Genomic DNA, 144,179 nt, shown 5'->3' with positions numbered 1-144,179 from the left:
AGGGATTAATATTATAAACTCAAGGTATATAAACTATATGATAAATATTATAAACCCAAGGGACTAATACTAATAACCAAAGGGATTATAAACCCAAGGCAGTAATATTAAACCCAATGGATAAATATTATAGAACCAAGGTATATAAACCCTAAGATAAATATTATAAACCCTAAAATAAACATGATTTACAATGGTTAACCACGGTTGATTTTCATATTGACACAATCTTTGTCAAAATGCGACAATGGACTATGGTTGACCATTATTGATTTTCATATTGAGACAACCTATATCACAATGCGACATTGGACAATGGTTGACCATGGCATATTTTCATATTGACAAAATCTATGTCACATTGTGGCATTGGACCATGGTTGAATCAAACATATTATAAAACCAAGGGAATAATATTAAATCCAAGAGACTAATATTATAAATGCAAGGTATATAAACCCTAAGATAAATATTATAAACCGAAGGGATTAAATCTAAAACCCTAAGGGATTATAATCCCAAGAGAATAATATTAAACCCAATGTATATAAACCCCACAATAAATATTGTAAACCATAAAACAAACATGCTTGACCATGGTTGACCACGATTGACTTTCATATTGACATAATCTTTGTCACAATGTGGCGTTGGACTATGGTTTACCATGATTGATTTTCATATTGAGACAACCTTTGTCATAATGCGACATTGGACAATGTTTGACCATGGAAGATTTTCATATTGAGATAATCTTTATAACAATGCAATGTTGGACCATGTATTATAAAACAAGGGGAATAATAATAAACCGAAGGGATTAATATTATAAACAAAAGGTATATAAACCCTAAGATAAATATTATAAACCATAAAATAAACATGGTTGACTGTGGTTGACCATGGTTCATTGAGACCGTCATTGTCATAAAGTGACATTGGATCGTGGTTTATTATTCTTGATCATGATTGATTTTTATATCAAAATAATATTTCTCACACTACAACGTTCGACTATGGCTAATTTTCATATTGTGAAGACCTTTGTCACAATGTGACGTTGCACCATGGTTGACCATTATTATAAACCCAATGGATTTATATTAAACCAAAGGATTTATATTATAAACACTATGAATAATATTACATCCTAGGAAAATAAACCCTTAGATTAATAAGCCAACGGATTAATATTATAAACCCCAGGTAATAATAAATAGAACGAATTAATACTAAAAACTAAAGAGAGTAACATTAAACCCAAGGGATTAAGATTATAAACCCTAGGTATATAAACCCTAATACTATAAAACCTAAAATAAACATGGTTGACTGTGTTTTATCATGGTTGATTTTCATATTGAGACAATATTTGTCACCGTGTGACATGTGATATGTGACATTTCGTTGCCAATTAATAAATCCAAGGGATTGATATTTAAACCCAAGGGATTAATTCTAATACCCAAAGGTATTATAAACCAAAGGGAATAATATTAAACCCAACGGATTAATATTATAAACCCAAGGTCTATAAACACTAAGATAAATATGATAAGCCCTAAAATAAAGATGGTTGATTTCCAAATTGAGACAATATTTGTCACAATGTGATTTTGGACCATGGTTGACCATGATTGATTTCCACATCGAGATGATATTTGTCACATTGTGATGTTCGAACATGGTTGACCATGGATAATTTTCATATTGAGACAATCTTTGTCACAATGTGACATTGGGCCATTGTTGACCATGGTTGACTATGATTGTTTTTTGTATCAAGAAAATCTTTGTCACAATGTGGCATTGGAGCATGGTTGACCATGGTAGACCATGTTTCATTTTCATATGGAGATAATCTTTGTCACAATGCAATGTTGGACTATGGTCGATTTTCATATTGAGAAAATATTTGTCACAATGTGATGTTCAGCCATGGTTGACCATGATTATAAACCGAAGGGATTTATATAAAACCCAAGGATTAATATTATAAAATATATGAATAATATCACAACCTAGGAATACGAACCCTTAGATTAATAAACCCAATGTACTAATATTATAAACCCAAGAGAATAATACTAAAAACCCATGGGATTATAAACCGAATGGAATAATATTCAACCCAAGTAATTAATATTATAATTCCAAGGTATATAAAACCAAAGATAAATTTCATAACCCGAAAATAAACATGGTTAACCACGGTTTACCATGGTTGATTTTCATACTAAAACAATATTTGCCATAATACAACATTGGAGCATGGTTGACCATGGTTGATTTTCGTTTTCAGAAAATATTTGTCACAATGTGACATTGGACCATGGTTGACCATGATTAATTTTCATGTCAAGACAACCTTTGTCACAATGTTGCATTAGACCATGGTTGACCATGATCATAAACACAAGGATTAATATTATAAACCCTATGAATAATGTTATACCTTATGAATGTGAACCCTTAGATTAATAAACCCAAAGGATTGATATTATAAACCCAAGGGATTATACTAAAAATGCAAGGGATTATAAACCCAATGAAATGATATTAAATCAAAGGCATCAATATTATAAATCCAAGGTATAAAAACCTTAAAACAAACATGGTTGATCATGCTTGATTTTCATATTGAGACAATATTTGTTGCAATTTGATGTTGGACCATGGCTGACCATGGTTGACCATGGTTCATTTTCATATTGGGACAATCATTGTCATAATGTATCACTAGACCATGGTTGACCATGATTTTTAACCCAAGGAATTTATATTAAACCCTAGGATCAATATTATAAGCCCTATGAATAGTATTACACCTTAAGAATATGAACCCTTAGATTAATAAACCCAAGGGATTGATATTATAAACCCAAGGGATTAATTCTAAACCCCCAAGTTATTATAAACCAAAGGCATCAATAGTAAACCCAAGTGATTAATATTATAAATCATAGGTATATAAACCCTAAGATAAATATTTTAAACCCTAATAAATATGGTTCACAATGGTTCATTCTCATATTGAGACAATATTTGTCACAATGTGACCTTTGGCCATGGTTGACCATGATTCATTCTCATATCTAGACAACCTTTATTATGAATGTGACGTTGGAACATGGCTGATTTTTGTATTGAGACAATCTTCATCACAATGTTACATGGGACCAAGGTTGACCATAATTTTTTTTTTTTCAGATTGAGACAATATTTATAACAATGTGGTAATGGACCATGGTTAATATATGTTTGACCATGATTGGTTTTCATATGGAGACAACCTTTATCATGATGCGACATTGGACCACAGTTGATTTTCATATTGAGAAAACCTTTCTCGCCATGTGACATTGCACTATGGTTGACCATGGTTGACCATGACTATAAACACAAGGGATTTATATTAAACCCAAGGATTAATATTATAAACCCTATGAATAATATGATACGATATGAATATGAACCCTTAGATTAATAAAACCAAGGGATAGATATTATAAACCCAAGACATTAATACCAAAAACCAAATGAATAATATTAAAACCAATCAATTAGTATTATAAACCCAAGGTATAAAAAATTTAAAATAAATGTTATAAATCCTAAAACAAACATGGTTAACCATCATTTACCATGGTTGATTTTCATATTGAGATAATCTTTGTCACAATGTGATGTCAGACCAAGGTTCACCATATTTTATTTTCATATGGAGATATTCTTTGTCAAAATGTGACATTGGAGCAAGGTTGACCATGATTGGTCATGATTCCCATGTTGACTATAATTGACCATCTCAACAATCAGCGATAGTAAGCATATGTTGATATATTAACTCTATGCAAAATCAATATATCAATATTGACTATGATTCCCATGTTATCTATAGTTTACCATCTCAATAATAGTCAACCATAGTTAACATGTGTTCATATATAAATATCATACATAATCAATACATCAATATATTAAACCCCAATATATTAAATGTTAATAATGATTTATGTGATAATTAACCACAATTAATATTAGAATATAAATTAATTATACTTTAACATTTAACTCTTATTAATAACTAATATAAAGTCCTATTTGTTAGAGTGTACAACCACAGTAATAAATGCGGTTGTGCACTCTATTAAAAAAATATTTGGTAGATAACTATAAAAAATTATTTGATACTTATCTCTTTTTTTTTTTTGTTTTAGAATGGCTTTCCATACTTTTTATTATGGTATTTTAATAAATTACTTATGCTAATTAGTATTTTTAGTAAAACTTTTTTTGTTACTTTATTGATTTATTTTTCATTTAAGGATTACACTTTCTTCTATTTTATTATGTTATTTTTCTTATTTAATTATCTAGTTAAGTTGGTGAAATTAAAAGTATTTTTTATTTTATCTTCTTCTGTGTAATTATTGTTACTTCTATTCTTTAATTCAAAATAATAATAATAATAATAATTATTATTATTATTATTATTAAAATAATTTCACTCTAATTTTTGAAAAAGACATAAAATATGGTAAATTATTATAAAAAAAAGTTATAAATTCCAAAACATATTTTGACTAGTAATAATTTGATTTCTATCCTTTATCTTATTTTGTTTCTTTTCTAGTTTGATAAATAGGAAATTTAAACATTGAATCTCATATTTATAATAAAAAATAATATTTAATTAATTAATATAAAATATTACAAATCCTAAAACATGTTATTATTAATGAATTTTTTTTTTTTATAATTCTTAATAAGATTTAAATAATATTTATAACTTTTTAATAATATGTCGCCTTAATTCCAATTGACAACTCTATTGAAAATTGTATTTAAATTTAAAATAGAAAACATATTTAAAGATTAAACATAGAAAAATCCAACCGTTATAAAATACCAAAGTACTAACACAGGTTGGAATTCAATAAATTTAAAATACAACTTTGAGTCAATCATACAAATTGTATTACTTTAAGTCAAAATTATCTTTTAAATATTTTAAATTTTAATTTAGTTTTTCTTTACTATTTTGATTAATATTTCGAAATTATTAAAAAAAACAAATATTTTCATATCTATTTTCCACCTGTGTACATCATGGAAGAAGATAATGAAATTGAATCATTGAGGAAGACAATGAAATGTTAATTCAAAATTCATGGAATCATTTATTTCTTTAGTCAAAATATTTAATAATCTTATCATTTTTTTATAATTCATTTTTTGAATTTTCCAAAGAAGTTTTTTCCAATTAATATTTTAACTAAATCAAATTATATCAAAATAAAAATAAAATAAGTAAATAGATTTATTTTATGTAAACCTTCCCAAATAAAAAAAAAAATATGGAATTAGAACCTAATCCTTTAATGATTATAAGAAAAAACATATACAAATATCAGAAGAAAAGACAAGATATTTACATCTCCATCACATATGCATCTCAAGAACTCATCGACACAATGTTCTAGCCTTCGAATTAAGAGTGGATTGGAAGACATGCATTGACACTTAAGGCAAAGGCAAATTTACAATCCACGCTCCAACTTGCATCTGTGATAGCCGATGCATGGCCAAAATCAAATTAAATTGTATACGTGAGAACCAATGCATTCTCTTGAGTTTGTGAAATATTAGATGCTACTACATTGAGTATTAATAAGGAGATTGAAGAGTCATCTGCATTGGCACGTAATATGCAGATTTATAATCAGTATATTATAATATCAATTAGCTTTCAATTGTGTATTTAGATGCTTTCAATTGTGTGTTTAGATGTGTATGATTAAATAATTTTATGAAGTGTAATGGTAAGTAATAAAAGTTTTTATTTATTTTATTTTATTTTGGGTGTATAATATTTATTTTAGTGTTTATAATATTAATTTTTTGGTTTTAATATTATTTTGTTGGGTTTATAATATTTTGGTTTTTAGTATTAATCTTTTGAGTTTACAATATGATTTTTTTGGTTTATTAATCTAAGTTTAATATTTTAGGATATAATATTATTCATAAAGTTAATTATTAATTAATTAATATTATTACTAACGATTACTAATTAAATTAAATTAATTAATTAATAATTAACAATTTATTTATTTATTTAATTATTGAATATTATTTAATAACTAAATATTATTTAAATATTTAATAAGTATTTAATTATTTAATTTTTTTTATGACACTTAGAACCCTTAGAACCCTATGCCACATGAAGTATGCCACTCGAAATATGGCATGAGAAAAGGAGGGTAGGGATTAAGCCTTTTTATTACGCTATGGTTAATTACACTGCATTTTAATGTGTGAAACATCACTCCTTACCTGTGTGTGAAAGAATAGTATCGTTTCGAGGATCTATAGCATCGAAATTAGTGGTTATGTAGTGTGCAACATGGAGCAATGTGGGTGTTATTTGGCTCTTTGAGGGATACGGACTTACCTTTGTTCACATTTCTTCGGGTCGTGTGGGTTTGGTGGTGGTCATCCATTAACTAGTCCTTCTACAAGCTCAATAATGTAAGAACTCTTTCCCTACTACTTTGGGTGAAACTTTCCTTTTCATTCGTTGGTCGGAGGGTGTGTTGGTTGAAGAACTGGCTGGTTTTGGGCGTTGGTTTTTTGGGCCTGTATGGATTCTTGTTTTAGCATTCCAGGTGGTGGTGCTTTGTTTGTTTGTGTAAGGTGCTTGTTTCTATTACAAGTGGTGCCAAGGTTTCTGGTGGAGGAGATTTTCCTCGGGTTGAGGCTTTGGTGTTGGTGTTGTTTCGACTCTTTGGGATAGGCATTGCCTAGCTTCTCCTTCCTGGGGCTACTAGTTGAGTAAATCCCTTCGGTGAAGCACAGTGGCATTGGCGTTAGTCGGGTTTCTGGGAGTCTGAACTTCTAATTTTTCTTTTTCGCAGCTCGGAGGTGTTCCTCTAGAATTTCTAAGCGAGGGGTTGTTTGGAAAGTGCCAAAGTACATCTTGCAAAGTGCGAATAGATGAGATGATGTGGAGCCACATGCAAGATCCAACGATCAAGGGAAATTTATGTATTCCCGTGATTATCGGTGAGAGAACTTGTCATTGATGCATACAAGCCTCAAGGTACTAATAAGGACTCTAGCCATGAACCTAGATAATGTGTTGATGTCGATAGGCCAAGACTTGTTAGAAGGGAGGCCTTAGTGAATCCTCCATCACCTAACGTGAGTATGAAATGATGATTTTTCAAGGACTATGAATGAAAAGTTTTGCAGTGGATCAGGTTTATTTAATGGAAAGGAAAATGGAAAAAGGGTAAATAGGCGAACAGAAAGCAAAAGCACAAATCAACATGTAAGCGAGTTGAATGTCTCTATTAATGGGTTAATGAATGGAAATTATGGAAAATGTGAATGGAAAATGTAAATGGACACATGTGACTCTTGCAAGGAAAATGGTGATGACGATGTTTAGTGAAAAATGCTTAGATAGCTTGTGAGTTTGGAGAGGAAAAATGATGGCATTTATGGATGATAGAAATGGATTCAATTGTTTCATGTTTCTTGAAATTGGTCATAGAAAACCAATCGTGCACGAATTGGTCTCCTTAAATTCTTTGATTTCCCTAGAACCTGAAAACAAACATGGCACTAACAGTGCAACAAACGTAAGTGTGTTCAAAGAGAAGTGAGCAATTTCTCTAGGTACATACGCAAAATTTGCATAATTGATAGGTTCATGATGTGTTTTCATTTCAAATGGTTAGCCCAATTTCACAATTGTGGTAATATATCCAATTTCTAAAAGAAACAATTTCGTCAATTTATGTTTGAATCATAGCATTTCATAAAGATAAAGAAATATTATTTGCGAATTCTTAATGATTCCTACAAAATAATCCTCAATAAAAAATTCATCAATCGATCTTGCAGATAAAGTGCCTTCATAGTTCTTCTTCTTTCCTGCATCATTCTTGAAAACATAATCACTAGACAAAACCAATAAATTTTGATCATGATTTTCTAATGAGAATGCATTGTTGACAAGTAGATATTGAGTTAAATACATAGTTGTGAAATTATTTTTTCAGCTGCAGAATTGTGGTTCAACTGCAGAAGTGTGCAGTTTCTATAGCTAAAATCCTAAACAGACAGTCAAGTACACACAACTATGTATTTTTGTTATGAACAAATAACCAATCCAATCTTCAAATTGATCAATACATTTTCCAGAAAAATTAGAAAATAGATTTTTTTTTTTTTTTTGCTTCAACATGTGTGTTTTGAGTGGACCATCACGACAACGTTTTTTCAATTTTCTCCAGTCACTAAATGAATTTCAAATCAAATTTTCATGACAATTTTCCATGGCAATTTTCTTAAAATAATAATAATAATAATAAAACACCAATCCAACAATTAATGAAATATTTACAAAACTAAAAAGTAAAATAGATGTACACAAAAGAAAAACATATATACAAACTAAAATATACATACAAACAAACATAACAAAACTTATAAATGTACAAATGTTATAAAAAAAACACTTCAATAAAAAAATGATAAAAACAAATATTATACAAAACATATATATACACTTTTAAAATTTTTTAAAAATAATAACAAAAATTATACATATAAAACATTAAAACAACATTCCACTAACATCAAAATATACATATACAAAGAAAAATTAATATGAAATTTGCCATGGTTGAAAATGAAAATTTAAGGCATTGCAAGTGAATATCTAAACTGATATGAACTGATAAGTGGTTTTGACTAGGTAGCAGCAACATACTCCGAAGCTAAGTGATGGCATTGCGCATAAAATTCATAATCATTTTCTTTTCTGAAGCTGTTCTCCTTTCAACACCAAGACGTCTTTCTCATGGACTCAATCAAAATTGATTTGTTTCAACGATTTGTAGGATCTAAAGGTAGCAAGTAAAAATTGTTTTTCCATGTAACCTGGAAAATAAGGCTCTAAAGAGCCTAGAATATCTCTGAATTTGTTACGAATTTGCGAAAATTGTTCATTGTATTATGGTTGACCTTGTCCTGAGAAAAACCCACTTTTTATGTTTTTGAAATTGCATTTCATTTGGTCAAAGAATGAGTTTTAAAATGACGTGTTAAAACTGCTACGTGTTTCCTCTACTTCACGTAACTGCTTCTAACGCTGGTGGGTTCTATTAAATACAGGAAAATTTGCATTCATAGGGTGCAGTATGTATGTTCTTTATCACTCATGGCCCCAGTTCTTCATTTGGGGTAACATTTGTAACGGGAAAAACAATTTTTCGACGTTATGTGACCATACGTAGCGTGGAAGATGCCTGCATGGATTTTTCTGGACAGAAGATTCCGGTGGGCTTAGAGATTGCGATATCGTTGTGTCCTAGGAGCCTGACTCGAGTGAGAGTGTGGGAAAGAAATGGATCGTAATGCTCAGAAACAAAACAGACGTTTTTGAACTTTGCAATCGAGTGTTATCTAGAGGGCTTCCATTTTTTGGTTTTTAGTTTTTGTTTTTAACACAATATTTTTTCTTCAGAAAATTACTTGACGAAACATGAGTTTAACTATAAAAATATACACTCACATTTTTATCAGTCATGTTGGCCCCCTGGATGGTAGCAAAATTAAAGTTTGTGGTATGGATCTCCCACGGCCTCATGCTAAAATAACGAAATCCTTTGCCCTCTAAAATGGAGTTTGGTAACCAGATATGCAGCAAATTAGATCAAATTCAAAACAAGAATTATTTTTATATTTTTATATTTTTTATTATGATGGATTTTTGAATTTGGATTCCAAGCTAACGCAATTTTTTTCTTTATGGGTTGCATGAGAGCCTAAATTGTCAATTTCTTAATTCTCTTGAAAAAAGGAATTGATCAATTTTATTTAAAAATTTACATTTCCCTTATTCAAAAACATTACCAATTTTTTATGTTAATTTTTTATTGAAATTCTAACATGATTTTTTTATTTTTTTAATTATTTAAAATCAAAACAATAATTTTTTTATTGAAAATATTTATGATGTTAATGAAAAAAAATGCAAGAAAATAAATAAAAATTTAAGGAGTTAAATTTCTAAAAAAAATGCAATTAAGAGAAAAAAATGAAATCAAGTTTGATTTTATTTCCTAAATTTCTTTATTTTTAAGTATATGAATGTTTCCAATGGAGCCATGTGTGTGACAAAATTAAGATATGCTCATATGCAGGTTTGAAATATATTCTTTGATACATACATATATATGAGAGATCAACTGTCTTGATTGAGATGACATGGGAAGATACTAAAGAATGGAATATTGGGATCCAATGACTGTCTTGAACCAAAATTCAATATAAGCTTGTCGTCCTTGGCTTCCTTCTATCATGCCATGCAAGTCCTCACATATGTGATATCCATTCGTAGAATCTAGTGATAGGCATACATGAAACTTTTCAATCTTAGGTTCCAGAAACTGCTCTTTATCGACGAGCATTCATGATTCTTGGACCTTATCTCAATCTTCTTCTTTTGGTTGTTGTTCTTTAATGGAAGTTGGTGAATAATTTTGCAATATCTCGACATTGTAAGTGGATTGAGGTGTTTTATTGTTGGGGATTCGAATTGGTTGTGCAGGTAGTGGGAAAGGTTGAATTGAGATTAGCTGAGAGTGAAATTGATGTTGTGGTGGAGGTGAATGGTATGGATAACATTGATATTGGTATTGAGGGTAGTGAGTGAAATATCAAGTATATGATGGATTTCCTCTCTAAGGCTCTTCCCAACCCTGTTTCCAAGATTGCTTTTGAGATTGGAATTGAGATGGCCAAGGTTGCCAAGGCAAAGGTGTTTTCCAATTATGTTGTGCATAACCTTGAAATCGTGCACAAGGATATTGCATCATATTGTGTTGATGAGGATTATGTTGTCCTCTTGGAGCTTGATTCACTCCATTATCCTTTTGGTAAATTTTAATGTTATCAAGTGGACATTCATGCAAAGCAACATTTTCAACTTTTTTCTTGTTTTGCATTCTTAGCATCTTGATTTGTTCATTTAAATTAAAAAGAATGTTTAGCAAATTGTTAATTTCAGTTTGACTTACCAATCTTGTTGTCAACTTACTTTCCCTTCCCATAACTATATCTTGGGGAGATCTTCCATACTTTTCTTATCCTCTGGATATTTTCTTGCATAATTCACAAATCTCTTTAAATGACAATTGATAAACATCTCCTTTTCCCACCAAGTTAAGAAGATAAATCCATTCATCCTTTATAGCATTTAGCAGGAGACTTTTTAATATATTTGATCCTAAATTATGCATTTTAGATCTTTTTATATTATAAGTAAATCTCTCCACTAGGACTTCTATATTTTCATTCTCTTTTTTATTCATCTTAAAGAATTCATTTCTAAGTTCATGGTGTTTGTAATGATTTTTATATTTTCCAAAAATACCCTTTTCATATCATCCCATGTCCTTATAGAATTTGTTCCTAAAGCCATGAACCATCTAAGAGCTTTATCCTTCAATGTTGTTGGAAACAAGTTCATTTTTTGAATGTGTAATGAGTAGCCATAAGATCTACAAATGATTTCAAATTCAAAAAGAAAACTTTTCGGGTCTTCTGATCTCATACCTTTGAAGTTAGGAAGTACGGATGGAGGGATGTTCTTCATTTGAACATTGACATCAGTTTCTTGAATGGTAAATCCAAAAGGATTTCCATCCATTTATTCATCCTCCTTTGTCATCTCTTCTACATGCAAAAATAAGAATTCATGATGTGGATGTGTGGCTCTTAGTGCACAACGTGATATAGTGAGGGTGGCATGTGGTTGAAGTTTTTTTTTTTAATAAAAATGATATGTAACTAAATGATTTATGCATCTACATGCTTTAATCATGCATCTAAAAAAACTGAAAAATGAACTCTCGACTGAAAGCTAGTTCCTATGCACACTTCCCTCGCAACAGTGCCAAAATGTTGAGGTAAATTAATTACCTATCATTTACTTGTCAACCTAGGGGTTTCGTAAAACTTGTGAAACATGCATGCATTGTATATGCTAGACATTAACTTCCAATTTAGTTCAATCTAACTATGAAACCAAATAACGACAAACCAAACTAACCTATTCTAATTCAACAATCAATTCAAAATAAATTATAGTACAATGCATGGAATTGAAATCTTAATCTATCACACTTGTAGGAATTGAAATCTAGATCTACCACACTTGCAGAAATGAAATTGCATGAAATGAAATCTACTCTAAGGGATCGTGTGTGCGTTATCAAATCAGGATCATATGGAATGAATAATCAAAACAACATGACATGAAATGAAAGAAAAAATAATCATTCTTAGCCTATAGATATGAAAGCAAATAAAAACAATCACTCTTAACCTCTCACACAGGAAAGGATATGAAATAAATAAATCTTAATCTATAAAAAACAATAAATCTCACAAATTACAGGTTGCCAATCCTAAAGCATGAGGGATGGAAAGTTGAGAGGCTCCAAATAAAAGCATAACCAAATCAAAGTGAACATCACTCATGAGCATGTTGCCAAATCCAAATTCTATATTCAAAACATGAGAATTTGCCCTACTTTTCAGATGCCTTTGAAAGGAGGAGGTTCTCCTATTTATACAAAAACATAAGAAGCTACCTAATTAATGGAGGTCCATTATTCTCTCCCTAGATCCCTAGAAAATCTCATAGAGTTACAACTCAAATAGGTAATGATGAGACACATATCCTCTTTGACCTTTATCCAAATCTTCTTCCATATCTTGAAGGGAATTCGAATCTGATCACTGGAGACCACATAAGGGTGCCTTGGAAGCTTCCAAATGACCTACACATCATGAAACTCAAGCCACTTTTAATTATTATCAAGTATATGCCATTTTCTAAGTTTTAACCATTTAATTCACTTATAATACTAGAAATAATTAACTTTTGGAAAACACAAATGGAACCCATATAATTAAGAAAATGAAGGCTAATGAAAGGTTATATGGTCATGGAATTGTGACATGTGAGTGAAATGGTGGCGATATAGGTAAAAGTGGATGATATTTTGAATACATTTTGGAGACTCTACACTTCTCTAATGTGAAGTTAATAACCAGATATATTCACTCTCTCATGTAATTCAAAATTTTGATGTTATTCTTGTTATCTACTAGTTAATTGCTTATATGTTGTTATCGTTATTGTTATATGGGTTAAATTTAATGCAAAATTATTCTAGGACCTTGAATAAGTGATTAAATGCATGCATTGGCATTTAAGGGATTATGCGAATGTTCCTAGAGGCACCTCTTAGGTTAAAGATCATGAACTTTATCTCCTTCAAAAATTTGAAGTATAAATATCTATTAATCTAGTTGTTTCCCTTGGGGGAGCTAGAAAAGATCAATTAGGGCTCTATAACTACAAAATTCCATGAATCTATGCATATCTTGAATCCATCCAAGCAATAAGGAACTAATCCACGTATCCCTTTAGTGGTGAAAATAACACTTATTTTCTTTGTTTCTTCCAATTCTAGGACTCACCCACAAGGTCTCCTAGGAATCACACAGAGTCATTTGTAGCCATAAAAAAACATTAAAAATTGGTCCACTACCACGTTGTAGTTTTCTCAATAGGTCCTCCAAATTTCAAGCAACTTCGACGGTGGAATCCAACGATATCGCAAGCCCTGGCTCGAGGGCCATTTCTCTCCCTAGGTTGATTGGGTTAGTGTCTTCATTTGGATCATTGCATTAAAATTTCAAAAGAATATTACCCCTTCGATTCTATTCTCTTGCCTAACTAGTTCAATCCCCTCGTTGGTTGATCAACTCCATACCCTTGAGCTAGTCTCGGTCCACTTCGGTTATTTGTGGTCCTCCAACTCTACAACTCAAATTCAAAAAGGATTACATAGAATCCATTTCTCTATAATGATCCTTCGGTATAGGAAGCCCATTTTGAAGGAATATGCTCCAAACCTAGGCTCAAGTGTTCTCTTAGCCTTCCTACAGAGCCTATCACCTTGATTCTCAAGCAATCTATTTAATTGAGTCTCTCTTGTGAATAAGATTTAGGAGTCACTACATGTTTTATAATTGATCCATATATTCATGTGATCCCTCTCATACTGGGACTCCTCTCATTGGTGAAAGTTTGTAAAGAGTAGGGAGCCTTAGTCAAGGTGAGAGTGGGCTATCACTCCATTGTTGCCCCTTAACCTAGTAGTTCCTCAATAGGATCCCCTCCTAGGACCCCTGCTAGTTTGAGATGTAACAAGACTAATAATCAGAATAAGTTTTTATAAATGACAAGCGAGGAGTAAATACGAATGAAATTTTTGAATTTTCATTAAGATAGAACATAAATGTATACAAGGAGACAAATACTATTGGGTTTCATTTCCCAATGTATCTTCATCTTCTAGCTTCTTTCATTTCTCTATGTACAATATTTACATAGGATTTCCTAATCCAAAAGATTAGTTGTCATCATTCCCCCCTTTATTTGAAGGGATGTTGTTTATTACAAGAATCATTATGAATCTTTCAAACTTTTCCTTTCCAAGTGCTTTGGTGAAGGTGTCTGTAATTTGCTCATTTGTAGAATAATATCGTAGGTGGATTTTTTTGGCTTCAACATGATGTGGAATTAGATGGTATTTTGTGATGGGATTTGTTTGATCATGGAAATTTTGGTTATTAGCCAACTTTATTGCAAAAGTGTTGTCAATCAAAGAGGAGTTGAATGTAGTTGTTTCTCCTGCAAATCTTTTAGAATTTTCCTAAGCCACAAAATTTCCTTTGTTAATTTAGCTGTTGCCACATATTTTTCCTCAATTGTGGAATTTTCTGGAACTGATTGTTTTTGTGAATTCCAAGAGATAGCTCCGGATCCAAGAATCATAAGATTACCTGATGTAGATACTCTCGTTTCCTTATCTCCATCGAAATTTGAATTAAAGTATCTAATGAAGCTAAAGTCATCCACCTATGTATACTTGCATCCAAAGTCTTGAGTTCCCTTCAAGTACTTTAGAACTCTTTTTGCAGCAGACCAATGAACCTCACAAGGCTTTTGCATAAATATGGAGAGGATTCCAACATCAAATGAAATGTCTGGTTTGATAGTAGTCATGTAGTTGAGACTTCTTACGAGGTGTCTATACTTTGTTGCATACTCAAATTATTTTCCTTCAATCGATGTGAGATTTAAGTTATGTTCCATTGGAGTAGTAAAATAATTGCACTCAAACATGAAAAACTTGTTCAACATATCTCCAATGTACTTCTTATGAGAGAGGAATATAAACTTCTCATGTTGAGTTACCTCAATAACAAGGTAGTAGTGAACATAACCCAAATCTATCATTTCAAAATCTTTCCTCAACTCATTTTTTATGGATGCAATGTAGTTACAATTATTCCCTATAACCAAGAGATCATCTACATACACTATAAGATGTACAATTATTTTTCCAACTTTCTCGACAAACAAAGTTGCATAATCAAGATCGTAAAGTTTGAAATTGTGTTTCAAAAGATAATCAGTCAATTTCTCGTACCAAGCTCATGGTGCTTGCTTGAGGCCAGACAATGGTTTTACAATATTTCATATTTTTTTCCTCACCCTTCACAACGAATCCTTCTAGTTATGACATAAAAACATTCTCTTTCAAATCTCCATTCAAGAAAACAGTTTTACATCCATTTGATGGAATTTCAAACCGTTCTAAGCTATCAAGGAAAAGAGACTCTAGATGGTAACCAGTTTGTTGTGGGGGGTGGGGGGGGGGGGGGGGGGGGGGAAGTCTCCTCATAATTGACCCCTTCTTTTTGTGCAAAACCATTTTCCACAACTCTACCTTTGTGCTTGTCAAGTGAGCCATCTTTTTTATACTTGTTTTTGAAGACCCACTTGCAGTCTATTGGTATAAATCCCAATGGAGGATCAACCAACTTCCAGGTATCATTCTTTATCAAGGAAACATATTATTTTTGCATTGCTTATTTCCATTCATCATGAGAAGAGGCTTCTTTCAAATAATTTGGTTCAAAATTTGTAGACAAATTCAACTCACAATCATAAGAAAGATCCACATCAACAAGTGAATCAAGATTGTCTATATTACCTCCATTATGTCTAGTTGAGCTTCATATTCCTATCCTTCCAACCTTTTCAGGATGAGAACTTTCAAGTTTCTCTATCAGTCATTTTGGAGGACCTTTCTCAGATGGCCCAGGCTACTTAGTTGACTAAGATGGGGCTAAATCAAGATTTAGTCTCCCAATTTTGTCAATCACATCACTCAAAATGTCATCTCTAGCTAGAGCTTCATGCGAGGGAGAGAGTGGTTCATAAGAAGATTCCTAGATTGATCCAGTATAGGGACCCCTCTTCAAAATGTGGAATCTCATTATCAAACACTTGGAATTACTTTTCATGTCTGAATTTGTCCAAGAAATCAAGTTATCACTCAATAACATTGTGAGTCTTGGAATATTCAAGAAATACCACATCTCTACATATTTTAAACTTCTTATTCATTTCACGATAGAGATGGTATGCTTTGGAGGTATTTGAGTACCCAAATAAGATACATTTATGTCTCCTTGCACCGAGTTTGTATCTCTATTCCTTGGGTATCAAGGCAAAACAGGTGGAACAAAAAACCCTGAGATGTCTCACCAAAGGAATGTGGCCATAACACATTTCACAGGGAGTCTTGTCTTATATAGCATGAGATAGACACATATTCTTTATATACATAGCACAAAACTTCATCATCCCAAAACATCAACTTATCATTCTTGAAAAATATCATTGAATGTACCATATTTAGGATTGTCCTATTCATTATTTCAGCTACTTCGTTTTGTTGAGGATTATAAGGCACGATTGTTTGATGCTTCATCCCATGTTGGCGAAGATAATTTTCAAATTAATTTGATATATATTATTTTCCATTATCAGTACGAATAGATTTAATATAAGATTGTGCATCATTTTCAACCCATGCACGAAAGTTCTTAAATGTTTCAAAAGCTTCAGATTTGTTCTTCAACAAGTAAACCCAACACATTTTGGTGTTGTCATCGATAAATTTCATCATATATTTATTACCATTTGCAGAAGGAATAGGCATTGAGCCACATAAATTAAAATGAATGAGTTCAATTTTTCTATGTGCTCTCGAATTAGAATCATAAAAACATTGTTTGTTGTGATTTCCTAAGATACAAGCATGACATTGCTTAGGTTTCCTAGGAATAGTTGGCAAACCAATAAAACCATTTTTCTTCAACAAATGAAGGTTGTCATAGTTCAAATGTCTAAATCTAACATTCCATAAAAGACTCAATGGAAGTGTACCTTCATTATAGTGAGAATTGTATGAAACATTACGTGCACGAGCCGAGGTTCCTTGCAACATCAAAAGTATTTCTCCTTCTATCCCAGTTGACATGACAAGTGAGTGATCTTATGCATTTATAACCTTGAACTTGCCATAAAATATATTAATGCAGTGTCCTTGATGGTGGATGTTGACCAAAGGCAACAAGTTTCTCCTCAATTATAAGAGGTATAAAACATCATGTAGAAGAAAGTCTGGAAGGCCAGGAAGTTTGAACCATGTGGTGCCAAGCCTTGATGGCTTGAGTTTTGACTTGTGTGCAAAGTATATTGCTTCATCAACATTATCAGTGAATTCTTCAGATAAATATATCTTGAAAGCCATGTGGTATGTTGCTGCTGAATGAAGAAACCAAACATATTTCCATGAAGCAAGTGAAACATTAAATAAGTCTTCAGTTACTCCAATGTTGTAATGTTTCACAAAATAATGAGCGGATTTAGGTGTTTTTCCTTTCCCTTTATCAGGATTTTAACATTTTTCTTCATTTCTTCTCTACTCGACTTTTTCCCAAGGAAACTTACTTTTGGAATCATCATGTCAATTTATGTTACATCGTATGAAATGAAAATCAGAGCTTTCTCCTTGGAAATGTCTTCCCCCCTGCCTCTAAAATTATCCCGTCCTCTTCCTCTTCAGCCACCTCTTCCTCTAGAAGAATCTTATTCATGATTCTTCTCTTTTTGTGTAAGGCACACAAGTACTTTAGAAGACTAAGGAGTTGTCTTCTTCCCAAAATCCTTCTCTTTCTACAAACTTCTTCTCAAGGGAGTCAAAAAAAGTCTCCTTAAGTTTTCCACTTGCTTGCAATGACTCAAGGTAATATGAATAAGTGGGTTGTAGTGCCTTTAGGTTGTGAGAGGAACATATATTTCAACACTGGTGGCTTTTATGTCATGCAAAATAGATCGTATTTCTAATGCTAAGGAAAAAGGGTCATCATTTTTCAACTCAAGATTGCACAACTTAATCATCAATTGAACAACTTCAAGTTCAGAGTGTGAGTCACATAATTCCTTCAACTTTTTTAAGGCTTCAAAAGAGTTTGAAAATGGTCAAATATCATGACTCACCTCTTCATTTACTGATGCTGCAATCAAGGCATAGTCCTTTTTGTTCTTGTTCTCTGAAATGGAAATCTCCTTATTTGAAGTAGGTTTTTCAAGTGCATTGTCTTATTCTTCTTCACAAACATATTTCCACAACTCATTAAAAATTAAGGTGTGCTCTATGATAGTTCACTTTTCCAAATAGAACTACTCCCGCTTTATGATAGTTCACTTTTGCAAATAAAACTACTCCTACAATGGAAATTAATAAATACATCATCAAAATGTACCATGTAATTTGATTTCCAAAATAATTACAACCTTACTTTTTCTTTCTAGATTAAATAAAAAACTTATTATATAAATGGCAAAATTTCACTTTACACTATGCCAATTTTATTTTTTTGATATATGTATACCACCACTCACTAATATAAGATATATCAAAAGCATATGATCTTATATCACAAACATATATATCATGTCCACCATTCATATAAAAGTTATACCACCACTCACTCATAGAAAAACATTTTGAATGAATAAAATATGTGAATCATATCCATACTTTAACATAACCAACACATGTAACCGAAAGGGCTCTTCACACTTATTCATTATCCACTTAACGTATGTGAGCACCTCACCATACAATAAGCACTAATCAAAATATATCGACCATTTTATAATTCGTTGACGACCAAAAATATATTCAATGCAGCAGTCAACTCACATCACCAGTAACGCACGGTGCTCAGAAAAACAAAGGATAATGGACCATATATTACTTACGACCTTTCACATTTGAACATCATCTGATATCGAACAAGAGCACCAACAACTCACAGTAGTAGAGTCATTTGGTCTTCAACAGAACGCCCACGGTCTACATATCTAGCAACATACCATCACAAAGCATACACCGCACAATTGTCAGATACATCCGCTTTCATGCAGTCCAATGAAAGGGCAGTCTATAATGCATAACACCGGCCACATGCTCAACGCATTTAACAAGAAGTCCCGATTTCAACCACCGTGCTGGATTTTTCACCACCAAAAATTTTCACTCCATTTGCATATGTATGAACCAACGCATGCAATCCTCAATGCTCCAGATTCTGGCAGAGGGCAGAGAATAATTGCAAGAAAAAATAAGGACAATCATAGGCGTTACAACACAAAAAAGCCTAATTTGGGACGTGTGGCCAAAAGTAATTCCGAATGAAATTGTTGTATTTGTATTAAGATAAAATATAGATATATACAGGAAAAGATTATTGGGTTTCATCTCTTTCAATGTTTTTTTTAAGTCTTTTATTTCTTTTTTACCATATTTATATAAAATTTCTTAATCCAAAAGAATAAATGTTAAAAAAAAATAAAAAATCTTTATATAAATGTAGTAAAAGATATCAAACTTCAAAACCTTTGTAATATAACTAAAATGAATTATACCAAAATTGATTCTACAGGCTCAAAAGAGGGCTGACGGGCCAGGAATAATGTTATTAGTTTCGAAATGTACCTAAATATATAATTACAAATTGTTACAAATAAGCATGGTGGTGGCGATAATGAAACTTGTAGAAATAAACTAGCACTTCCTAGCGAATTCGGGTACGCCATAGAGGCGGAACTATCCTATAAGCAAAGATAAACCCTAATGCTGACATATAGTCTGGTAGACCTCAAAAAAGTAGCAAGGAAAACGAGTTTCAGAACCTCGTACCAAGGTGAGTCGAACGGTTCGAAGAGGAACCCAATAGGGACGATGGACCTCATATCGGTAAGAGAGTAACCTGCTTGTAGTCAAGGTAAAACGATGGAAATTTGAAAGAAAATTAATAATAGCTGCAAGTAAGAACTTGGGTTTGTCGAAAAACCCAAGGTAACTATTTCCTTATCAAAGGAACTTAAGAATTGTGGAAAAAACCGATTAAAAATAAGAGACTTAGTGAAAAAACCCATAAAAGATAATAGTGCAAAAAAAAGAAGAAGTAGATTCACATTAGAGGACTGAAATAGGCAATACTCGGGTGTTTTGGTGGAGTGCGAAGCACGCTGGGTGCAAAGGGGTAAAGCCCTGCCAAATCAATACACCTTGGAATAAAACAACAGAAATAGGCTGTAAGACTTTGAAATAAATTTATCAGAAGTTTACAAGCCACTGTGAGAAACAGAATTGAAGAAAAAAGGGCCATCGCATATCAAAACCAGAGGAAAACTCTCCCACAGCAAAGAAGGGGTTAATGAATCGGTCCGTGGAAACCGTTGCTGCAATCCACAAAACACTACAGGAGAATTTGGGTACACACCCTCCAAAAACTCGAGGTAGATATTACCCTAGTAAACCCCACCGAACGTACTGTCACCCTTGGACGCTGAAGCGAATGGGAGGGTCTCAGGCGAACCCTGGAGGTGTTTATGGCCAATAACCCTCGCAAGGTATCGCCACTACTGGATGGAAACCCTTGCTAGATGAACGATCAGGATTTCTTCATGCAACCCGAGAAGTGCAACAGAAACAAAAATATTTGAAGTCCAGCTTAATTCCACGGTATTACAACCGGAAATCTCGAACATTCGAATCCAATCATATGTACTAAGGAATATGAGCTAACATTAATGTAAAGAGCTATCCAGCTAAAGCCTCATTAAAATGAAATCCTGTGAATAGTAAATAGTCCCACCAGCATCCTGGTACGAGTCTTTCCATAAGCTATAAAGGTTGAGAGATTCAGAAAATGGTAAACAAGAACACATAAGGCTAAATCGCTTTTCAGCGATAAAAGGGATTTTGTATTTTGATGTGAACAGATATTTTAAATCGGTGAATAGTAGAAAGGGTATCGAGTTCACATTGTTAGCCAGTCAATGAAGTTGTGGATATGGTTACCTTGTATCAAGCGTATCCAGTCCACATTGTTAGCCCATCAGTTCACACTGTTAGCTCATCAATGAAGTTGTGCTTAGTTGAGTATTAATTATGTTATAAAGGTAGAGTAACAATTATATTATGTGAACTTAAATTTGGAAAGTTTCAAAAGAAAAGACTTCTAAGTATATAATTAAAGAAAGTTTCAGAAGAAAAGAGTTGAGTACCAATTATATTATGTGAACTTAAGTTTGGAAAGTTTTAAAAGAAAAGACCGTTAGGTATAAAATTAAGGAAAGTTTTAAAAAAAGACTGTTAGGTATAAAATTGAGGAGTACCAATTATATTATGTCAACTTAAATTTAGAAAGTTTCAAAAAAGAAGAGTTGAGTAACAATTATATTATGTCGACCTAAATTTGGAAAGTTTCAAAAGAAAACACTGTTAGGTATAAACTTAAAAGTTTCAAAAGAAAACACTGTTAGGTATAAACTTAAAGAGTACCAATTATATCCTGTTAACCTAAATTTGGAAAGTTTTAAAAGAATAGAGGGTTAGTTTAAAAAAAAATTGTTAAATATAAAATTAAAGAAAGTTAAAAAAAAAAAAAAAAAACTAGTTACAAAAGCAAAAACTGTTAAGTATAAAATTAAGGAGTACTAGTGATATTATGTTTGGAAAGTTTCAAAAAAAATAAGTTAAATATAAAATTAAAGACGTTATCATATAGACAGAGTAGGTGTTAATTTTAAGAAAATAAAGTGAGAACTACTTTCTGGTATGTAATATTCATAACAAAAAAAGGGTTAGGTATAAAATTAAAGAGATTATTATAATGCAGAGAGCGTGTGTTAATTTTAAGAAAGTAAAGTGAAAACTATTTTCTTTCTAATTTCTGATATTTAATATTCATAACAATAAATGCATATCTATAAGCAGGTAAGTTCTTTCTGGAGCAATGAATGTTGAAAGAATGGTTTTTCATATATATAATTATTAGACAATACCTATAAAGTGAATGGAATCTTTGAACTACGATTATAGTTCAAAAGAAAAAAGAAAGCTATAAATAGTTTTTTCCTCACTTAGTGGTTGGGTTGACCTTTGTCCAACCTCTTGGATTGGAATTATGGTTTGAGTGGAATTATGGTGTGAATGGGTTATATTTTCCATTTTCTTGAACTGCATAGGTTGAGTGACCTTATTCTAACCATTTTTAAAAGTTGATTTTGAATTAAGAACTTATTTTTGCAAGGTGATATACTACTTATTTTTGTAAAGTGAGATATTATCGAGTCTAGAAAGGTTCTACAACTTAGTATGGAATTACAACTTAGTATGGAATTAGATTTTATAGTATTTAAATTTAAATATAAATAATTGAATGCCAACTAAATATGTTAGGAATGTGTTAATGTGTGTATAATAATAATAATAATAATAATAATAATAATAATAATAATATATTAATTCAATTTAAAATGGTTTGACTCTAAATTATTGTTTTCTAGTATTAAGGGTATCCCGTTCACATTGTTAACCAATCAATAAAGTTATGATTACCTTATTAATACAAGGTTGAGTACTAATTATATTATGTCAACTTAAATTTGGAAAGTTAAAAAAAAAAAATTGTTAGTATAAAATTAAAGAGGTTATCATAAAGGACAGAGTAGGTGTTAATTTTTATAAAGTAAAGTGAGAGATACTTTCTTTTTAATTTATGATATTTAATATTCATAATAATAGAGGCATATTTATAAGTAGGTAAGTTCTTTATGTAGCCATGAACGTTGAAAAAATGGTTTTTTCTTTCGGGTCGGAATAATGGGAATTGTTACAAAAATATATAACGATGAGATAATATCTAAAACGAATGGAATATTTAATCTTACGCTTATAATTCAAGGTCAGAAAAACAAGTTACAAGTAGTTTTTTCCTCACTTAGTGGTTGGGTTGACCTTTGTCCAACCTCTTGGATTGGCCTTATGGTTTGAGTGCGCTCTCTTTTCCATTTTCTAAACTGCATAGGTTGAGTGACCTTGTTGTAACAATTTCTAAAAATTGATTTTGCTGTAAGAAATTATTTTTGCAAGGTGAGATATTACTTATTTTTGTAAAGTGAGATATTATTGAGTCAAGGGAGGTTCTACAACTTAGTAAATTAAATTTCGTAGTGTTTAAAAATGAATATAAATTTTTAAATGTCAATTAAATATGATAGAGATATTTTAATTTCCATAAAATGAAACATTATTTATAATAATAATAATAATAATGATGATGATGATGATGTTTCTTAAGCGGCTTTGGATTGATGGTGAATGGGTGCACTGTTAATGCACTCTTTGCCATAGGTTACTGACTCAAATCCTCACTGGGTACTTATCTATAAAAAAAAAAATTAATAAAATATAATGTTAATTCAATTTAAAACAAATTGACTCTAAATTGTTAATATGATTTTTCCAGAAAAAAAATTCTTGAAAAAAAACTTAATATAACTAATAAATAGATTCAATTCAATTTGTAATATTATAATTTTCATTAATAAAAATTACAATCAAAACTCAATATTTACAATATACATTTTTTTCTAAATTATTATACATCTCTTTATTTATATATCATGTTATACCTATCGCATTAAATTTAAAAAAAAAAAACATATATATAAATTTTTTTTTATGACTTTTGTATTTCATTCTAAACAAAAGTGCACATGAGAATTCTAAAGATCTTTCATTGGAAAGATCTTATGATAAAAAAAAATCGATTGACCATGAAAAGACTAACAAGAGTGCACATGAGAATTCTAAAGATCTTTCACTCGAAAGATCTTATGATAAAAAAAAATCGCCTGACCATGAAAAGATTAAAAAGTGGGCCTATTTGGCCATGAAAATAATTAATAAACATAAAAAACAATGTAATTAGGGACATATCATGTGACTAAATAAAGGGATTTGTTCCAAGACGAGATCCCTGTTGTTTTGGGGTATAACACCTTGAGGTGGGATGACATGGTTGTGTTTTATAAAATCTAGTTTTTAGTTGAGGTGTTTGATGTGATGATGTAAGTGTTAGACATGAAATGTTGTATCCTAAGGTGCTTTTTAGTAAGGGTCAGTTGACAAGTTTTTCCTGTACAATTTGGTCTCTAGTAGAGATTTTTCATGTGACGATGTAAATGTCTCATGGAATGCATAATTTCTACTGAATGCCCAAACCTCTCCATCAAGATTCTGGCAACGAAAAATTTCATATGCCAATATAAATTAGCTATATCTATGTACTAGTTGAGTCGTTCACATGTATGCACAATTTCTAACACGCCATCAAAAATAATAGTTTAATAAAAATAAAAATAAAAATATTTCTATATATGAAATTTATATTTATTAATTTATTTTAACTTTCAATTTATCAAGATGAAAAATCAAAATGAGTCTGATGGGTCATTTTAGATTCTGAGATATTATGAAAGGAGTCATCAAAGGGATTATGAAAAGAAGTTTTTAATAAGAGTGGCTCTAAGTGGGTTTGGCTCCGAGTGTAATTTACATCCTTTTCCTTATCATGATTGATATGTCTAGGGTGGTAACGAGAAAAAAATGAATTAAGTTTTGGGAGGCCTCTCAATTTCTTTCTTTTATACCCTTATTTTGGATTGACATTGTCTCTGATAAGGATATGCTAGTATTTATGGATTCAAAGTCTTAAGTGCTAAGCCTTACGTGGAAGGGTGTGCTATTGGGTAACATTAACTGTTATTACTATGTTTTGGAGGCCTGGGTATATCGATAAATTCTCCTTATGTTGTAGGTGATGTTTGTTCTTTGACATCTCCGAATTTGGAGTCTTCTTGGTTTGATGATATAATGGACTAATTATTTAGAATTAGTGATTTAGGAAGAGTGGGTGCTTCTATGTTCCTGGTTTAATTTTGATTTTGTGTATGACATCCTCCACTTATGAGCGCAAAAATCAGATTGCGAACATTGGTAGTCTGGAAGGTGATGAGCCCCAGAAATGGGTAACGATATGGGCTCATTCTGCCTATTATTTTCATTTAATCCACCATTCTCAATAGTTTTGTGCTTGTTTTTGAATATATTTATGTCAATAGAGTGAATGGGTGTGGTCACTATGCCATATAGTCTAATGAGTGTTTATTGCAGATTTGTTGGACAATTTTGGACAACGACCAGGAATTTAGGAGCAAAATGATAGCCAAACTCGAGGAAACGGGGATGAAGACTCATAGGAGGGATGTCTCCCTCATTAATGACCCCCTCCCTCGAATTATTCATCAACAGGTCGGAGTACAAATGCCCACATTGATGATTCCAAGGGGTAGCCGAGTAAGACTCCAAGTAGGGTTGTTGTTATCTTTAGTTCTAGGTAGCCGAGTTCCTTAAGTTTAGGAGGATTGTTGGGAGTCCTCACTTGTATAAGTAAGAAGGCTTCAAGCCTCAGTAGGTTAGCTGTTTCATAGTATATTTTCATAATTTTGTGCAGCCTTGTACTCAACTCATTTTTGAGCTCTTTTTGAAGACAGTTTTGTGATGTAACTGCTATTTTTTTATAAATGAAGATGAACCAAGTTTTGAACCAGCACTGATCTTTTCTAGAGGGCTGGAGCTCTTTGGTTAGCGCCCAGCCCAAGCTGCCCGGCACGTCCTTTTTGTATTTATATGCTTTTGCTTCCATTCATGAGATAATTTCTATTGTTTAGGTTCATTTTGCTTCATTAGATTAGGTTGCTTTTGATGATTAGAATAGTTGTTTTTGCTTCAAGTTGCTTAAGTAGTTTGTTGTAGTGACAAAAAAAGATTCAGAAAGGTCAACAACAGGTCTTGATCCCCTTCTCCCTCCTTGGGACCATGATTTGAGGTCAAGGCACTACTGCTGCCACCAAAAACATAGTTTTTGCCCTTCATGCAATTGCTAGTGTGATATTTTGAGTTGGAGAAGTTGATATTAATTTGGATTCACATGCTTAGATAATTTTATGTTTATTTACCATGGTTTTCTTACATAATATTCTTATCATAAAGTTTTGATCAGCATTTCTCTGGTTTTAGGTTAGAATTTAGGCTAAAACAGACAAAACTCTACTTTTCGGTTCTTACTTTGGTCAGTTTTGAGAAGTAAGTGTGAGGCTCCCTTGTAGGACATCCCAGCTTATAAATCCTCCATAACACAAAATTTATTAGTTCATATCTCAACATTTCCCCACTTATTCACCACATTTTCCCAATCTGCCCTATTTTTTGCGTTTTTCCACAAAGTTGCTTCCTTGCCCTTTGAACAAATCCAACCATCTCCTTCGTTCCTAATATTCATTGACAAAGTTCTAGACCCCTCAACACCTTCATCCAGCCTTCATTTCCTATTTCCCATCATTTTTCCACCTTCAAACCTCTGAAAACCACTCTCGGCCTCCTCCTGTAGATCCTCCTATAGAACCTCTTGTAGATCCCCTACAACCTCCTGTAGAATTTTTTGTGAGTGATTTTTCGAAGTCTGATTGTAATGGAAGTCTTTAGAAGGGTACTAGGGGCTTCTTAGGACCTATCCACACCTTCCTCACTATCTACAAAAGCCAACTTCATCTTCTTTTGCCACCAACCCTCTGCACAATCGCAACCAGTCAAATCACAAGCATAATAATTTCACATAAAAATAATCAAAAGTACAAAAAGATGATTTCTTCTCATTTCTCCTTAGAAGTAGCTTGAATAAATGCAATTTTCCTTTTCAATAGTCAATGGCACCCATTTCAGTAGTTTCCATCTCTTTTCTTGCAAAATTAAGGTTTACTAGGGTTCTCTAGGGTTTGCATTTCATTTTAGTTTTCCTTCATTTTATGCAAGTAGAATAGCCCTTGTACAGTTAGTTTCCTTTCCTCACTGATAAAGCTTCTTCTGAGATCCCATAGAAGTTGGCTTAAGCTCCTAAATAACTTGCGTCAGTTGATCAAGTGACATCCTGCAGTAAGAGCTAGTACTTGTGCATACGGCACCATCGCTTCCAAGTTTGTTATGAACTACCGGGTTGATAAAAGTAAAGAAGGAAGCCCCAGCAGTTGCAACATTATTACTGCAATACTGGAACCCACCACTCTTTTTGGCACCATTATCGGGGAAGCGTCAAAGTATTTTGTGATTACTGCTTTTCTTCTATTTTCTACTGCAACATTCTGCTAAGTAGTTTATTTTAGCAAATGTAGAGTAGTTGTTTCATTTCAATTCTACAATTTCAATTCTGCAAGCATAGATTAGACATTTCTTGCTTTCATTTCAATTCTGCAATTTCATTTCAGCAAGTGTAGATTAGGCATCTCCTACTCTCATGTCGATTCTGCAATTTCATTTCTGCGAAGTAGATTAGTCATCTCTTGCTTTCATTTCAATTCGGCAATTTTCATTTCAGCAAGGTTTATTTTAGTTAGTTGCAATTTTTTGTTCAATCAATTTCAGTTTGCAAGTAGAAGCAGAAAAAAAAAAAAAAAAAAGGATTTTCTTTCATGCCTTGTAGGAAGAGAGACAATTCAGGGAAATTCCTACCCAACACCCCCACCACATCACTAAGTCATCCATCTCTCTTCTTTGGTGGTAGTGATCTAGAAGAACCTATAGGTGAACCTCCAGAGATATACGAAGATCCTATAATAGAAGAAGAGCAAGAAACCATTCCTCCTGAGACCATGGCTATAAACAGAAATGTTAGAGGAAATGGGAAAAGAATAGAATGTTCCTTTCCTATCCAAGAGACCAATGCAGACACAAAAATGAAAAAAATAAGTCCTTCAGCCTTACCTCACTTCCATGGATTGACTACCAAAGATCTTGATACCCTCTTGTTTGAATTTGATGTTCTCTGTCAAACCTATGACTATGCAGAAGATGAGAAAAAGTTGAAATTGTTCCCTTCTACCCTCAAGGATGCAGCCTTGCACTGGTTTATGGGGTTACTTGGAAATAATATCACAACTTGGGCTTAGATTCAGCAAGCCTTTAACAACAAATAACTGCACTACTATAGGTCAAAGGATACCAAGGAAGAAATCTTTCGCATGACCATGGGGAGTGATGAATCTTTAAAAGACTATGAATAGAGGTTTCAACTCAGTTATAAAAGGGCCAGGTGCACACTTGACCCTGAATCTCTAAAGTTGGTCCTACTCAGAGGAGTCCCTGAAGACATTCTAGATACCCTCCATTTGCTGGCTAGGGGAGACATCTACCAACTACCTTATGATGACATAAAAACTATGTTTAGAAACCATTCTAGGTCAGCTAGAAAGAGAGGTAGGGGAAGTCAACCTTTAGCCAATACATCCTCATCTAGTTCATCCCTTAGAAACGAACTTGAGAATCAGCTGGAAGATTTCAAGAGTGAGGTGAGGTAGAATCTTTCCATGCAAATGGATACCTTTCATATCAAAAGGAAACAAGAAGAAACCAAGAGGGATTTAGCCATCTTTTGTCACAGGTGCACTAGGAAGCATCGTAGGAATGAATGTCCATTACACTCTATAGAAGTGTGTTTAGTTTATGAAGAAGACCATCTTACAAATTAGTGCCCTTCCTTGCCCATAATTAAAGCTACATATTAGGGGGTTGAAGGAGCCACTGAACCACTCTATTTCATGAACCAAAGGAGGCCACATGGACCCAAACCTTACCAGCAGGGAATGCAAGGGACATCCCAGACTTATTACAACCCCAATCAAGCCACTTCCATGACTTCTTGGGGTCCCCTTGCTCATCCTTTCTGGTCCACACCCCCTCCTTGGTCGTATCCTCCTCAATAATAGGCTCCTCCAGTTGCTCATTCATTTCACTCTTATTCTCAGCCATAGCCTTAGTGGAATGCACCACATCACGGGTGAAGGCCCCAGTACAACTCTCCTCTCGCTCTTTTGCGTCCACCACCTGCTCAACCACAACCATTACCTCCTGTTCCACCAAGAAAACCCCAAATACCTGCTCAACCGAACCCAAACCCCAACAACAAACAGGCCTAGCAGGTATATAGTGGAGAAATATCATGCTTGAACTATGATGTGGAGATTCAGGAGATTAAACTATGATCTGAGAAGGTTCTCCCAGATAGCCAACCTCCCCCTAAGGAGGAAGAGGAAGAAAAGCAACAGTGTGAACCAAAAGTCACTTCACCCTTTCCTAAGAGACTAATTGGAACCAGTCAACCATCCCCAGAAGAAATTGAACTTCTGGGAGAATTGAAACAGTTATGTGTAAAAATACCACTTCTCGAAGCCATAAAGGATGTGCCTATATACAACAAGATAATCAAGAAGAAGCGCTTCAGGTACCTAGGCAGGCGCAAGAGAGATGCCCCAACTATCAATATCATTGGACAACTGTCCGACCTGATACTGGGGCAGGTGATCTTAGGAAATATCTAGATCCCGGGAGTCCTGTAGTCGATGTCCACATTGATGGCATCGTAATCCCTCATACCTTGATTGATCTATGGGTTGCCATTAATGTGATGACTAGGTACACTGTTGGGTTGTGTTATATTCTTTCCACGGGTTAGAGGGGGGGGCGGAGCCCACCTTCATTGCGTCGATTGCACAGCGGGGGGGGGGGGGGGGCGGGTAGCCCCCGTCGCTACCCCGGGAAATTTTTTTTTAGACCCTATATTAGGTTGGGCGAACCTACCTATGGATTTTGGTCCATGGTTTTGGATGTGATGGTTTTTGGTCCATGGTATTGGATGCTTCGGCATGTATAAATATGTATTGTAACATTGAAAGGAATATAATGAAAAATCAAGCTAGTAGTCTCGGTTTTGGGATCCAGGGGAAAATCTCTGTGTATATGTGTTTTATGTGTTATGCTCTCGCATTGTTTATTTTTCTGTGATTTAGAATTCGTATGCAGGTAATTTCTGTATGGGGTTAAAACCTACATTTGGTATTAGAGCTGTTTTGGCTTCAAGGGGACGCCTTTGTTGCTGAGGGGTTTCACTCAAGCTTATGGTAGACCCTGTTCAGTGGGAGATCTGCGAGATCGATTCTGGTGGTGAAAGAAGATGGTGAGCAGTGGAAAGATAGAGGTCGAGAAGTTCAATGGTCAGAGCTTTGAGTTGTGGAAACTCAAGATGGAGGATCTGTTGGTGGATAAAGATCAGTGGATCGTGGTAGATCCAGGTACTAAACCAATGGTAGTGACCGATTAAGAATGGAAGAAGTTGGATCGGAAGGCAAAGAGCACAATACGATTGTGTGTCTCAGATTCAGTATTGCTGAATGTATCAGGGGAAGCTACGGCGAAGGCTTTTTGGGACAAGTTAGGGACTTTGTACTAATTTAAGTCTCTGGTGAATAAACTATTCCTGCAGAAAAAGTTGTATAACCTAAGGATGAAATATGGAGACTCGGTGACAGAGCATCTGAATGCATTTAATACTATGGTAAGTCAGTTAGCGTCTGTTGATATTAAAATTTCAGATGAAGATAAGTGCATCAGTTTGTTGTGTTCTCTACCAGATTCGTGGGATAGTCTGGTTATTGCAATAGGTAGCAATGCAACTGCTTTGCAGTTTGATGAAATAGTCTCAGCCTTGCTGACGGAGGAGATAAGATGGAAAAATATGGAGAGCTAGAATGGTGATGCCTTGTCTGTACGAGGACGGTCCCAGAATAGAAACAAAAATAAGTCATCGAGTGGGAGATCTAAATCTAGAGGGAGATCTAAATCTCCAGGAAAACCTGTAAAGGTGGTGTGCTGGAAATGCGACAAGGAAGGGCACTTCAAAAGGGACTGTAAATCTAAAGCTCCTGATAAAGGAAACGCATCTGATGATGCTCCTTCTGCAGAAGCAAAAACCACCTCAGATGAAGGTGGGGATGTGTACTTGGCTTCTTCAAGTACACATGTAGATCATGAGGCATGGTTGATTGACTCAGGTGCATCCTTTCACTTCACTCCCCATAGAGAGTGGTTCTGCGAGTATGAGAAATACGATGGTGGTGATGTCTTCTTAGGAGATGATAGGAAGGCTAGAATCATTGGTCACAGAAAAGTAAAGTTGAAGTTGCAAGGTGGAAGGGTTAGAACACTTCTGGTTGTTCTGCATATTCCTGCATTGGCCAGAAATTTGATTTATGTAAGAAAGTTGGATGATGCAGGTGTAAAAACAGTGTTCGAGAAGGATACCTCCAAGATGGTTCGGGGAGCACTGGTATTGATGCGGGGAGTTCGGACTGGAACTCTGTACAAGCTACAAGGTAGCACTGTTGTTGATGGGTGCAACAGTTCTGTGGTTCCTGAACGTGGAGCTGAAAATCTAGTGGTCTCTGGAGAGAAGACCATGCTTTGGCATCAAAGGCTTGGACATATTGGAGAGAAGGGCCTTCGAATACTTCATGGTAAAGGTATGGTAGAAGGTGTGAGTAATAGCTCTCTGGATTTTGATTTCTGTGAAAATTGTGTATATGGGAAGCAGAATCGAGTGAGTTTCCCCTCTGGTGCTAAGAGGGCAAAACAGATATTAGAGCTTGTGCACAGTGATGTGTTTGGACTTGTGAAAGTTCCATCACTGGGTAATTTTGTGTACTATGTATCATTTAGAGATGACTTCTCAAGGAATACATGGATATATTTCCTTAAGAAGAAATCTGAAGTCTTTGACAGGTTTAAAGAATTTAATGCTCTGGTGGAAAATTAGACAGAAAAAAAGATAAAGGTGCTGAGGACAGATAATCGTGGACAGTTTTGCAACAAGGAATTTGAAGAATTTTGTAAGAAGTGTGGTATAGCACGGTAGAAGACTACTCCATATACAGCTCAGTAAAATGGAGTCGCAGAAAGAATGAACAAGACGTTGATGGAAAGGGAAAGAAGCATGCTCTGTGGTGCCGGGTTAGGACAGGAATTCTGGGCAGAGGTGGTGGATACTACATGTTACTTGGTCAACAAGTCACCTTCATTAGCGTTGGAGGATAAGACTCCACAAGAAGTATGGACTGGTAAGAAACCCTCTCTTTCACATATGAGGGTATTTGGATGTGATGCATATGTACATGTTCCAAAGGAGAAACGAACCAAGTTGGATAGTAAATCTAAAAAGTGCATCTTTATTGGGTATAAGGATGGTTTAAAGGGTTATAAGCTTTGGAACCCAGTCACACGGAAGGTTGTGTATAGCCGAGATGTGGTGTTCAAAGAGGTAAAAGATGTTATTAAACATGAAGTCCAACCAAAGGAACCTAAGAAGATAGATCTTGAGCTAAAGGAGGAAGAATCAGACTCTGCAGCAGAGGAGGAATCAGAAGATGAAGAGCCACAAACTCCGGCTGTGAGAAGATCAGTTCAAGAAAGAAGGCAGCCAGAAAGGTATAGTCCTTCTGCTTTCTGTTCAAATTTTGCTTTGTCTGTTACTGATGATGATCCCAAAACTGTGAAAGAAGCAGTAGATTCAGAGGATGGAAAACTCTGGAAAGAGGCCATGGTTGATGAAATGGCATCTTTGCACAAAAATGAGGCTTGGGATCTGGTGGAGTTGCCAGCTCGAAGGAAACCCATTGGCAGCAAATGGGTGTTCAAAAGGAAGAAAAATGCAGAAGGGAAGGTGGAGAAATACAAATCTCGGTTGGTAGCAAAAGGTTATTCCCAGGTACCGGGAATTGATTTTGGTGATATTTTTTTCTCCTGTTGCTAAGGTAACTTCTATTAGGTTACTTTTATCTGTTGATGCTGCTTTTGATTTTGAGGTAGAACAGATGGATGTGAAGACATCATTTCTTCATGGGGATTTGGATAATGAAATCTACATGAAGCAACCTGAAGGCTTTGCGGTGAAGGGTAAGAAATAATTTGTATGCAAGTTAAAGAAGTCTCTGTATGGGTTAAAACATTCACCAAGGATGTGGTATCAGAAATTTGATACATTTATACAGGGACTTGGCTTCGCCAGAAGCAAAGAAGATCATTGTGTGTATTTTAAATTGATTGGTGACCGTGTTATGTATCTGGCCTTGTATGTGGATGATATGTTTCTGGTTGGAAATGACAAAGAAATTATCCAGGATTTGAAGACCCAATTGTCCTCCAAATTCGACATGAAAGATCTTGGTGCTGCAAACTATATTTTGGGCATGGAAATTAAAATCGATCGAGCAAAGAGGAAGCTATGTTTAAACCAGAGGAAGTATGTCGAGACAATACTGCAGAGGTTTAATATGCAGGGTAGTAAACTGGTGAAGGTTCCTATTCCTGTAGGTGTGAGGTTATCTCCTGAACAGTGTCCCAAGACACAAGAAGAGGAAGAGGACATGTCCCTTGTTCCATATGCGAGTGCAGTCAATAGCCTGATGTATGCAATGGTTTGTACTAGACCAGGCATTGCACATGCAGTGGGAGTATTAAGCAGGTTTATGTCAAAACCAGGGAATGAGCACTAGACAGCAGTGAAGCGGGTTTTCAGGTATTTGCATGGCACTAGTGATTATGGTTTGTGCTACCAAGGAAGACCAGGATTGGATAGAGTGTTGGATATTCATGGCTTTGTTGGTGCAGACTGGGCTGGAGATCTGGATCAGAGAAGATCTACAACTGGCTATGTGTTTAACCTATTTGGAGGTGCAGTTAGTTGGATGAGTAAGAAACAATCTGTAGTGGCACTATCAACTGTAGAGGCAGAATACATGGCAGCCACTCATGCAAGCAAGGAAGCAGTTTGGTTGCAGAGACTCTGTTCAAGTATGGGGTTAGTACAGGGAGCTATAAGAATAGACTGTGACAGCCAAAGTGTAATTTTCTTGGCAAAGACCCTGCTTATCATTCAAAGACAAAGCACATTGATGATCAGTATCACTTTGTGAGGGATATGATAGAAGACAAAAAGGTGTTGCTGGTAAAGGTGGACACTTTGAAGAATACTGCAGATGCATTGAAAAAATCTATGAGCTCTGAGAAGTTCTCTTGGTGTAGAGAAACAATGGGCATTTCAGGGCTAGAAAAATGACTAAGCTCTCCTGTGGCCCCCTGTGGAAAGAAAACAACAAGTGGGAGATTGTTGGGTTGTGTTATATTCTTTCCACGACTAACCTACGTAGTGAACCGGGGGGTTAGAGGGGGGGGCGGAGCCCCCCCTTTGTTGCGCCGATTACGCAGCGGGATGGTCACGGGGGGGCGGCAGCCCCCCCTGTTCGGGGGGTTTGAGGGGGGCGGGTAGCTCCCCTCTACAGGGTTTGGGGCAGCACCCCGGGAAATTTTTTTTTGGACCCTATATTAGGTTGGGCGAACCTACCTATGGTTTTTGGTCCATGGTTTTGGATGCGATGGTTTTCGGTCCATGGTATTGGATGTTTCGGTATGTATAAATATGTATTGTAACATTGAAAGGAATATAATGAAAAATCAAGCTAGTAGTCCCAGTTTTGGGATCCAGGGGAAAATCTCTGTGTATATGTGTTTTATGTGTTATGCTCTCGCATTGTTTATTTTTCTATGATTTAGAATTCGTATGCAGGTAATTTCTGTACGGGGTTAAAACCTACATACACTATGCTCAAACTCAACCTTCAAGGTTCCCTAAGAAAGACCTCAACAATATTGTAGTTAGCAGACCGCTCCACTATGAACCTTGAGGGGATTGTGGAAGATGTAATGATCTCTATTGATTCCTGGGAGTACCCTACCAAAGCCAAAGCTCACTGGGTATCCTCTCATCCTAGGAAGACCTTGGTTGGCTACTGCAAATTCCTACATCAGTTGTCGAGCTAGTCCTATATCCTCCTGCCCAACCTCTACTAGAGCATGATTTACCTCTCTGGTTGGAGGAGGAAGATGAGGATGAAGTCTATTCCGCACCATTGTGCACTATGGAAGCTACCATGGGGGGTCCACAAACCAAGGATGACCTTATTGAAAATTTGATCCAAAATCCACCCCCTAGTGTGTTGCCATTAGAAGAGATGGTGAAAGAAACCCAAGCCAATGCTTTAGTTGATCTCTGTGTGGTTGATTCGACCCCTCTCCAAGTCAAGAATGTGGAATTCAACCTAGAAAGAACCTTGAAGATCAACTCATCCCTATCCACCTCTCTGGAGAAAGAACTATGTAGCTTATTGAAAAGTCACTTGGATGCTTTTGCTTGGAGCTATAAGGAGATGAAGGGAGTCCACCCTTCAGTCTATATTCATCACATTTACATTAAAGAAGATTGTAAACCAATCAGGCAGCCTCAAATAGGATGAATCTAGCCCTTAAGGACACTGTTAAAGAAAAACTACAAAATTTGTTGGATGCAGGATTCATCTACCCCATCCCTAACAGCGAATGGGTTTCTCCTTTGGTGCTAGTGTCAAAGAAAAATGGGAAGTGGAGAATCTGTGTAGATAATCGGGAACTAAACAGGGCCACCAAGAAGGACTATTTCCCTTTACCTTTCATAGATCAAGTGTTATATGGCCTTCCAGGGAAGAAGTTCTTCTCCTTCCTAGATGGGTTTAGCGGGTACAACCAGATGCAAATCAGCTTGGAAGACTAAGATAAGACCACTTTCACTTGTCCTTGGGGTACTTTTGCCTACCGAGTCCTTCCTTTTGGGTTGTGCAATACTCCTACCACTTTCCAGAGAGCAGTAATGAGCATATTTGCTGAACTAGTTCATGATTCAGTGGAAATCTATATGGATGACTTTACCCCTTATAGTTCTAACCTCCAGGAAGCTTTGACTAACCTGGGAAAAGTTTTAGCCAAGTGTATTAAAATGAACCTATTCCTCAATCCTGAAAAATGAAAATTCCTGATGATTGAAGGGACCGTGGTAGGTCATACAATTTCTCAGCAAGGATTACAGGTCGATCCCAACAAGATTGCTATCATCCAAAGGGTCCCACCTCCTCAAAATGTAAGAGATGTTCAGAGTTTTCTAGGCTTAGCAGGGTATTATAGAAGATTCATTAAGGATTTTAGTAAGCTAGCCTCTCCGTTGTTTGGTCTTTTGGGAAAAGATGATGAGTTCATATGGACTAACAACTGTCAAGAGGCTCTGGATACCTTGAAAGGTAAACTGGTAACTGCCCCAATTTTGAGAGGTCCAAACTGGGCCCTACCTTTCCACATTCACACAGATGCCTCGAATAAAGTGATAGGAGCAGCCTTAGGGAAAGTTGAAGAGAGGCTACCTTATGTCATATACTTTGTCAATAAAAACCTGTACAAGGCAGAATTAAACTACATTGCAACCGAAACAAAGCTCCTAGCTGTAGTCCATTCCCTAAATAAGTTCAGACACCACATCACCGGCTATCAAACATTCGTACACACTGATCATGTTGCAATTATGTATTTGATGAATAAACTGGATGTAAATGCTCGTATCATTAGATGGTTACTTTTATTGCATCAATTTGATTTGACCTTTGTTGATAAGTCAGGTAAGGAAAATGTTGTTACTGATTTTCTGTCTAGACTAGATTCACCTGTAGGTGAAGAAGGAATGGTGGATGATCAAATTCGAGATGAACACCTATTTGATATTTCAGTATTCTCTCCATGGTTTGCTGATACAGAAAACTATTTGGTTTCAGCACAGTTTCTGCCACACCTATCCTCAAAAGAGAAGATCAAGATCATGTGGAAAGGTGCCCCATTCACCTGGATTAGGGGAAATATTTTTAAACTTGGCCCAAATCAAATTTTGAGGTGATGTGTTAGGGAGGAGGATGTTTTTGACATCCTCCTAACCTGTCATGATGGGCCCTGTGGGGGCCACTTTGCAGCAAAGAGGACTGCCTTCAAAATTGTGCAAGCAGGGTACTATTGGCCCACTCTTCATCAAGATTTCAGGAGATATATCAACTAATGTGATCAATGTCAAAGGATGGGGAAACCTACTCCAAGGTCTGAGATGCCCCTACAACCTCAAGTGACTTTTGAGCCATTTGAGAAGTGAGGCATGGACTTTGTGGGTCCTATGAACCCTCCTTCAAAACGGAAATCTTACATCATTGTGTGTACTGAATATCTAACAAAATGGGCATAAACAAAGGCGATCAAGGCAACAAGAGAAGAAAAAGTAGTTGAGTTTTTGAGGGAAAATATCTTCTACAAGTTTTGCTATCCAAGAGAGTTATTCACAAATCAAGGGAGTCAGATTACCTCTAATCTGGTTGAAGACTTGCTCACACATCACAAGATTAAGCATAAAACTTCCACCCCTTATCATCCACAAGAAAATGGACAGGTGGAAGTCACTAACAGAGCTTTGGAAGGGATTTTGACTAAGGTAGTGAGCAACAACAAAAAAGATTAGGTAGATCAATTAGTTGAGGCCACCTGGGCCTATAACACCACCTAGAAAACCACACAAGGTTCACACCCTATGAGCTAGTCTATGGGAAGAAGGATTTGCTATCAATATAATTTGAATATAACACCTTAAGGATGGCAGCTCAACTGGACCTAGATATTAGCCATGCAAAAAATGAGAGACTGCTTCAACTAAATGGATTGGATGAACAGAGATTACAGACCCTTCTCCACTTAGAAGTAGTCCAACTACAAAGAAAAATATGGCATTACAGAAACCTCAAAGAAAAAAAATTCCAGCAAGGAGATTGGGCACTGCTATATGATTCCAGATATAAAAATTTCAAGGGCAAACTGAGAACAAGATAGTTGGGACCATACACAGTAGAAAAGTACAATGACAATGGTTCAGTCTTGATCTGGACCATTGATGAAGAAGCCATCCCCATTCTCGTCAATGGGCATAGGTTTAAGATCTACAGGAAGCCCCTTTCTAAATAAGAATTCATTAGAAATATAAGGAAAATGGTGTTAGTAGTGGAGCAGGTCTCTGCCTCCACTCCACCCACACCCTAAGTTAAAAAAGAAAAAGAAAAAAAAAAAAAAACAAACAAAAAAAAAAGATCCCTGGGTGAAAACCTCTTGGAGGCACCCAAGGCAGGTAGTGAGGGTGAAAACCTCTTGAAGGCGCCCTAGTTGTCTCACAAAAAAAGGAAAAAAAAGAAAAAGAAACAAGAAAACAAAAAATAGAAAAAATAGAAAACAACCTAACTTCTTTTGAATGCATTGCAGAGTGCAGGAGGGTCACACAAGAAGAAAAGGACATGACCAAGTTACATACACCATTGATAGTTCATTCCTCCATCACCATTATCTTTTCCCAGGCCTTGGTCTCACCTATTCTCAAAATTTCGGATCCTACAGGAAACTCTATGAATTCTATAGGAGGCTCCTGTAGAAATCACATAGAGCTCAAAATCGAGTTTAGGAAAGAATCTGAGGGCTAGAAATTTGTTCAGAAGGCTTGGGGACCTCCCTACCACCATTCATCCTCCTAATTCTCCATTCCATCTCTGCACACCCACATTTGCACTTTTTTTTTCTTTCCCTGCATAGACAAATACAGAAATTCTGTTTCTTTCATCCTTTAAACACAAAAAAAATGATGGTCAATAAAGAAAAAAATGTTCTTTACTTATTCTTACGTGATGCCTTCTAGCTATTATTCCTTTCATTATGAACCTTCTTCAGCTATCCTTTTAGTCCCTGCTTAAGCATCAACCTGAAATTTCAGAAGGAGAAGTAGCTACAGGAAATCTTGTAGGGTTCTTGTAGTAGCTGATCCCTTTTAAAAACAAACTCGAGAGACAAGGTCAACACAGCCAAGATGTATGCAACATGCAAACAGCAGAGCCTGATTAAAAAATCACTAGAATAAGCCAATGTCCGAGCATGTAGAGCACTAGCAGCAGCAACAATGAGAAAATGAAGTGCCAAAGTCTAGCATGCAGAGCACAGCAACGACTAACATGTAAGTGGCTAAACCTATTCCTTGATTACATGAATATTATCTATGAACTACATGAACCATTAGAATTTTCATGATTAAACGAAATCAGTGGCCAACTAACTGGCCACCCTCATTCAGTTCAAACCACCCTCGTAGATTTCAAATGAGTCTCGTGCAATTCAAACCATAGTTGAGATACACAGTTAACACATGTGGCTCGTCAACTCGGGGAGAAAAACTCAGAACTGGTAGTGGTGGCGGCGTATAAGGGGAAGAATGGAGGTGGTGGTGGTCAGGCGACATGAAAAACCATAATGACATTGGCGTAGAACCAACGGTTTGGATGGGGATAATGTACCCGTTCAACCACCTCACCTCGTCACCGCAGATTACGCCATCAACTTAAGTATAGTGCAGTCTAAGCCTCCACCACCTTTTGTTTCATTTTTGTTGATGAGCTCTCGACTGCAGTACTCACCTACCACCTTCAGAACAGTGAACCAGTCATTTTCTACCAGTTTTTCAAAACCCTCCCACCTATCGGGCTCTACAGGAGCACTACTGCATTCTACAGGAGCAAGAACACCATCTACAGGAGGTTTTCTACAGGAAGGCCAGGGAGGAGCTATGCAAAAGAAAAATTTGGATTTTTTGTCAAAATTCGAGCATGAATTGAGGTAGGCTCAAAAACCGACTCTGCATACGATATATCTATACAAGGTGGTGGGTTAAAAGTAAAGTATTGGGTTGAAAAAAGAAAGGAAAGAGAAGCTCAAAAGTATACCTGTGTTTTTCTGAGTTCTACATAGTCTCTCCATTTTCTTCTATGCATTCAAAATCTGTCTTTTTCTTCCTCACATTCTTCTGTAAAAAAGGGATGCAACCATAGAAACCAAGCCTGTGAAAAAACAAATTTGCCAAGTCTGTCTACTCTAAAAAACACTATGTTATATATTCTCTGTTCTGTCAAAGTCTTGATTTTTTTTTCCAAAAACCGAGAAGAAAATTCAGGTTAAAAATAGTTTGAAGAGAGGGAAAAATTTCAAATTGATGTTGTGAAAAAAGAAGAACACGGGAAATTCCCTCTCTGGTTTCAAAAAAAACAAAACTCAGCTATCCCTCTGTTTCCAGTTTTGGAAGTTGTTGCCTTCTTCCTCACTTGAGCATTTTCAGAAACCACTAAACACCATGCCAGGAGGTTTTATGAGAAAGGAGCCTTTGAAATCCAACAAATTGCATGAGCACCCCAAAGTGGTGGCCCTCTTCACCAGGGCAAATTGGATGTCTTTCTTTGAGAGAATTCATGGTTATGACGAAGAGGTGACTGAAGAATTTTTACTATCATGAAGACACCATTCCAGAACACATGATACAATCAGTTTCAAGGGTCTGACCCTAGAGCTTACACCAAATTTTATTAGCAAAATCACAGGTATTCCACTTGGGCTCCCCTGGAGCAAATAGGAAAAACCATTAGGACAGGTTGCTAAAAAGACATTTTTTAGCTTGATGAGAATCCTGTAGAGGATAAGAATGTAGTTAAAAGGACAAGATTACCTCCTCCATGGAGTGAGGTCAGCTACCAGATCATGAAATATATCACTTGTGAAGGAAGATTCAATATAGTTTATGGTTATCCCCTCAGGTTATTACACGAATTGAGATATTGGATTGACCTACCTGCATCTAGAAAACTCAGCCTTGCATATTTACTCCTCCACGCTTTCATAGAATGTGGCACCAAGTTAAATGTAGTGGTCCTAGACTAGCTGGCCCACCATGGGCTCATCAAGTTGTTGGTAGAAGATGCCCTACACACATACACCATCCCTATAGCATGGGAAATTTTTAGGAACATGTCCAAAGAAGATGACATCAAAACTCTTACTGATGATCTTAGCCCATCTAATAGTGAAGAGGAGGAGCAGACCGAGGAACTTGAGAAGGAAATTCATGAGGAGGAACATGATATTCAAACAAAAGGAGAAACAGAGGAGAAATAGAAAGAAGAGGAGTAACTTGAAAAATCCACAGTTGAACCTAAGGAAGAAAATGAAACAGCATCCAAAGCAGAGAAGAGGAAGAGGACAAAAGATGAGAAGAAGAAGCACAAGAAAGCTCAGAAAAAGACTACCACAGCAAGTGCAGAGACTCAGCAAGAAAAGGAGAAAATACCACCATAGATAGCAGAGAAAAAAACACAAACAACAGACACGGGAAAAACTGTAGAGGATGAAGAAGAAGAATAGCAAAAGGAAGTGTCCACTGAGACACTGGCAAGGGAAGCAACAGCTGTGCTTGCTGTATTGAACACTCTGGCTAAGCAAAAGAGAAAAAGAAAAAGATAGACATATATGTATTTCAAAGCCTAGAGGAGCACCAGGATTAAGAGGGGCAAGCCCCAGCCACTATCAAAAGAACCCATTATCATTAAGGATGCACCTACTATGGAAAAGTAGGAATCTCCCTCCAAAATCTCTATCACCTACGACAGAGGGAGTCCCAAAACCTCCACCTGGAAGGAAAGAATCAAATTGATGGACTCCAAAGCAGTCCTACTGGAGGCACAAACCTCTCTACAAGAGACATTGGCCAAGCTTAAAGAAACTAAAAAATTTAAAAAGAAGGGAGGAGAACAGTCGCAATAGGAAGGTAAGGAAAAAGAAATACCTCAGCCAAGCCCTCAGCCTAATTTAGGCTCCTATTACAATCTTCTAGAAAGTGGGAAGATCATCCCACAAAAATTCGTTGTGCCGCTTTTCTTCAAATTAGAAAAAGAAATGGTCAGGACCCACACCTGGATGCATATTTCTAAATCTAAAGGAGTTGAAGATATAGGGCACATGGAAAACAAGTTGAGAGAGTTGAGTAGGGAATTTGGCATGGTAAGGCACAAAGAGAGCATTAGAAGAGCTCAACTACAAGAAGAAAATGAACCGTTAAAAAAGCAGTTACAGGAACTAGAACCTCAAGGGGTGGACAAGTTGCCAATCTTGGAAGGGCAACAACAACAAGAAGGACCCCTAGCAGATAATGAAGTAGCAGAGAAACATCAGCAAGAAGAGGAACCACAGACTAATGTTGAAACGCTCATGAAACAGCAACAAGAAAAAGAATCTCAGGCAGTGACTGAAGTGCTGATTTTGAAAAAGAAATTGCAGGAAAAGGAAGCCCAGTTGGCCTGCATGGTCAGCTAGGCAATGGAGGCCTTGCAGTGAAGACAACTAGCTAGAGCCTATGCACTACATCTCAAAGACCAGTGGCTCCAATTCCAGATTAAGACATTGGCCCAGAGGGGCACAATCCCATTCCAAAATAATGGTCATTTTATGCATTTCTGTGATAGTAGTTCAGCCGAGGATAAAGCCAAGGTAGCAGAATTTTGCCTATACAACATGGAACTTCCTAACATGAATTTATGGGATCCAAATGCTGGATTAGGAGACCTACAACTCATGGCTATGGCTTCTTGGTTGAAAAATGAAGAAAAGAGGGCAGTGGAAATTCAGAAAATCATGGAAAAGGAGCTAAGTGAACCCTTGATGATAAGGGCAGAACCGATAGAACCATTGGATCTCATCTATGTCCGCCAGCACTTTGCAACCAATCCTCAAGTTGCCCCTAACAATGTTGACAGGCAAGCATATGTTACTGCTCACTTTGAAGATATGGAGAGATTGTTTGGTGATGACTGCCTTCATGCCTGCATGAGAAGGTGGAATACATTATCACATAGCCTAAAGATCAAGGAGTATCACTCCCCAATCAGAATGAGGGAAGCTATGAGGAGAGTGCCCCTTTATAAACGATCAATGAAAAACTTTAAAGCCAACTAGATTGGTCTTAAATTTAGTCCTCCATTGCTTCTAGGATTGTTGGAAGGGGTTAAGGAGGAGGAAGAACATAAAAAATGGGAGGAAGTGCACAGGAAAGCAAGTTTCCATGACAGAGAGGAAGACATCACATCAGAGGCTTGGGATGTCAGGGAAGCTGCTAAAGCTATTAAAGATGAAGAACTGGATTAGTTGCTCAAAGGATGAGCAACTCATTCAGTAGGGGGGTGATGATGAGCCCCAGAAATTGGTAACTATATGGGCTCATTCTGCGTATTTTTTTCATTTAATCCACTATTCTCAATATTTTGTGCATGTTTTTGAATATATTTATGTCAATATAGTGAATGGAGGTGGTCACTTTGCCATATAGTCTAATGAGTGTTTATTACAGATTTGTTGGACAATTTTGGACAAGGACCGGGAATTTACGAGCAAAATGACAGCCAAAATCGAGGAAATAGGGATGAGGACTTATAGGAGGGGTGTATCCATCATTATGACCCCCTCCCTCGAATTCTTCATCAACAGCTCGGAGTACAAAGCCCCACATTGATGATTCCAAGGGGCAGTCGAGGAAGTCAAGTAGGGCTGCTATTATCTTCAGTTCTAGGCAGCCGCGTTCCTTAAGTTTAGGAGGACTGTTGGGAGTCCCCACTTGTATAAATAAGAAGGCTTCAAGACTAAATAGGTTAGCCATTCCATATTATAATTTTGCACCTCTGTACAACCTTGTACTCAGCTCATTTTCAAGCTCTTTTTGAAGACAGTTTTGTGATGTAACTACTATTTTTTGATAAATAAAGATGAACCAAGTTTTGAACCAGCACTGATATTTTATAGAGGGCTGAAGCTCTTAGGTTAGAGCCCAACCCAAGCTGTCCAACACCTCCTTTTTGTATTTATATGCTTTTTCTTCCATTCATGAGATAATTTCTGTTGTTTAGGTTCATTTTGCTTCATTAGATTAGGTTGCTTTTGATGATTAGAATAGTTGTTTTTGCTTCAATTTGCTTAAGTAGTTTGCTGCAGTGATAGAAAAAGTTCCAAAAAGGTCAAAAACAGGTCTTCATCCCTTTCTCCCTCCTTGGGACCATGATTTGAGGTCAGGGCACTACTGTTGCCATCAAAAACACAATTTTTGCCCTTCATGCAATTGCTAGTGTGATATTTCGAGTTGGAGAAGTTGATATTAGTTTGGATTCACATGCTTAGATCATTTTATGTTTATTTACCATGGTTTTCTCACATAATATTCTGATCATAAAGTTCTATTCAACATTTCTCTGATTTTAGGTAAGAATTTAGGTTAAAATAGACAAAAACCTCTTTTTCGATTCTTGCTTTGGTCAGTTTTGAGAAGTAATTGTGCAACTCCCTTATAGGACATTCCAGCTTACCATTCCTCCATAACACAGCCTATAGTAGTTCATCTCTCAATATTTCCCCACTAATTCAGCACATTTCGCCAATCTGCCCTAATTTTTGTGTTTTTCCATAAAGTTGCTTCCTTGCCCTTTGAAAAAATCCAACCATCTCCTTTGTTCATGATCTTCATTGACAAATTTATAGACCCCTCAACACCTTCATCTAGCCTTCATTTCCCTTTTCCCATCACTTTTCCACCTTAAAACCTCCAAAAACCACTCTCGGGCTCCTCCTGTAGATCCTCCTGTAGAACCTCCTTTAGATCCCCTGCAAGCTCTTGTAGAATTTCCTGTGAGTGATTTTTCGAAGTCTGATCACAATGGAAGTATTCAGAAGGGTACTAGGGGCTTCTTAGGACTCTCCACACCTTCCTCACCATCTTCAAAATCCAACTCCATCTTCATTTGCCACCAACCCTCTGCACAGTCACAACCAGTCAAATCACAAGCATAATGATTTCACATAAAAATACTCAAAAGTACAAAAAGATGATTTCTTCTCATTTCTCCTCAGAAGTAGATTGAATAAATGCAATTTTCCTTTTCAGTAGTCAATGGCACCCATTTCAGTAGTTTCCATCTCTTTTCTTGCAAAATTAGGGTTTACTAGGTTTTGCTAAGGTTTGCATTTCATCTCAGTCTTCCTTTGTTTTCTGCAAGTAGAATAGCCCCTGTAGAGTTATTTTCCTTTCATCACAGTTAAAGGTTCTTCTGAGAACTCATAGGAGTTGGCTTAAGCTCCTAACGAACTTGCGCCAGCTAATTAAGTAACAGCCTGCAGTAAGATCTAGTACTTGTGCATACAACACCTTCGCTTCCAAGTTTGTTATGAACTACTGGGTTGATGAAAGTAAAGAAGCAAGCCCTAGGATTTGCAACATTATTGCTGCAATACTGGAGCTCACCAGAAGGGATGGAGAAAAGGAAGTATCAATCTAAATATATTGTGATCACTATGCCCTTTAAGGAGTTTCGTTGGTGTTTAGGCTGCTATTGGTGGAATTATCCCAACTGTTGATGCTGCTGGTGTTGTTAGTTCCTTGACACTCCCACATTTGGAGTTGTTGTTGGTTCGGTGTTTGGGTGCAACATGATTTTTCTAGTCACTACGACTTGTTTAGTTTGAATTTTCCAATATATGGGTGGTTTCCCATCTTGGTTTTATGTGGCTTCACCTCATAGCAGATTTCGTTCTCCTCGTTATGGTTTCTACATTTATGTATTTCTATCCTATGGTGTGCTTAGGATTCGATTATGGTTCTACAAGATTTGATGTGTATCTACAAGCAGGTTTTTTTGCGTTTGACATGGTTGTTGGATTCTCGATAGTCTGGGGTGGCGTTCATATTATATCATATATACTCTCAGGAACATTCCTCTCGAGGTTCAATATTGCAAGCTAATAAATTCCTTGTGATTTACACTCCTTTCTAGTTGTGATTTTCAGACCAACACTCATTTTTTCCATATTGGGTAAGTTGTACTTAAACATTGGAAGATTAGTTTTGGGTTGCAATCAAATTTGTCTCATAAGTGTTCCTTATATTACGAGAAATTTACTTGTCTGACATGGTGGCTTGTATCTATGTGGTAATGTCTACATCAAGTATTGACTCCATTGAGCCAGAGGCCCTCATTAAGGCCACACTAGCTACTAAGGAGTATAAAATATTGAATCCTGTTGGCAGGATGGTGGACAATACCATGGGACTGGGAAATCGGCCAGGTAGGATCACAACTTTGGGGCCATTTCATTTGCATGATGCAAACATAGGGAAACATCTCGCGAAAATGTTTGTTATTCATTTGCATGATGCAGACATAGGGAAACGTCTCGCAAAGACGTTTGATATAAGTATTTGAAGGAGAAATAAGAAAATAGTAAAATCCATTTTTGAGATAAAGCTTCTTAGCTTCGACCATGATGTTCTTTGGGATAGAATGATGAGCTTACAGAAACATGCTCTAGTGGGGTGTTGGATGTTTGCTGATATTTCTAAACCACATTTTTAGGAATGAGTTAAACAACACTAGATGCCCATTTTAAAATACTCCCCTAAGGTTTGCTTACTGATGAATAACTGGTTTCGAATACAGTTTCTTCATCAGGATGATGTATACCACATCCTTAAGGCTCCCTATTTCCAAGGTCACAGTTTTCTGCAATTACGCAGATGGTATATTGGCCTTAATCCATTCTATTAGACCCCACATAATCGATATTTATGGGTCAAGTTACCTAATAGTCCGATATAATTCTGAAAGACCAAGGCCTTCGAGGAAATTGGAAATTATATTGGCCATGTTGTTTATATGTACGCTAACATTATGGGTTCTCGGGATAAACGAATTGCTTGCCTATGAGTCGAGGTTAACTTTATGGGAGGCCTTCCTGAAAACATAGATTTGGAGTGATGTCCCATCTAATAGAATTTTGGACGGGCAAGGTGTTCTAGAAAATTGGAAATTATATTGGAGATTTTGTTTATATGGACGCTAACATTATGGGTTATCGGGATAAACGAATTTCTTGTGTATGATTTGAGGTTAACTTTCTGGGAGGCCTTCCTAAAAACATATATTTGGAGTGGCGTGCCATTGAAATGAGGCAGTGGGTGGACTTCTGGGTATCCCCTTTCATTGTCTCTTCTATCATCATACAAATCATCTCAGGTATAGTTTTCATCGTAAGTCTCAATATTGGTCAAGAGATCTGCTCTAGAAGCTAGTCCACAAAGTCATTATGTGAAATTCCCACTCCTCAACCATATCTTAAGCACCAAGTTATTTATCATTCATTTTACTGTGATTTGGATGTGGGATTTTTCCATAATTTTCCATCCTCTTCTACATTTCCCCCATTATCTCCAGAGGATATTTATGCTTATGTGGATTTGACATCTCCTAAACTTTATGTTTCCCAAGAATATTAGATTATTCATTTGTTGGCCTCGCATGTACCCTCCTTGTCCTCTGATGAGGTTTTGATCATTGAGCCTGCTCTGATTCCTATCTGTTATGAAACCAGCTCAAGAAAAGATAGAAAAGATAGATCAACGCCTTAGAATTCAGCCTCTTCGAGGGGGCAACCTCCTTTACATTACATAAATGAACAATTCTTGGATGATTCAAATGACAAAACCTCCTTTCTATATATAGGAGTCTAAGGAGTCACAATGTAATCCAGCCGACCTAACAATAATAATACAAAGTCGCAACAATAACAATAGAGGGATTCTATGGGGCACAGAAATAACAATAAGGGGGTAATAGGGGCACAACAATATAAATAACGGGTATAACTATAATAGTAATGGGGTAATCACTAGTATTATAGGGACCCAACGTGCCCCTCTCCTTCAAAAAAGTGTTGTCCTCAACGCTTGAGTAATTCTGGATACTTCTGCATAAAATTCTCATCCTCCCATGTGGAATCTTCAGCGGATAAGTTCTTCCACTTGATAAGATACTCTGAAATTGATCGATTTCGTAGCTGTCGAGTTCTTGCTTCTGTGACTGCTTCCGGATCCAATATAATTTTTCCTTCCTCGTCAAGTTCTGGCAGTATTGTTTGAATTGGGAGCTTGTCGCCTATAACCTTCTTTAAACATGAAACATGGAAAACTGGGTGCAATCGAGAAGCTGCAGGAAGCTCCAATTTGTATGCCATAGTACCAATCTTTTGCAACACCTTGTATGGACCATAATACTTTGGTGATAGTTTATTATCCTTCTTAGCTTGCTTTAGGGACATTTGCTTATATGGTTGTAGCCGTAGGAATACCCAATCACCTACATCAAAACTTCTTTCACTGCGATATTGATCTGCCTGTTGTTTCATTCTATTCTGTGCCAGCACGAGGTTATCCTTTAAGAGTTGGAGGACTTGTTGTTGATGTTCGATGTGATGTTCCACTGCTTGAACCTTAGAATTTCCTCTTAAATATGATGTCATGGATGGTGGTTGATACCCATAAAGTGCCATAAATGGGGTCATTTTTGTTGCTGTATGGAAGGAAGTGTTATACCACCATTCAGCCAGAGGCAACCATTTGACCCATTGTGTCTGTTTATCAGATACAAAGCAACGAAGATATCCTTCCAAACGTTTGTTTACTATCTCAGTTTGCCCATCAGATTGAGGATGATAAGATGAGCTATGAGCTAACTGAGTACCAAGACAAGAAAATAATTCTGCCCAAAAATTACCAGTGAAACTAGGATCTCTGTCACTTAAAATAATCTTTGGGTTTCCATGTAGCTTTTGAACTATTTCCATAAATGCAGTAGAAACTGTACTGGCTTTAAATGGGTGTGATAATGCACAAAAGTGTGCATACTTGGTAAGTCTGTCAACTACCACCATGATGACACTCTTTCCCTCAGACTTGGGTAAACCTGTGATAAAATCCATTGAAACCTCCTCCCAACGTTGGCTTGGAATGGATAAAGGTTGTAATAGACCCGATGTCTTAATTGTTTCAACTTTATTTTGTTCGCAAACCAAACATTCCACCACAAACTTTTGAATATCTGATTTAAGGCCATCCCAAAAAAATTCCTTCTTAACCCTGTGGTAAGTTTTTAAAAATCCTGAGTGCCCTCCTAAGGGAGAAGTGTGCAATTCCATAAGAATATTTTGTTTTAGCTGGGAATTCTTACAGAGGTATAAGCAATCTTTGTACCATAACGAATCATTTTGCCAGCTAAATGTATCAGAAGTACTGGAATCTTGTTGTAGCTTTCGAATAAGTGCCCACACTTCTTCGTCATTCTTCCATTCCTCCCTTGCCTCGTTTATCCAATTTGGTTGGATAATAGAAATGGCACACAACAATGCTTCCACATCCTCATCCTTTCTTGAGAGTGCATCTGCCACCACATTTTGCTTCCCTTTTTTGTAGATGATTTCAAAGTCATAACCCAACATCTTTGTGACCCACTTTTGTTTCTCTTCAGAGGATAATCTTTGTTCTAAAAAGTATTTAAGGCTATCATGATCCGTTTTTACCTTGAAGTGTCTTCCCATTAGGTAGGGTCGCCATTTCTTAAGTCCATGGAGTATTTCCAACATTTCCTTCTCATAAATAGCTTTGCTTAAAAACTTTCCCTTGATTGGACGACTTTCAAAAGTAATGGGTCTTTCATCTTGCATTAGAACAACACCAAAAACTCATAATGACCCTCATGAGTTCTAAATTCCGTTTTCGGAATGTCTTCAATATTCATTCTGATTTGATGATATCCCGAACGAAGATCCAACTTGGTGAAGTAAATTGATCCATGCAATTCATCCAGTTATTCATCAATAACAGGAATGGGGAACTTATCTTTAATAGTGAGCTTGTTGATCTCCCTATAATCCGGACACATGCGCCATGATCCATCCTTCTTGTGCACCAACACTACTAGAGCTGATAAATAACTTTGACTCGGTTGAATTATACCAACCTCTAGCATTTCTGCAACCATACGTTCAATTTCCCTTTTTTGGACATAGGGATATCTATACGACCTGATGTTTGGAGGAACACTTCCTGGAATCAGATCAATAGCATGATCATGATCACGCATAGGTGGGAGACCTTTGGGAGTCTCAAATACCTTGGAATGATTTTCCAGGACTTTTTGGAGATCTGGAGCAATAGATGATTCCAATGTGGAAACATCTAGCAAACATAATTGTGCAATTACACCTCTTTGCTCCTTTTTTAGAAGCTTAGTCATGCCATTAGAGCTGATTATCTTTCCTGGTTTCCTTGCAATACCCCTTAATTCAACTTCCTTTCCTTCCATAGAAAATTTCATGAAAATTTCTTGAAAATTAAAAGCTATTGTACCCAAGGATTGTAGCCATTAGACTCCTAGTACAACATCGGCACCTCCCATTGGAATGGAAAGCATTGGGCTAGTCAATACATATTCTCCCATGGGTACCTTGATATTATGGCACTTTCCAGAGCAATTTATTGTTCCTCCATTTGCAATCATCACTTGACACTCTGGTGCTGGATATAGGAAGCAATTCAATTCTTTTGCTACCCTACAATGAATAAAATTGTGGGTGCTTCCTGAATCAATCAACACTATTACCTTTTTCTTCTTGATTTGTTCTTCTATCTTGATGGTTTGAGGAGTGGTAATTCCCGCCAATGCATTACAAGATATGGTCGGACTTATTTGTTCTTCATATAGGCTTTGTTCCTGGAATATATCCTCTTCTTTTGACCTTTCTTGCTCCTTTTCTTCTTCCTCTTCGCAATCTATGTAGAATAATTTCTTCTCAGCACACTTATGACCTTTTGTGTATTTGCTATCACAATTGTAACAAAGCCCTTTTGCTCTTTTTTCTTCCAATTGTTGTGGTGTCAACCTTGTAGGTTGTGGAAGACTAGGGGCAACAACACTTCCGTCTTTATAGTTGTGAGTGGTATGCTTCCTAGTTGCCATAATTTTGCTTTCCATTTTTCTTGCTAACCTGAATGCCTTCTCTAATGAATCAGGTTCCCAAAGGCGAACATCATGTTGGATATTATCCTTTAAAGACCCTATGAACACATCAATCCTATGCTCCTCTGGAATATCTTTTACCCTTATGTTCAATTTTTGGAACTCATCAATGTGCTCCATTATTGAACCCTTTTGTTTGAGACTTATCAATTGGCTAAAAAAAGTGTTGCTTTTTGTGTCCTCATAATGTGCTATCAATTCTTCCGTAAAAATTACCCAAGTGATAAATTGTTTACGAGAACAAAGCGATTGATACCATACAAACTGATTTGGTTCCAAATATACAGTTTCCATACGTACTTTTTATGCGTTTTGCACATTATTGAGATCAAAGAATTGCTCCATCTGTAATATCCATGTGGCGGGATCCTTGCCATCAAACTTCCTCATATCGCTTTTTGGAATATGGTGATTCTTCGATCCAACATTAGCGTCTATGGAATCATGATTAACATTTCTTTTGTTCTCATCATGAGTTTCCTTTACTACCTTTTTACCATTAGTAAGTATTTTTTGTAGAAAATTTGTCAAATCTATCCTCAAATTTGTCATTCCTGTCTTCAAATTTGTGTTCAAATATATCTTCAAATTGTCCATCTTAGCGTCCACGCCATTTATCTTAGCATCTGTTAACTTTTGTGAGCGTGACATTGGTTGCACTTGTTCATGTAATTTTGATATATCATGTAGCATTTCTTCCTCTTCTTCATGGGTCATGCTAGAGCTTTCAGGTTCCTTACTAGGTGTTTGCATTTTCTTTCCTCGGTGCATCAGTTACCGATAATAATGCTCTACTATGCCCTTTGAATTCCTTCAAAACAAATTTTCAAACCAAGCTTAAGAAAAAATTTAAAAAAATCTACACACCATTTCTCACTTTGTAGGAGCTCGATATTGCCTCTGATGTATCTCTGTACTTTCCAATCATCTAGTTCTGAATTTGTGACCTGTAGTAGCTCTCTGCTTCCTCTTTCCAATGCCATCAGTCTGATCCAAATTGGATTCTCCAAGGAAGAGTTATGCACAATCTCCCAAGATGACCTGATTATAGACCTTTCGAGAAGAGCGAGGTTGTATGAAGTGCCACGTGTATAATTTTCGATATTTGGTTCCGAAAATGATATACAAGAAACTAAAGTCCGTCCTCTTTCTATACCTTCTTACGAAATTTCAATCTGATTCCCAGAGAGAAAGTTATGACAATTTTCCCCAGGTCACCTGTTTTGAATGTAATTCAGGAGTCTGCAAAAAGACCAACTTCCTCAGATCATATCTCCGAAAATATCACGCGAAAAGCTCTGAAATTCGGACTCAAGGTTCAACACGATTTCTTCTCAAATGGGTTTTTTTTGCGACTTCTGAAACATTACAGAAAAAACGTTATAGCGAACATTCCACGATGACCTGTTTGGAGCAACGAAAACCTAGAATCCAAAGCTCTGATACCAAATGTTATGAAACCAGCTCAAGAAAAGATAGAAAAGATAGATCAACGCCTTAGAATTCAGCCTCTTCGAGGGGGAAACCTCCTTTACATTATATAAATGAACAATTCTTGGATGATTCAAATGACAAAACCTCCTTTCTATATATAGGAGTCTAAGGAGTCACAATATAATCCAGCCGACCTTACAATAATAATATAAAGCCACAAAAATAAAAATAGAGGGATTCTATGGGGCACATAAATAACGATAAGGGGGTAATAGGGGCACAGAAATATAAATAAGGGGTATAACTATAATAGTAATGGGGTAATCACTAGTATTATAGGGACCCAACACCATCATTTGTATATTTCCATGTCCCCATACGCACAACCTGCCTGACCCTTCTGTCTCTCCACGGATTTGGGTAGTCCCTCTTCCCTATGCCCTATCGAGTGAGGTCAACCCCGTGGTGGATGTATCTGTGTCTAGTGTCAAATATGGCCCCTCTCAAGAGGATGTATGTTTTCTCAATTCATCGACGGATAACTTACTGGGTAGAGATGTCGAATTTGTACTGGAAAAAAATTACCATGGATTTTGCATCTCTATCTATCCACCAAGTGGAAAATGCCTACCTGTCTCCCTCCATTATCCCTGGTTCCACCCTGACTATTATGGCTCATAGAAAGGGGGTAAAGGAAGTAAACATTTTCATGGGAAATATTCAACAAAGTCTTTGTTCGATGTTATGGATGGTGCCTTCCGAGACATCCCCATTATATCCTTTGTTGACTCTCAGGCCCTTAGAGCTTCCGTGCCCTCCTTCAGAGCACCTCGATGAATATATTATATCTCAATCCTAGAGGAGAGGGGGAATCATCTAAAACATTATCCCTTAAGAACCTGATAAATTATTTCCAACCTATCATTATATTCATCCAAGAATCTATGGCGTTGGAGGATAGAGCAAAGGAATATTTCTTGTCCATTTGTTGGAGTTGATTTTTAGCTGTTGTTGATTCTTGTGGCCTTTTTGGAGGTATGGAGGAACTTTAGAATCCACATTGGGTGAATGTAAAAGCTTTGAAGTGGTTTGCAGGTATTTTACTTACAGGTTTCATTAGGGGTGTTCCATCTTGGTTACACTTCTTAAATATTTATGCTCTTTGCCAAGAGAGAAGGCTCTTCTAGAATATTGGGATTTCAATGATACTTTAATGATTGAAGAGATTTAGGGTTCTCATAGTAGAATAAACCCATTTGGATCTTTTGTTAATAACCTGTTTGAGGAAAATCCCCTTCTTGATGTGCAAACTCCTCCTTTAATCCCTACATGGAATAACTGTGAATCAGGTTTGGAGGAGCATCAATAAAAGCTGGATAAATATATGGTGCATGATAACATTTTCGAACTATTGGGAAACATTAGGTCTTGGGTTGTGAAGACTAATATTTCTGACCATTTTTCGATTATCTTACAGTGGAAAGGGGAGGACATCCAAAGAGGTAATCCTTTCAAGTTTAACAGGATGTGGCTTAAGGACGACTCTTTTAATTCTCTTGTGTGGGATATCTGGTCCCCTGGGGAATATTAGGGACTCGAATCATCCATGGATTTATTCATGAGGAAACAAAGCATTCATAAGAGAAAATTTAGAAAATGGGAACAATCGTAGAAGGATAAGTTGAAGTGGGACCTATATCAGATTGATACAAAATTGGAACTATTATGAAATCTTATGGATCTTGCTTCGATGTTTGTTACACGCTTGAACAAAATGCAAGAAATTGAAAGGAATAAAAGACATATTCTTAATATACAGGAGGTGTCTAAAAAGTAATGCATTTTGGATCTAGGATGGAGATCATAATATGAAATGTTTCCATCATTTTGTAAATCAAAGGAGGAACAAAAATGCTATATGGGATATGGAGATGACTGCGGGACAAGCTTTCTCTGCTGGCGATATTCAGAAGGAGGTTGTTAAAAACTTTTAACAATTATATTTAGCTCATACTAGGGTGGATATCATCGATCAAATATGGGGAATAGAACATTTACTTGTATCATCATTTCATAAATCAAAGGAGGAACAAAAATTCTATATGGGATATGGAGATGACTGGAGGACAAGCTTTCTCTACTGGCGGTATTCAGAAGAAGGTTGTTAAATACTTTGAAAAATTATATTCAGAAGGAGGTTTGTAAACACTAGGGTGGATATCGTCAATCGAATATGGGGAATAGAAAATTTTACTTGTATGTTCTCGGAGGAGTCTAATGCTATATTAAATAGACATGTCTCTTTGAATGAAATCTCAAATGTTTTCAACTAATTTGCGAAAGGTAAGAGTCTAGGCCAAGATGGATGAAATGTGGAACTCTTCCCACATTTCTTTGACTTAACGGGAGAAGACCTCCTAAATATGGTTGAAGAATCGTGTTTACATGTTTTGGTTTTTTGGTGCAATCCTATGATTTGTTAATAGGCATGGATTGGTTAGAAAGGCAAGTTTTTGTCATTAACTATTTAGATAACAGCTACATGTGTTAGTCATGATGGACACATTACATTAATTAAAGGAAAGCCAAAACCAGTGTCAGTTCAGAAAATTTCAGCCTTGCAGCTCGAAAGAAGTGTTAGAAAAGCGTGCCAACTATAGCTCGTACTAGTGGAAACCAATGATCATATAACTGAAAAAGGGAGTTTAGAGACCTTACCGATCATTAAACAATTTCATGTGTTTCTGGAAGAAACTTTAGGGTTTCCCCCACAAAGGGAAATAGATTTTACTATTGATTTAGTGCCTCGAGCTATCCATGTGTCTAAAGCCCCATATCGCATGAGTACCCCAAAATGGCTAAAATTGAAAATGCAGTTATAGGACCTATTGCATAAAGGTTATATCAGACCCAACATTTAACCATGGGGGGCACCTATATTGTTTGTTAAAAAGAAGGATGACATGTTCAGAATGTGCATTGGTTACCCCCAACTAAACAAACTAACCATTAAAAATAGATATCCCCTGTCACAGATTGATGATATGTTTAACCAAGTGAGAGGGGCAACGATTTTTTCAAAGATTTATCTATGAATTGGTTATCATTACTTAGGCATAAAATATGAAGATACTCATAAAATAACTTTTAGAACATGGTATGGTCATTATGAATCTTTGGTGCTACCTTTTCATCTCATGAATGCACCTGCAAACTTCATGTGCCTGATGAATAATGTGCTCCACAAGTTTCTTGACCAGTTTGTATTAGTTTTCACTGATGAAATTTTAGTATACTCTAAAAATGAAGAAGAACACTACGAGCATCTTAGACTAGTGCTACATACATTAAGGGATCATCATTGGTATCTAAAAGGAAGTAAGTGTTAATTTTATAAACCCAAAATTCAATATTTGGGACATATCATCTCTAAAGAAGGATTGGAGGTGGACCCGGAGAAGATCAATGTTGTTAGGAATTGGCCAATACCAAAAGATTTGTTAAGGGTTCGCTCCTTTATGGAGATTGATGGGTATTACCGGAGATTTATGGAGGGGTTTTCAAAACTAGCTTACCCCATTACCTCCTTGCAGAATTAGGGTGTAATGTTTGAATGGAAAGAAAAAGGCTAAGAGAGCTCCAATAAGTTAAGGAAAATGCTGACAAAAAATCAAATTTTAAAAATAACATATTCAAATACGAAGTTTACATGTATGCATATGCTTGTTGAGAAGGATTACCAGGTGCGTTGTTGCAAAACAATGCAGTTACGGCTTATGAGTCAAGAAAACTGAAAAAACATGAGAAAAATTATGCAGTGTATGGCCTGGAACTAGCGGCTATAATACATGCCTTAAAAATGTGGAGGTGTTATTTATTATCGAAGAAATGTTTTTTAGTAGCTAACCATATTAGTCTAAAGTACTTCATTAGTGGGTATGATCTAAATGCAAGTCAGGCTAGATGGTTAGCATTCCTTAGCGAGTTTGAATTTTAAATTAAGCATATTAAGGGAAAAGAGAACAAGATTGTTGATGCACTAAGTAGGCATGCCCATTTCTTGATAGTTAGTGTGGGGAGAAGCATAAAGACAAATTTTGAGGAACAACGGTCACTAGTAGTGCAACAAGACCCTCAGTATCAAGATACACAGATGAAAATACAATAGGAAGGAAGTTTGTGGTATGCTTTAAATAAAGATGATTAACTACTTATCAGGACAAATTTTATATTCCTAATGTGGAGCACTGCAACAAATGATTCTAGATGAACATCATAAGAGACCATATGTCGACCACTCGGGATATGAGAAAATGATAACAACTTTGAGAAAGCAATTTTCCAGAGGTAGAAAATTCTCTAGCAAAATGTCCAGAGTGTCAAGAGGTGAAAGTGGAGCATCAACACTTGGAAGGATTATTGAATCCCCTACAAATTCCAAAATGGAAGTAGGAGGTGTTCTTGATGGATTTTATAATAGGATTGCTAAGAAATATGTACCATCATGATTTTATCATGGTAGTAGTAGACATACTGACTAAAGAAACACACTTTATACTGGTACAATCTACCTTTGGGATGACACAAATTGCAAATATTTTCATGAAAGACATCTTCATACTGCATGGCATACCAAAAATGATCATTTCGGATAGAGATGTGAAATTTACCTCCAACTTCTGGAAGGCATTGTTTGGGGATTTTGGAACTAAATTGAACTTTAGTAATGAATACTTGTCTAGAAGGATGAGGAGGTGTGTTTTTGTAAGACAATGCAGTTATAGCCTATGAGTCAAGAAAACTAAAAAAACACAAGAAATATTATGCAATGTATGACATGGAACTAGCGTTGTAATACATGCCTTAAAAATGTGGAGTCATTATTTATTAAGGAAGAAATTTGTTTTAGAAATTAACACATATTTCATTAAATTTAGAATTAAACAATGGATCTAGAATTTTGAAATAACCAGAAAACTCAATTCTAGTGATGTCCTTGTAATAAAATATTTCGAATTTTAATGAAATATGTGTTAATTGACCATATCAGTATAAATTATTTCTTTAGTTAGTCTCATCTAATTACAAGTGAGGCCAGATGGTTAACATTCCTTAGTGAGTTTGAATTTGAAATTAAGCATATTAAGGGAAGAGAGAACAAGATTGTTGATTCCCTAAGTAGGCATGCTAGTTTCTTCATATTTAGTACGAGTAGAAGCATAAAGAAAAATTTTGAGGAACAAGTGCAACTAGCTGTGTAGCGAGACCCTCAGTATCAATAAACACTGATGATAGCAAGAAGGAAATTTAGGGTATGCTTTAAATAAAAAATGATTAATTACTTATCAGGACAAGTTGTATATTCCCGATGTGGAAACACTGAAACAAATGATTCTGGACGAACATCATAAGAGACCATATGTTGACCATCCGGGAACCCAAAAAATGATAACGTATTCAAGAGAAAGAAATTTTTTTGCCAGGTATGAAGAGGGAGATAGCAGATTATTTGGTTAAATTTTTGGAGTGTCAAAAGGTGAAAGTGGAGCATCAACACTCGGCAGGATTATTGAATCCACTACCCATTCCAGAATGGAAGTGGGAGGTGATCTCGATGGATTTTATAATAGGATTGCCAAGAACTAAGTACCATCATGATTCTATCATGGTAGTAGTAGACATAGTGACTAAAGCAACACACTTTGTACTAGTAAAATCTACCTTTGGGACTGCATAAATTGCAAATATTTTCATGAAATAAATCTTCAGACGACATGGCACACCAAAAATGGTAATTTTGGATATAGATGCGAAATTTACCTACAACTTCTACAAGGCCTTGTTTGGGGTTTTGGAGCTAAATTGCACTTCAGTACTCCATACTTGTTTAGAAGGATGAGGAGGTGTGTTGCTGCAAGAAAATGTGGTTATAGTCTATGAGTCAAGAAAACTGAAAAAACATGAGAAAAATTATGCAGTGTATGACCTGGAACTAGCAGATGTAATACATGCCTTAAAAATGTAGTGGCATTATTTATTAGGGAAGAAATTTGTTTTAGAAGTTGGCCATATTATTCTAAAGTACTTATTTAGTGAGTCTAATCTAAATGAAAGCTAATCCAGATGGTTAGTATTCCTTAGCTAGTTTGAATTTGAAATTAAACATATTATGGGAAAAGATAACAAGATTGATGATGCACTAAGTAGGCATACCCATTTCTGATAGTTAGTGTGAGGAGAAGCATAAAGACAAATATTGAGGAACAAATTCAACTAGCAGCACAGCAAGACCATTAGAGTCAAGAAACATGGATGAAAATATAATAGGAAGGAGGTTTGGGTTATGCTTTAAACAAAAAAGGATGAATTACTTATCAGGACAAGTTGTATATTCCCAATGTGGTAGCACTGAAACAAATGATTTTGGATGAACATCATAAGAGACCATATGCCAACAACCCGAGATACTGGAAAATGCTAACAACTTTGAGAAAGCAATTTTTTTGGCCAGTTATGAATAAATAGGTAGCAGATTATTTGGAAAAATTTCTAGGGTGTCAAAAGGTGAGAGTGGAGCATCAAGATTTGGAAGGATTATTGAATCCACTACCCATTCTAGAATGGAAATTGGAGGTGAACTCGATGGCTTTTATAATAATATTGCCAAGAACTAAGTACCAGCATGATTCTATCATGGTAGTAGTAGACACACTGAAAAAAGAAACACACTTTATAGCAATATAGTCTACCCTTGGGACTGCACAAATTGCAAATATTTTTATGAAATACATCTTCAAATTGCATGGCATACAAAAAATCATAATTTTGGATAGAGATGCGAAATTTACGTCCAACTTCATCCGCCTGAATCGAGTCGTTGCTAAGCTTAAAGTGCAGTGGAGGCACTTTTTGCTTGAGGAAGAAACATGGGAAAGAGAATACATGATGAAGGAATCATACCCAACATTTTTTCAATGATAGGAAAATTTTTAATAAACATCGAGGATGGTGTTACTTTTTTTTTAGAGGTGGAAGATGTAAGACCCCTGGTATGGCAAAAATAGTTGTCTTTTTCTTAATTGTTATTTTTATTTTTGAAAATGGGCTAAATTGATTTTTAAATTGAGAATAGGGATGTAAATAAATAAACAATATTTTTTATGTAACTGTTTAGCTGGAAAATTTTGGTGGTAGAAACACTGGAGTAAAAGATGTTTGCTAGAATTTGAAGTAAATCAATGGGAGATAAAGATGGAGAAAAGAACTTCAGGAGATAAAGTAATGTTTTTTTATGGAAAACTAAATAAAAACCTAGGCTACGAGGGGACACACAACCCCAAAAGGCAGGACATTGCTAAGGAAAAATCTATGGGAAGAATAATGTTAAAAGACATTATTGAGAATCAATAGAGGGTTACTGAGGCTAGGTAAAATCATCTTGGCTGAGGGGGAATCAGAAGTTGATTCAAGGTTGGGTGGATTGATGTTTCAGAGACCCAAATTTTCTAGACTAAATTACTGGTTTGAGATTTCTATAGCTATCATTTTTCTGAAGAGTGATTGTTATGCATTGTGCAACTGCAATATCAAAGAATATTAATTATTTTTGCATCCTGAGTCATAAATATTTATTTATAAGAAAAATGAAAATCGTATGTTAGAAAAGTCTTTCTATGATTTACTTAAAGAATTATGAATACTTATGTATTGATGATATCTATATTATATGTAGAAAAGCACTCCTTGTGTGTATATAGCATACTTGATTAAATGCACTAATAGATAGTGAATTAGTGGAAAGGGGTGGTCGTATTCCCTACCAGTGCAGTTATCTTCTATGTGTTTATATTTATGTGATTTCATTTATTAGTTCTCAGTTCATGCATAGTGGTAGTACAAATTTTTCTTCCCAAACAGAAAGGAAAAGAGAAAGTCGAAAATGAGACTATGGTTATGCCAAGTTATTAGGTTAGGGGGAATATTTTTACATTGAATGAAGAGGGATAGGACAAATGATAACCTCACCAGTGAGTGGATAAAGTGAGATGATGTGAGTCAGAGAAACGTTTAATAGGTAAACGAAAATGAAAACCTACATGTCGCTCCTCATTCTACCTAGGGAGTAGGATTTGAGAGTAAAACAACCTAGCTAAAAATAACTGAAATCTGTGCTCAGGTGAGGGTAGAATAATCTTACCCCACCAGAAATGAAAGTGTTAGAACTTAACTTCTACACAATAATTTAAACCATTATATAGAATAAATAGATTTGAATTAATTATCATTCATGTAGTTTTACTTTTAGGACTTTATATACTAGAAAAGTTGCCATAATTTAATCTTCTCATAATATCAACAAAATGCAAATGTGTTTGACGAGTTATATGTGGTAAGCTTCCTAAATAGGACTGATGAGTGGTATTTAAAAATTAAGTATTATAAATTGACACTAGAGGTATGGCACACAACCAAGAAGCAAAACCTTTAGGTATTGATAAAACAAGACCATGTGCATGACATTTAAGTACAATCATATAATCATCACAGATAAAACAACAGTTTCTCCAATTCCAACATTATTCTATTAATTTCTCAAGGTAGTAGAATCTAAATCGTGTAACCGTAGAGTTTTCACGTGAAACAATAGGGACGGTACATGACAACAATAGAGAATTGCATGTGATCAACAACGTTTTTAATATATAACAAGAAACACACTGAATTGTGCGAACAAACCTAGATATATGGGAAGATTACATTAGATATTTTGGAAAAATAACAATAAGGGAAGCTAACATTGCCAGTGAAACCATTCACGAATATGATAGTTGTGAGCATAATAGTTATAGGAAATCATGAAGTGCCACAAAAAAACTACAAATACACAAATATTACCATATCAACATAGCCATATATTATTTGTTCATTAAGGCACATTTCACAGTATATTGGAAAAAAAGAATTATAAAAAGAGAAGAGGAACTCATTTAAATTGTAGAAGTATGTCCCCAAATAACTTAAGGAAAAGAAAAACTGAAGAATATAACAAAGTCATGACTGTTAAATGATCTAGATGTCTAAGAAGCACCTACATAGTAAGCATGAGTAATATTCGCCCTGTGGCATATCTATGTAATACAACTTAGTAAAATCTAGCAGCGGAATTCATAGAAACATCCTAGGGAACCAAAGTAAGTGGTTGTTGATTGACAGCAAGAACCTATAACAAGAACCATTTTGTTGGCAGATTTATTGATCTTTAACCATATGGAGAACCTGAGAAGTATCGTGACCTCTAAACAGGGTGAAACCATGAGGCGGTCAGGATAGGTTCCATGCCAAAGGACCCAAAAAATCCATTTTGGTAGGAGTTCCATAAGGAATCAAATAGAAAACATTTAACCTCTAACAAAGTCAGTAGGCGTATTTAAATCCTTACTTTTGACGTTGCAACTATAGTAAGATGCTGAGAAGGAAGGGATTGAATCGCAGAACCAACCTGGAGAAAACTTAGCACTTGCTTTGACTGTGGGAAGCCAACAAGAATGACACATTTTGTGGGATAGGTGGCTGAGGGATACCTAAACCTGTTCACAACCAAAAATAGGGGAATTAGTTCGTAGGAGTCATATTACCATTAAATAAATTAAACGATACCTTGAAACTCTAAAAGCAAATCCATGGAAATGGTAGCTATACTTGCACTAGGGAACACGATGGAGGCTGTATGGAGATGATTAAACCTAGGTAGCATAGACCATAAATCAAAGTGGTGAGTAGGAGAGGCAGAGTATTGGGTAGGTGTAGAGAAGCCTCCTAGGCAACCATAGATGATCGAAAAGGAACTTAAAGATAGTTCTCTGATGGGTGATAGCAGTTGTGAATGGGTCTCTTGAATCCTCGCCCTGTGCTACCAGTGAAATCTTGCGCAAATATATGCATATGTAAAACACAGTCAGTGTTGTAAATAGAAAATAACATAGGAAAAGATGAAGAGAAACAAAAAATAACTAGATTGAGATTTAACTCCAGGGATTACCTATACCGTATGGAAGACCTTGTTGAATGGCATTGTTGCTCCCTGTTGGCTACGTGGTGGAGATGAGTAGCAATTTTCGATGACAAACCAGGTAGACATTTAGATTCCCAAGAGAAAAACGTTATGAAGAACAATGAGTTCAGTTGGGGATGGTGGAAGCCATGGTAGACAAGGAATAGGGTGGAAATAGTATGATTTAGTGAGAAGAGAACTAGGCCCATGCCATTAGCCCTCGAACGTAAGCTCTCACATTCTAGTAGCAAAGTGTCGAACTAAGGGAGGACAAGAAAGCATGGTGGAAGGTTATGGTTTGGCTGAAAAGAAGCTCAACATAGATATGAAACCCAAATTCTTGATCGTTGATGTCCCATCTCCCTGGCAAGGATGGAGGACATTTGTTAGGGTACATGGATTGAGCTGGTGGGAGAAGGTAGGTGTTGAAGAATAGTTGTCATGGGCAGTAGAGTCTACGTAAGGCATGGTGGGTATTAGTGCCTAGATGGTAATAATTCTGGTGCTTAAAAGTTGTTAATACACCAAACCATAGATGTAGTATTACATCAATCACCCCATAGCATTGTAACCCTAATGCAATGAAAATTTAAAGTATGGAAATAAAAATAATAAATCCATTCGACTAAGGAAGCACCCCACGAGCATAATAACATCTTTAGATATAGAATTTTAATATAAACTATGACAACCATGTGCATTTCTTACAATAGTTGCCAAGAAATGAAATAAAATAGTGTGGTGGCCATATCTTATCGACTACAAAGAAAAGTGTAAATAATAATGGCAGAGTTACAATAACACCTAACATGTACAAAGGATTAAAATGATATTCATAGTAATTGCTTAGTAGGGTGTCACATATTATAGAGAAGACATCCTGGATTTAAGGTAAGAATGTAACAAAGAGTTCATTCAATAATTCTATTCAACCATGCTGCCATCAATCCTTATCACACAAATGGGTAGACAAAAGATTTTTTTCTTTTTTTTAAGTATAAATGGGTCCGTGACACCTTCTTCAACTCATGTGATTGTACCAAATTTCCACAAATATAAGGATTTTGTTTCCAACACATAAAATGTATTGAAAAGGCTCATCTTCATTCATTGTTGGAACACAATGCTGTATACAAATTCAGCGAATGGTAGAGACTTTTCCCATCTTTTTAGCTAATGCATGATATACATCCTCAACATGTCCTCTAAAATTATACTCTCTTCTAATTTTTCATTGTGTTTGAAGATGATATGTTGATGTAAAATTCATTTGGGTCCCAAAACCAACATATAATGGCTTTAAAAAAATGGTGGTGAACTTGGCATCCTAATATGATATTATATTCTTCGGTATTCCATGCAATTTGAATATTTCCTTCATGAAAATTTGAGCAATATCAATGGATTTGTTAGTGGACTTGACAGTTATAAAGTGAGTTGTCTTTCTCAACTTGTCAAATACCACCATAATGTTATCGTTCAACTTGGATGTCCTTTGCAATCCTATGATGAAGTCGATAGGTATGATTTCCCACTTCCACTCAGTAATTGGGATTGGTTGTAGAAATCCCACTGGGTAAGTGCATTCTACTTAAAATTATTGGTTTTTTAGTCATCTGGCAATCTATTCAACAATAAAATTCTTCATTCTTGGCCAATAATATGTTTTATTTGTGCCTTTCATCATTTTTGATACGGAGGATGACATAAAGAAGATGAATCACTATAGAAGAAGATGATAGATCTTAATTTAGAAATGAAAAGGTAATTACTAGAAATGTAAGGGCAGAAGAAGATGATTTGGAAGTTGAAGATAAATAATTTCTTAAAGATAAATAAATACAACATTAATGAAAAGAGAAAGGGGCTTGCAAAAGAATAGTGGTGATTTGAAGGACAACAGAGGACATCTCAAGAGTGATATAGGGTAATCGTTGAGGTTTCAATATGCATACATTGAGTGATTATTTTGCTTTTCTACCTATATGAATAGAAAAGTTCAACATTCAACATTAACACCATCTACGGATGTGTGGATGAGTCAATTTTTTTTTTTTGTATATGGTTGGATATGGCATTCTATTTCACGGAAGATTAATGTTATAAAGATGTTGAATATAGACATGTTTGTTCATTTTATATATATATATATATATATATTAGTTTGAGAAAGATAAAGTAAGAGCCTAAATATTTACTAACTATATCATGATCATAATTGTGATATATATATATATATATAAAATATATACCAATGCTAACATTATTAGTAGTTTGAGAAATATAAAGTAGGAGCCTAGATATTTACAAACTATATCATAATTGTGAGAACCTTATATATGAGGAAGGATAAGTTCCGTAATTCAGAAGTTAACAAGTGATTGAAAAATTACGATGTATAACCAAAAGTGATTATGAAGGTAACTGTAACCCTTTTAAAAATAGTTGTAAAAGGTTGCACTCTCTTCTTATACACTATACAATATGGAGTAGATCAATTATTGCATATTTGTGTTTCGTAACATTCCATTATTTATAATACAAAAGAGAAAATAGTGGTCAGCATGCAACTTAGGTGGGAATGATTTTTTACCATTATTTCATGCTATGAATAAAATATTATTTATTAAAATATAAATATTTGTTAGAATAAAATTTAAGATATACTTTCGACGTCTTAAAAATTACAAATAAGAGTTGTATATCTTTCTTTGGTTTCTTTAATTAGAGTACGATATGAGAGACACTATTCGTTTCTCTGATAAAGGCCACTTCAGAGCACTTTTGTTGTAATTACAGCAATTTGCCTTCTCAAATAACATACACTTTCTTTTCTAACACACCAAAAACAATGTCTCATTAATCTTCTATCAATACTTTTAATAAAAAAATTACTTATTAAGTTGGAACCATTTACAAATCACAATTTCTTGATGACGGAGAATAAAAGGGAATGCGTATACAATCTATCCAAATTCAAGAAAGTAAGTAAACAAAATTAAAATTTCCCTACTTCGTTCGATTCAGTTGAACTAGGAATAAATTTTGGTGCTTTGCTTTCGAAGTTCCTCACACCTATGTAATATTTTCTTTACATGCTAAATAGGTCAGAAAAGTGTTTTTCATTATTTAAGATATGGCTATTATTTGCATCTTCATTTTATTTAAGATATGGCTATTATTTGCATCTTCATTTTGTCATCATGATGAACTACATAAAATAATAATAACTTCTATTATGCAATTTTTACCTAAATCTTTTGTTCCATATAGATCCAAGCGTGAATTCAAGAATTACTTCTATTTTTTAATTATGTTTTTGCATTATTTTAAGAGGTATCGAGAGGTTATGTTGAATAGGGGTGTATTTCAACCAAAGGATGTGCATGCGTATTAATGAATTCTAGTTTTTTTAGTGAAATTTAGCGCATTCAAATTCAATCTTGTGAATTATGATTTTAAATTCAAATTCAATCTTGTAAATTATGATTTTAAATTTTATATTTAAATATATGTTTCAACATTTCTATTAGTGTAGATTATTATTTATTTCAATTATGATTGAACTATATATTTATAAAGTTTGATTAGATTTTATTTAATATAATTTGATATTAATAATTGATATTATATATTAATATATATATATATAGTTGTTTATTATTGCTTTTAATTTGATTAAGTGTTTTTATATTATTTTTTATTTAAGTTATTGTCTATGGGTTTTCATCTTGTTATTAAAAAAATCACATTGAATAATTCAAAACACTTAGATAAAACTTTTCCTATATAATTACTATCAAAAATATTTTTTTTTAATTATTCAATATAAATGACAGAAGCGTGCCTGAATTCAGAAAATATAAGTTATTGTTTATATCTATTATGATTCAAATATATATTTCTAACGTTTATAATAATTTAAGTTATTGTTGAAATATATATTTCTAACGTTTATAATAATGTAAGTTTTTGTTTATGTATTTAACGAATTTATGTCACATTGAAATCGGCTGCAAATTATTTAACAACCATGTAAAATAAATAAAATAATTTAAACACATTAAAGAGATTAGAAATACAATTAAAGAGATATTGATTTTTAACCCCATCCAAATTCGATTGTAGACTGGGTCCCTATTATTTAGGTTGCACCGCTGAATGTCTCGATTTTATGTTGAGATTCTAGGAGGTTGTGCTCGATTCTGTCTTATTTTGGCCTTGCTGCAGTTGATATCTTGGGATTAGTAAGACTGGTCATATGTTTATGTTTAACGAGGGAACCTAGGAATCTTGGAATTTTGAAATTGATTACATAATTCGATTCTTGGTTGGTTGAATTTATCTCTTTCCTTCACGTTGGTTGACGACAACGAAATGGGTAACCAACCTGTACAACTGAGGATTAATATTGTGAATAGGAAGTTCAATAAAGGATTTCGGTACCATACTATGACAAATTTTATCAAAATTCAAGATGGTTACAACATACCAGTGCAAATACTCGCCTCCGCGAGCGTCAGGATGAGTCATAATCTGATTATCAATTCATTGCAATTGTAGAAGTCGAATTTGATTTTGACCAAATATCAATAATACAATATTAATTATTGAGGAGTAACTCTGAGTAAATAGCAATCAAATTTACCAGAGTTATTAATGTGGGGAACCTGAACGTTTGCAGATTGTCGATGATTGCAATAGTAGGTTTTTCTCGCACATCATCCAGCGGTACTTCTTGACCTAAACCGATTCGTTTATCCTCGTAGAGCACATCAAAATTCATATTGGCATCGGCATGATCAACAACGCGTCCGATAATTCCTGCTTTCAGCAGCTCTTCCTTTCTCATACCCATTATTCGGACGACTTAATGCAACACCATATCAAAGAGATTTTGACCCTTTAGTTTATTTGTTCCTCTGTTTCGCATTCCCAGCTATCTGAGCTGTCACGCGACTGGACCCCACGTCTCTCGGCCTCCTCTCTCCGACTGTTTGCCATTCCTCCGTCTCCTCTTTCCCGTTTTTCCCCCGTGTCTTTCGTCATCTCCGCGTCCCCTCTAGGGTCTCATTGTAGGTCGTTGCCACGTCGGTGTCCGGGGGAGTGGGTGGCGCCACCCTACTTTTGGGCCCAGCAGAACACATTAAATCTTCTTGCAGGTACTGTCCTAGATTCCAGACAACTACCCGTTCCACGGTGAGATCGTTGCAAGCAGACAAAGATTTTTGGATTTTCAAACGAATGGACTGCAATTTTACTGAGAGGTGCAAAAGAACGCAGATAAGAGTAGTGAGAATGTGGAAAGTAACATTTGAGCGAAATATATGGAGAATGAAATATAATGAAAATTTGAGTTTCTGTATATCTTCTAAAAAATGAGCAGGAGATTAAATTTAAGAAGAAAATTGCACTAACATAAATGTCCAAGAACAATGGGAATCTTTGTAGGTAGAAGATACATAATAGAGGAGTTTAATTTTCCTTGTAGGTAGAAGGTAACATAATAGATGAGTTTAATTTTTTTGGGTTTTTTTAAAAGGAATGAAATAAGGTTTGAACATAAATCAAATTGCATAAGGGTTGGGCAGACACATTCAATGATGTTGAAATTGTCTATTTCAATAAGAAGGGTGAAAAATAAATGATGACATTTGATCTTGGTGGAGATGTCTCTCACGGGTTCTAGCTCGCTTGAAAGGAGGAAAAGGTCCTTCGTTGTTGCAACCAAGAGTTTAGTTGTAGTATTATTGAAAGCAATGACATTCTCTAGATGCCTAGTGTGGTCATGCAACTCAAGATGAAGTACATAATGATATTTACATTCAAGGAAGGAACCATTGCATGGCATTTCATGCAATGACACATGCTTTTAGATTGTTGGACAACCTTTCCCATGAATTTCATCCCATGAATGAGGAGGGGGCATGCATGGAAGTAAAAATCTTCCATGTTAATTATTGTAGTAGTAGCATAGACGAAAATCCATGGAGATTTCTCAGAATGGGACATTGCAACATTTTTATAATTTGTTTTTGTTTTGAAAACCTTGATAGAGAAACATGTGTATGCTCCACTCAGTGAAGGAAAGGATGGATTAGAACCTCTTTCCTAAAACCATTGCTGGAATTGGTGTGTTGCAACAACATCTGGGTTTATAAGAAGGCAAGTTGTGGGGATATTTCCAATATTCCTTCCATTTAACTCGACGTCACAATCCCCTTTGATTAGAAGGAATGGAGTGGATTTTGACGTGGCAAGGTCAAGAAATTCATCCCATTCAACATGGCATTGCATGTCCCATAAGGTGACATTGATGATGCAACCTAACATGTCATAGAAGGCGAGAGTTATTTTGTGATTTTGGAAGCCATAATGCTAGAGTAGGATGGATGTAGGATAAGTTGAGCTAACAACATCAACAACGTCAACAACTGAGTCGATAGTTGCAATGTTGAGTGAACTTATTGGTGTGAAATGAAAGTGATGGGAAGGAAGTGACTTATCATAATGTATGAGTTGATACAAAGTTAATGCAGAGAAAAGAAGGATTTCAAATGGGTTATTTAGATGATTGTATTTGGGACTATGATTACAAAGAGCAACCTTCTTTTTCATTGGTTTCTTACATAGTGATGGAAATTTTCCATTGCAGCATATAGTTATGCCTCGAGCAAAATGACTTATGGAAAATTACTGACCACAAAATTTATACAATTCCTTAATTAAGTCCTTGAGTATGGAGGGAATTGTTGGTTTATTATGTTGTCATGCTAGGTAAGGGAAATTATGAAGACAAAATGGATGAGTTTTCACACTGTTGCTTTTACCAGTCAAGTCAATACAACTCAGAGAAAAAATTCAAAGAGCTAGACAAAAAATTGACTAGGCAATGATTTCCTAGGGGAGGTTGGAGCCACTATCGATTTTCCAAACTATGATTACAGACCTCATCAACTTTCCCATGTACAATGTTTCTCTTCTCAATGAAGACTATTATAGCAGAATCCATGCCGATTTGGGTAGGTGCCCTTGATATGAACGCATCGAAGGTTGCTTTGAAGGATTTTGATTACGGTAATTCCAAGGATGTATGTAGGGTTCTAGTATAATATATTGGAACTGAAGGGTAGGTCTGGGATTCCTTTGATTTCATGAGTGTACATATCAATGGTGTTAAGGTTGTCATGGCCACATCTATTGGCTTTGACACTATCAAAGTCTCTAGGGGAGTTCAAAGCATATATGGCTATTGGATTTGCTCAGAGGTTTGGAGTTTCAATGGAATTTGGAGGGCCTAATGCAACTTTTATGAATACTTCACAAGAGTATAAGAGAATCATGCATGTGAGGATTATAACAGTGATTGTGGATTCAAATGATAAGCCAACGCTTCCGATATTGTGTGTGAGACTGCTTCCCAACTACCCTCTTTAGGTGTTCTTGGAAAATTTTACATTCACTAGGTCAGAGTTGTTCGTGGTGAAGTTGATGACATGAACTATTCAAAGTGCCAAGAGCTGCAAACCCTAGTCATCAATATGGTTAAATTTGTTTTTTACTAGTTTTAAGAATTAAGTTCATTGTGCTTTTAGCCATTTTGATTGGAATTCTTCTTAGGGTTTTGCCTTCAAGGGCCATTTACTCTCAATTTTTTTACCCTTAGAATAGGTGTTTAATGACATATAGACATATGGATTATAAGTATTGGTTTAAGCATTACTGCAAAGAGATATCCAAGAATTAATGCATCTTGAGTCCCTTTCTTCATTATGTTAGTTTGGTTGTAAAATTCCAGTGGACATGGGGAACATTTCTATGCATGTGTGAGGTTATTGGTTTATTTGCATGAGGAAATCTACAAGAATGGAAAGATGAAACCCGCTATTTAGAGTGAAGAGAAGATTTGGTTAAGATGATGACCATTTTTCCTCAATGTCTAAGGCAAAGGGTAAAAAAATTGAGACTAAATGTCCGTAAAAGGAAAAACTCTAAGAAAATGCCAATGAAAATGTCTATGAGTACAATGAACTTAATTATTAAAACTAGTATCAAAATTATTTTAAATTAAGGAAAATTCTAATATTTATTTTTTATTTATGTTTCAAAGAAGAATATTCTTGAAAATGATTATTTATTGAAAATAGTAAAAAAAATATACTACTTTTTTACATAATAAATAACCAATTAAAACTTTTAATTGTTTATGTTTATTGAGATAAAAAACCTCTATCATGAGTGTGCTTTTAAAGTGCTTTTAGTTGGCTAAGGACTCAAATTCCTTTCATGTATTAAAGGTCGAGAGCCATCTTAGAAACAGTGAAATATTTCCCCCATAGAAACCAGTAGTGGGTAATTCGAAGTGTGTGGTTACTCAATGGTATTCCTTCAATAATGATGATGCTCACTCATGATTTGACAACTGAGTGATGATAGATTTCATATCATCAAAAAAGATTAACCTATCTCATCTTAGTTATAACACATTTACTATTACTTTTCTCTCATTAAAAATCAATTAATTCTTAAATTATAGAAAACAAAGTAATCAAATTTTAAAGATATACAAAATAACTAGTGAAGTTTACTTTCCCCTTTAGAGTGAATGGTTATGGAAATTTAAGTTATGTTATTGACGTAGCAATGACCGAATATGGCACAGAATCAATATATTAACAAAAATATTATGTTTTTAATAGAAAATTGTTTATAACTTTTGATTGTAATATCAAGATAGAGTGAGTGCGTTCCAACTATCTTCATTTAGTTTTTTTTTATCATTTTTTGAAAAATAAATCTTTGGACTAATGTAAACTTTGGACTATTTTTCGTTTTTGGAGTATATATATGTTCACAATTTTTTTGGAAAACTTGTGAACAACTATGCTAATCAACTAACGCATCGTTTTCTTTGACGTCCTTTACTTTTCTTTCACTTTTTTTATACTTTTGAGAGGATAATCTCGTCAACTAAGATATCATGCTTTCGTAAGTCCTTTGCAAAGATATTTTTTATCAAAAAGGAACACATAAGATTAACATATATCGAGCTTCCATTTTATAATATTTTCAATAGTCGCTTTATCCTTGTCATAATTTGGCTCTATATCTAGCAGTGAGCTTCCGTGTAACCGCATTCTCCCTATATATATGATTCAATTGGCGAGTCATTCGACATAGATTTTATTTTGTAGGTGAAACCTCTTACTCTTTTTTGTTTTTTGATAGTCCACTCTTATCCCTAAAGGAGTCGCTCTCTTTGCTAAATCCTCTGTATTTCTTATTTCTAGTCAGTTACAAATAGACGAGGCGTTCCTCGCAACGTGCTGGAAATTATATGGTAAAGGAGTTTAAAGGCTAGACCACCTTTCCTGTATTAATTAGAGGGAGAAAGGTTGGTGAGGGAGAAAGATTGGTTAAGATAATAAAATAAAGGAATTTTTCGGCCAGATGTGTTGAGAGATGATAAAGGCAAAGCAATTAAAATTAGTGGTAAAGAGAAAATCGACAACTATGAAAACATAAGATGTGACATCATTTTACCAATACAGTGATCTCTTTCATCAACGTAGCCTGTGTAATACCCAGTTGATATAATTGCTTCTCCTTCAAGAATTTGGTGCAGAAGAAAACTCATTCACTTTGCATGTGAGTATGCAGATGGACATAGCATAGGCATAAATTAGTGAAGCCTTCAAAGAACTAGAACATGTACAGGTGCGAGTGCATAAGATATCTCTCTTATATTAGAAGAGATATTTCAGGATTGAATTGTGCCTCAATTTGAGTTGGTGTGTGTGGAATCAACTGAATTTGTGCTTTAACATGAAAAATAGATAACGCAGTACATAACCCTACTCAACGCGATAACTTTGGTCCATATACATCATTCCTATGCCTTAGAAACTGTTGGTGGTGGATAATATTATGTTTCTTTTGAGATTTCCCTTCTTGATGATTTTATTATGCTGGTGAAGCCTCTTACTTTGACACATTGGGCACATTCGCATAGTCCATGTCATAGATTTTCTGGGACATGCTGGCACATAATCTCCCACATACCCTTTTAGGTCGATCATTGTTAGAAGGAATTTGCAGATAAACCCTTTAGCCAAACTCTAGGGAAACAAAGAGATTTGGATGATCATCGCCAATACCTTTTAGGAGCTCGAGGTGGAGTCCGGGAGCATTTCCAGATAGTAAACGACACTCTGCAAACAATAGGGCCCTGCTTCCACCCAAGACTTTCCAACAATGGCCTTGTATAATAACTCCCATGGTCGAAATTGGAGTAAATAAGAAATCATATGAGTGCTTGGATTGGATTGGCTGGACATGCAGGTGGAGGGATCTGTTATTTCCATTTTGAGTGAACAGTCTGAGTAAAGTGGTGTGAAGTTCGTTTGGGTTATGTGAACAATCAACATTTCCTGTCAGGTGCAATCAAAGAACTTTAGAGTTTATTTTTAAATGTAAAGGATATAATGAAAATGAATAGAAAAATCTCAGAGGGAATCATAATTTGAAAGATAGGAATTTGAGGGATATGATGCATGCACCATAATCAGTGTTAGCAAACCTTACCGCATGAAAGTCTTAATTTAATGGTTTGATCTTACTCGACCTAACCCCAAAATTTGTTAGGGGAACTACCCTATCTCAATTGATTAGACCACGTTTGTTTAACTTGACTACTTTGGTGAAAAGCCACTTTGTAGTAATAGATTTGATACCCTCCTCTATGAAATGCTAAAAGTGTACATGTCAACTCTTTTTTAAACATACTTGGAATAAAATTTAAAATTATTTTTATATTGTATTTGCATGATGAGATGGAGTCTAGCATGTAACTAAGGCAAGAAAAAAACATACCTTTTCCCTCTCTACTAGTTTTAGAACAGTCACCACAATTTTTTGACAATGCTTATTTCAATTTTATAATGACAATAATAAATTGGGCTTGCTTTATTTTTTCACCGAGTTTAATTTTTAGGGGAGTTATGGCACATAATTTATGTAATATCTCCCTTGATTTCCCCTAATCCATTGATTTGACATAATTTTTGGCACACTTTTATACTTCATTTTCGAAATTACTAATCAAGACACACTTTTTAGCGTTGATTTAAGAAAAAATGAATTAATATAGTTATAACAAACTACTATCATAAAGGGAAGTGTCTTAGTTGTCCTCAATTCTCATGTAGCAAGATTTATGAAATTTTCATTTTTCTTCATGATCATAAGAAACTTTATATATTCAATATTTTATCTAGTTTAGACATCCAAATGTTTTAATTTTCCACAACGTATATCATGAATTTCCACATCACATTTCAATCCAAGGATGAATTTTTCCAAACATCTTGTATTTTAAAAGAAACATGTATTTTCCTTTATTTTCTATTTGTGGAATCTTTATTGACTCAACCCTTGGGTCTTTGGTGAGTCACAAGTCACCATTAAATCTTCATTAAAAAAATGTTTACTCGAATTCCGTGACCTAAGTATCTTAGAGTGTAAGTATTGATAGAATAGACTCGCAACATAGGGTTAAATAAGAATTCTCATCTTGTACAACTTGTACCAATAATTCAATTTAATTGGGAAATATCCACTGTGAATCTATGATTGTCTAGTATATGTTTTCCCTGTGAAAAACTTATGGAACGATACATTGATCTTGCCAGGTTGATAATTGAAAGAAATTTTAACAGGTAGGCTTATTAATAAAAGGAAAAAGATCTTAAAACTTTTCCCGAAAGTTTTTTTCCAAACCTACTAACACTCGAATGATACATCCATGCCATGTTGACATTGGAAAGAACTTTTAACAGATAGGCTTATTTAAAAAAAGGGTTTTAAGATCTTAAATTTTTTTTCTGAAACATAAATTTCAGTACATTGCAAAGTTGTTACTTGGAAATTACATCTTCCATGGCACTTCTCATACAAAGGTAATATGAATATTAGTAAAGACACTAAATGTTAAATCCAAATGACCTAGGATAAGATCTAAATGATTGCTCTACAAGTATAAATCAACATGAATTCATTTTAACTTCAAATTTATTGAACATAAAAAATAATACAAACAAATCAAAATATGATTCTCTTTATATTTAGAAAATTCAAAGTTAAAATGGATGTCTTTATACAAAAGACCCAAAGTTAACGTAAATTTATGCTAATCTCTCTCTCTCTCTCTCTCTCTCTCTCTCTCTCTCTCTCTATATATATATATATATATATATATATATATATATATATATATATATGCTTGCTACTTTTTTATTTTATTTTTACATTACAAATATTTTATTTATAATTTTAATTTTTAAGCACAAACATTATATGTCTCATTCACAGTAAATTGTAGAATGCTAAGAACACACCTTTCCTGGTGCAACAATCATAAGAATAGAGTTGATCAAAATGGACCGTGAGATGAGTGTCCACTTACCAAATGCTCATATCAAAAGAACATCAAGTTTAAAAACTTGTATATTATGGATTAATAAGCAAGAATTCTACCATGGGTGTTTATCTACCATAAATAGTTGTTTTCAAATCCTAAATTTTATCTCTTGGGCAAATGTGTAGCTCCAAAAATAGAGTGATTCCATTTTGTTATCCAAAAGGGATAACATTCCCCACCTTAGTCATTTGTACTAAGAAAACTTGATAAAAAAATCTAGTGTATATATCTAATTTCTGAAAGTTAGGAAAAGAAAGGGGTCGAATAACAAAATAATATGCAATAATCTCAAAAATAATTTTAGCCAACCAACTGTCCCCAGTAGGTCCTTACGCCATTGATTGACTCGATCATCAAACACACAAATTAATAAAGTGTATTTGATGATACAATGTTGAGAAGCAAAAGCTTCAACATAAGAACTTTCTTTGTCATTAAAGAAATCTTTTCTATCAACATGGAATTGTATTAACATTCATACAATGCAGTGATGCACCAATGAAAATTTTCCATTACCAACTAAACTGGCCACAAATGCAATGTCATTACTTATTACTTCAACGTCTACAATTTTCAATAAGGAATTTTTGTTCAGAACCATCATGTTCTTCCTCTGTTACTGCAACATCTCTGACTTTCTCAATTAGAGCTTGAATCTCTTGAATGCCAAATATCCTGCAATCAAGTGCTTTTTCATATCATTGTTAATATAAAGTCAAAAACCTAGATAATAAACTTTTTCGAGAATGGCTCACTAAAAGTCCTTGTAGCTCTTGTTTGAATACCTCTAGCCTAACCTCTGCAACATATATCTTGGCATTCCTATATATCTAAAGTAAGCCATCTTCATTTCTATCTCCTTCTAATGCATCACATGCACTTTCATCAAGTGATCCTTCATCTGTGTAGGAAACAACATTTTCCTCCACATAGTACTCCTCAGCATCTTCAAGCAACAAATTATTACATGCATCTGAATCTAAATATGTTTCTTGTACTTTTTTGCTCATCTCTATCTTCATAGCCTGAGACTCTCTGCTAACCACATCTGAAGAACTTGTATTGCAAGGATTAATTTCATATGAGGTAGTTGCAGGTTCTCTTAAACACAAGAATTTTTTGTGCTCTTTCCCCTCTATGCAAAAAGTATCTAACATCTTCTTTATTAAATTAACCAATTTACAAGAACCATATTCAGCAAGATATAAAAGTCTTCCAAATACTTTATGATATTCTGGTGGAACATGGTCGAGTAGAAAATATCCTTCAAATGTATTTACAAGCTTCAAAAGTTTCCCTTTCAAACCTTGAATATGAGCTAGGTGAACTGAGGGAGTTGAATTTGGTGCTCGATTGGTATCAAATGGTGTACCAGAGTGACCAACATATGTAAAAAGGGATTACTGGAAGAGATTTTCTAGAAATTATTGGTGTAGAGGAAGTTTTGACATTTGGAATAATATTTTGTGCCAATTAAGATGACGACATTGGAAAGCTACTGAAGCCCCTTGAGAGGGCAACACTCACTTGTGTTGATGGTCCTATAAATTGAATTCTGGACAAATCTACAACTATATGAGTTGAATGCAAGGTATAAGTTTGGGTTGAACTTGTTCCAACAATGTACCCATTATGTGGCATCCATTTATAGACAATAGCCTCTTCATCATTTGTAATATTTGAGTCATCCCCTGAGAATCAATGAAGTGGATAACAGGCCAACTCAGGTGACTGTGACAAAAACGATTTTTCAGGAACAGGACCCTCCCCCTGAACAATGCTAGGCAAATCCCACACAAATTGCCCAGCATTGTAAAGTGTCAAAGAGATTCTCACTCCAAATGGAATAACAAGCAAGACCATGTAACCACGTTGCACCAATTTGTGCAAAGCAGGAGCAAAATCAACATCACCAGAAAAGAATAGTAGACTGAGGGGGCTTATCAAGAGAAAAATATAACATCCCTATCCATATTTGGAATTTGTAGTGTTTGTAGACTATTGTGATTCAAATTTTATATCACATTTGGGATTCCTATTGGCTTCTCGGACCAGATCAATATGTGGGTACATTTAATTTGGCTTCATTATGCCTTTACAGGGCTTCTACTGTCTTTTATGGGTTGTGTTGATTTCATTTATGTTGTGGAATCTAATATCACAACTTTTTTTGGATGAGATCAACATTGGAGCGTTTCAACTTAAATTGGTTATTTTCTATAATTTTTAGACTGTTTAGGAGAGGTAGTGTTTCTAATTTGTGAGAGTTTTGTGGATTTGATTATTAGAATGGTGGTTATGAGTTCCTCCCCATAGAAGTGAGGGCATTCACGGTCCTTATTCCAAGATTTTTTCTACATTTCCCCTTGCAAAATGGAAGGGGAAGAATTGATTCATATTGTTGGAGACACCATGAAGCATCTATACTAGTGCCAAGGTCTTCCTCGTTGGTGGTTGGATTTAGGACCGAAGAACCAACTATGTAAAGGGATTCATATAAATTAGTCTACCATTTCAAGAATCTACTATTATTACATTTAAGCAAGAGGTGACTTTAATAACTCTAGTAAGTCGCGGGGACACTTCTGGAAGTTCTATTGTAGAGGAGAAAGATCTAAGATCCAGGATGCCAATGCAAAGGTTAAGTTTCTCCGTCCAATAAACGTCGTCTCCTTTTGTTTGTGTTTTTACTTTTTAACATTCTTTGAGAACTACGTGGTCTATAGGACCTCCCCTTAACCTATTGAAAAACTTAGAAATATGATCATCAGTGGTGGGTTGTTAAAAGCTAGTTACTGTAGTTGAATAATGTATTTATGAGATTTCTTGGTATAAGAAAGAGAGACTATCAAAGGAGATCGTATTAGTAGAATTAGGTGCATCAATCATAAATTTTAATGTGTAATAACCAATTTTCTCATGGGAAAAAGAATTACACCTATTATGCATGCTCATTCACAATGTGTTATGAGTCTACATGCGAAATATATATAAAGTAATAACAAGATGATAAATTGAGTCACCATTCATGTTGATCACAATGTACTGTTTGGATTAACCAACCATATTGCACTTTGATCATCAGGTATTGAATAGAGGAAAAAGCTTCTATAAGAGTGAGACAGTGGTTAAAAGTCTTAGTGAAATAATTGGTTGTTTGTGTTGGAAAATAAATTATTTTCGTCCCTGTCTAACATATTCACCTTGGGAGGAACATATTCACTACAGCTATCAGCACAATTTCTCTAATGTCAAGATCCTTATAAAAACAATTGTCTTTTTTACACATCTCTTGCAAAGTAGGAATAACTACTAATTTTTAGATTCTTAAAATTATTTTGACAATATTCCACTATTCATTTTTTTTTTTTATTTTTTTTTATTTTTATTATCTATGAGATGATTAAAACCCACTCATTCATACTACGTACTATATAATGCTACCTGCTTTCCATAATATTGGAAGAGTGACATACATCAGTGTAGTACCATTGATCCTACATGTTTTTACTGTGAAAACAAACACAAATCCACAAAATCTTGGACACCTTCTGATATATGTAGGAATCCATATATAGGTTCTCAACCTTAGCTGAAAGCTTATGATTCTACAAGGGATTTTGCATAGTAATCTTGACATTTAGAATGAAAATATTGGAGACTTGTGAAATTTATCATTTTTGTTGTGTCCTGGTAAATAAATGCATTATGTTTTATGCTTTGCCACAATTTTACAATTTTCTGACTTCCAATCCTCATTCAAAATGTGAATATATAAAGGTTAATGACTCTAAAATCTCTTCTATGTGATATAGGTACAAAATGGTTTGAGATATTTATAGGGATTTGTTTATGTAGAAGGATAATTTTACAAAAAAAATTATGCAGATTTTGATAATAAACATTTAGTGGATCCCATAAGTTTCATGGTACTTGAGAACTGTTGTGATTATTTTTTACAAGTTACATTTAGAGAGACAATCTTGAAATGATTTTTCCTTTACCAAAATGGGTTTTTCTTGGAATCTTTTCGTAAACCCCTGCTTGTCAACATGAAATGATTGTAATAGGTAAAACAACTCTCCATTATGAGTCAGTTATAAGTAATATGAATGTGGATTTGCATAGTATTGTTAAGGTTTTCCCCATTGGATGTAGATTGACTCAGGCTCATCCTCCTTGTTTTGGTTGTGAATAACATACCCTTTTATGTAATGCTTGCTTAGATACAATATCCACTTCCAAAACCATTGCAAGGTGATTCAAGAAGGCTTAATTGACTTGAAGGTTCTTGGTGTGGATAGAGTTGTTATGCAAGTATTTTGGGGCATTGTTAAGAGATACGCTCCAAAAAAATATGATTGGTCTGCATATCTAGATTTGGTGAAAATGACGTAAGTAATAGCCCTAAAATTTTAGGCTTCAATATTCTTTAATGGTAGTAAATGCAGTCAAGAAATCATGTCTATACTTCTTCAATCTTGGGTTCTTACACTAGGGAATATTGATTCAGACTATCTTTTTCGCGGACTCATTTGGGAAACGTGTATAAATATTGTTTGTCTCTATCTGTTAACAATCTTCCTCTATTTAAAGGTTGTACACCACTTCAAATGTTTTATGATATGTGCCAAAGGTTCACAATAACAGTCTCTGACTATATTGGGAATACAATTGTGGTAAGTCATCCATCTTGTAAAATACAACATAAGTAGTTAAATTCTGATACACGCTATTGTCATTTACTTAGTGACTAGGAAGGAGAAAGAACTGGAAGAAACCTCATTCACTCTTTTTCTATTGAGACTTAGTAAATTATTTTAGTTTTGTTAGAATTGAACTTTGTTGCAAGGTTAAAATTGATTTTATCTAACTTTTGTACGTATATGAGAAAAGAGAGTGAAATAATTCCCTTCTGAAAAGGCTGAAAAGGCTCTTCTGATCTCACTTAAAAGTATGGTTGTACGCTCCATTGAAACACATATTTTAATTTAGGAAAAAACAAGGTACTCTCAGAGGGAGATTCATGAAATTTGAGATATAAGAGTAGTCTAAAGAGAGTTTTCACATAAGGGTTGACACTCACAAATTTGTATAAAATGTAACATGAAAGGCATAAAAAATTCCAAAACATCATCATATTTTCATTTGATGGGCAGAGGAAATTTGAAATTCCAGGCCTGATGACTATGACTTTCCCACTACCAAAAACACCAAATATGCATATACATAAATTCTAAGTATCCATGTCATAATTTGATTACTTTCCCGTGCCATATTGTTATGCTATGCAGATGGATTTACTCCATGTTCTCATACCCTTACATCCTTGTTAAATATTTGAAAAATGACAACAGTTTTCAATGGATACTGATCTTTATTTCACTCATGAGAAATGAGAGTTGTTGGTTAAAGTTGTAATTACTTTTGGTTGTGGCTTATGTTAAGTTGTTGTTTGATTTGGCACAATCTTTAAAGTCTATTATTAGGTTTGGGTCACACGACTTCATTTTCTTAATGTTTTCAAAACCTAAAATTAATATCAATATTTCGCACACGCCATCGAGAGCTTCCTTTCAATGGTATAAATTTTATATTGATCTCACTCCCAAGATGCAAATTATTGTTAGAAATTTTCCAAAAAGAAGGGTTTATGTCAATATATGGATCTCCACGTGGCATCCATGTGGCTCTTGCATAGCCCATGTGGAATTTCTATGGTTTCTTACTTGTCCATTGGGTCACTTGCCCTGTTGCATGTTATGTTAGGTTAGGAAACAACTTCATCCAAAACAATTTGCAGCACTAACACCCCCCCCCCCCAATGGTGGTTTCTAATTTAAGGAACGAAATATTTAATTCATTTCAGTATTCGAGCAAAGATTGGTGCATTGGTGTTACTCGCAATTGTTGTGCACTCCATATTCATTAAACATCAACTACAAAGTGGCCCCTTCATTTGATGTCAACCATCGATCTCTGGGCCCACTCTCCACTTAGTTCCTTTGAAAATATTGGTGGCTCAAAGAATCGCAAGCCCAGTAGGCTCCACCCCCAAGTCACATCATTTTAGACCACATCACCCTAAGTGGTGTCATCTCAACTTACAGTTCTTGTCCTTCCCTCCATTTCAATCTCAATTGGAAGCCAAGGACCGATAATTGTAACCTCCCTTCATTATGCTCAGCGTACAAGATGGAGCCCACCGATCCAACTCATCTTCAAACTTCAACATTTGGGTTTCCTCTACATGCTAATCTCAATTACAAATTCACGACCCAAGGTCAATGCTTGACTTCTCGCCTTTACTATTCTTGCTGGCTGAGGTGGAACCCATTGGTCCACGTTATCTCACAGCTTTAGCATCAAGGTTTCCTCTATGTTCTAATCTCAATTACAAAGCCACAGTCTAATGTTTGAGACACACAACTACCCTTCATTATGCTTGATCCTAGAGGTGGAACCCACCAATATATGTCATTTTGGGACTTTAGCTTCAGGATTTGCTCTCCGATCTAGTTTTATTTTCAAACTCGTAGTTTGAGGTTCGAGACTCATGCAAACCCTTTGTTATACTTTATGCCTTAGGTGGAGCCCATTATCCCACATGATCTCATGGCTTTGACATCAGGGTTTCCCCTCCATCCCAATATTAAATGCATCGACACGGTTTGAGGTCTGAGACTTGTGCTTCAACATGTTTTAGTATGGTTCTTTCACAATATTTACACATACTCCCAGGTAGGTGTTTGTTATTGTTAGCCTGGTTATAAGTAGGTATTTCTTGATAATTTTACAAGAGGAAATGTGGATCTCATAATAAGTTGCACAAGTGTTGTGAGGAAATGAGATATTACACTCTCATCCATGGAAATGTAATGAATGAAAACATACACATAACTTGTTACCATTAGAGAAATTTTGAGGTCTCAACTAGGCCTCCTAAGGAATATTATAAAATAATGGTGGAAATAATAGAATAATATTAGATTACCTCATCAAGTTTTGGAGGGAAAAATGAAAAAACTACCATTTCAACTCGTATTTTCAACTTATCTTTTATTCAAATTTCAGGTTGAAGCACTCATTTGATGTGGAATTAAATTTTTCATCCAAGGAGTACCCATGTTGAAGACTTTCGAAGGACCCTACTACACAAAAAATGTTAAATACATGAAAAAGTGTGATTACAATCACATATTTTCATTTATTTCACATTTTTCGTTTAGTAGGGTCCATCAAAAGTATGCAACATGGGTACTTCTTGGATACAAACTTCAATTCCACATCAAATGAATATTCTCGCTTGAAATTTGCGTAAAATTGTAGGAAGAAAAATTAAAAATACAAGTTGAAAGAGTAGTTTTTTTATTTCATCTTTTTACCTTTTTACTCCAAAAATGGTGAATCATCCCCCATGGTTGACATCATTATATCGAATCTTATTGGTTCTTAGAAAGTTGATTTTTTTGTACATTTTTGTTTTGAGACCCATTTTTTAAATCAAAATTTCTCTAATACATCAACAATAAACAAATTAATGGACAATATAGCTCATGATTTCATTAAATTCATAACATCCAATATATCATATAATCATGAGCATAACAATGACTACATCATCCAAGTATTCACTCACATTGAATAACATACAAGAGTTCATCACAGATAAGTGCATTCCATGGGACATCATAGTTCATAACTCAATATATCAATGCATTGAACTTACTTAAGTATATAAAGATGGATAGAAACTAAAGGAGGGGCTTCAACTCTCCACCCAACCATAAGCCAACTACACTAAGACCATTCTTGCATTATCCACCCCTCAGAAAAATCAAAAGTCTAAAGGGATGCTTGATCAAGGGGAAACTTCACACTCATGGCTCAATAGGCACATGGATATGGAGTTCATTGTCCTGGTGGTTTATCAATTATCTTATGATTGTAAGAATCATAATAACCCACTTTCTATCCTAAGTTCATTCACAGCGCTTCACCTAGGTTTTAGATGTGGTATTTCTTAGTCCTATAAATTGAATTTATTGTACAAGTTGTTTATCAGTTATCTTTTCGTAACAGGCACAACAAGGATTTCCAATCCATTGTATAGGCTTTTTTTATCAACCATACAACAAGCACCACAGTGATTCGATCATCCACTAAGCCTCCCACTAACTATTCAAGAATATACACACAATATAATGGCCTCAACACAAAATAATATGTCGAATAACACCCATGGTCTCTGAGCATAGGACAAGTGACAAGTCCAATTTGGCTTAGTGTGCATGCTTAGCTCTAGTAGTTCCTTGCCCTTTCCATGTGACAATTCTTAGATCACTCTTCTACTTTTGTTTTCTCTTCTCTATATACTGGCCTCTTAGCCCTCTTTTATCATCTATTCGATTGTTCTAAGGCTATCTTTCGACCTTGATCTGTGAGGTGATTGGGGATGGATCTTGTCCTATGTCCACACTATCCAATCCCATCTCATAATTTATGATAGTGTTAATCATTAGGATGGTTAGTAGATTGTTAATGAAATTCAACACAGTTATCTGAGCTCATCCATGATATAAAATGTGCTCCCACCCTTACAACTTTGGATTTGTGGGTTTTCACCTCTCGTCAATCACCAAGTATAGTTTATATTTTATTCTTTAGCGTTTGTAGGTCTACGCTAGCTAACATTGACTCTCACACTAGCAATGCATAACTATGTTTACAATCATGGTGTGAAGGGAAAATGGCTATTACAGAACTCAAATCCTTAATGGAACATCATTCTTGGTGCTTTATAAATGAAGAAAGAAGAGTAAACATGTAGCTTTTTATTTATAACTCTTACATTATTTTATATATTAAACAAAAATGGGTAAAGTACCCTCATTCGATCTTCCATTTCGCAGGCTTGTTCTTGTAGTCCAAAGTGCTTCCGTTGTACCTTGAGATGCCTTTTTACTCAATTTAAAACCATGGCCTATCTTTAGTCCAAGATGAACAATGTTTTTTGTTGGAATTATCTGTCAAGATCCACATGTATGACAGACCAATCAACAACATGGTTAGTGTCATGTAGATTATAACAACCCCTGGCTGATTTTCCATGTAAATAAAAGAAAACGAAGGTCATGGGACATGTATTCCAAGCTGAATGGTGGGAATAAACAATAGTGGTCATCAATTTTCATTTATTTATGGATTTGAAAATTATCAAAGGAATTGGAAAATTCTAAGATCCAATAATTTGCATTTAATTATGAAAATAAAGGAAAATGGGAGATAACGAATGTGAAGGGACACAAATTTGCATGCAAGGAAAATTGGAGAAAAAATGACAGAAAATGAAGAAAATAGAGGCATCAATGATAAAAAGGCATAAGAGAAAAAATTGCTAGCCTTTTTTTGACAGTTTGGGTTTGAACTCTCTCTTTTCATTCTCTCATAGCCTCATAATCTTGTACACTAAGGAATTCTTGGAGCACTCTCACATTCTATTGTATTTGGAAGAAGACAAACAAGGAAGCAAAGAGTAGGCAAAGGATACCAAGGAAGAAAAATGAGACAGTTGGATCAATAGATACAATTAGATTTATTTGCAGGTAACACGCTGCATGTATGGTCTCCTTATTAGTTTTTGGGTTCATGGTATATACATGTGGCACTAAGGTTATATGTTGTCATTGGCATGGATATTTTCTTGGATTGATATTGGTTTTAGCCATGCCTTTCCATTTCCTCAATAGCCAAGGTGAAGTGGCTTCCCCATTTATATTTTCTGATTGGTTTTTAGTTTTCCTATGGCCGTGGGTTGGAAAATATTCACTGGATCCCTAGAACATCTTAGGTTCCTTGGAGAATGTGGATTGAGTTACTAGTCCCTAAAGCCTACAAGTTGGGACAAATCCTCTAGAGTCGTGAAAAACATGGGTTCCCTATGGTCGTGGTTTGATTTACTAGTTCTTGGAGACCTTGGAATCTTCGGTGGAAAATGATCTAGATGTTGTTTGTGATTTCTAAACTCGTTAGGTGAAACCATTGTAGTGGGGGGTTGAGGTGGTGTCATCTATTGAATTCAAAGTTGGTTTATTTTCATTTAAGCCTTATCCCACATTCATGGTTGTAATATGGCATGTGGGTAATTTGCTAAAAGAGATATTTCAGATCAACCAATCTATGGTCTAGAGGTATGTGTAAGTCCCTAACTTGATTTGTGTTGGGTCCCTATAATACTAGTGATTACCCCATTAATATTGTAGTTGTATCCCTTATTAATATTGTTGTGCCCCTATTGCCCCCATATTGTTATTACTGTGCCCCATAGAATCCCTCTATTGTTATTTTTGTGGCTTTATATTATTATTGTTAGGTCGGCTGGGTTATATTATGACTCCTTAGACTCCTATATATAGAAAGGAGGTTTTGTCATTTGAATCATCCAAGAATTGTTCATTTATGTAATGTAAAGGAGGTTTCCCCCTCAAAGAGGCTGAATTCTAAGGCGTGGATCTGTCTTTTCTATCTTTTTCTTGAGCTGGTTCATAACATTTGGTATCAGAGCTTTGGATTCTAGGGTTTCGCTACTCCGAACAGGTCATCGTGGAATTTGTTTCAGAAGATAAAAAAAACCCATTTGATAAGACATCGCGCTAAATCAGAGGTCCGATTTTCAGATCTTTTTACACTATATTTGTGGAGATATGATCTGAGGAATTTGGTCTTTTTGCAAACTCCTGAATTACATTCCAAATAGGTGACCTGGGGAAAATCATCATAACTTTCTCTCGGAGCATCAGATTGAAATTTCGTAAGATGGTATAGAAATATGATGGACTATAGTTGCTTGTATATCTTTTTCAGAGCCAAAGGTCGAAAGAAGGACATGCAGAACGTCGTACAATTTCGCTCTACTGAACTAGTCTATAATCAGGTCACTGTGGGAGATTTGACATAACTCTTCCTTGGAGAATCCAATTGGGATCACACTGGTTGCATTAGAAAAAGGAGATAGAGGGCTACTATAGGTTGCAATTTTGAAACTGGATGATCCGAAATTACAGAGAGACATCAGAGGCAATATCGTGCTCCTACAAAGTGAAAAAAGGTGTGTAATTTTTTTTAAATTTTTGCTTAAGCTTGGTTTGAAAAATTATTTTGAAGGATTTCAAAGGGCATAGTAGACAATTGTTATCTGTAACTGATGCCCCGAGGAAATAAAATGCAAACACCTAGTAAGCAACTTGAAAGCCCTAGCATGACTCATGAAGAAGAGGAAGAAATGCTACATGATATATCAAAATTACAAGACCAAGTGCAATAAATTTCACTCTCACAAAAGCTAACAGAAGCTAAGATAAATGGCGTGGAATCTAGGATAAAGGGTGTGGAAGCTAATGTTGATGATTTGAAGATAGATTTGAAGACAAATTTGAAGAGAGACATGGCAGATTTGAAGACAGATTTGACAAATTTTCTACAAGAAATAATTACTAATGGTGAAAAGGTAGTAAAGGAAACTCATGATGCTAACAAAAGAAATGTTAATCATGATTTCACAGACCCTAATGTGGGATCGAAGACCCACCATATTCCAAAAATTGATATGAGGAAGTTTGATGGAAAGGATCCCGCAACATGGATATTACAAATGGAGTAATTTTTTGATCTCAATAATGTGCAAAACACACAAAAGGTACGTATTGCAACTTTATATTTGGAACCAAATCAGTTTGTATGGTATCAATGGCTTTGCTCTCATAAACAAATTATCACTTGGGCAGTTTTTACGGAAGAATTGACAGCACATTATGAGGATACAAAAAGAAACACTTTTTTTAGCCAATTGATAAGTCTCAAACAAAAGGGTTCAATAATGGAGCACATTGAGGAGTTCCAAAAATTGAACATAAGGGTAAAAAATATTCCACAGGAGCATAGGATTGATGTGTTCATAGGGACTTTAAAGGATAATATCCAACATGAGGTTCACCTTTGGGAACCTGATTCATTAGAGAAGGCATTCAGGTTAACAAGAAAAATGGAAAGCAAAATTATGGCAACCAGGAAACATACCACTCACAACTATAAAGATGGAAGTGTTGTTGCCCCTAGTCTTCCACAACCTATAAGGTTGACACCACAACAGTTGGAAGAAAAAAGAGCAAAAGGGCTTTGTTATAGTTGTGATAGCAAATACACTAAAGGTCATAAGTGTGCTGAGAAGAAATTATTCTACATAGATTGTGAAGAGGAAGAAGAAAAGGAGCAAGAAAGGTCAAAAGAAGAGGATATACTCCAGGAACAAAACCTAGATAAAGAAGAAATGAATCCAACCATATCTTGTAATGCGTTGGTAGGAATTACCACTCCTCAAACCATCAAGATAGAAGGAAAAATCAAGAAGAAAAAGGTAATAGTGTTGATTGGTTCAGGAAGTACCCACAATTTTATTCATTGTAAGGTAGCAAAAGAATTGAATTGATTCTTATATTTAGCACCAGAGTGTCAAGTGATGGTTGCAAATGGAGGAACAATAAATTGCTGAGGAAAGTGCCATAATATCAAGCTACTCATGGGAGAATATGTATTGACTAGCCCAATGCTTTCCATTCCAATGGGAGGTGCTGATGTTGTACTAGGAGTCCAATGGCTACAATCCTTGGGTACAATAGCTTTTAATTTTCAAGAACTTTTCATGAAATTTTCTATGGAAGGAAAGGAAGTTGAATTAAGGGGTATTGCAGGGAAACCGGGAAAGATAATCAGTTCTAACGGTATGACAAAGCTTCTAAAAAAGGAACAAAGAGGTGTAATTGCACAATTATGTTCGCTAGATGTTTCCACATTGGAATAATCTATTTCTCTAGATCTCCAAAAGGTCTTGGACAATCATTCCAAGGTATTTGAGACTCCCAAACATCTCCCACCTATTCGTGATCATGATCATGTTATTCATCTGATTCCAGGAACTGTTCCTCCAAGCAGCAGGCCGTATAGATATCCCTATGCCCAAAAGAGTGAAATTAAATGTATGGTTGCAGAAATGCTAGAGCGTGGCATAATTCAACCAAGTCAAAGTTCTTTCTCTACTCCAGTAGTATTGGTGCACAAGAAGGATGGATCATGGTGCATGTGTCCGGATTATAGGGAGCTCAACAATCTCACTATTAAAGATAAGTTTCCCATTCCTGTCATTGATGAATTACTGGATGAATTGCATGGATCAATTTACTTCACCAAGTTAGATCTTCATTCAGGATATCATCAACTCAGAATGAAGACTGAAGACATTCCAAAAACAACATTTAGAACTCATGAGGGTCATTATGAATTTTTGGTCATGCCTTTTGGCCTTACCAGTGCACCTTCAACATTTCAAGGTTTGATGAATCCCATTTTCAAACCATTCCTTAGAAAATTTGTGTTAGTATTTTTTGATGATATACTAATCTACAGCAAGTCATGGAAGGATCATGTTGAACATGTTGACAGGGTGCTACAACTATTGGAAGAGAAATAATTATATGCAAAAAGATCCAAATGTTTCTTTGGAGTACAAGAGGTGGAATATCTGGGTCACATTGTATCTCATGAAGGAGTTAAGGTAGACCCTAGCAAAATTAAAGCCATTAAGAAATGGAAAATCCCCACATCCATAAAGCATCTGCGAGGATTTCTCGAGTGGACAGGGTATTATCGCAAGTTTGTTAAGAATTATGGGAGAATAGCAGCACCTCTAACAAAATTATTGAAGAAAGATGCATTTTCATGGACTCCAGCAACAACAAAGGCCTTCGAACATCTTAAAGAGGCAATGTGCCAAGCACCGGTCTTAGCTACACCGGACCTAACAAAAAGCTTTATTGTGGAATGTGATGCTTCAGGAAATGGAATTGGTGTTGTTTTAATGCAAGATGAAAGGCCCATTGCTTTTGAAAGTCGTCCAATCAAGGGAAAGTTTTTACACAAAGCTATTTATGAGAAGGAAATGTTGGCAATACTCCATGCACTTAATAAATGACAACCCTACCTAATGGGAACACACTTCAAGGTAAAAATGGATCATGATAGCCTTAAATACTTTTTAGAACAAAGATTATCCTCTAAAGAGAAACAAGAGTGGGTCACAAAGATGTTGGCTTATGACTTTGAAATCATCTACAAAAAGGGGAAGAAAAATGTGGCGGCAGATGCACTCTCAAGAAAGGATGAGGATGTGGAAGCATTGTTGTGCCCCATTTCTATTATCCAACCAGATTGGATAAACGAAGCAAGGGAGGAATGGAAGAATGACGAAGAAGTGTGGGCACTTATCCGAAAGTTACAACAAGATTTCAATACATCTAATACATTTAGCTGGCAAAATGATTTGTTATGGTACAAAGATCGCTTATACCTCTATAAGAATTCCCAGCTAAAACAAAAGATTCTTATGGAATTGCACACTTCTCCCTTAGGAGGGCACTTAGGATTTTTAAAAACTTACCACAGGGTTAAGAAGGAATTTTTTTGGGATGGCCTTAAATCAGATATTCAAAAGTTTGTGGCGGAATGTTTGGTTTGCCAACAAAATAAATTTGAAACAATTAAGACACCGGGTCTATTACAACCTTTATCCATTCCAAGCCAACGTTGGGAGGAGGTTTCAATGGATTTTATCGCATTTTTACCCAAGTCTGAGGGAAAGAGTGTCATCATGGTGGTAGTTGACAAACTTACCAAGTATGCACACTTTTGTGCATTATCACATCCATTTAAAGCCACTACAGTTTCTTTTGCATTTATGGAAACAATTCAAAAGCTACATGGAAACCCAAAGATTATTGTAAGTGACAGAGATCCCATTTTCACTGGAAATGTTTGGACAGAATTATTTTCTTGTCTTGGTACTCAGTTAGCTCATAGCTCATCTTATCATCCTCAATCTGATGGGCAAACTGAGATAGTACACTAATTTTTGGAAGGATATCTTCGTTGCTTTGTATCTGATAAACAGACAAAATGGGTCAAATGGTTGCCTCTGGCTGAATGGTGGTATAACACTTCCTTCCATACAACAACAAAAATGACCCCATTTATGGCACTTTATGGATATCAGCCACCATCCATCACATCATATTTAAGAGAAAATTCTAAGGTTCAAGCAGTGCAACATCACATCGAACATCAACAACAAGTCCTCAAACTCTTAAAGGATAACCTCGTGTTGGCACAAAATAGAATGAAACAACAGGCAAATCAACATCACAGTGAAAGAAGTTTTGATGTAGGTGACTGGGTATTCCTACGGCTACAACCATATAAGCAAATGTCCCTCAAGCAAGCTAAGAAGGATAATAAATTATCACCAAAGTATTATGGTCCGTACAAGGTGTTGCAAAAGATTAGTACTATGGCATACAAATTGGAGCTTCCTGCAGCTTCTCGATTGCACCTAGTTTTCCATGTTTCATGTTTAAAGAAGGTTATAGGTGACAAGCTCCCAGTTCAAACAATATTGCCAGAACTTGACAAGGAAGGAAAAATTATATTGGAACCAGAAGCAGTCACAGAAACAAGAACTCGACAGCTACGAAATCGATCAATTTCGGAGTATCTTATCAAGTGGAAAAACTTATCCACTGAAGATTCCACATGGGAGGATGAGAATTTTATACAGAAGCATCCAGAACTACTCAAGTGTTGAGGACAACACTTTTCTGAAGGAGAGGGGCATGTTGGGTCCCTATAATACTAGTGATTACCACATTACTATTGTAGTTGTATCCCTTATTAATATTGTTGTGCCCCTATTGCCCCCACATTGTTATTAATGTGCCCCATAGAATCCCTCTATTGTTATTTTTGTGGCTTTATATTATTATTGTTAGGTCTGCTAGGTTATATTGTGAATCCTTAGACTCCTATATATAGAAAGGAGGTTTTGTCATTTGAATCATCCAATAATTATTCATTTATGTAACGTAAAGGAGGTTTCCCCCTCGAGGAGGTTGAATTCTAAGGCGTGGATCTATCTTTTCTATCTTTTTCTTGAGCTGGTTCATAACAGTTTGCATTTTCTATGTTAATATGAAATATTTTTATATTGTGATCTAAGCATTTGTACTGATGATTATGGTTATTTTATGGATTTTCCATCGTTTCTATTTTGGTTATATGTTAGTTATATGATGTATTCTCTCTATGGTTCTTGTTAATGATTTGATGGGATACTATATGGTTGATGAATGCATGGTCTAAAAAGTGTTATTGCAACTACATAGAGAGGGTATAGATCCTTGTTTGTGATTCTAAGATGAAGGTCAAAAGTTTATGATCATATATGAATTTATAATATGTAGCTTACATGTTTACTATATGTTTGAAAAAATGTCTATAATGTACTATATAGGTCTAGGATATGATATGTATTAAGTTTTACTTTTTTATCTTTGTTTTCATTATTTTTATGATCCTTGAAAGTTACAAGATGTTTTGGGCAGTGTTCTAGAGGCTAGCTTGAAAATGTGGCATAGATCGCGTGATCATTGGTACTGAACTTAGGAATCTCAGTTATAACCACATGGAATCAATCCTATGTGTGCATTTGGGACCTCACAACTACACTAATGTTGTGTTGTGCATGCGCTTGGGGAGTTTCTCCTGTTAATAGAGCTCTATCTCATGGATTTACCATTTGGGGTTGTTTGCAGGCTCCTGAGTGGTATATAGTCCATAAGGGATGTTTGTAAGTTGTTGATGTGTCAAACCCACTTCCATAACTCGAAATCAGAGGTTGAGGAATATCATAGTGACACTTTTCTCATGTTTACCATTGCGAGCTTGTAAACATGGGTAAATATGGGAGGGTGAGTTACATACATACTTCTTAAGCAAAGAAATGTGAAAAAAATCACGTGCTTTCACTAGGGGTGGTAATATCGATCTATAAAACATTGGTCCCACTATTTCATAAATTTGAAATGATCCTCATAAATTGGGTACCAACTCAGCATAACACCTCACTTTTAGTGAGATCTTGCTTTGTCTTGAGCAGAAATATACATGGTCTCCGACTAAAACTTCATTGTGCATTCTCTACTGGTCTGCATAGATATTTTTCCTATTTTAGGCTACATTTAATTTCTACTTGATATTGAGCACTTCTTGCTCCATTTATTTTACTATGACCAATCCAAGAGCCGCTATGTTCACTTAATCATCATAGCTAATAGAAGTGTCACATTTTTGGTCCTATTGTTAAGCTCACAAAAATAATAGACATGAATTAGGATAAACATGAGGTGCATATAATTAACAAATTACACATATTAATAGACATTTTCTAGACCCTTGGTTTCCTATTCCAAAAGGTCTCTTGAACTTTTCATGATTATTTCCCTTGACTTGAGGATTTTCACCTTCCACTTAATTGATTTTTCCAAACTTACATAATTTCATGGATTATGTTTCCAACATATTCCCCCTTAATGTTAATAAGTGTATGCATGCCAATTGTAGTACTCAAAAACCTCCCCATTTTTTTTTTTTTTTACCTAAATAACAAATCATGGGGACCCCTTTGAATTTTTATAAAAACTTTTATCTCTAATAAAATAAGGTAATTTTTCATTTTTTACAAATAAAATACCATATCACATAAAGGTTTCCATTATCGGAACCCACATATCAGAGATCAGACCGTATAATTACTACGATTCATCAAAATCCAATAGGCCTTTTTTTATTTAAATAATGCATTATTGGAGGAGTTATATCGGACCTCTGAAATATCATAATGTTCCTTATAGGAAAGTTATGATAAAACCATTCCTCGATAAAACTTTCATGATATATTACATAAAGTAAATTGAACTTTACTTTTATTAAATATTTTAAAGAACTGCCAACCCCACAATAGTACCACTTGGCATATTGAAATGCTCGAATATCATAACTTTTTAACAAGCACCACCAAAAATCTCTGGTATTTGATATCTTTGATACTTAGCACTTCTGCTATCTCTAAATTTTACAATATCGCAATGTTCTGATGCCTCGCACTCCCGATATATGATATCTTTGATGCTCCACCGTCCGATATCTCAATTCTCTGATATTCTAGTCTTCACTCATATCGAAACTTTTTATATTGAATGTCACTGTTTAAAATCCTCGATACTCCCATCGTCGATATAAAACTCCTGATATACACTCCCACCTATGTTTATAACCATTATATCTTTGAACAATATATATTAGAAGCCTCAAATATCGTAATTTTTTAGTATGTAACCATGGGATTTCTCCGATAAAATTCCTCTAATATGTTGATGTGTGCATAGTCCACGTATGTTCGCATTTTTCATTTAATATCCAAAGAGTGGGGAATTTATGATTTTTGGCTAGATATTATCATGATTTTCCCTTTAATACATAAATCATATGAAAAACCATCATCTGCGCTATTAAAGGACATTCTAGTGAAAGAATTGTCACTTAGTCTTGTGTTTTCCATTATAGGCCAGTCCCTATAAGAGACATTTAGAAGATATGTCTAAGGTAACTAAAGAAAGAAAGAAACCAGTCGCTCAATAGTAGTTGGTTGCTTCACTAGGTGAAAATCTTGTCACGCCAAGGTTGTTTTTAGATACAATATGTTCTTTACAGGCTGGTAGTACGTCATGGGAATCTGTTTATCGATTATTCGAAAATGAGAGACCAAGGGTTACTCAAAGAATATTTACAACAGAGGATTCTTATTTTGTTTCTAATACCACCTATGACAATGTCACAAATTCATTTTTACATAGGATTGCTGCTCGGGCCAAGCTCCTGCCCTATACAAAAATTATTTGATGGGTCGTGGAACACTTGAACATTACAGACAACAAATTCAAGACAAATAATGACACAGTCATTGGCTCAGTGCGATGTACCATTTTCTACCACCATAGTATAAATATGACAAAGAGTTCGTGGAGAAATTCATGAGCAAGATCGATCATGCATCAGAGCCCATTAAGGATTGGATGAGAGATCCCAATAAGCACAAGTGTGAGGAAAAGGGAATATATTCAGTAGACTCTCATGTAGGTCCTTATTGCCAAATTTCTGCCATGGTATGTACATGATTTGCTTATCCTAATACTTATAAATTCCCATATCAATAGAATCCAATGGTTGATGGTTCTTCAAAAGGATTTATACTAGATTGGGGAAACATTTTATCTTATCACTTAGCCACTCACATTTTTAATTTTAGGAGAAGGCATATAGTTTCAGAAAATGTAATTCCTCCTTTTTATATGAGTTCTTATGTTATGGACTCCCTGTGCTATAGTTTTGGATTTTCCTCCATAGGATGGAAATTTACTTTATAGAATAGAACTCCTATTCATATATACCATAATATCCTCTTGGATTCTAAGTACCAGCGACATTTCTATAAAATCTTCCAGGTTGTAATGTTGTTGATTCATTAAATTATCTTCAATAACAGAGCTCCTAGGATTTCCCTGGAAGCAGAGATATATTTTCTTAGAGTTAGAAATTGGTTTAGTGAGGAGTTGTTTACCTACATTATGGTCATTGGTAGTCTAGACAATCCACATGTTTTTCCCCTGTATGTCCCAGACAAATTGTTGGCATGTGAGATAGCATACTAATATGTAGGTAACTGAATTTCTAAATTTTTTCAAGAATCCAATAAGAAAGTTTGGCCTATGTTTCCTTTTCGTTATGGTATGTATACATTAGAGAATTAAAGACATGCATATATTGAGATGAACTCTATTCTAGAGTTTAAATTTCCTACTATTCCTAATAGGAAGTATGACCCTCATGGAACCGTTAAGAAGTTCATTGCATAATCAAGCGTTAGGAAATTATCCCATGAACTAGATCAGTTTAATGATGTCTTTGAAAACATTGCCACCTATTCAATAGTTTCCAAACATATTTAAGAGCAGATAGCTCCATAGGAAATTAATCAACTTTACCAATACAGGGAAGAAAGACAATACCAATTACCCTTGGATTCATTATGACGTTCTTAGGAAAGTACAGTTCAAGAAAAGGTTACAAAGGTTCCCTTTACACAAGTTATTTATGGCCCCAATCCAAACGATACAAGGGATTCTTCTTCTACTCAGATTGAGAAATAGTTTACAATTTATAAACTTGAAGAGATCTAAGAGAAATGTAGCTAGGTTTTGAAAGGGAATGAACCTGAGGTTTTAAAAACTACCTCACAAGAAAAAGTCTTGAACATTTTTTGAAACTTTTGAGAAGACTCTGATTACATCAAGGACTATAGATTAGCCTTTACATATTGATGATATAGATAGTATATTGCCATTTCTGACCTTGGAGGTCGTGTTAAGGGTCGAAGAGATTCCTCCCCTTAACATATTCTACAATCCCTAGCATAAGGCCATGGTAAAAAGACAAATAAAGAAAAGGAATATTGACCAATCCCAGGGCTTACTATCTAGAAATTATTCTTTTGAAGTACTATGGAAAGGTTCACAGTCTACTCCTGCAGAGGAGCTTCGAAGACATACTCAATTCACAGGATCTTATGATTTTGTGACTATGGACTGTTATCACCCCAAGAAACTCTACTGGATTGTATCTCAGAGATGCTCGGGAATATTACAAACTCAACATGATGTTGGAAATGGATGAATCGAAGGAATCATGCTTGTTCAAGCCAGATAACCACTTCTACTATGCTTAACTCCAGACATGGGTGAACACCCCGAGACTACAAGGCTTTAGACCACCAATTACTCACAGTTTGAGGATTAGTTGAACATGGAGAATACTAACCACACCAGTAGATGCATAAGACCATGTGATGGCTGGCTGCAACCAATAAAGAGGTCTGCAAATCTATTTCTTAATACACAGATAGGATGACAGTTCTCTGGCATTAAGTAAATAAAAGCCTGAATAACACATTCAATGATACATACTAGACTTCAACACAGAGGTGGGATGACAGCCCCTCAAATCCTAAATATCAAAAGCACATGAAAGATGCATTACAGTCACAGCCTAGAACAGAGAAGAAGTGGAAAGTGAGCAATTAACGATAAAAGAATCTTGTATTAGCCGAAAATGAAGACCAGATGCTGAAAGTATCAAAGTAGTTACAGTCTCCAGAAGTTGAGCCTTACATAAAAAAAACAACCATCAACCCTGATTACATTTGTTTTTCAGCCTTTATAGGCCTTTTATAATGATACTAAGCCTTCTGAGGCTTCAGAGGTCTTGATCTATCCCCCTATCTCGTTAATTGTTTGATTCCCTCAATCGGCAAGCCTGGCTCAACGGTTTTCCTCCTCTGACAAAGGAATAACCACATTCAGATATTTTGGGTAGTTGTTGCATTGTCTGGGAGCTCTCTCGAGCCAAAGATGCCCCATAATCGATTCTGTTTGTTTTGGGCAAGCTGCGCTGTCTGCTCCATGACCATTATGTTTGTTTGGTTGTGTTGTGCATGTAGTGTTGTGCTGTGCTGCTCCATGACTGCTTTGTTGGTTTGGGATGCGTTGTGTGTGTTGTGCTGTCGCCTTTCCCCTTCCAGCCTTCTATCTCTTTCTTAAATGGCTATTCAGGTTTCTATTTTCCCTTTAAAATGTATAATAATGAGCATTTTCTATTTTACATAGAAAACACTCTAATACTGTAAATCCCGCCCTTTTCTGCCTCTTTTGGACTTCAAAAGTCCTCAAGTATGGTTTAATTTTCTTTCGGGTCCGCCCTTGGGTCGCTGTCACATGTCTCACTTGGTTTGTTCCCTTTGTTCCCTTTATTCCTTGAAATACTTGAAAAAACACGGGAAATACATAAAAATGCCTCCCTCCGAACTTCAAATATTGTCAAATAATCTTTTATAATACCGTTGAGTCCGCATCATTGCATCGCTTTTGGAGCTTAGGTGGTAATCGTACGCGGGCTTGCGATACGAGTCACCAGGTGATGCGTGGCAGATGTGATAGGAGGAAAATTGTCGTGCTTGCGAGTTAATGCATGGGCAGCTTACGAGAGTGGGAGGAGCGAATGTCATTGGATTGAATGGATGGACAACGAAGATCTGATGGTAGGATGTATCGGGAGATGTGAGAGCGAAGCATATCGCATCGGACCTCTGCCAATTAACACACAAAATACATTGAAAACGGGCTTTGGCGGACGTGAAAGATTATATATTTTGCTTATGAAACCCATCGGGTCTGGGTCTTATCACATCGCGCACATACATGTAAAGGTCGTGCCCCTTGGTTTTCCCGATAGCAATACTGCGATGTGATCTTGGCCGTCGATCTACACGTGCACGATCGACGGTCCACATTGCATCGCTAATTGCAATCACAATGCCCCTCCTGTCCACGCCGATTGCTAATGCCTGCCTACCAATTGTGATCCACCGATTAGATCTAGACCGTTGATCAGCCAGATCGAATGACTGTCATGCATTTACTCTGTTAAGCCTACGATTTGGGTTTTTGACTGTTTAAATGCATTTTTTCCTCCCGATAGTGTATTTCCGCCCTTCCAAGGGCTCTTGGCATGTGATGGTTTTGACTTTGAATGGTCCTTAAGAGGATCTTGAAGACTTAAAGAGCATATATGGATCCATTGGCATGATTTCAAGTAAATTTGGAGACTTTGGGGCATATTTGGATCCATTTTTTGGGCCCTTTGCCAACAAGGCTAACACTGGCTCCTTCTGAGGATGAGATCCTCCCTGTGAGGTCTCAGGAACTGCAGACCAATGCCTTCATACAAAACAAGCTTAAAAACACTGCCTAGTATTCCATTGGACATGGAGTCTAATTAAGTCTACGCTAAAGCCTATAAAAGAAAATGCTTACAATCATTAAGGCCTGAGAACCTTATACAACATAAATCTTCAGAAATTGTCCATCTACTAGACCATCAAAACTGTTTTCTCCTCCTCTCGGCCCGTTCATCATAGATCAACAAAATTGGGTTTATTTGATCATGTGCCTCAAACAGTTTAGGACATTTGACCTTTTCAGGTAGAGATGATCTAAATTTCATCCCCTTTCTCTATACTCTCATCCTTGGATGTTTTTCATGTGAGCCTTTGTACACCTGCTGAATAACAATGAATGTTGTGTACTTCTCTGTGTCATCTGTGGCCTACACAATTAATATAAATGGCGAACCAATGTATTCTTGTGTGGAGGACACAGAGACATCTTCTGCTCCTGCATCTTTCTTAGAATAGTCCACATCCAAGGAGGAGTCCCAAAATTTTGCATCCTCTTCCTCCGTGGTCTGGCAAACTACCCCTTTAAGCTGTGTGGAGGCCACCTGGGCAGGCATCAGAATATCAAGACTGAGATCATCAATATCAGCCTTGGTCATTGAATCATGGCCTGCCTCAGTGTCTAGGAGGCAACTGTAAGGGATTGTCTCTTGAACAGACAAAGAAACATAAGATGATGGGGAGCTTTCTTCTCCCTTTTTGATCACTGGGCTAGGGACATTTGCAGGCTGGAGAATTTGCAGATCTGCATAGTCACGGGAAGATGGGCTGGCTTCAAGCTCAGGGTCTTCGAGGATAGTAGGACCTGCTGCCTGTTGCTTTTGCTGATAGGCTTGTTGTTCTGTGACTATACTCTGAAAAAGGGTCTTCACCCTTTGGTCTTCGTTAGCATCTTTGCTTTTCTGCACAATGTGCAACTGCTCCTGTGCTCCTCTATGTAGACTTGGATTTGGAAGAGAAAAGGCACAAGGAGCTCCTGCTTCCTCAGAATACTGCTCGACCTCTAATCTGGAAACTTCAGAGGCTAATGCCTCTATCATCCTGGCCAATTTATCAATCTTAGGATCTGAGGATGATGAGGACTCACCCCCTTGTCTTCTCCTTTCAGCACCTCCTTTGAGTCTTTCTGCAGCCATGATGTTTGATTCTACTTCCAGGGCTGCATCTTGCATATCAGCCAAAGAAGTACATCTTCTTTCTCTTAACAACAGGCAGAAATGAGAATCAAAGGCATTGGCATAAGTGATCATAGCAGAAGTAGGGGTGGGTTTGACTTCATATGGTATTTTGCTATACAAATGATTGAATCTCTTGTTGAAATCGGACAGCAGCTCACCATTCTCCCTCTGCAAGCTCCCAAATTCAGTATAATAGTAGAGCAGATCTTTATTATCCCCCCAATGCTTTAGGAACACATCATCTAAGGCCTCAATATCTACTATAGACCTAGGGGGTAATTCTCTAAACCATTTTCTAGCCTCCCCATCTAGGCTCTGGACAAAAACCCTCATCCACACATCATCTTCATTGATGTCTAGGTTATCAGCATAGCTATAAAAAGACACAAGGTGCTCTTCAGCTGTTACTCCTTCTGTACCAGTAAACTTAGGCATATATTCTTGATAATCTCCTACGGGCATGGCATTCAAAGGGACAGGCAAGACCAAGGGTCCATACCTAGCAGTAACGATTCTTTCTATCTTTGTAGGGGCTTGCTGGCCTGCCATGACTGAGGTAGGTGGAAGGATACTGGTAGACTAAGCAGTATGGATCAATGAAATGGATGACAGAGACATAGGAATATGATAGACAGCATGGGATGCTTTCTTTCGACTTAGATCCGAAAGGGAAATGAATGAATAAGGATGTTTATGAATCTTTGAAGCTGATTTCCTCATTAGCATAGATACATGGGATTTTTAAGGCTTACCTGATCCTGATGCTCCTTTCTACGATGATTTCTTCGACTTGACAATCTTCTCAGGGTCAGGCACTAGGTCAGCTGGTGATTTTTGAGGATTTCTCCGAGCATGCCTCACAAACTGCACTAGAATTGTAACGTGGAGTCGCCAAAGGTTGGTCTTCCTCCAACGGAGTCTCCAGATAGATGATTACAACTAGAATATGTGTCCAAACCTTGTCTATCATCAAAGATTGGAACTGTGTCATCTCCCAGGGAAGCTGAGCTTCAATCTCCTCTCCTCGGCAATGGCGCCATTTAATGTTATCACCCCAAGAAACTCTCCTAGGTTGTATCTCGAAGATGCTCGGGAACATTACAAACTCAATGTCATGTTGGAAATGGATGAATGGAAGGAATGATGCTTGTTCAAGCCAGATAACCACTTCTACTATGCTTAACTCCAAACATGGGTGAACACCCCCAGACTATAGGGCTTTAGACCACAAATTACTCACAGTTTGAGGATAAGGTGAACATGGAGAATACTGACCACACCAGAAGATGCACAAGACCATGTGATGGCTGGCTGCAACCAGTAAAGATGTCTGCAAATCTATTTCTTAATACATAAACAGGATGACAACTCTCTAGCATTAAGTAAATAAAAACCTGAATAACACATTCAATGATACATACTAGACTTCAAGACAGAGGTGGGATGACAGCCCCTCAAATGCTAAATATCAAAAGCACATGAAAAATGCATTACATGCACAACCTAGAACAGAGAAGAAGTGGAAAGTGAGCAATTAACAGCAAAAGAAGCTTGTATTAGCTGAAAATGAAGACCAGATGCTGCAAGTATCAAAGTAGTTACAATCTCTAGAAGTTGAGCCTTACATCGAAAACAATAACCATCAACCCTGATTACATTTAGTTTTCAGCCTTTTATAGGCCTTTTACAATGATACTAAGCCTTCTAAGGCTTCAGAGGTCTTGATCCGTCCCCCTGTCTCGTTAATTATTTGATTCCCTCTATCGGCAAGCCTGGCTCGATGGTTTTCCTCCTCTGACAAAGGAATAACCACATTCAGATATTTTGGGTAGCTGTTGTGCTATCTGGGAGCTCTCTCGTGCCAGAGATGCCCCATAATCGATTCTGTTTGTTTTGGCCAAGCTGCACTGTCTGCTTCATGACCATTCTGTTTGTTTGGATGTGTTGTGCATGTTGTGTTGTGCTGTGCTACTCCATGACTGCTTTGTCAGTTTGGGATTTGCTGCGTGTGCTGTGATGTCGCCTTTCCCCTTCCAGCCTTCTGTCTCCTTATTGAAATGGCTATTTGGGTTTCTGTTTTCCGTTTAAAATGTTTAATGATGAGTATTTTCTATTTTACACAGAAAACACTGTAATACTGTAAATCCCGCCCTTTTCTGCCTCTTTCGGACTTCAAAAGTCCTCGAGTATGGTTTAATTTTCTATTGGGTCCACCTTTGGGTCGCTGTCACATGTCGCACTTGGCCTATTCCCTTTGTTCACTTTATTCCTTGAAATACTTGAAAAAACACGGGAAATAAATAAAAAGGCCTCCCTCTGGACTTCAAATATTATCAAATAATCTTTTAGAATATCGTCGGGTCCAAATCATTGCACCGCTTTTGGAGCTTAGGCGGTAATCGTACACGGGCTCGCGATACAAGTCACCAGGTGACGTGTGGTGGATGTGACGGGAGGAAAACCGCCACGCTCGCGAGTTAATGCGTGGGCAGCTTATGTGAGCAAGAGGAGCGATTGCCATTGGATCGAATGGATGGACGACAGAGATCTGACAGAAGGAGGTATTGGGAGATGTGAAAGAAAATCATATCGCATCGGACCTCCGCCAATTAACACACAAAATACATTTAAAATGGGGTTTGGCGCACGTGAAAGATTTTACATTTTGCTTATGAAACCGACCGGGTCCGGGTCTTATTGCATCGCACAAATACATGTAAAGGTCGTGCCCCTTGGTTTTCTCGATAGCGATACTGCGATGTGATCTAGGCCGTCAATCTGTGCATGCGCGATCGATGGTCCACATTGCATCGCTGATCGTAATCGCAATGCCCCTCCTGTCTGTGCCAATTGCCACTGCCTGCCTATCGATTGTAATCCACCGATTAGATCTGGACCGTTGATTGGCCATATCGAACTGCTGTCATGCATTTGCACTGTTAAGCCTGTGATTTGGGTTTTTGACTATTTAAATGCATTTTTTCCTCCCGATAGTGTATTTCCGCCCTTCCAAGGGCTCTTAGCATGCGATGGTTTTGACTTTGAATGGTCCTTAAGAGGATCTTGAAGAATTCAAGAGCATATATGGATCCATTGGCATGATTTCAAGTAAATTTGGAGACTTTGGGACATATTTGGATCCATTTTTTGGACCATTTGCCAACAAGGCTAACACTGGCTCCTTCTGAGGATGAGATCCTCCCTGTGAGGTCTCAATAACTGCAGAGCAATGCCTTCATACAAAACAAGCTTAAAAACATTGCCTAGTATTCCATTGGGCATGGATTCTAATTAAGTCTACGCTAAAGCCTGTAAAAGAAACTGCTTACAATCATTAAGGCCTGGGAACCTTATACAACATAAATCTTCAAAAACTGTCCATCTACTGGACCATCAAAACTGTTTTCTTCTCCTCTCGGCCCGTTCATCATAGATCAGCAAAATTGGGTTTATTTGATCATGTACCTCAAACAGTTTAGGACATTTGACCTTGTCAGGTAGAGATCATCTAAATTTCATCCCGTTTCATATTCTACAATCCCTAGCATAAGGCCGTGGTAAAAAGACAAAGAAAGAAAAGGAATATTGACCAATCCCAGGCCTTACTATCTGGAAATTATTCTTCTAAAGTACTATGGAAAGGTTCACAGTCTACTCCTGCAGAGGATCTTCGAAGACATACTCAATTCATAGGATCTTATGCTTTTGTGACTATGGACAAAGCCACCGAGATACAAAATGTTTTCAAAAAAAAAGAAGACATGATTATGTAGTTGGAATAAGGCCTTGAGGATGAGAAGAAAAGGATTACCAATCAATGGAAAGAATAACTTGTTGAAGTCCAAAACAATTTCAATGCCATTAAAGTTCAACATGACTCTTATTTGAAGGTCTGAGCTCCTTAGATTTAGGAATTACAACAGAATATTGAACAGCTGAAAGTAAATCCTGAATTGGAAGAGTTTAAAAGGGAAGAAAGAGAATTAAATATTCGCCTTGCTCAACAACAGGTCAATTTCTATCAGAAATTAGCCATCATCCACATTTGTGTCAAATAGCCATTACATTGGTAGACTAATTCCTCAACCTAAGGAAATACATTGGTGATATTAAGGAGAAGATTGCAGGTTACATAACATGGCAAGATAGTGGTGAAGGGATATTAGCTGATTTTCCAAGGATAGAGGAATCAAATAAGAAGATAGTCTTCAGAGAATAGGAAATTCAGCTCAAACATATATAAACAACAATATTCAATACAAGGGGCATCTCCAATGACCTCATTGAACCCATCAGTGATAATTTGTTTCAAGAAAATCTTATTTCAGATTGCCCTGAGGGAACTCTACTTGTTATCAAGTTATTAACCAAAACGTGGTAGGAATTGTCCAAGAAAAAAATAGAAGATTTAAAAGCTATCTAATATTGACTTAGAATTCCATTTCCATTTCTTAGTCAAGCCTCACAACCAATGGCTAATTCTTAGATGCTTATCTTACACAACCACTCATATTCTTCCAGTGCTCAAGGATGCTATATTTACCAAGAAAATGCAAATTCAACCACGATCTCCACCTGAATTGAAGCCCATGATAGGTATTTGTGAATTGCGATAACGTATCGGAGGAAATTCCTCTTCAAAGTCTTAGTTGAGTTGTTAGAACAAAGTCTAAAATTGTCTTATGGTTTTATGTTAAGCGTTGTTTGTTAAAATCACTTCAGACTTTAATCCTTCTCTTCTATATTTGTATTTTATTTGAAAACTATAAATTCCCTTCATTTGAATGGAGAAAGGGTTCTCAATTTTGATGAGAAAGATCTTGGTTGCACTACTGTAACTTAAGTTATCTTAATAAAATCTGAACCACTACTATTTTCTCATGAGTAGAGTTACAATATATCAAGTAATCTTAACTGTCTATTTTTCTTTTGCTTCTGAGTTGAATGGTGATTTGATCACGTTTATCATATGTGTGTTTCAAGAAATCATACATATTTTCACTGTTGATATGTGTGATTGGAATGATATATTATATGCATAAACAATGAAAACTTATATGTGTAATGAATTCATCAACTAATTTAGTTAACTATTTAATTAAATTAGTTACCATTATTTTATTTAACCTCACAGTGGCTTGATAATCTATATTGTGATGTTGTATGTGAGATCCTTTTTAAAACACACACACACACACACGCACATACACACACACCCACACACCCACAAATATATATATACACAACTACGCACATACACACACACCCACACACCCACAAATATATATATACACAACTATATATATATATATATATATATATATATATATATATATATATATATATATATATATAGTTAGTTTAAATAATCTTTATCATCAGTTTAATTACATCATAAGTTTCATGTCTATATACTTCATCCATTTTCCTATATTATATTTGTTGGGTGTGCGGCCTGATTATCTTGTTTATTTAGAGGTATCAACGTGTTGGACCACAGTTTGTAATGGGGTAGCAACACTACTGATTTGATCACTATCAGGGGGGTCTAGGTCCAAGCTTTGGCGGAAGCGCCCCCAAAGCTAAAAATAGATGTAAAATTTCCTTGTAAAATATTGTAATTTCATATTCAATCTAGATCATTCATTAGGCGGACAATCTGGCATTATACATTATGTTTAATTTAGGTTTTCCCCCCAGAATGCAACCCCTCACTATATATGAGGGAATCGTATTGTGGTTGTGTGTATGTGTATTCTGAGTGAGGAAGAGAGAGGAGACTATGTGAGAGTGAAGAGGAAATTACAACGGATCTATTGTAGGTTGTACCTCTTTAGTTTGATGGATAATATAAAATGAAAAACTGACCATTTCTATGTGGACGTAGCCCAAATTGGGTGAATCACGTATATCTATGTTTGTCTCATTTTATGTGTTTTCTAAGTTTATGTTTCAGCAATATTTTATGTGTTCAATTTCTCTGTAACATATAATTTTATAACAATTTCAAGGGAAACTAGTCCTATAATTTCCAGTTGGAGCCACCATCCCAAATAGAAAAGGATCTTCTCTAAGGTCCCAACCGAGTGGTTTCCCCCGATGTTGAGGCAAACATTTAGAGCCTTCAACATTTTTGGTGCTAGAAGGAGGGACATTAGAATATGAGTGGAAAAAAGATCTAATCCCAACTTAAAATGTCATTATAAGAGTCATTCTCCCTCAAAATCAACACCAACTTCAAGATCGTATTCCAAATATCATAACGTAAGATATGAAGTTTTTCAAGCAACTACTAAATCCACTAGCACTCTTCCAAAGTTAATTTCCCAAACTTCCTCACAAGTACCTAAAGAGCCTCCTGAAGTTTAGACATTAACTCAAAGATTAGAAGGAATTTCTATTTTTGGGGAAAAATATGTGGAAATTGATTTATCGAAAGGAAATGTTACCTCATATTTATAGTCTTATGATGTATTAACTAGATCCCAAAGTGAAAAACTTGGATTTAAACCTTTTGAGTTTCCATTACCCACTCCTTAGAAAAATGAAAGTACTGCAGTGACTCAATCTTCTGCTTGTGACATTACATCATCATCTCCACCTCATACTCCTTCCGTTGGTCTTGCTTGTTCCTCAAACCTTTTACATTCCTCTAATCATCCTCTTATCCCATCTATCCACATTCCCCAGCCACAATCAATTGGTGTTATTATAATCTGTAGCACTATAGGAGAAGCTTCTTCAATTGCTCAATCTCCATCATCCTCCACATCTTCTGCAACTTCCTCTGCTCCTAGTACTCCAAAAATTTCCCAAAGACCATGGCATAACCTAGGAGAAATACAGATGAGTCCACTATTACACCCCCTTCCAAAACATCTAGAGAGATGCATTCCTAAGTTTAATCCTAGTGATGGCCTCCCTATAGAGGAACATCATCACAATTTCATGCTAGCCATCAATCTAAATGGAGTCACAGAAGAAGATTGTGTTGTCAAACATTTTCCCTACACATTTGAAGGATCTACATGGTCTTCATATTTTTCTCGTCGTGCTAGGTCATTAACAAATTGGCATATGTTAGCAGAACAGTTTTTATTAAAATTTGGTGATGAACGAACAACTGTCACTTTGATTAATGATTTGTCAAATCTTAGGGCCAACCCAAATGAAAAAATTCAAGATTTTAATTCAAGATTTAACAAATTGTTGGATAAAATCCTAGAAAATTCAAGACCTAGAACTGATGTATAGTTTGAATAGTATATCTCTTCTCTTACTTCAAATATTTCCATTTTCAAAGATAGAGCTAATAAAAGAGTATTATGTGATAGCATGAATGAAAATATATCTGTGGAAAAATAATTCTTTCTCTTGAGAAGAAAATTACTCTTGAGGAAAAAAAAATAAACCATGAAAGTCTATTTTAAAGATGAATCCAAGAAGAAATCTCCTAAAGATCCTTTCGACTTGGAGGGGTTACAAAAGGTTCTGAAGAAAATGTCCAATGAGATCCTAGAAATTAAGAAATAAGTTGTTGAGAATTCAGAGAAGTCCTTTCGTCCTTTCAAAAGGAATCATCCATCACAATCACAACCTCCTACCATTATATCAAATGAAGAATCCAATCAAGATGATGATGAATAAGAAAGAACCTTATATGCTGAAGAATCAGAAGAAGAATTATTAGTGGAAGCCTATGGTCTATGGGATTTCATTCTAACTACCTCAGAAAATGAAGAAGGAGATGAAGCCTTACGAGTGAGTACTAGAAGTAAGGGACGTGGTGATGCCTCTCCATCGAATCAAAAACATAAATCCCCTTCTCCTCCTACTAAAGAGAAGGGTATAGTTAAGAACTCTTCTAGTCCATCTCCAGATTATGTTCCAACTAGTTCTAAATCTTCTTCTTCATCTAAGACCTTGATAGACTCTAATACCATTGAGTATAATATCGTGGAAGAGATGAAAAAGACCTCAAAGCCAACATTTCCCTGTATGAGGTCAGCAAATTAAAACAACAACAGAAGTTTTTACTTAAAGAGTTGAATGCAATTCCTACATCTCCATTACCTACTGTTGTGACTACAAAAGCCTCAAAGGGGAAATGAAAACCTCCAAATGTCTCTTTAGATAAAATTGACCCATGTCATGCTACTATAATTGGAGAAAGATCAAATTTCCACACTCCTCCCTTCTTATTGACTTTTGAAAATTTTAACAAAAATGTTCAGAATTGTCTACTGGATACTGCTTCATCATCTAATGCCATGTGTTATGCAGTTTGTCACAAATTGAATATTTCACCTCAGAAATATTTTGTTCGGACTATTTAATTAGACCACACAAAAGTGAAAGTTTTGGGAGAAATGAATTGTTTTTAATAAGATTATATTCTAATTCAAAGGTTTGTAAAATAATAGATATATTAGTTGTAGACATTCGTGAATTCTATGGTCTTATTTTAAGAAGAGACCGGTCTGAAAAACTACATGGTTACTTTGCAACTGATTGGTCACACATTTGTCTTCCCTACAATGGAAAACCCAATCAAATTCGTGTTGATAGGGAGAAACATGTGAAATTTTTAGTGACTGATTTGATGAGGAAAATGAACTAGTACTAGTTAAAAATAACATTTTTGGAATTTACTCTTTTAAAATTTTATTTGGCAATTTTACACCACATAAATCCCCCTTTTTAGTTGATTATGTTTCATCTCAAATTGAAAATGTTTCTCAAACAGATTCATCTAGATGTATCAATATTGTAGAAAATCTTGTAAATAAGAACGATAGTTTATTTTTGACTCTTTACTTTGATGGATCAAAATCTAATGATGGTGTAGGCACTGGTTTTATCTTAGTTAATACTGATGGAGAAAAAAATATGATTGCATGACGATTGGAATTTGATTGTACCAATAACATTGCTAAATATGAAGAATTTGTATAAGGACTATAAAAGCCCATTAGTCTTGATGTCAAATACCTTAAATTTTTCAGTGACTTAGAGATTTTAATCAAAGAAGTTAAAAATAACATTCATTATGTTTCTAGTCACCTCAAACATTACCAATCTTTGATCCAAGACCTAACTTCCCATTTCACTGCATTCAATATAGCTTTGATCCCAAGATTACAAAATGCTTGTGCTGATCTCCTAGCCAATGTTTCTTCCAAGCTAATTCATCCTTAATATTTCAGCTCTGATAGATTTTCAATTGAGTTAACTTTTTCACCCCTCCATTCCCAAAAACATAACTAACTAGTGTATGTTTAATAATGAAAATGACGTCTTTATTTTTTTGACATCATAAGGTTCTTATTCTGACCAAATCATTGATGAAGATGAGCATGATAAGTAGTTAAAAAAATATTTTGAGGAAAACTCTTTTCCAAAACTTGTAGTAAAATTGGAAGATTTGTATTATCTAAAAGATAGGTTTAAAAGGTTTACCAATTGTAAACTTCAAAGCTCTACTTTGATATTTGAATTGGTTAACTTAAGATCTTATCATAAGCCTCAATGTAGGTTTTAACCCCATACAAAAATTACCTGCATATGAATTCTAAAACACAGAAAATAAACAATACGAGAGCATAACACATAAAACACATATACACAGAGATTTTCCCTTGGATCCCAAAACCAGGACTACCAACTTGATTTTTCATTATGTTCCTTTCAATGTTAAAATACATATTTATACATGTTGAAGCATCCAATACCATGGATTGAAAACCATCACGTCCAATACCATGGATCGAAAACCATCGTGTCCAAAAAACATGTGCGAAAATCATGCACAAAACCATAGGTGGGTCCGCCCAACCTAACATAGGTTCCAAAACCAAAATTTTCCAGGGCACTGCCATGGACCCCATAAAATGGGGTTACGGGTGCCCATCAAACCCCTTGTGACCTCCCCCCCTAACGCTCGGTTAACTACGTGGGCTAGTCCTGGAAAGAATATAACACAACCCGACATTCTCCCACTTGTTGTTTTCTTTCCATAGGGGGCCACAAGAGAGATTACTCATTTATCCAGCCCTGCAACGCCCATTGTTTCTCTACACCAAGAGAACTTATCAAAGCTGACAGATTTTATCAATGCATCTACAGTATTCTTCAAAGTGCCCACCTTTACGAGCGACACCTTTTCGTCTTCTATCATATCACTCATAAAGTGATACTAAACATCAATATGCTTTGTCTTTGAATGATATGTAGGGTTCTTTGCCAAGAAAATTATACTTTGGCTGTCACAGTCTATCCTTATAGCTTCCTGTACTAACCTCATACTTGAATACAATCTCTGCAACCAAACTGCTTCCTTGCTTGCATGAGTGGCTGCCATGTATTCTGCCTCTGTAGTTGATAGTGCCAATACAGATTGTTTCTTACTCATCCAACAGACTGTACCTCCAAATAGGTTAAACACATACCCACTTGTAGATCTCTGATCCAAATCTCTAGCCCAGTCTGCATCAACAATGCCATGAATATCCAACACTCTATCCAATCCGGTCTTCCTTTGATCGAGGTGGATATTGGTGGCCACCTGCCAAGTCCACCTGGACCCCCACCATTGTTTCTCTCAGCATTTTCAGTTTCCTTAATTGTAGCACAACTTACTATTTTTAGCAGTTTTTCGGGTCCTAAACTCCCGGAGCCGTTTTGAGGCCCTAAACGACATTTTTTGGGAAATGTGGGGCAACATGGGTCCATGGACCCATGTTGCCTCCCAAAGTGGTAGTGATCGGATAAATCTTTATAATGAGCTATTGTACGTGTCAAACGGAGATCGTATGCCAAAGTTACGACCCCAGGAAGTTGGTGTACCAATTTACCCAAACGAGGCCCACAGTTTGGCGTTTCATCTTCTAGGGTTAGGTTTTGGAATGTTAAGGGTTTTCCATTGTTTCTCAACAATAAATAGGCCTTCGAGCCTCATTGTAACACAGTTCAGAGGCATGTAGCCACCACATCTCTTCTCAGAGATAAGCTACCATCGCCCTAACTAGTTTATTTCCATTACTGTTTGTAAGCATATTTCAGTATTTTACATCAATGAAATGAAGTATTACTTCCGCTGCATATCTGTGTTATCTATGTAATTTGTTGCATTCCTGTTTAAGTCCGGATCAGTGGTATCAGAGCGGTCTGCTTTTTCTCTGTTTTTCTTTGCATGTCCCCAACAAGGTCGGGATATAAGGAGTTAGGGCTTGAATTGGTCGAACCTTTGGAAGACCAGCCTCGCAAATCCCAACAGCCTCCCATGGCGAATGAGAAGAAAGACGAGGGGGTAGGAGATCCTATCAAAATCTTGCTCGAAGAAGCCCTCGAGCGACAACGAAATGCGATGATGGACAACTTTGCCCAGATCCTTCAGCGGCTACCCAGAAGTAACACATCGCCTTCCAGCAGCTACTCTGGAAATGCTACGCCCTTTAAGGTACAAGTTAATTTTGAAATCCCCATATTTGAGGGTCAGATAGACGTAGATGCCGTAGATAAATGGTTACATCTGCTAGAGGGTTATTTTTTTGTTCATGAATTTTCGAGTCGGGAAAAGATTGTTTTCGCTCTTCTCAAAGTAGCCCCCCACGTCAAGGATTGGTGGGAAACCTACTACGAGCAGAAGGATGAAAGTACTGGCTCACTATTTTCAGCCGCACCCACCTAGAATTCATTCCGGGATGCCATCAAGGAGCAGTACTACCCTGTTGGAAGCTATGAGAATGAGTACATAAAGCGGACCACGCTGCGGCAGGGAAGGGACCAAGACGTGCCAGAGTTCACCAATCTTTTCCATACCCTTCGCACAAAGTTGGGTATCAAGGATTCAGAGCAGCATTTGATACTCAAATACCGCGGTTGCTTGCACAAGTACATCCAGGAAGTAATACAATTCTTGAACATCTCCTCACTCGGCACAGCATACCGATATGCCATCAAGGTCGAGAAGAAGTTTAAACAAAAGAAGCGATACTTTGGATCTGCGAATCAAAAGCAGGGGAAAGGTGCCCCTAAACCACAGAACGAAGGACAAAGCCAAGGCGGGGCAGCCCAAGACAACCCACCAAAGCTGCAAGCAAAGAACAGCGCCGTGAAGCCGAAAAAGGACTCGGGAAAATGGTGTGAGTTCCATAAGAGCTCCACTCACAACACAAGTGAGTGTCGGGCCAAGCAGTCACTGGTGGCTGAGTTAAAGGTTTCAGAATCAGATGCATGTTTTGACTCTGAGTCAGAACCCGACAAGGGGAATGACAAAGGGAAGCAGATCATTGATGCGGATCCCAATGCCACTGTTGCTACCGCCAAGATCCAGAAAAATGAACCCGAAGATCCAGAGGAGGAGGAGCGTCTCTTCCACTCCCAGATGTGGGTAAAGGGCTCCCCACTATAGTTCATTGTTGATAGCGGGAGCCAAAAGAACCTCATTTCGGTAGAGGTGCTATGGTTATCGATCACAGCACATCCACAACCGTACACCATCGGGTGGCTTCACCAAGGACGAGATCTTCGCATGAGCCAGCAGTGTCACCTTCCATGCAACATCAAGCCCTTCACGGATGAGCTATTGTGTGACATTGCTCCCCTTGAAGTTTGTGATGTATTATTAGGACAACCATACTTGTGGAAGTGACATGCTGTGTATGAATCAAGGTCCCGTGCTGTTATTGTTACATTGGGAAATAAGTTGTACAGGATAACAGAGGTAGCACCACCTATCGCCATCTCTTTGATTATTGCAAAACAATGCAGTAAGCTCATTTCCAAAACCGGGAAATTTTTTTTCTTGATGATACGCCCTCAAGGAAAGAAGAAGATGGTGGCCACGGCCTCCAGACAGGTCCCCTCCGCACGACAACTACAGATGGACAAGGTCATGGAGGAGTACGAGGACATCTTCACCTCCCCCGTAGGGGTTCCTCTGCACTGTCAGGTCAAGCACTCCATCGATCTGACCCTAGGTGCGCCGCTACAAAATGGACCAATCTATCGGCGCTCCATTTTGGAGAACGATGAAATCAAGAGGTAGATTCAGGAGCTCCTGCAAAAATGTCACATCCGTCCGAGTTCATCGCCTTGTGGGAGCCCGATAATGTTGGTACAGAAGAAGGATGGGACATGGAGACTCTGTATTGACTATCGGGCGCTAAACAAGATCATTGTCCGTAATAGGTACCCAATCCTGCGGATTGATGACCTCCTAGACCAACTAAAGGGGGCGAAATATTTCAGCAATATCGATCTGAAGTTAGGATATCACCAGGTACCAATCGAACCCTCTGATGTGTGGAAGACTGCCTTCAAATCCAAGGAGGGCCTTTTCGAATGGTTGGTAATGCCTTTCGGATTGACGAATGCTCCTGCAACCTTCATGAGGCTAATGGATGACATCTTGCGGCCATTCACCAACTCATTTGTAGTAGTATACTTGGATGACATTCTGATCTTCAGCCAGAGTTGGGAAGAGCACCTCCACCACATCCGACAGGTTCTCCAAACACTGTGGCAACATAAGCTATGTGCCAATTTGGAGAAATGCACTTTTGGCATGACCCAGGTTCAGTATCTGGGATACATCATTGATGAACAGGGGGTGCATGTGGATCCAGCCAAGATCCAAGTCATTCGGGATTGGCCATCTCCAACCACTCTAACAGAGCTCTGCAGCTTTCTAGGTCTTGCCAACTTCTACCGTAGGTTCGTGTTGGGGTTTTCTCATATTACTTGGCCCTTGAGTCAAGTCACCAAGGGAGGAGCGAAAACAAAATTCTTTTGGTCTGAATCTCAACAGAAGGCATTCATAGAGTTGAAGGATCGCCTCTACACGGCACCAGTGCTTGCATTACCAGATTTACAACAACCATTTGAGGTCAAGACAGATGCCTCTGGCTATGCTATTGGGGCAGTCCTTACCCAACATGGACATCCAGTGGCATATCACAATGAAACACTTTCAAACACAGTCTAGAAGTACCCCACTTATGATAAAGATATGTATTTCATTATGCAGGCCTGCCAACAATGGAAGCATTACATTTTGGGGAAGGAAACGATCATCCACACAGACCACCGACCCCTGCAGTTCATACAGACCCAAGGGAAATTGCAGAATGATGGCCATCAGAAGTGGTCTACATACCTGCAACAGTTCCACTTGAATAACAAGTATAAGAAGGGCAGCACAAATAATGTTGTAGATTGCCTCAGTCGACCACCGATCATGGCGTTAACCACCATGCTCAACTCTTGTGGGCACGAGACTTCTGATTGGCCACTTCTCTACAAAAGTGACCCAGAATTCAGCCACACATACCAGACACTCTTGGAGGGTCGGCATGTTCCCGATTTTCACCTCTAGGATGCGTTGTTATGCCACCTGGGTCACCTTTGTGTTCCTTCAAGCGAGCGTGCTAAGATGATTCGGGAAGCACACTATAGTCGGGCTGCTGGGCATTTCGGGGTTGAGAAAACAGTAGCAGTACTGCAAAATTATTTCTATTGGCCGAATCTTCGATAGGATTTTGGGAAGTACATCAGATCATGTACTGCTTGTGCCATTTCCAAATCGACCATCAAGAAGCACGACCTCTATACCCCGTTGTCTACCCCTAGTCGACCTTGGGAATCCATCTCCATGGATTACATGTCAAGCCTTCCTTCCACTAAGCATGGAAATGACTGTTTTTTTGTGGCCGTCGACAGGTTCTCGAAGATGGCCATTATGGCCGCCTGCAAGAAGAATATCACAGCAGAAGCCACTGCTAAACTCTTCTTTGAACGAGTGTGGGTGCACTTTGGGATCCCACAGTCTATCATCTCAGATCGGGACAGCTGGTTTCTCAGCACATTTTGGTCCAGTCTTTGGTCAATGCTGGACACCAAACTCATGAAGTCCACAACCTTCCATCCTCAAACTGATGGCCAGACGGAGGTTGTCAATAGGATGATTGTGCACATTCTGCGCATGTATAACTCAAAGCATCCACGCACATGGGATGAGAGCCTCCCCTATGTTCAGCACAGCTACAATCGAGCTCTTCACAGCTCCACTGGCCATAGCCCTTTTGAGGTGGGTTTGGGATTCCAGCCACTATGCCCCATTGATGTGGCCATGCCACTTGTAGCTGCTCACGTAAATTCAGCTCATGTCCAGTTTGAAACAGATAAGGCCACCAGCTTCATTGAGTGCATCCAACATATTCGCCAGCAGGTCCATGAAATTCTGGAGAAATCAAATGCCAAGTACAAGCAGCGACATGATCAACATCGGGTGCCACACAAGTTTCAGGTGGGCGACAAAGTCTGGTTGCATTTTCAAAAGGAACTCCTTACTGGAGACTATCAAAAACTAAGACCACTCCGATATGGTCCTTACACCATTACTAAGGCTGTGGGAGACAATGCATTCGAGCTTAGCATTCCCCCATTCCTTGGCCTGCACCCAGTGTTCAATGTGGACCACCTTCGGCCATACTTTCCACCATTTCTAGACACATCCGACATTGCAGAACAGCTCACACCCACAAAATTAAATACATATTGCATGGAACAAGCTGCAACTGATTGAATCATGGACACACAGATCAAGAACACTCGCCAACAGAATATCCCATTGTATCGAGTTGTCAAAGCAGGCCAACTCCTTCACCAGGGCAAGTGGCTCACAAGGGAACAAGTTCAGCAAAATTTTCCTCATCTCATGGAGGAACTCAATGCAATGGGGACCATTTCTTCCTAAAGGGGGAGGAATGATCCAGGTGGATATTGGTGGCCACCTGCCAAGTCCACCTGGAACCCCACCATTGTTTCTCTTAGCATTTTCAGTTTCCTTAATTGTAGCACAACTTACTATTTTTAGCAGTTTTTCGGGTCCTTAACTTCCGGAGCCATTTTGAGCCTCCCAAAGTGGTAATGCTTGGGTATATCTTTCTAACGAGCTATTGTATGCGTCAAACAGAGATCGTATGCCAAAGTTATGACCCCATGAAGTTGGTGTACCAATTTACCCAAACGGGGTCCACAGTTTGGCGTTTCATCTTCTAGGGTTAGGTTTTGGAATGTTAAGGGTTTTCCATTGTTTCTCAACAATAAATAGGCCTTCGAGCCTCATTGTAACACAGTTCAGAGGCATGTAGCCACCACATCTCTTCTCAGAGATAAGCTACCATCGCCCTAGCTAGTTTATTTCCATTACTGTTTGTAAGCATATTTCAGTATTTTACATCAATGAAATGAAGTATTATTTCCGCTGCATATCTGTGTTTATGGTTATCTCTATAATTTGTTGCATTCTTGTTTAAGTCAGGATCATCCTTGGTAGCAAAAACCATAATCACTAGTGCCACGCAAATACCTAAAAACCCGCTTCACTGCTGTCCAATGCTCCTTCCTTGGTTTTGACATAAACCTGCTCAATACTCCCACTGCATGTGCAATGTTTGGTCTAGTATATACCATTGCATACATCGGGCTACCAGTTGCACTTGCATATGGAACATGGGACATGTCCTCTTCCTCTTCTTGTGTCTTGGGACACTAGTCAACAGATAACCTCACACCTACAGGAATAAAAACCTTCACCGGTTTACTATCCTGCATATTAAACCTCTGTAGTATTGTCTCAGCATACTTCCTCTAGTTTAACCAAAGCTTCCTCTTTTCCTGATCTCTTTTAATTTCCATGCCCAAAATATAGTTTGCAGCACCAAGATCTTTCATGCCGAATTTGGAGGACAATTGGGTCTTCAAATCCTGGATAATTTCTTTGTCATTTCCAACTAGCAACATATCATCCACATATAAGACCAGATAAATAACATGGTCACCAATTAATTTAAAATACACATATTGATCTGCTTTTCTTCTAGTGTAGCCAAGTCTCCGTATAAATGTATCAAATTTCTAATACCACGTCCTTGGTGACCGTTTTAACCCATACATAGAATTCTTTAACTTGCATACTAGTTCTTTCTTACCCTTCACTGCAAAGCCTTCAGGTTGCTTCATGTAGATCTCCTCTTCCAAATCCCTGTGAATAAATTTTGTCTTCACATCCATCTGTTCTACCTCAAAATCAAAAGTAGCAGCAACAGATAAAAGTAATCTAACACAAGTTACCTTGGCAATAGGAGAAAAAATATCACCAAAATCAATTCCCAGCACCTGGGAATAACCTTTTGCTACCAACTGCACTTTGTATTTCTCCACTTTTCCTTCTGCATTTGTCTTCTTTTTGAACAGCCATTTGCTGCCAATGGGTTTCCTCCCAGCTAACAACTCCACCAAATCCCAAGCCTCATTTTTGTGCAAAGATGCCATTTCATCAACCATGACCTCTTTCGAGAGTTTTCCATCCTCTTAATCCACTTCTTCCTTTACAGTTCCAGGATCATCATCAGTAATAGACAAAGAAAAATTTGAACAGAAAGCAGATGGACTATACCTCCCTGGCTTCCTTCTTTCTTGAACTCATCTTCTCACAACCGGAGTTTGTGGCTCTTCATCTTTTGATTCCTCTTCTGCTGTAGAGTCTGATTCTTCCTCCTTTAGCTCAAACTCTATCTTCTTAGGTTCCTTTGGTTGGACTTCATGTTTAATAACATCTTTCACCTCTCTGAACACCACATCTTGACTGTACACAACCTTCCTTGTTACTGGGTTCCAAAGTTTATAACCCTTTAAACCATCCTTATACCCAATAAAGATGAACTTTTCATATTTACTATCCAACTTGGTTCGTTTCTCCTTTAAAACATGTACATATGAATCACATCCAAATACCCTTAGATGTGAAAAAGAGGTTTTCTTACCAGTTCATAACTCATGTGGAGTCTTATCCTCCAATCGTGATGAGAGTGATTTGTTGACCAGGCAACATGTAGTATCCACCGCCTCTACCCAGAATTCCTGTCCTCACCTAGCACCACTAAGCATGCTTCTTGCCATTTACATCAACACCTTATTCATTCTTTCTGCAACTCCATTTTGCTGAGGTGTATATCAAGTAGTCTTCTACTAGGCTATACCACACTTCTTACATAATTCTTCAAATTCCTTGTTGCAAAACTCTCCACCATTATCTATCCTCAGCACCTTTATCTTCTTCTCTATCTGATTTTCCACGAGAGCCTTAAATTATTTAAACCTGTCAAAGAGTTCAGATTTCTTCTTAAGGAGATATATCCATGTATTCCTTTGAGAATTCATCTATAAATGATGCATAGTACACAGACTTACCTAGTGATGGAACCTTCACACGTCCAAACACATCACTATGCACAAGATCTAATATCTGTTTCACCCTCTTACCACTAGAGGGGAAACTCACCTGATTATGCTTCCCATATACATAATTTTCATAGAAATCAAAATCCAGAGAGCTATTACTCATACCTTCTACCATACCTTTACCATGAAGTATTTGAAGGCCTTTTTCTCCAATATGTCCAAGCCTTTGATGCTACAACATGGTCTTCTCTCCAAAGACCACTAGATTTTCTACTCCACTTTCAAGAACCATAGAACCGTTGCACTCATCAACAACCGTGCTACCTTGCAACTTGTATAGAGTTCCAATCTGAACTCCCCACATCAATACCAATGCTCCCCAAACCATCTTGCAGGTATCCTTCTCGAACACTGTTTTTACACCTGCATCATCCAGCTTGCTTACAGAAATTAGATTTCTGGGCAATGCAGCAATATGCAGAACACCCGGAAGTGTTCTAACTCTTCCACCTTGCAACTTCAACTTTACCATTCCGTGACCAATGATTTTACCCTTCATGTCATCCCCCAAGAGGAAATCACCACCATCATATTTCTCATACTCACAGAACCACTCTCTATGCGGAGTGAAATGAAATGATGCACCTGAGTCAGTGAACCATGCCTCATGATCTACATGTGTAATTGAAGAAGCCAAGTACACATCCTCACCTTCATCTAAGGTGGTTTTGGCCTCTACAGAAGGAGCCTCATAAGATCCCTTTCCTTTGTCAAGAGCTTTAGATTTACAGTCCCTTTTGAAGTGGCCTTCCTTTCCGCATTTCTAGCACACCACCTTTACAAGTTTTCCTGGAGATTTAGATCTCCCTCTAGATTTAGATCTCCTACTCGATGACTTATTTTTGTTTCTGTTCTGGGACTGTTCTTATACAGACAAGGCATCAGCATTCTGGCTCTCCATATTTTTCCGTCTCATCTCCTCCGTCAGCAAGGCTAAGACTATTTCATCAAACTGCAAGGTAGTTGCATTGCTACCTATTGCAATAACCAGACTATGCCACGAATTGGTAGACAACACAACAAATTGATGCAATTATCTTCATTTGAAATTTTAATATCAACAGATGCTAACTGACTTACCATAGTATTAAATGCGTTCAGATTCTCTGTCACGGAGTCTCCATCTTTCATCCTCAGGTTATACAACTTTTTCCATAGGAACAGTTTATTCACCAGAGACTTAGATTGGTATAAATTCCCTAACTTGTCCCACAAATCCTTTACTATAGCTTCCCCTGATACATTCAGCAATACTAAATCTGAGACACACAATCGTGTTCTGCTCTTTGCCTTCCGATCCAACTTCTTCCATTATTCATCGGACACTCCCGTTGGTTTAGTACCCGGATCTACCGTGATCCACTGATCTTTATCCGCCAACAGATCCTCCATCTTGAGTTTCCACAACTCAAAACTTTGACCATTAAATTTATCGATCTCTATCTTTCCACTGCTCGCTATCTTCTTTCACCACTAGAATTGATCTCGCAGATCTCCCACTGAACAGGGTCTACCATAGGCCCGAACAAAACCCCTCAACAACAAAGGCATCCCCTTGAAGCTAGAACAACTTTGATAACAAATGTAGGTTTTAACCCTGTACAGAAATTACCTGCATACGAATTCTAAAACATAGAAAATAAACAATGTGAGAGCATAACACATAAAACACATATACACAAAGATTTTCCCCTAGATCCAAAAACCAAGACTACCAGCTTGATTTTTCATTATGTTCCTTTCAATGTTACAATACATATTTATGCATTCTGAAGCATCCAATACCATGGACCGAAAACCATCGTGTCCAATACCATTGACCGAAAACCATCACGTCCAAAAAACATGTGCGAAAATCATGCACAAAACCATAGGTGGGTCCGCCCAACCTAACATAGGTTACAAAACCAAAATTTTCTGGGGTGCTGCCCTGGCCACATAAAGTGGGGTTACGAGTGCCCATCAAACCCCCTATGACCTCCCCCCCTCCAACCCCCGGTTAACTACGTGGTCTAGTCGTGGAAACAATATAACACAACCCAACACTCAAAACACCAATGTAGACCTTGGACTCATGCTAGATGAGATATTTTATTTCATTCATTTGTTGAAAATATACATGGATGTATTTTCTTATAATTATGATGATATAAAAACTTATAACACATCTATCACTCAACACACCATTCCTATGCTGCCAGGTGTAAAGCTAATTCAACAAAAGATTAGGAAGATTCATCCTAAGTTGGAAGCTCAGATTAAGATTGAATTAAATAATCTTCTCAAGTCCAAAATCATATTCCCAGTTAGACATTCCAAGTGGGTCTCAAATCTTATTCCAGTTAGGAAAAAGAATGGAGATATTCATATTTGTATAGATTTTAGAAATTTGAAAAAAGCATGTGAAATTGATAACTTTCCTTTACCTCTGATGGAACAAATTTCACATTTTTTTGATGGTTCTGAGCTAAAGTCTTTCTTTGATGGATTTTCAGGTTACAATTATATCCTTGTACATCTAGATAATAGATTGAAAACCACATTTAGAACCAAGTGGGGAATGTATTCTTAATAAAAAATTCCTTTCAAATTGATTAATGTTGGAGCCGCTTTCCAAAGAGATATGGACATTTCTTTAGGAGGTTTAATTAATAAGATAATTGTATTTTATTAATATGTAATTACAATGTATTCAAAAAAGAGAAATAATCATCTCCATGACTTAAAAAAACTCCTTGAAAGGTGAAAAAAAATATGAATCTCCTTAAACCCTGAAAAGTCATTTTTTGCCCTTAGTGAAGGTAAGCTTCTAGGTTTTATTGTTTCTAAACAAGGAAAATGAATAGATCAGAACAAAATTAAGGTGATTTCTGAAATCTCCTTACCAGACAACAAAAAATCTATGCAATCCTTTCTTGGGCAGATTAATTTTGTTAAATGGTTTGTCCAAACGTTCTCTCAAATTGTCTTACACTTATAGAATATGATCAAGAAGAATTTAGTTTTCAAATGGGGACAAATCGAAAGAAAACCATTTGAATCAATAAAACAAGCAACCATCCCCCTTCATTATGAACTCCCAATTTTTCTAAAGAATTTTTTCTTTACAATTTTTCTTATGAAAAATCATATGCAACAATATTGACTCAGCCTGAAGAATGACAAGTTGAAGCTCCTATTTCCTTCTCTAGTTCCAATTTACAAGGATCCTAGCTAAACTATTTAGAGGTTGAAAAACAAGACTTCAAAGCTTTTAAGTCAATTAAACATTTTAGACCTTTTCTCTTAAAATCAAATACAAAAGTAATTGTTCCTTTCCCTGCAGTTAGACAATTTCTTATCTAAAAGGAATTAAGAGAGAAGAGGGTTAATTGGGTTACTCCTGGCAATAATATGACCTAGTGATAAAACCAATTGGAATAGTAAGGGGTCAAGGCTTCTGCAGATTAATTACTTGAGCTTATGACACTTCGACTGATGAAGATTCAGGGAACAATGTTCAAATTACATAGGTATGCCTTATTGATATCAAATCTCAATATGATGATTTAATATTTTATTTCAAGAATGGTTATGCTACATCGCAACTCAATTATAAAATAAAAATATCTCTCAGACTTAAAGCTAATCAATAACAACTTGTCAATGTTGTCTCGTGTAGAAAAAATTATGACTATGTTTTATTAAGATTTTTAGAAAAATATGAGCAGAGAAAGATTTACAAGAACTACATGATGGAGCAACTGGTGGACACTATAGTCAGGAAAAAATTGATCATAAGATTCTGCATGCTGGTTACTATTGGCTGAATATATTCAAAGACACCCATGTTTATGTTATAAAATGGAAAGTCTACTAAACTACTTCAGGAAAACAAAAGAAACCGTCCTTACCTTTGCAGCCAGTTAACATTGAGCAACCCTTTCAACAATGGAGACTAGACATCATAGGTGAGATTGTTCCTAACTCTTCTGAATAGCATAAATATGTCTTGAATGTTATGGATTATTTCACCAAATGGGTGGAAGAAATACCTCTGAAGGTGACCAATTTTGAAAACATTATTGAATTTAGTGATCAATTTATTATTACCAGACTTTTTCTTCCTTATGCCATTATGTTTAATAATGCATCTTATTTTTCAGGAAATACCATAACTAAATTTTCTCTAAAAAGAGGTTTCAAAATAAATATTCTGTAAACTATTATCGTCAAGGAAATAGCTTGGAAAATTCTACCAATAAAAACCTCATCGGAATAATCAAGCGAATATTTGATCAAAATCAAAGAAATTGGCATAAAGCTTTAGCCTTTGCTTTATGGGCTAATAAAATCACTCAGAAGGTGTCTATAGGCACTTCTCCCTTTCACTTAGTGTATGGAAAAGAAGTTATCCTACCTCCTAATCTAACTCTTCGTTCACAAGACCTTGCACAATATATTGAAGAAAAATCTTCTTCTACTCTACAATTAATGATGTTCCAAATTCTTAAGTTAGAAGAAGAAAGAGATGAAGCCAAACAAGTTCATGCTCACCACTAGCAATCATTCATGTCCTCGTTTGATGCAGGTTTAGTTAAAAATATATTTCTTGAAATCGGTTACTTAGTTATGAAATGGGATAAGTCCCATGAAGAAATAGGAAAACACAAAAGGGTCCCCATGATTTTTTTTTGTAAATAAAATACAATCTCATGTAAAGGTTTCTATTATTGGAGATCACATATCAGACATCCAACCTTATAAGTATTATGATTCATCAAAATCTGATAGGCTTTTTGCTATTTAAATAATGCATTATTGGAGGATTTATGTCACACCACTGAAATATCATAACGTTCCTTATAGGAGAGTTATGATAAAACAATTCCCTGATATAAATTTCTAGATATATAACATAAAGTAAATGGGTCTTTCCTTTTATTGAATATTTTAAAGTACCATTGGCCCCATAATACTGCCACTTGGCATATCAAAACCCCCAAATATCGTAATTTTTTAACAAGTGCCACTCAAAACCTTCGATATTTAATATCTGTGATACTTAACACTTCTGCTATCTCAAAAGTTCCCGATATCACAATGTTTCAATGCCTCACACTCTTGAAATATGATATCTCTGATGCTCCTCCCTTCTGATATCTCAATCCTCTGATATTCTCGTTTTTACTCATATCAAGAATTTTCATATTGGATGTCATTCTTCAAAATCCCCAATACTCCCTTCGCCAATATAAAACTCCCATTATACACTCCCGTCTATGTTTATAACAGTTATATCTTTGAACAATATATATATGAAGCCTCAAATGTCGTAACTTTTAGTGTGCAACCATGGGATTTATTCAATAAAATTCCTCTGATATGCTGATGTGTACATAGCCCGCGTATAATCACTTTTTTCATTTAATATAAAAGAGTGGTGAATTTATGATTTTTGAAGCTCTAAACAACTTTATTCATTGCGACTAGATATTATCATGATTTTCCCTTTAATACATAAATCGTATAAAAAAACCTCATTTGCGCTAAGGATTTACTAGTGAAAGAATTATCACTTAGTCTTATGTTTTCGATTGCAGGTCAGCACCAATAAGAGAAAGTAAGAAGATACATCTAAGGTAACTAAAGTAAGAAAGAAACTAGTCACTAAGCAGCAGTTGGCTGCTCCGCTAGCTGAAAATCTTGAGACACCCTGGTTGTTTTCAGATATAGTATGTTCTTTAGACACTCGTAGTACCTCCTAGGAATCTACTTATTGATTATTCAAAGATGAGGGACCAAGTGTTGCTAAAAGAATGGTTACATTAGAGGATTCTTATCTGGCTTCTAATACCACCTACAACAATGTCACAAATTCATTTTTACACAGGATTATTGCTCGGCCCAGGTTCCTGCCCTATACAGACATGATCAATGGGTCATGGAACACCTGAACATTGTAGACAGGAAATTCATGACAAATAATGACACAGTCATTGACTCTTTAACTAGTAGTGATTTCAGCACGATGTACCATTTTCCAACACCTAGTATAAATACGACAAAGAGTTTGTGGAGAAATTCACGAGCAACATCGATCATGCATCAGATCCCATCAAGGATTTGAGGAGAGATCCAAATAACCACAAGCCTGAGGGAAAGGGAATATATTCAGTAGACTTTCTTGCAAGTCCTTATTGCTAAATTGTTGCCATGGTATGTAGATTATTTTCTTATCCTAATACTCAAAAATTCCCATATCAACAGACTCCAATGATTGATGTTGCTTCAAAAGTATTTATACTAGACTGGGGAAATATGTTATTTTATAACTTAGCTACTCACATTTTGAATTTTAGGGGAAGGCATACAGTTTCTGAAAATTTGATTCCTCCTTTTTATATGACTTCTTATGTTACGAAATCGCTATTGTACAGTATTGATTCTCCCTCCATGGCATGATAATGGAATTTAGAGGATCCTAATCATATTCATATATACCATAATATCCTCTATGATTCTATGTGCTAACCCCATTTCTTTAAAATATTCCAGGGTGTCATGCCATTGATCAATCAAATTATACTTAATAAGGGAGCTCCTAAGATTTCCCCGAAAGCAGAGACAAATTTGCTTAGAGTTAAGATTCATTTTTGTGAGGAGTTGTTTACCTACATTAGGATCTTTGGTAATCTGGCTAATCCACGTGTTTCTCCCCTATATGTCCCAAAAAAACTGCTAGCACATGAGATAACATAACAATTTGTAGGTAAAAAAATTTCTAAAGTATTGAAAGAATCCAATAAGAAAGTTTGGCCTACCTTTCCTTTTCATTGTTGTATGTATACACTGGAGAATTATAGGCATGCACTTATTGATATGAACTCTATTCTAGAGTTTAAATTTCCTACTATTCTTAACAGGTAGTATGACCCTAACGGATCTGTTAAGAAGGTCATTGCATAATCAAGCGTTAGGTAATTCTCCCATGAACGATATTAGTTTTGTAACACCCTCCTCCTACATCTACCCAAGAAATTGGCCAACTAGGGTAAACATGCAACGAAAGGCCACTATGATATGTTTCGATCCTAAGTCATGTTAAGGAAGTGGAACCGATGGAAAAACAACTGTTACGAAACCAACTCACAAAAGATAGAAAATATAGATGAACGCCTTAGAAATAAGCCTCTTCGAGGGGGAAACCTCCTTTACATTATACAAATGAACAATTATTGGATGATTCAAATGACAAAACCTCCTTTCTATATATAGGAGTCTAAGGGGTCACAATATAACCAATCTGACCTAACAATGATAATATAGAGGCACAAAAATAACAATAGTGGGATTCTATGGGGCACAATACTAATAATAAGGGATACAATGACAAAAGTAATGGGGGAATCACTAGTATTATAGGTCCCTAACATGCCACTCTCCTTCAAAAAAGTGTTGTCCTCAATGCTTGAGTAGTTCTGGGTGCTTCTGTATAAAATTCTCATCCTCCCATGTGGAATATTCAATGGGTAAGTTCTTCCACGTGATGAGATACTCTGAAATTGATCGATTTCATAGCTGTCGAGCTCTTGTTTCTTTGACTGCTTCAAGTCCCAATATGATTTTTCCTTCCTCATCAAGTTCTGGCAATATTGTTTGAACTAGAATATTGTCATCTATAACCTTATTTAAGCATGAAACATGGAAAAATGAGTGCACTCAGGAAGCTGTAGGAAGCTCCAATTTGTATGCCATAGTACCTATCTTTTGCAATACCTTGTACATACCATAATACTTTAGTGATAATTTATTATCCTTCTTAGCTTGCTTGAGGGACATTTTTTTATATGGTTGTAGCCGTAGGAATACCCAATCACCTACATCAAAACTTCTTTCATTGCGATGTTGATTTTCCTACTGTTTCATTCTATTATGCGCTAAGGTGAGGTTATCCTTTAAGAGTTGGAGAACTTGTTGTTGATGCTCAACGTGATCTTCCACTACTTGAACCTTAGAATTTTCTCTTAAATATGATGTGATGGATGGTGGATGGTATACATAAAGTTCCATAAATGGGGTCATTTTTGTTGTAGTATGGAAGGAAGTGTTATACCACCATTCGTCCAGAGGCAACCATTTGACCCATTGTGTCTGTTTATTAGATACAAAGAAACAAAGATATCCTTCCAAACATTTGTTTACTATCTCTTTTTTCCCATCAGATTGAGGATGATAAGATGAGCTGTGAGCTAACTGAGTATCGAGACAAGAAAATAATTGTCTAAAAATTTTGAGTGAAAATGGGATCTTTGTCACTTATAATAATCTTTGGGTTTCCATGTAGCTTTTCAATTGTTTCCATAAATGTAGTACAAACTGTACTTGCTTTAAATGAATGAGATAATGCACAAAAGTGTGCATACTTGGTAAGTCTATCAACTACCACCATGATAACACTCTTTCCTTCAGACTTGGGTAAACCTGTGATAAAATCCATTGAAGCCTCCTCCCAACGTTGGCTTGGAATGGATAAAAGTTGTAATATTCTTGTGGTCTTAATTGTTTCAACATTAATTTTTTGGAAAACCAAACATTCTGCGACAAACTTTTGAATATCTTATTTAAGGCCATCCCAAAAAAATCCTTCTTAACCCTGTTGTAGGTTTTTAGAAATCCTAAGTGCCCTCCTAAGGGAGACGTGTGCAATTACCTAAGAATAGTTTGTTTGAGTTGGGAATTCTTACATAGGTATAACTGATCCTTGTACCACAATGAATCATTTTTCTAGATAAATGTATCAGATGTACTGGGATCTTGTTGTATATTTTGAATGAGTTCCCACACTTCCTCGCCATTCTTCCATTCATCCCTTGCTTCGATTATAAAATCTAGTTGGATAATAGAAATTGCGCAAAGAAATGCTTCTGCATACTCATCTTTTCTTGAGAGTGCATATGCCACAACATTTTTCTTCCCTTTTTTGTAGATGATTTCAAAGTCATAGCGCGACATCTTTGTGACCCATTTTTGCTGCTCTTCTGAAGATAATCTTTGTTCTAAAAAGTATTTAAGAATATCATGATCTTTTTTCACCTTGAAGTGCCATCCCATTAGGTAGGGTGGCCATTTTTTAAGTCCATGTAGTATTGCCAACATTTACTTCTCATAAATAGCTTTTTGTAAATACTTTCCTTTCATTGGATGACTCTCAAAAGCAATGGGTCTTTCTTCTTGCATTAAAACCACACCAATTCCATTTCCTGAGGCATCACATTCCACAATAAAGGTTTTTGTGAAGTCCGGTGTAGCTAAGATTGGTACTTGGCACATTTCCTCTTTAAGATGTTCAAAGGCCTTCATTGCTTCTAGAGTCCACAAGAATGCATCTTTCTTCAATAATGTTGTTAGAGGCACAGATATTCTCCCAAAATCCTTAACAAACTTGTAATAATACCCTATCAACCCGACAAATCCTCGTAGATGCTTTATGGATGTGGGGATTTCCCATTCCTTAATGGTTTTAATTTTGCTAGGGTCTACCTTAACACCTTCACGAGATACAATATGACCCAGATATTCCACCTCTTGTACTCCAAAGAAGCAATTGGATATTTTTGCATATAATTGTTTCTCCTCCAATAGTTTGAGCACCATGTCAACATGTTGGACATGATCCTTCCAAGACTTGTTGTAGATTAGTATATCATCAAAAAATAATAACACAAATTTTCTAAGGAAGGGTTTGAAAATGGAATTCATCAAACCTTGAAACGTAGAAGGTGCATTAGTAAGGCCAAAAGGCATGACCAAAAATTCATAATGACCCTCATGAGATCTAAATGCTGTTTTTGGAATTTCTTCAGTCTTCATTCTGATTTGATGATATCCTGAATGAAGATCCAACTTGGTGAAGTAAATTGATCCATGCAATTCATCCAATAATTCATCAATGAAGGGAACAGGAAATTTATCTTTAACAGTGAGCTTGTTGAGCTCCCTATAGTCTGGACACATGTAGCATGATCCATCCTTCTTGTGAACCAATACCACGGGAGTAGAGAAAGAACTTTGATTAGGTTGAATTATACTAGCCTCTAGCATTTCTGAAACCATATGTTCAATTTCACTCTTTTAGACATAGGGATATCTATAAGGCCTAATGTTTGGAGGAACACTTCCTAGAATCAAATTGATAGCATGATCATGATCACAAATACGTGGTAGGCCTTTGGGAGTCTCAAATATGTTGGAATAACTATCCAAGACTTTTTAGAGATACGAAGAAATGGATGATTTTGTTGTGGGAACATCTAGTGAACATAATTATGCAATTATGCCTCGTTGTTGTTTCTTTAGAAGCTTTGTCATTCCGTTAGAGCTAATTATCCTTCTAATTCAACTTCCTTTTGCTCTGAAGTGAATTTCATGAAAAGTTCTTGAAAATTAAAAGCTATTGTACCCAAGGATTGTAGCCGTTGGACTCTTAGTACAACATCAGTACCACCCATTGGAATGGAAAGCATTGGGCTATTCAATACATATTCTCCCATGGATAGCTTGATATTATGGCACTTTCTAAAGCAACTTATTGTTCCTCCACTTGCAACCATCACTTGACACTCTCGTGCTGGATATAGGAAGAAATTCAATTCCTTGGCTATCTTACAATGAATAAAATTATGGGTACTTCCTAAATCAATCAACACTATTACCATTTTCTTCTTGATATGCCCTTCTATCTTGATAGTTTCAGGAGTGGCAATTCCAGCCAATGCATTACAAGATATGGCCAGATTCATTTATTCTTTTTCTAGGGTTTTTTCCTCGTGTATATCCTCTTCTTTTGACATTTCTTGTTCCTTTTCTTCCTCCTCTTCACAATCTATGTAAAACAATTTCTTCTCGGCACACTTATGACCTTTAATGTATCTGCTATCACAACTATAACAAATCCCTTTTGCTCTTTTTCCTTCCAATTGTTGTGGTGTCAACCTTGTAGGATGTGGATGGCTAGGGGCACCAACACTTCCATCTTTATGATTGTGAGTGGTAGGCTTCCTTGTTGCCATAATTTTACTTTCCATTTTAATTGCCAACCTGAATGCCTTCTCCAATGAATCTGGTTCCCAAAGGCGAACCTCATGTTGGATGTTATCTTTTAAAGTCCTTATGAATACATCAATCCTATACTCCTCTGGAATATATTTTACACTTATATTCAATTTTTGGAAGTCCTAAATGTGCCTCATCATTGAACCCTTTTGTTTGAGATTTATCAATTAGCTAAAAAAAGTGTTTCTTTGTGTGTTTTTCAAATTATGGAGATCGAAAAATTGCTCCATCTGTAGTATCTATGTTCCGGGATCCTTGCCATCAAACTTCCTCATATTGATCTTTGGAACATGGTGATTCTTTGATCCAATGTTAGAGTCTATGAAATCATGATTAACATTTATTTTGTTCTCATCATGAGTTTCCTTTACTACCCTTTCTCCATTACTAAGCATTTCTTGTAGAAACTTTGTCAAATCTGTCTTCAAATATTCCATGCATGTCTTCAAATATATCTTCATATCTATCTTCAAATCGTCCATCTTAGCTTCCACACCATCCATCTTAGCTTCCACACCATCCATATTAGCTTCTACAGCTTTCTTTAAACCATCCATCTTAGCTTCAATTATTTCTTTAGACCATCCATCTTAGCTTCAATGCCTTTCTTTAAACCATCCATACAACATACAACTTAACTTCTACCTCTTTCTTTAAACCATCCATCGTAGATTCTGTTACTTTTTGTATGAGTGACATTTGTTGCACTTAGTCTTGTAATTTTGATATATCATGTTGCATTTCTTCCTCTTCTTCATGAGTCATGCTAGAGCTTTCAAGTTGCTTACTAGGTGTTTCCATTTTCTTTCTTTGGGGCATCAATTACTGATAATAATTCTTCATTATGCCCTTTGAATTCCTTCAAAATAATTTTTCAAACCAAGCTTATTCAAAAATTTAAAAAAAACTACACACCTTTTTTCCCACTTTGTAGGAGCTTGATGTTGAATATGATGTATTTTGGTAATTTTTGATCTCCAAGGTCTGAAATTTCTTCCTGCGGTAACCCTCTGAGTAATATTTCTAACTCCTCAAGTACGATCAAGAATGGATTCTCCAATGAAGAGTTATGCCAAATCTCCCACAATGACTTGAGTATAGACTTGTTTAGTAGAGCGAACTTGTATGATGTGCCGCAGGTCCCTGTTTCAACCTTAGGTTTTGAAAATGTTACCCAAAAAATACAGTCTATCCTCTTTCTGTAAATTCTTATGAAAATTCAATTTGATGCTTTGAGAGAAAGTTATGAAAGTTATGATGATTTTTCCAAGGTGACCTATTTGGCATGTAATTCGAGGGTCTGAAAAAACCCTAACTTCCTCAGATTATATATCCTAAAATATAGTGAGATAGGCACTGAAATTTAGAGTCGAGGTTTAGAACGATTTCTTCTCAAATGGGTTTTTTTTTTAGCTTTTGAAACTTCATAGCGAAAGAGTTATAGTAAAAATTCCATGCTGACCTATTTTAGATGAAATTTTGGAGCTTGCAAAAACCCTGACTTCCTCAGATCATATCTCCGAAAATATAGAGAGACAAGATATGAAATTCTGACCCGAGGTTCACCAAGATTTCCTCTCAAACTTTTTTTTTTTTTTGCTTCTGAAACATCGCAGAAAAAAAAGTTATAGTGAAAATGCCATGATGACTTGTTTGGAGTAGCAAAACCCTAATGCAAAGCTCTGATACCAAATGTTATGAAACTAGCTCAGAAAAAGATAAAAAAGGTAGATGAATGCCTTAGAAATAAGCCTCTTCGAGAGGGTAACCTTGTAATTATTGGATGATTCAAATGAAGAAACCTCCTTTCTATATATAGGAGTCTAAGGGGTCACAATATAACCAAGCCAACCTAACAATGATAATTTAAAGGCACAAAAATAACAATAGTGGGATTCTATGGGGCATAATACTAAAAATAATGGATACAATGACAATAGTAATGGGGGAATCACTAGTATTATAGGGCCCTAACAACAAAATAGAGACATTTAACATCAACATTAGGACCTTCAAGAACCAATCCAACCTTTCTCCCAACCAACTGTTGTGTCCCACTGAGATTTTGGACAACTTGACCTCTGTACGCTCTCATGCTATACACATGCTAATGTCCAAAGGCCTTTAGATGCTCTCATAAGCCTATAGTCCAGCATCTAGTGACTCTTTTGCTCAATTTTGTGCTAACATCCTCGGGATTTGAGCCACTTTTTCAGGCCCAAATCACAGGTCACTGCCTAGAATTGCATGACATCTTCAAAATCATAAGTTAACAAGGAAATAACAGTGAAAAAGAAATCACTTTAATGAGACCTTGACCATAGCCCTACTAGCCATAACAAGAATTTCATCAAATATATCAAAAATATGTAATCTAAAGGTGTAAACAACATATCTGAGCAAAGGGGTCCCATACTTACTTGAGAATCGCTAAGAAGCATCGACGCCTCAGCACATCAACTATTATTTCATCCATTAGGTCATCGATACATTGTTCATTCATTTAAAGCTAAGAAGATGATGAGATCCATACATAGAATCTATCATAAAACATATAAATAACCAACATAATAGCAGCAAAAATACTAATGAAATCATATATAACCATTATAATACTCATAGAAATACAAGGAGAAATAACCTCATATTGATGATGAAAAAACCAAACCCGGCATGGGACTTCCATGTTCCACCTGACCATAGAATGGTTGAGCTAAATCTGTCTTCAGTCATTTGCCCCCATGCCATATTCCAAGCATGAATGTGGGATCTTATGGAACACATCAATCCAAAACCATCTACGGCTTCCAGAGGCCATCCATCTCAACCCATCAAACCATGATTCCACCTCACGATCGGACATCACCAACCTATCACTAGATCAGTCTTTATTCCAACCATCCAAGGCTCCAGAGTGTTTGTTCCAACCAGGGCTCTAGGACTAGTAACTCAACCCACAGTTGCTGTTGCACTCTAGAGCGTTTGTCCAACTAAGGCTTTAGGACTAGTAACTCAACCCACGAAGGGATCCATAGTGTTTGTCCAACCAAGGCTATGGGACTAGTAGCTCAACCTAAGCTATTATACGGCTCCAAAGCATTTTTCCAACCAAGGCTCCAGGAACTAGTAAATCAACCCAAGCTAAGCAAACATTAGAGCCAACAAAAAATAAACAAAACAATGAAATGAACCCACAATTCCCATGGCTATCCAAGAAATGGCAAGGCTAGAAAATCTATTGTCAATATAAGAAATCCCCCATGGCAATGAGATATCATGACCAATAATCCACATGCATATGCCATGCATGCCAAAACTAGTGAGGAAAACATAAATGCAACTCAGTACCTCCAAGAAAATCATGTTGTAGTTGTCGACCTCGATGTCCTCATGCACTTTCCTTCTCTTCCTTTGCCTTCTTTCTCCAAAAATCAAAGTATGCCACACCCTCCAAGAATGCTCCAAGAAAAATATAAGTCTCCAAGAGTATAAGAGAGAGAGGGAATAATGAGAGAGTTCCAAAAATGAACTAACAAAACATTACCAACTGATCCTCAGAAGCCTTTTTATGAATGAGGCCTCTATTTTCTTTAGTTTCCATTATTTTCCTTCAATTTCTTCCTCACATGCAACCTGTGACCTTTCACCTCCTTTTTCTCCTTATTTCCACTATTTTCATAAATAAATATGCGAAAATTCCATTTTCCTTTCCAAAGCATTAGCCATTGCCTTTTCCAATTTCTTTAGCCATTAAACAATCACAAGTGATCCCCATCACTAGGATTTTTCCCAATAGTCAGCTTCGAATTAGTGTCCCATCAATTGTGGTTATTTTTTTCCTTTATTAACTTTTATTACGTGGAATTTTCAGCAGGGTTGTTAAGGAACCCTCCCCCTTGGGGGATCACCATTCTCTGTGTTCAGCAACACCTAATACCACAAAAACTTTGTAACAAAATATACTGCCAATGGAGCTTTATAATTTAGTTCAATGCAGTATTTACAATTATCAACCTGCTAAGAACAAAACCACAATGAAAACATAACAACACAACATCATCTTGACATGACACCCATACCTCTTATTGGATATTTATAACATAGCTAATGGTGGTATTTACATCCATATACATATGTACATATACCAAAATCACCAAAACATATACCAAAACGTGTACCAAGACATATATCAAAACACCATACAAAAATTTCTTTGCCTCAATCGGCAAGGAAGGAAGGATACATAGCCTGCATATGATCCACCATATCCTATGTAGGTTCATCAGGCCGAAAGTGCTTCCATTGCACCTTAAATTTCTTGATTTCTCAGTTATGAAGCATGAGCATATTTTTTTGCAAGATACACTAAGGTTTTAGCTATAATTCTCCATCTAGCTCTACCTGCAATACAGACCACTCAATCACATGATCAACATCTCTAACATACTTCTTAAGTAATCGCACATGGAAAACATCATGGAATTTCATTGTCATAGGTAGTGAAATTTGATAGGCCACTGACCCAATCCTCTCAATAATATTAAAGGGTCCAAAAAACCATGGTGCTAACTTGGCACATGATCTAATACGTAAGGAGCTCTTCTTCAATTTGATGTCAAAGTACACATGTCCCCCAAGCTTGAACTCCTAGAAAAACCTATTCTGATCTGCATAGCTCTTCTACCTATCCTTTGTTTCCTTTAGATTTTTCTTTCTAACCTACATTTCCTGTTCGATTCGGCCAACATGTTCAGTCCAATTAACACCCTATTAACTAGACCACTCCAACTGATGGGAGTATTGCAACTCTTGCCATACAATGCCTCAAATGGACTCATCCTCAAATATTCTTGGTACCCATAGTTGTAAGTGAACTCTACTAGTGGAAGATACTCTTCCCACTTCTTATATTGATGCATCACATACATCCTCAACATGTCTTCCAATATCCTATTGACCCCCTTTGTCTTTCCATCTGTCTGCAAATGATAAGTTGTATGAAAGGTCAACTTTGTACCAAAACCTACAAATAACTCCTTCCAAAAATTGGAAGTGTACTTTGCATCCCTGTTTGATACAATCTTGTTCAAAACACCATTCAGTCTGACCACATATCTAATGAATACTTGTGCTACATCGCTAGCTCAGAGTGTAGACTTCACTGCAATGAAATGTGCAACCTCTATCAACCTATCCATAATATCAATAATGGAATCATGTTGTCTCACTTTTCTCAACAAACCTATGATGAAGTCCATGGAAATGACTTCCCATTTCCAATATGGAATCACAATTGGTTGTAGCGTTCCACCTAGATGTTTGCACTCTACCTTCACATGTTGAACATCAAAACACTTAGCCACAAACTCTGCTACATCCCTCTTCACATTTGGACAATAATAAAATATCTTCAGTGTTGTTGCTGTCTTTTGATACCTTAGGTGTTATGAATATGGTTTCGCATGAAACTCCCTAAATATCTACCTTCTTCAGCTCACTGATATCTAGCACATATATCCTATCTTTGAATCTAACCAATCCATTTATTGTAAGACAATGATCCACATCCCATACACCTGCACATGTTCCATGAACTATACCTATACATGTACCTGTACTCGTACCATGACCTATACATGAACCTGTACCCGTCCATGACTTTTACTTGTACATGTACATGTACTTATGCTTGTACCATCACATGTACATGTACCTATACTATCACATGTACCTGTACCTGTACCTTCACTTGTACATGTACCAACAATCTACTACAACTTGTGCATAATCTCCATATATATGACATACTACTGACCTGCCTGTAACATCCTATCATCTAAGCCTATCCCACAGGAGCTCATAACTGTTAAGTGGTTTACCTGTATCCATCTACTAAGAGAATCTATCACTTTGTTCTTTTTACCTTTGATATATCTGATCTCAAAGTCAAACTCACTAATCATAACCAACCACTGAGCCTGCCTACCATTCAGATTTAGTTGGTCAAATAGATACTGCAAACCACTATGATCACTAATCAATATAAACCTCCTACCTAGAATATAGTGTCTCCACATCTTCAATGCATGTATAATTCTTTCCAACTCAAGGTCATGTGTGGGGTAGTTCTGCTCGTGATCATTTAGTTGTTGCGACTCATAGCACACCACCTGTCTGTCATCCATAAGGAATCCACCAATTCCTTTCTTGCAAGCATTTGTGCATACTACAAACTCTTTGTATGGATCTACAATCTTCAATATTGGCACATGTGTCAATAATTGCTTAAGGTGCTCAAAAATAGCCTAACACTCCTCTATCTATTTGAACGTCTTACCTTTGCTTTGAAATGGTGTAATAGGGTAAGGAATATGTGAGAAGTTCCTAATGAACATCCTATAATATTTTACCAAACCCATGAAATATCTCACCTCATCCACATTCTTAGGAGCTACTCACTCCATGATGGCCCTTATCTTCTCTGGATCTACTGCAATGCCCTCCTTGGAGAGAACATGACCCAAGTAATGTACCTCAGTCTGAAAGAAACTACACATGTTGATCTTAACATATAACTTATGATCTCTCAACAATCTCAATGCTATTGCTAAATTCTCGGCATGCTCTTCCTCATTTTTAGAATACACAAATATATCATCAATGAACACAATAACAAACTTATCCAAATATGGATGCAAAACACAATTCATTAAGGACATAATTGTAGCTAGAGCATTATTCAAAGTGAATGGAACTACAACAAACTCATAATGCCCCTACCTAGTTAGGAAATTTGTCTTGTAAATGTCCTTCTCTTTGATGTACACTTGGTGATATCTGGATCTCAAATCAATCTTCATGAACACTCTTACTACCTTCAATTGATATGAAAGTTCATCAATCCTTGGTAACAGATAGTGTGCTTGATGGTCACTTTGTTCAACTGCCTGCAGTTAATACAAAATCTGAGAGTACCATCCTTCTTCTTCACAAACAGTAATGGTGCACCCCATGGTGATACACTTGGTCTAATGTATTATTTGTCCAACATTTCTTTCAAATATAGCTTCAACTCTACCAACTTATGTGTGGTCATCATGTAAGGAACTTTTGATGTCGTAACTTCCCCTAGTACAAATTCAATAGAAAATTCTACCTCCCTGTGAGGTTGCAACTCTGAAATGTCCTCAAGAAATATATCCTAAAACTGCTCTAGAACTAGGTACCTTCTCAACGCATCTGCATCCTCCACTTCCTTATCCTTGTCACTAGAAATGTGCACTGCGAATAACACACACCCTTTCCTGCGACTGTTCTTTGCCTCCATAGTTGTCACCATCCTAACTAATGTGGATTTCTTATTCCCGTGTATGACTCTTGGCTCCCCATTGTCATCCAAGCACTCAATAGCCTTCTCACAATAATCCACCTTGGTTCTATGAGGGTACAACCAATCCATGCTATTCATACTATATGACCCCAATGGTAATACAATCAAATGTGTTGTTGTAGGCATACCATTCAAATAAAATGCATAAGCTCTTACCCAATGATGAACTCACTTCCTTGTACCTATAGCTAACTGCACTAACCAAGATTTTGCATGCAATTCCTTACTCAAACCACACTTATCCACCAATTCAGGACTAACATAGCTATAATTAGATCTAGGGTCAATGAAAATAAAAATAAGTTGATCACAAAGCTTATCGTCCATCTCAATGATGGATTCCCGATGGTCCACCTGTTTATTATCCAATGCTGCATAAATATGAGGAATACTATAACCAACATCCCAAACAGTTTGTGAGTCTTGTGCACTATATATTTTAGGCCTACTACTCTAATACTATGGACAATCACTCATGTGATGATCTCCACAAGTCCAACCCGACATGGACTCCTTATGTTTCTCTTCATATCGATGTCCTTTTCCTCTATCTAATGAATTGAACTTCCTAGTTAGTGCAACATTCTCCTTATTCCTAAATCCTAAGGTATTGCTCATTTTTTGTCCCATTTTCCTTTTTTATTTTCATTACCTTACCAATCTAGCTTAGTCTCAGATTTGTGTTTTTCTTCTTTATCGAAACGCCTTAGATTTCGAATGGTTTTCTCTAATGATTTAGGTCCATCAAACTCAATGTTGTATTTGAGTGCAACTAATAATCCACTAATGAACCTATGAATGTTGGCTTTCTCTCTATGAGATAAGGCACATACCTCAGTAGCTCTAAGGACCTGCTAGTGTACTCGTCATCTATCATCAATCCCATCTTTAGCTAATAGAATTATTTTTGCGTGTCATCAAAGTATCTCTCCAACAAATGGTTCTTATAGAATAACCACTCAAACTCACTCTAGGTCAAGTCTTCTTCATGAATACATCTGACATTCTTCCTATCTTCCCACCAAATGTCTACTTTACCATTGAGATTGAATGTAGCTACTCTAGCTTTCATGTTCTTTGAATAGTCATGCAACCTGAATAAATTCCTCATGCCAAGAAACCATGCCTCTGCATCCCATGGTTTCTTCTTCACTCCATCAAAATTAGAAGGATTTGCTTTCATAAACTCCTCCGGAAAGTATTCCCTATCGCACATCTTGTATAGATGATAAGGATGACGATCATAGTGCCTATCTAAAGTAGAAATAAATAATACCTTTGTTTATCCCCTTTCCTATCTAGAGTGTCCAATTGTCAGCCATCTCTAACAGTTTCATCTCTATAAAACTTGTGACCACGATGCACTCTAATAACATATGCCCCATTAGTTCGGTCCCCCTAGTCATCACTGATACATCATGTCCCCTGTCACTATAATTCTGACAAACTCTGAAGTTTCACTCCATTTACCTCTGCTTTTTTCTCCTGCGCCTACATGATTCTATCATTATCTACCTCACAACTCCTTATTTCATCATTTAAGCTTCTTAGTGTATCTTCCAAATCGTAAGAATTCCCAACACCATACTTCTCTTCTGATTCATACTCTTTGTAGTTTACCATATTTCTAGCCATTTGATATTTCTTCTTGCAAGGTGTATCATGTCAACTAGACAAAATCAAAATAAACCAACATACCTTAGTATATCTCGGAGAGGATACCTTGTCTGCAAGATTGACAAATTAGAATGATACATGTATAACATAATCATGACAACATATAGAAAATAAACACATAAGTGTATAATCATGCAACCATCATTCTAGCTAGGGTCCAGTCATCAATGTACGACCTTAACAACAACACACACCATGACCTCATGCATGGCAACAACCATCATTACATCACTATACACTTGACCACATGAGAAAATGAACATGCATAAGCAATACGTAACCAACTACAGACATGCATAAACACATATGATCAAGCATAAGCAATCAACACTTGAAACCAAACCTACAACAATGAGACATGCAACCAAACAAATAAGAATGTTACCAAACATATAATAATGATACATGTAAGTGACATATTACAACATTTAACTAGTCATACACTCACGACGATGTATTCCACAATAACAACATCAAATTCCACATGGTGACATCAACACAATGATGATCAACATTATTAAAAACTTTTATTCCTTCCTCCACTTGTTTCTTTAATTTGATAATTTCATTTTCTTTATCTTCAAATTCTTTAAGTAGTTCTTCATTCTACTTATTTTATTTTCCAAGATCTTCTTTTAGAGAGATGACCTCAGCTTCAAGACCTTCATAGTAACTGGTTCTTTCTTTAGGTTCCTTGGTTGTTGTATTCTTTAATTCACTTGATTTCTCAATGATGTTACTTCATCCTACAACCTTTGACATTGATCTTCCTTTTCCTTGTACTGCTTCCTTATTTTGTTTCCTTCCTCCAACTGAGTTTTTAACCTCGTAACCTCTCCTTTGTAGGTACATTCCCTTTTATCAAATAGATCTTGTTGATCTCTAACTTTATCTATGAGCCTTATAAATTCTACCTCTCTAAGATTTGCTTCAATTTCACCCATAAGAGAAAATTCAACTTCTTCATTGTCACATTCATTATCTTCAATATTACATGAACAACGAAGGGTATCACCAGAGGACCAAAAACCAATACCTGATAATTATTTTTCTTGTTCATCTTCATCCTGAGGTGAATCTAAATATTTTCTTCCACCTAATAACCAATAGTCTCTAACATTCTCACTGTTTCATTGAGATGTCTTCTTCTTTTGAGGTGCTTTCTCCTTTTGCTTCTTTCCTATTGTCTCAATGGATCTCCTTCAAGCGATCAAGCTTCTACCAAAGGAACCCACCTGTGTACGCAACTTTTCTTAAGACAAATAGCATACATCTAGTAAACTTATGATTCAGTCAATTCATCATATGTTGGTCTTCGGGCAATGCATCAATACTTTATTAAAAATTAGATAAATAGTAACCATATGTTGTAAGAACAAAATAAACCATCACACATAACAAACACACATGAACACTAGGATTTAAGGTGGAAACCCAATGTAGGAAAAAACCACATGTTGGTGTTGTCTCTGTTTTATTTTTAATATAAAGAAAAGGATTTTTACAACCATGTACTGGTGCAAACACATACCAATACATAGGAACCCACCTGCAGAAGGCTACAACCTTCTTTCATTCTCTAGCTTTTACTGGAAGGGAGCTCCAACCCCATGGTTCTTGTACTAGTGTAAACATGTACCAATATGCAGACACCAACCTAGAGAAGGATACAACCTTCACCCATACTCCATTTGCCATTGGAAGGGAGCTCCAACCCCTTGATCTGATTAACATCCACTATTGGTAGGAAGCTTCAAATTCCTCACTAAAGGCTCCAACGCCGATCATCCTCCATGGACAACATTACATTATTTTTCACACTGGATCCACCTACTTCAACACATCATAACTTGTAGGCCATATTTCATCAAATTTTTAGACTGGACCCATTAAGTAACTCATCACTGTAACATAGTCATCAATCTCTAACATAACTCAATCAATCAATCACTAAAACCCAATCATCAATCTCTAACACAACTTAATCAACCAATCACTGAAACCCAATCATCAATTTTTGATACAATTTAATGAACCAATCACTAAAACCCAATCATCAATCTCTAATTCAATTGAATCATCCATTAACTGAAACCTAATCATCAATTTATGATACAACTGAATCAACCATTCACTAAAACCCAATCAACTGACACTTAATCAAAATTCACCCAATCAACTAGAATAGTTGTATCACGGTAACCAGTACACAGAACTGAACCCAGAATACTACATCAACACATAGAATGAACTACATTCATGATCATTGAAATGCCAAAATGTATACGCTACTTCACTTAAGGTAACCCGCGTGCATACACGCTTTTCTGTAGAGAAACCTATATACAAACCTTAAAATACTAAAAACTTGATTGCTATAATTCTAAAAAGAACATTGAACCATGCTCAGATCTCCTGCAATGTTCTGAACCAAACACAGAATTGTTTCTGATCTTCAATCACAATCAACAAGATCTTAAAATTCTTCAATCAATCCATAACCACATTCAAATTCATCATTCAATCATTTCTACTTTAGACATTATTACTTAACCCAGATCATTCATGAGGACATCATTGACAAACAACAGAGAAATAGTAGCACTGATCAAGTTGATCAGCCATTTATGAACAAAAACCCTTACTTTGTATACGCTACTTTGAAAAAGCGAACCCGCGTGTATATGCGCTTTTCCTGAGACCAACCAGATAGATCTGCAAATTTTGACCTAAAATTGTGCAACTCTTCATAACTTCATAAATACCCCGATCATAATATCCATAAATAAAAACATATGTCATCACTTAGATCTAGTCAATCCATGAGCATATCGTACAATGAAAAGTCATTTCAGGTCTCATGATCCTGATCCATCATTGTATCCATCAGTGCATAATTATTTCATATCTATTGGATATCATCCATAATCAAACTCTCACGCACATGCTTAGTTTAGATCAAGCAAAGCATAAAAAACCCATAACATGTATGTTTTCTTTTGATCTAACTCTTGATAATAATTCCATCACTTCCACTACTCACACACTCGCACCTTCATCACCTTAAATAATTTTAGCCTTTTTCAAAAGCACAGGTCAAAACCATAATTATGCCGATGGTATTCTTTGACGGGATCAATATTCTTTCTCACACTTATTACTATGGGCCAATAACATGGTAAGGACTTCGAGTATTTAGATTACCATGGTTTAAAAACCATACGCTACTTTTCTCTATCCGACTCGCATGCATACACGACTTGGGTTAATAGAACCGTGTATACTTCTTGAATTTCCAACTTTATCATTCCTCTTCCTCTGAACTTCCATGAATTTTTCAAAGCACTCTATCACATCTATAAATAAATCATGTTTATACCTTTAACAAGTAGATTTTCATCAAGAGACAACTTATCAAGTAGGATTTTGTTGATCTAATATGTTGTCCTCAAGGAAAACTCATGAGGTAGGTTGCCATCAAGGACAACACCTAGTTCATAATGATAACAATCTCCCCGTATCAAAATTTTGAATCTTCTTTGTAAACCTTTGACTCATCGTTATGGTATTATGTTCCATCATTCTGTCACTCTGAACTGACCTGTGGATTCATCTAGTTACTATATACTTGTTCTGTTAAAAAGGAGTTGCCATGAAGGACAACACATGCCTCATAATGCCAACATACATGTTCACAATGTGTTGTATGCAATGTATGTCATGGTTAGGCTTGGTTAGGCCAAGTTATTGATCATTTTTTTAGAAGCTTTATCTTTGTGTAATTTTTTGTTTTGGGATGTTTCATCAAGTTTTGGGCAATGACCTAGAGTGCAGCCCTAAAAAGGTGGCACAAATTTCACGGTAGTAGGCACATAAATTGATTAAAAATATTTCAGTCTCTCCCTTATAGGATTATGGGAGTGATTGAAGGGTTTTAGTCGCATGGATGCAAGCTTGTGCATGCAACTGGGAGTTCTGTCAATGAAAAGGAAATATGACTTAGGGTTTGGAAACATAGAGGGGTTGTTTATCTCCTGTGTGTCCTCTAGCTCCTGAGGAAGGTTAGTAAGGTTTTGGTTTGTCAATTCCACCTCTGCAAGGTGATCTAGGAGGTTCAATCATATCACTATAACTCATCATCACATATTTACCTCAGTGGACCGATAAGCTTGGGTAAGTGTGGCAAGAGGGTGTTACACTTTTCACAAAAATAATTATTTTTTCCAAACAAGAGGAAAAACAACATAATTTGAAATATTATTTTTTAGGAAATTATTTCTAAGGTAGGCATGACCATTTGAAAAATATTAATTGCAACATCCAAATTTTTTTATATGAAAATTTAGTTAGATTAGTGGATTATAAACCAGAAGTGTCTCCGCTGAGATATATTGACACAACTAAGGATGTTTGATTTATATATTTTCTAAGTGGTAGGAAATGTTGAAAAACATGATTTCATTTTTGGAATCATGAACAAGAACCCACATATGCAATAAAACTAGTTCAAATAGAAGTAAAAAAAAAAACACAACAAAATCAACCACCAAGCAGATCAGAGAAAGAGGGTTGCATGTACCAAGTTTGTTCTTGAATTTTCCTAGGAATTTCATTTGTTTTCACTAGATCATTTAAACACATTTTTTCCTATAGTTGCCAATAAATATAAGGGAACTACAAATCATAAAAGAAATAAGTAAAGAGGTGTAATAGGAAATGATCTCCCACCCTGAATCAATCTATTCAATACAAGTAGAATGGATAAAACAATTCTTATCATATTCAAATGATCCCTTAAAGATTATTTTTGCAACTATAAAATATGATATAGGTGTAGCAACAAACTTATTTAATTAATTTCTCACAAATTAAAAACTATATTTTGATGAAATTTTTTGAGAAAGATTTTACTATTTTAATGCCTTCCCACACCAAAACTCAAATCATTTTGATTCACATATTTTGAGTTATAAGCAAACTGGTTGTGGGTGATGATGCTTAGTTTTAAAAAAAATACAAGCTAGGTTTCTTTGAAATTTTGGGTTTGATCATCTTACCTTAATACTTATTCCCTCCAAAATTTTTGCCCATCTAACACATTGTTGGGAAGATATTCTTGAATCAATTTCTACATTTTCTTTTGTGGGAACAAAAGTAGAAATTTCTAATACCATAACAGAGGTAGCCATTTTTGATACAAGAGAAAAGTATCAATTTTTTATATGAGAACAGAGCTAAGAATTTTTGAAACCATAATAGAGGTAACCATTTTTTATATTTTCCTCCACATCATGCAAACCCTATTACAGATTCCATTTCTTTACCCATTATCAATCCCTAGTATCTCATATATAAATATCATTATATATTGAAGAGAAATATCTTGTAATGGTAGGGACAACCACCTAAAGATGTGTGGGTAAAAGAAAATAAATAGATTACCTTATCACAAAAACAAGAAGTGATTGTTTCGGTAACTCGGTTTATTGGGAGAATAAGATGTTTGATTGCAACAAAATATATTAAACGTTAATTTTATGATGGTATATAAAAACAATGTCACGTGGTAAGGGTTGTAATAGTAAGGTAATATTTCAGTAGTTTCTTATTCTGTTTTTCTAAATATTCAACAAATCAAAAATTTCCATGTTTATTTTTATCTTCCATTTTACCAATATGCTAATGAAAATGTTAAATCTGAATTCGAGGATAATGTACCATGCAATTGATCTAACAATAAAGTACTAAAACGGATGCTAATTGTCAAAGTTTGTGAGGTTGGTAACTACTGATAATAAATCTAAGTCTAAAATTGATCCAAATCAGGTCAATGTTGATGGATGGTGGCTGTGTATTGTTGTTTATTGATGAAGGTTGACAGTGAAGAGATGAATGCTAAATTTTGAAGTTGATTGTGCAGTGTTGATCACTACAATTGCCTAGAAATATGACCCTCTTATTTTCAAAACAAAGGGTTGCAACTGCTACTAAGATGCTGAAGGAGGGAGTTATGCAAGGTGAAGATGATATCAAAGAAACAAATCTAAAAATTATCTTCACTAGGACCAATAGAACATAGAAACCTTGAGAATGATCAAAGTTGAGGCACTGTAGTGGTGGATCTAGACTCTGCTAACTATTGGAAGATTCATTTTTACCATATCATGGACTGCATAATAGTTTCCATGCCATCAAAATTTCTACAAAACATCTCACAATGAGAATAAATCAATAATTCATAATGTTGATAACCTCATTATAAATAAAAGTGACTTGAATTCAATATTATTAAAGAAGGATGAACAAGGGATATATAATAGGAAAAAGGGATTGAAAAAAGATACATTCCTAGGATGAACTAGTTTCCTTTGTCTTGTATCTCAAATTCATACAATTATCCAACTGTATACAAAATCTTGTTTATATGATAAAAGTAATCACCTAAAATAAGGGTCCCACATCGATGAAAACCTCTTTATTTTCTAAAAGATAAACTTCAAAGCATAATATTTGAAGGATCTTAAAGCCATTATTTGAGAGATGAGATATGAGGTTATTCTTCTTAAATTTGAATTTAATGACAATTTCTTTAGAATGTCGATCGGGGACCTCTCTTGGAGTGAGTTATATGTGTATAAATGTGTGTTCCCCATCTGTCTTACCCAAAATAGCCCCAATACTAGGAATTCATTTCAATTCCTAGATGGGTTTGCCTTAGTATCATATAATATGGAAGGCCTATTATGTTCCCCATTAGGGTTTAATTGTAGTTCTAGATGATTCCTTTTATTATTCCTTTTCTTTCTTTATGTGAAGAATTTTTATATATATACCA

The 144,179-nt window shown here is 36.0% G+C and overlaps 1 pseudogene; it reads right to left on the bottom strand.

The window, feature by feature from the left end:
- Positions 1-75,470: 75,470 nt before the first annotated feature.
- Positions 75,471-76,876, bottom strand: LOC149150713 (uncharacterized; annotated as a pseudogene).
- Between the last annotated feature and the right edge of the window lie 67,303 nt (positions 76,877-144,179).

This window comes from Pinus tabuliformis, chromosome 9, assembly GCF_031772625.1.
Source record: "Pinus tabuliformis cultivar Carrire ecotype Pingquan chromosome 9, CPIR1, whole genome shotgun sequence".
Taxonomy (NCBI): domain Eukaryota; kingdom Viridiplantae; phylum Streptophyta; class Pinopsida; order Pinales; family Pinaceae; genus Pinus; species Pinus tabuliformis.
This window is presented reverse-complemented; position numbering and strand designations above follow the sequence as displayed.